The sequence below is a fragment of the Loxodonta africana genome, chromosome 2 (genome assembly GCF_030014295.1).
Source record: "Loxodonta africana isolate mLoxAfr1 chromosome 2, mLoxAfr1.hap2, whole genome shotgun sequence".
Lineage (NCBI taxonomy): Eukaryota > Metazoa > Chordata > Mammalia > Proboscidea > Elephantidae > Loxodonta > Loxodonta africana.
In genome coordinates, this window is record NC_087343.1 from 126,577,822 (window position 1) to 126,722,000 (window position 144,179).

Here is a 144,179-nt window from a genome sequence, read left to right on the forward strand (position 1 = left end):
ACTTTGGTTGTTAGCATCTTTGACACTCTCACATCCTGTCTCCAGGTGGTCAGAGCAGCTACTAGGTGTGTGAGCCCAGGAGTCTGTTCACTTTTCTTATGGGGGTGCCATTATTCAAGGCACAGATATCTAGGTCATTGATCACTGAGTGTGTGGTGCAGACTCTTACCTACAGTCCTAGGTGGGCAGGATTGCGTGGGGCTGTTTGGAGCAGGCACAGGTCTCTAGCTGCAGAAGGGGGGCTATGTATGTGCAAGGCAGAGGGCTGATGGCTGCCTCTGAGTGCATGTCCCTGTCCCCTAGAGCATGTGGTGGGGAAGGGGGTAATGCAGCTGGTCCTTGGGCACCCAGTGCTGTTGACTGGAGGGACTGGGAGGCCCCACTAATTCTCAGACCCCTGTTGTGGGTGGCTAGATGGAGTGGGTTATACCACTGCCACTCAGGTCCCAGGTGTGGGTGGGTGAGACCCCTGTTTAGGGGGCAGAGTAGTGTCAAATGCCATGAATCTGCAGCTCTCCCTTGGCTGCTGCAGGTGAGAATGGGCTTCAGGTATATGCCCTGCTGTTTTATGCTAATGAGGGCATGTGGGGTTGAATTGACCCATAAGGGGCTGGGTGGAGGTGAAGGGTGCTCCAAGTCTATGAACCCCTTACACTAGTGGCTGGACAAAATTCCAGGCTTAGGGGGTGTGGGATTGTTGGATGCCACAGGACCAGCGTTGGAGTGGAGGGCCCTGCGTTCCCAGCTTAGTGAGTATGGCATTGTTGAATGCCATGAAGTAAAGTGGGTTGGAGACGGGTGAGGGGAAGGAAGCACCTCTCCTCTGTGAAGCCCTGGGGGTTATTCTGTCCTCGTGTGTGGTAGGTTAGAAGCTTGCACTTAAGTTTTGCAGGTCTGATGTCGCTTTTGCTTGGTTCTGGAGGTGTGTGCAGATTCGCTGCTGCTTAGCTTCACCTCATGTGGTGGTTCTCAGCTTTGTATGCTGCTGCTTGCCTCAGTCCATGTGTGCTGCCCAGACTCAGCTAGCAGGGCACTGACGATCTTGCAATCTGAACTTCCCCGTTTCTGCTGTCTTTCCCTCTACCTGCCTCTCAGTTCTATTTTTCAGCTTTGTCTTTTACGGTTAGGCCTCCTAGATTGTCATATGTATTTGATTCACTTGTTTTTTTAGGTGTTTGTTGTTAAGGACAACAGGAAGCATCTGACTATTACACCATCTTGGCCCTGCCTTCTTCAGTTTTTTTTTTTTTCCCTGTGTCACAAGTACATTTAATTTAAGGTAAGGTTCCTAATGATTGCAAAATATTTTCTTAAATATCTACTGTTACTTAATGCTAACTTACTAAAAGTTAACTTAAACTTTTAGATAAAATAGCGAACTTGAATTTCTTCTATCACGAATAGAATCTTTAAGGTAGGTTGAGGAGGGCCATTAATATTCTGGGAAAAAATTTGCAGAAACTTTCATGGATATGGATGTGGAATAATTCTAATGTAAAATATTTATTTTTCAAAATTATGCAAAAATAAGGCTTTAGGTAAACTTGAGAAGTGAAATATGGTTGATTTTTGCTTTGAAATTTAAAATATGAGGTTTAAAGTGAGCAAGCTTTAACCCGTGCGTTAACCTTACCTGTTTATTTTTTTAATGATACACCATATTGAAATTTCAATAATCTCATCTAAATGAATAATAAGGTGAATTAAATTAATTAAAAAATATTTATCTTATATCAATACCTTGAAATTTTAGGCAGGGAATATTAAAAATTTTTTCCTATAGAAACAAAGCACGTCTGAAATTTTATGTATGATCTTTTAAACTCTCACCGATGAATAGCAAATCAACTTTCAGAAAAAGGAATTTTTCATGAATTTAAAAAGCAAAACTTCAGAACTTCTTTAAATTATTTTTTAAGTTTCGAAAGAACAGCATTCAATTCTTTGAAGTACAATTTTTCACAATATTCTGTTATAACCCTTTATATCTTAGTTCGTTCTGTTGTACTGTCACCCATCTCATTTCTTATTTTGGTTATTTGCATCTTCTCATTTTTTTCCTTTGTCAATTTGGCCAGTGTTTTGTCATTTTTTTGACCCTGCCAAAGAACCAACTTCTTATCTTGTTGCTTTCTATTATTTTTGTTTCTTTTCTTACATCATTTATTTTTTCTCTGATATTTATTATTTCCTTTCTTCTTGTAACTGTTCTTCTTTTGCTGCTTTTTTTCTAATTGTTTGAGTTGTAAGATTAAGCTATTGATTTTGGCTCTCTCTTCTTTTTTGATGTGTGTTTGTTAATATAAATTCTTCTCTGAGCACTGCTTTCACTGTGTCCCAAAGGTTTTTGCATGTTGTATTTTCCTTCTCACTTGTTTTTAAGAATTTTTAAATTTTGTTTTCAATTTCTTCTATTACCCAATAGTTCTGAAGTAAGATATTGTTTAGTTTCCATGTATTTAATTTTTTTCCTTGTTCTTTCTGTTGACTTCCAGTTTTATAGTGTTATGATCAGAGAAAATGCTTTGAATTTTTTTGATGTTTTTGAATTTATTGAGGCTTACTTTGTGACCTAAAATACTATCTATTCTAGAGATTCATCTATGTGCATTGGAGAAGAAAGTGTACTGTGCTGCTGTTGGGTGGTGTGTTCTGTACATGCCTTTGAGGTTGAGTTGATTGATTGTGTTATTTAGATCTTCTGTATCTTTGTCAAGTTTTTTCTAGTTGTTCTGTTCATCATCAAACGCGATGTGTTAAAGTCTCCTACTATTATTGTAGAACTGTCTATTTTTCTTTTCAATCATGTTAGAGTTTATCTTACGTGTTTTGGAGCTCTGTAATTAAGTGCGTAAATATTTATTATGGTTATGTTCTCTTGGTGGATTGACCCTTTTATCATTACATAATGCTTTTCTTTGTCACTTATAATGGCTTCTGACTTAAAGTCTATTTTATCAGAGATTATCATTGCCACTCCTGCTCTCTCTTGGTTACTGTTTGCTTGATATATTTTTTTCCATCTTTTGATTTTTAACTTATTTATGTGTTTGTGTCTAAGGTGTGTCTCTTGTAGGCAACATATTGATGGCTCATGTTTTTTTAATCCATTCTGCCACCCTCTATCTCTTGACTGGTGCATTTAAATGATTTACATTGAGGGTAATTATTGATAGATATGAATTTACTGCTCCCATTTTGTTATGCCACTTTTTTTTGTGTGTGGTGTTAATGGTTTCTTTATTTCACTTAATTTTCTGTGCTGAGTTCTTTTTGTTTATGGATTTTCTTTTTGTATGCTTTGCTGATTTTGTGTTTACTGGGTCTTTTTAATTTTCTTCATTATTTTTATGAGTAGATTTATTGATTTTCTTTGTGGTTACTCTGAAATTTACCTTTATTTTCCTAAGTTTAAAATGGTCTGTTATAGCTTATTATTCTTTTGACTTCCTCTTCTTATGAAAATGCTATAACTGTACCATTTATTCCTCCTTTTTGTTTTGAAGTTGTCATCATTAACAGATTGACATCTCTAGTTCCCTGTTTTCAGTTTTGCAGCTTTATTTTACTTTTGAGAATTCTTTGTCTGGGTTGGTATTTGTGTGATGCTGTCATGTGTCTTAATCTCAGGTTGTTGTCTGATGTAGTTGATTCTCTGTCCGAAGGACTACCTTTAATATTTTTTGTAAAGTTGGCCTGGTTTTTACAAATTCCCTTAATTTCTGTTTCTCTGGGACTGTCCTAGTTTCACCATCATATTTGAAGGGAAGTTTTGGTGGATGTATGATTCTTGTTTGATATTTTTTTTTTTTCAGGGTTTTATGTACTTCATTCCATTGCCTTCTTACCTACATTGTTTCTGCTGAGAAATCAGCATTTATTCTTACTGGTGCCCCCTTTGTAAGTGGTGGAGCCCTGGTGGTGCAGTGGTTAAAGAGCTCATCTGCCAACCAAAAGGTTGGCAGTACGAATCCACTAGCTGTTCCTTGGAAACCCTATGGGGAAGTTCTGCTCTGTCCTATAGGGTCACTATGAGTCAGAATCAACTCGATGGCAATAGGTTTGGTTGTAAGTGATATTTTGTTTTTTGTGAGCTGCTCTCAGAATTTTTTCTTGGTCTTTGGTTTTGGAAAGTTTTATTATTTATATATCTTGGTGATTTTATTTTGGCGTCTGTTCTGAATGGTGTTTGTTGAAATTCTTGGATGAAAACCTTCTCATCTTTCATGATATTAGGGAAGTTTTCTGCCAAGAAATCTTCAAAAATTCTCTGTATCTTTTTTTTCTCCTCCTCTTCTGGAATTCCTATGATGCATAAATTATTCATTTTGATAGTGTCCCACATAACTCTAGGCTTTTTCATTTTTCTCTATTCTTTTTTCAGGATTGTTACTCAAATTAGTATCAAGGAATTTGTCCTCTGTTTTACAGATTCTTTCTTCCACTGATTCAGTTCTACTATGTCTTTCTTTGAGTTATCTATTTCAGGTATGTTATTTTTAATCTTCTGGGTTTCTAGTTGTTTTTGTATGGTTTCTAACTGTCCATTTATTTTGTCACTTTGTTCTTGCATTGTTGTCATGAATTCTTTTAGGGTTTTGTCTGTGTTTTCCTTGATCTCTTTTAGGATCTTAAATATAAGTCTTTTAAATTCCTTATCAGGTAGCTGTATTATCATTTATTCCTCAGGAAGATTTTCTGCCCCTTTATTTTGCTCACTTGTTTGAGCACTCTTATCTGGTTTCTTCATATGATTTGTTATTGTCTGCTGTCTTCAAGGGATTAAGGCGTTAATTTATTCATATATTTCTTTATTGATTACATGTATGTTTTGTGCTGATTTTTTTGTTTTGATGCATCAGGAGCTTTGTTTCTTTTCTTTCTCTTTAGACTGTTTCTTCTTTTGTATTGTTTTAATTGTTATTTTGTCGTTCTGGTTTATGTGTCACTTAGGTGGTGTCTGTTGGCTGGGCATGATTTCCTCTCACTAATGGGTATGGTGGGTCACACCCACATGCGAGTCCTTTGTGGTTAAGCTCATATATCTCCCTTACTAGACTGAGTGGAGGTGGGAGAGCAGGTTCTTTCTCTGATGTTGGATGGCAAATGATGGGTGGTCAGAGTCCCTTCATGGCCTTTGTGGGATCATGGAGTCCTTCCAGGTTGGTGCTAGCAATTAGTGCATTCTCTGGAGGTCAGGACACGATGTCTCCATATCTGCTGTGGGGGAGTGCTATCCAAATGGATGGGGTAGGCCCACTGTGCGTGCACAAATTGGCATCTCAGTAAGTGGTGCTGTATCATGGGTTTTCAGTACAAGTGCAGATGGCCTGCAGGAGCTCTTTGGGCATGGGATGCATGACGTTGCAGCCAGACAGATGTTGGATAAGGGCAGTAGGATCTCCTGCTCATCATTTGGTAGATGTGCAGATGGCACCTGTCAGGATGTGACAGGCATTGCTGATGAGGTGATGTGTCTTTGTGGCCAGTCACTGGGTGTTTGTGCAGCAAGCATTCTCACCAGTTGCTAGGTTGGATGCTGTGTCTGCATACCGCAGATCTCTAGGTGGTCGGGGTGAGGGTGCACAGGCAAATGGCATGGGAGCTCACACTGCTGGTTACTGAGTGGATGAGTTAGGAGGGACCAGGGAGGGGTATCTCATACCTCTTGTTGCTGGTCTGGCAGTGAGAACACATGCCATGGATTGCTGGGTGGGTGCGGCAGTGTGGGGGTGGGTGGGGTGGGCACAAACCTCGGGAGACTGGCACAACAGCTTGAGAATGAGCGCTGGGGATTGCCAAGTGAGGGGAGAAGGAGGCCACACTGCTGGCCACTGGGAGGGTGGAGAGGGAAGAGGAGGGAAGCGTGTTCCCCCAGTCTCTGGCATGGGTGCCAGGGCACTCCCTGCAGAGTGCTGCCAGTGATCAGACTCAGCCCCAACCAAATGTGAGGAGGGGTAGCTGTCCAGAGTCCAGTTGGGTAGGGGATCTCTAGCTGCCACTCCAAGTATCTTCCACGTCATGAGCACCACCCGCTCAAATGATCAGAGGCCACTGCTGGTGAGTAGTTCCTTCCCTATTTTCTGTCTCTTTTCCTGTCGTACATTTGCCTGGATCCCTAGTACTCTCACCCACCTACCTGCAGTTCCCCCCTTAGACCCAGTTCATGTTTTGCTCACCTTGCTTCTCTCCAGGTTTGTCTACAGTGTCTCTGCCCCTTATTGGGGATTTCATGAAGTTGCCTTCCTGTGCTCTTCACCCAGGAATGCTGCTTGCTCTTTCTCAAGATGGCCACACTGAGCCAGGCTGGTGGGCAAGGGACTTACTGTCTTTAAGCCTCCTTGTTTGCTGTTTTCATTGTTTTTCTCTTTATCTTCAGTTCTTGATCTAATTCTTCATCCTTCTGTTTGCTGTTCTGGGTTCCCAGATTGTCATCTGTATTTGTTTCACTTGGTTTCTCAGTTCTTCACTATAGGGTGACGGTGTGGTGTGTGTGACTAAGCCACTATCTTGGGTTGCCTTTAGGTAACATTTTTAATGCCTGGAAGCAATCTTGGGAAAGAGTGCACATATATTTTTAAAGGGCGAATCAAGTCAAAACAGTTGTCATAGTTTTCTTAGCTTATTACCAGGTAACATGTGTGTTATTTTTAATTAACTGAGTGGAAAATAAACATCAGCTATTTAAAAGTTAGAAAACCACCTTGTAAACCTTTATATTAAAATCAACTCTCTTTTCTCTTGGGCTCAATAAGAGGTGAGCAGAAAACATGTTAAGAAGATCAACAGAGCCACGCAGGTACTATGAATTTGTTCCTTAAAAGTTAGTTTGAGTGCTTTCTCTGCATCAGGATTCTCATAAACATATAAACATACTTTTCTCTGTTTTTCCCATTGTATGATATAATTCTTTTTCTAATTACATCAGCAATATTGTAAATAGAAAATATGGTAAGTAAAGGAAATTATAAAGAATAAAATTAAATACCTTAGTTACATATAATAATTAAATATGTTAATGAAAGAGGTTCCCTCGGTGGTGCAAAGTGTTAAGCACTTGATTGCTAACCAAAAGGTTGGCAGTTTGAACCCACTCAGAGGCACCTAGGAAATCAGGCCTGGCTATCTGCTTCCAAAAGGTCAAATCTTTGAAAATTCTATGGAGCAGTTTTATTCCGCACACACAGGGACACTATGAATGAGAATCAACTCAATGACAATTACCAACAACAACTAATTAAAGGAAGATAATGAAATATAATTAATATAACATGGCCTGTTATCCTACAACATAGAGACAGTATGACATTTTTTGTTTATTAAAAGGTTGTTTAAAAGTCACTACTTTTTAGCTACAGCATTAGTGTTTCAAGATTATTCTCCCTATTTCTCTAATCTCAGGTGAGCAGGAGAAGTTGGCAGGGCAACAGAAAAGGCCAGGTCTCACTGAAATTATGTCACTCAGTGTGAAACTAGTCAGAGATGGGAGGCCCCAACATCAAAAGGAAAAGTCTATGTTTCCTTCCCAGTCTATAAATGCATCCCAGCTAAAGTGGAAAGATGTACTTTTTCCAAATGGTTTTAGAATTCTTCATTCTTGCCCTGGTGGGTAGGCTTGAATTGAATCCCATAAGCATTTGTTCCATCATCCCTTAGTCCATGTGTATTCTCTCTCATATTTTTGGAGAAACACTGGGTACTTTGATCGTATTACAGTAAAATACTTTTGATCTGAGATGATACCTCATGTAACTCTCCAAAATTGGGAAAGAAATTTCATATTAAGGAAAGTTATAGAAAAAGTGAAGAGGTAGCTAGAGGATTACTTTGAATGCACTCATACTTTAAGGAATAGATTTTCTGGCATTAAAGATTTCTTTGGATGATGATATTCAGTGTTACAAAAACAAAACTAGTAAATCAAGTGAAGCAGAGTTACCTGAATATGTGGTTATGGTAGATTCTTTTTGCTTTTGTCCAACTGAAAGTAAATTTGGAATAGCTTAAAAAAAAAAGTCAGAAACATTTGTTTTCTTGATACCAGCCTCCCTTTTTCCCTGTAGACTCTCCCTACTTCAGATTTCCAGTCTTGTTTTATTCTCCTCACTCAGACTCCCACAATGAATAGAAGTAGAATCTGATAAGCCCATTTAAGAATACTGGTTCTATTTCCGTGTGATTCTGTTTTCACTTTATATTTTAAATTAATCTAGAATTTTCATTTTCAGTCTTTTAACCCTACCTGTAGAATTGAAGTTTTTATTCATGTACTAATAATTTAAATTAGAAGATAGGGAGCTATTGCGGGGAATGAGGAAGGTAGGAATTCTAAAATCATGCTCACATGTGCTCTCCTAAATGTAAAACTAGTCTGGTTTTTCAGGGTGGCTCCACATTTTTTTTTTCTTCCAAAATTGAGAGGCTATGGCACTAGATTTTTTTTCTTTTTGTGGCACTAGAAGGCTGTTTTTGAAAGTTGCCAGTGACAGAAGCAGCATAAACTTCTATCATGTGTTTCTGTGAAGAATTGAATCTCCAACCAATGTGGTGACATCCCCCAAGAGGCCCTGTCCTTCAAGACCTCCAGGCTTGCTTACTATGGCATCCCCTGTATAAAGCTATATTTATTTCAACTCCCTGCCACCGCTCACCTCATTGTGATTGTTAAGGTTGTGTGTCAACTTGGCTGGGCCATGATTCTCAGTGGCTTGGCAGTTATGATGTAGTTTTGCAGTCCTATGGTAATGTAATCACCTCCATGATGGTATCTGCTGTGAGTAGCCAATCAGTTGAAATGGAATTTCGTTGAGGATGTGGCCTACATCCAGTATGGGTGGACTCTCTGGCAAGGCTTGTGGGATTTTGCTCACTCTGGATCTTAATGCTGGCTCCTGTTTGTCTGATCTCTGGTTCTTGGGACTTGAGATAGCAGCTTACCTGCCATCTTGCCGCTGATCTTGGGATTCATTGGTCTTTGCATCCTGTGAGCAGCAGCCCTGCTGTCTGACCTGATGCTCTTGGGTTTGCCAACTCCTGTGGCTACGTGAATCAGGAGAGGCCTCCAGCTTGATCCATGGACTTGGGATGTTCCAGCCTCTACAACCTTGAGAGCCATTTCCTTGATATAAATCTCTCTGTATAGATATTTATACTCTTTGCAGATTTGCTTCTCTGGAGAACCCAGCCTAAGACAACCATGTCTAAGCCTCTTTATGTAGCTCATTGAAAGTATCCCCATTGTTGGGTTTTAGTGCTGTTATAACAGAAATACCACAAGAGAATGGCTTTAACAAAGAGAAACTTATTCTCTCACAGTCTAGGTGTCTAGAAGTCCGAATTCAGGGTACGAACTCCAGGGGAAGGCTTTTTCTCTCTGTTGGCTCTGGGGGAAGTTCCTTGTCATCAAACTTCCCCTGGTCAAGGAGCTTCTCAGCATAGGGACCCTGGGTCCAAAGGATGCACTATGCTCCCAGTGCTTCTTTCTTGGTGGCATGAGGACCCCCGTCTCTCTACTCACTTCTCTATTTTATATCTCAAAAAAGAGATTGACTTAAGACACAATCTAATCTTGTAGATTGAGTTCCACCTCATCAACATAACTGCCTCTAATCCCATCTCACCTAAATCATAGAGAGAGGATTTACAACACATAGGAAAATCACATCAGATGACAAAATGGTGGAGAATCACACAATACTGGGAATCATGGCCTCACCAAATTGATACACATATTTTTGGGGGGACACAATTCAATCCATGACACCCATGAATCCAGTAGTATTCCTATAGACCTTTGTTTGTGATCTCTCTCTCTCTCTCTTTTGAGGTGTGGTTACAGGCTTTTGAGGGGTGTGGTTACAGGCTTTTGAGTCAGTTAGGCCAGGCAATATAGTAAACATCTAATAAAAGGTAGCTAATAATAAAAAAATTTTTTTTTAATAATAAATGGTATTTTAATAATAAATGGTATTGCAGTGTTCAATATTCAACTCTTGCTACACCTTGAATGTGTAAACAAAATGTACTTTATTTTTTTAATCAACATTCTGGCTCTTTCTCCTGAGCCACTACCCTCTCGTTAGTGAAGAAGAAGAAAACAAAAGAAAACAATCTATAAACTGTTTCAAGTCTAGTTGATTTAATAATTTAGAAAAATTGTATGAGCGTTCAGACTATTTCAGGTAAACTTCTTGAACTCTCAGAGAGCCCCTTTCACTGTCCCTGCAGGATGATTTCAAAGAGGTAGCAAAGAATCTGAGTCATTGCAATGATTTCCTCCACATTCTCTGTTTCTTTAGGTGAGAGTTCCCCTGATTTGTGCTTGCCCTCCTGGGCAATCCTTACCGAAGCCTTTATCTGAGCTCTCCCATTTCAGTCAGGGCCTAGAAGTCACTCCCTGTCAGCCTCACTCTCATTTCCCATTGCTGTCAGATTCTGAAGTCTGGCTGGGACTTCCAATGACCCTGTCCTGTAAAGCCATCTGTCCTGCAAACTCCATTGCTCCTCATTCCAATAAAACAACATTCTGGTTGTCACTCTGGTCACTTGGGCAAGTGACTTAAACTTTTTGTTCTTCAGCTTGCTCATCTGTAGAATAGGGGCAATAATAAGACCTTACTTAGAAGCTATTGTGAGGATTATATTTGTTAAGTTATGTAAAACACTTAGGACAGTTTCTGGCACATGGTAAGTAACACATAAATGTTTGCTATCATTATTGGCATTATTTACAAAATGGATTAAGGCACATAATTGTAGATCTGGAAACCGCTTTAGAGATATTAATACCACAAGTATTTAAGCGACTAACATGCAAAAACTTTGTGGAGTGCTTCATGATAAAAGCTGCATCAGACACAGAAATACCTCATAGAGGAAAGTGTAGTTCTAATACTGGAAAGTGTTAAGTAAGTAAAAATCTGTAATCTTTTTTTTGAAAGAGCTAACTTCCATCAAAAAGGTGTAGGAGAAAAACAAAGTTATTCAGTAGACACCCCATACCCTCATAGTAAGTCCCACCAAAAAAAACCAAACAAGTTACTGTTAACTTGATCCTGACCCCATCTGTGTCAGAGCAGAACTGTGCACCTTAGGGTTTTCAATGGTTGATTTTTCAGAACTAGGTTGCCAGGCCTTTCTTCTGAGGCACCTCTGAGCATACTCGTATCTCCAACCTTTTGGTTAGCAGTTGAACAAGCTAACTGCTTTTGCCACTCAGGGAGTCTTCCTTGTAGGCACCCGTTGGAAAAAAAAAACTGCCCTGAATTTTTCAGTGTTCCTGTAAAAAGCCGTAGTTCCCTGAGACTCTTCGCATACCATGAGAATTAGATCTGTAGCCATTTGTCTGGTAAATCGCTCTGATTCAAAAAGATAATAAAACTTCTCTTGTCTTGACAGGAGAGTCAATGGCTACAGTCCACATCAGGCCCCAAGTGCCAGGAAGATTCTTATGTGTTTACATTTCAGGAAGGAATGAGGCACAGGAAGTTAAAGTCTCTGGCTCCTGGAGAGATTCTATTTATATACCAAAGGGATAAAGTAAGGGGCAGGAGGGGACAGCTGCCTTCTGCCTCTTGATAAGCAGAGAAAAACATCTTTTCATCTCCCTTAACTATGGGGGTATCTGGCTACTTGTGTAGGACAATTGAACTGGATCTCATCATATTGAACTAGGATAAGGACTAGGGCAAAGGGAGGTTGTACATTTATTATTAAGGTATTTAACAAGAACTCTTATCTTTGATCCAGAATTCCCTATGTGTGCATTCAGGATAGAATCCATAAACATGAATAATAAAAGCCTAACAGTACCCAAATAACTTTTTCTTTTTAATTTTTTCAGAGGAATGAAGGAATTGGGTCCTAGTAAATTCAGATTTTATTTTCCCTATGAAAAGAAACATTTTTTTAAAATACTCTAAAATTCTCTTTTCCAATCAAGAAGAATTTTAAACATTAGACTCGTGTTGAGTTCCTTATTTTGTTTCAGTCACCTTATTGGTAATAACCCATTGCTATCAAGCCGATTCCACTCATAGTGACCCTACGGGACAGAGTAGAACTGCCTGGTAGGGTTTCCAAGGCTGTAAATCTTTACAGAAGCAAGCTGCCACATCTTTTTCCTGAGAAGTGGTTGGTGGGTTCAAGCCCCTGACCTTTCCATTAGCAGCCAAGCACTTAACCACTGTGCCATCAGGCCTCCCTTATCTGTAATAAGCAAAACCAGAAAACCAAGCCTATTGCCATCGAGTTGATTCCGACTCATAGCAACCATATAGGCCAGAGTAGAATTGCCCCATAGGATTTCCAAAAGCAGCTGGTGGATTCAAACTGCTGATCTTTTGGTTAGTAGCAGAGCTCTTAACTATTGTGCCACCAGACCCCCTTATATGTAATAGTACGTATCTAATAGTTATGGGAAGATTAAATCAGATGCTGCCAACCTTGTGAGTTAGCTTGGGAGCAGGTTCTCCGGCCTTCAGATGACTGCAGTACTGGCTGAGAGCTTTACTTCAACCTCATGACAGATCCTGAGCCAAAACCATATTGCTAAACTGCTTCCAACTTCCTGATTCTCACAAACTGTATGAGTTAATAAATGGTCATTGTTTCAAGCTGCAAAGCTTTGAGGTAACTTGTTACACATCAATAGATAAGTAATACAGATATTATATGTAAAAGGGTTATGCTTGACATATATCCAATAAAAGCTGGCCAATAGCAGCAACAGCAGTGCCTGGAGGGAAGAAATATGATTACATAGCGGGTGCTCATGAATACAAAGAGAGGAGCTATTTGTATTTCAAAACCTAAAGTCGTTCTGATAGCTATGGAAAAGCCAAAGACAACCCTCATAGCCTGGTAATAATTCAACCTCTCTAAGTACAGAGAGACATTTCAAATGTAGTCCATTGCTTCAGAGGCAAAGAGAGTGCATAAGCTCTCCTTAGACTCTTAGTACTCTCTTCTCTCAAGTACTTGGTACTACTGATCTGCCCCTGAAATGACAAAACAGAGAGAAAGTCCTTCCTCCAGGCAAAGGGACAAAGATTTCTTAGACCAAAGGGAAAAAAGTCAGTTTTTTTCATCTGTGACTGTGTTAAAAACAGTGTATTACATACACACACATATGTGGACATATACCAAAATTTTACAAAAGAGAAGCTGCCTTGCAGTGTAATGACTTAATAAGAAGCTCAAATTGTCCTTTTTGTGCTAATAAGTTTATATTTATATGTATATTGTAATAAGGGAGGTGGGGAAAATGGAGGACAGAGACCAAACTGCAATTTGAAAATAATATTGTACAGGCCCATGGTGTTTCTTTATAGAAGGATGATAGTATCAAAGAACTACCCATCAATCATTAAACTCAGGTTAAAAGTGGCTAGGACAAACGAGCAAAGCTTGTACACATGTCACTTTATCTCACAGTGGACCCTATCACTGTGGTAGAGCATCCGTGTTGATGAGGTTTGCAGTCCAATATTGAATGGAATGTTTCCACGCCAGCCACAGGATCATGTATAACAACCACTTCTTTTTTTTTTTTTTTTTTTCCTATGTACTTATTTTAGAAATCATTTAAGCCACTGGAATTACCTCTAATAGCTGAAAACAATATTCAACAAATCATAGGCTTATACTACCTAAAATATTATAATGCATGACATTTGTTCATTATAATTTTTTTTAAGAAAGGATATCTGTGGTATATACTTTTAGGTTGACTTTCAAGATCTTCTGAAAACCAATCTCAACCTGTATGTCCTGACTTTCTTACTACCACACCTATCTTAACAGAACAGCTTGCTCTGAATCATATTGTTCTGTTTGAGAGGGTGAAGTTAAGAGCCTTTACTTCTGGCTCTCCATGTTTAGATTACCACTATTTCAAGACTGCCACATTTCTCCTCTGAATTCTCCTAGCATTTTCTTTGAGTTCAGCAGACAACAGGATTGTTACACAGAAGATTCATTAGAATTGACCACCCCCACCAAAAAAAAAAAACCTACAGGAATTAATAAACAAACATTGCAAAGGTTGTATAATACAAGATCAGTATACAAAAGATCATTATATTTATATACTTTTAACAATCAGAAATTGAAATGAAAAAAATAATATTTACAATAGTATATAAAATATGAAGCAGTGTGGGACAAATCTGATAAAAGGTGTTCAAGACCTGTATGCCAAAAACTACAAAGCATTGTTGAGGAAAATTTAAAAAAAAGACCTTAGTACATGGAGAGGTATGCCGTATTCTTGGTTCAGGAGACTCAATATTATTAAATATCAGCTCTCTCTCCAAATTTATCCAGAGGTTCATTGCAATCCTAATAAAAATCCCAGAAAGACATTGTTTTAGAATCTAATAGGTTGAATCTACAATTCAAAAGACTTACAATAGCCAAAACAATTTTCAAAAAAACAAAGTTGGAGGACCATCTCTAAATGATTTTAAGACGTATTTGAAAGCCATAGTAATCTAGACAGTGTGATCTTTGCATCAAATAGAAAAATATATCAATGGAACAAAATAAAGACTCCAGAAATAGAACCACATATAGATAGACAACTGATGTTCTGCAAAGATGAAAAGGAAATCCAATAGAGAAAAGTTAGCTTTTTAACATATGGTGTTGAAAATATTGGCTATCTATATGCCAGATAATAAGCTTCAATACTTCACACCATATTAAAAAAAACCATTCCAGATGGTTCATGCATGTAATGTAAAACCTAGACAAAAATAGCAGAAAAACTTTGTGACCTGGTTTTGGCAAAGATTCCCTAGATAAGACGACAAAAACATGATCTATAAAAAATTTATAAATTGGACGTCTTCAAAATTAAAACTGTCTGCTCTTAGAACAAACTGTTAAGGGAATGAAAAGACAAACCAGAGACTGGGGAGGAAATATTTTCAAGTCATAGACCTGAGAAAGAATTCTATCTAGAATAAATAAAGAACTCTCAAACTCAATAATAAGAAAGCAAACAACTCAATTTAAAAATGGACAAAAGATTTGAACACACAGGTCACCAAAGAAGACATATGAATCACAAATAAGTGCATGCTGATATGCTCAAGGAAACCCTGGTAGCGTAGTGGTTAAGTGCTACAGCTGCTAACCAAAGGGTCAGCAGTTCAAGTCCGCCAGGTGCTCCTTGGAAACTCTATGGGGCAGTACTACTCTATCCTATAGGGTTGCTATGAGTCGGAAGCAACTCGACAGCATTGGGTTTTTTTGGAATATGCTCAATATCATTAGCCCTTCAGGAAATGTAAATTATCAGCAGAATGAGATACTATTTCACACTTATCAGAATGTCTAAAATTAAGAGACTGACCATTTCATGTTTTGGCAAAGATGTTGAGGAACTGACTCTCTTATACACTTCTGGGTGGAACGTAAAATGGCATGACTATTTTGGGTATAGGTTTGGTAGTTTCTTAAAAATTTGAGCCTACAACTACCACGGACCCAGCTATTTCACTCCTGCTTATTTTCCTAGAGAAATAAAACCATATGTTCATGCAAAGAAATGTGCATGGGTATTCATAACAGCTTTATTTGTAATAGACTGAAACTGAACACAACTCAAACTTCCCTCAACAGGCTAGTGGATAAACACCGTGTGGCACACCCATACAATAGGCTCAAAGAGACGATACATGCAACAACATGGATGAATCTCAAAATAGTTATGCCAAATTTAAAGATGCCAGACAAAAGAGCGTGCATTATGTATGATTTTTTCCTATCTAAAATTCCAGGAAATTCAAGTTAATTTAGAGTGACAGAAAAAAGACCAGTGGTTGCCTGGGGACCAAGCCAAAGGAAAAATGGATTACAAAGAGGCAACAGGGAACTCTTAGTGTGTTGGAAATGTTCATTATCTTGATTGTGTTGAGAGCTTTTCAAGTATATACAAATGTCAGAATTCATAGCATTATATGGAGCTTGAGAGGAAAATGTATTGTAATGATAAGTGCAAAGAGCTGGAGATAGAAAATCAAAAGGGAAGAACATGCTGGGCATTTCTCAAGCTGAAAGAACTGAAGAAAGATTTCAAGCCTCCAGTTCCAATAGTGAAGGATTCTTATGGAGAAATATTAAACGACACAAGAAGCATCAAAAGAAGATGGAAGAGGAGTGGGGCCAAGATGGCGGACTAGGTGGACGCTACCGCGGATCCCTCTTGCAACAAAGACTCGGAAAAACAAGGGAATCAATCACGTACATAACAATCTACGAACTCTGAACAACAAGCACAGACTTAGAGACGGAAAACGAACAAATACGGGGAGACAGCGACCTTTTTCAGAACCAGGAGCCAGCGTACCAGGCAGGTGACCTTCAGAGCCTGATCTGGGGCAGAGCCCAGGGGGGCAGACGGCACAGAAGGGGGGCCCACCCCTTCCCCCCCGAACCCATCCCGGGAGGAAGTCTAGCTGGTTGGCGCGGGCAGCGTAGAGGCGCAGCCGGAGGGAGAAGCACCCGGGAGGCAGTGACTGATCTGGGAGTGGGGAGAACAGCGTCCCAGCGGGCGAGCCGTCCCGCCAGGAGTTAGGCGAGAAGCGGACGGGGCGTGAGCAGGGGAGGAGTCAGCTATATTTCCCTAAAGTGACCCCGGGGCGGGGCCCACACGTTCATGTGGGAGGATGCACACCCAGTCCGCACGTGTGGCACAGCACACCGGAGGGAGAAATCCCCAGAAGTGACTGGTCTCAGAGTGGGGAAAGCAGCGTCCCAGATGGGGAGCCATTCCGCTGGGATTAGGGCTCGCGCGCAGGCGGGGTGTGAGTGCGGGGTCCATTTATATTCCCCTGAATTGACCCAGGGGGCAGGCCCACCTGGCCGTGCAGGTGATGCCTACCCAGTTCGCTCGAGAGGTGTGGCGCACCGGAAGGAGAAGTCCCCGGGAGGAAGTGACTGGTCCCGGAACGGGGAAAGCAGCGTCCCAGCTGGGAAGTCGTCCTGCCGGGATTTGGGTGTGCACACGGGTGGGGCGTGACCGCGGGGCCCAAGTATATTCGCCTCAATATACCCTGGGGGCGGGCCCAACCGTTCATGCGGGAAACGCCCACCCAGTGAGCGCGAGCAGTGCCGCCCACCGGAGGCACAAGTCCCCGGGAGGAAGTGACTGGTCTCCGAGCAAGGAAAGCAGCGTCCTAGCCGGGGACCTGTCCCTCCCGGATTTTGGCGGACGGGGACGGAGCATGAACGCGTGTTCAGCTCTATATTCTGTGGTGCTACACTCCTAGCTCTCTGATCCCTCCCCCACCTTCCCCAGGCGGCCCCATTAACATCCGAATACCCGGAGCCAGAGGGAGAATTCAGATAGGGATCTGACTGCATTTTTTTTAGCCGACTACCTGGAAAATCTAGTTTCCCAGTGATGGCTCGGAGACAGCAGTCCATATCAAACCACATAAGGAAACAGACCATGACAGCTTCTCCAACCCCCCAAACAAAAGAATCAAAATCTTTCCCAAGTGAAGATACAATCCTGGAATTATCAGATACAGAATATAAAAAGCTAATTTACAGAATGCTTAAAGATATCACAAATGAAATTAGGATAAATGCAGAAAAAGCCAAGGAACACACTGATAAAACTGTTGAAGAACTCAAAAAGATTACTCAAGAACATAGTGGAAAAATTAACAAGTTGCAAGAATCCATAGAGAGACAGCATGTAGAAATCCAAAAGATTAACAATAAAATTACAGAATTTGACAACACAATAGAAAGTCAGAGGAGCAGACTCAAGCAATTAGAATGTAGACTGAGACTTCTGGAGGACCAGGGAAACAACACCAACATAGCTGAAAAAAAACCAGATAAAAGAATTAAAAAAAATGAAGAAACCATAAGAATCATGTGGGACTCTATCAAGAAGGATAACTTGAGAGTGATTGGAGTCCCAGAACAGGGAGGGGGGACAGAAAACACAGAGAAAATAGTTGAAGAACTCCTGACACAAAACTTCCCTGACATCATGAAAGACGAAAGGATATCTATCCAAGATGCTCATCGAACCCCATTTAAGATTGATCCAAAAAGAAAAACACCAAGACATATTATCATCAAACTTGCCAAAACCAAAGACAAACAGAAAATTTTAAAAGCGGCCAGGGAGAAAAGAAAGGTTTCCTTCAAGGGAGAATCAATAAGAATAAGTTCAGACTACTCAGCAGAAACCATGCAGGCAAGAAGGGAATGGGACGACGTATACAGAGCACTGAAGGAGAAAAACTGTCAACCAAGGATCATATATCCAGCAAAACTCTCTCTGAAATATGAAGGAGAAATTAAGATATTTACAGATAAACACAAGTTTAGAGAATTTGCAAAAACTAAACCAAAACTGCAAGAAATGCTAAAGGAGATTGTTTGGCCGGATGACCAATAATATCAGGTACCAGCACAATACAAGGTCACAAAACAGAACGTCCTGATATCAAAGCAACTCAAATAGGGAAAGCACAAAAACAAACAAATTGAGACTAATTCTAAAAAATAAATAAATTAACAAAATAATACACATAACAGGAAATCACAGAAATCAATAGATAAACGATCACAATAATCAAAAAGAGGGACTAAATATAGGAGGCATTGAACTGCCAGATGGAGAGTGATACAAGGCGATATAGAACGATACAAGTTAGGTTTTTACTTAGAAAAATAGGGGTAAATAAAAAGGTAACCACAAAAAGGAATCTCAATTCCATAACTCAAGAAAAAAGCCAAGAAAAACGTAACGACTCAATAAACACAAAGTTAAACATTATGAAAATGAGGATCTCACAAGCTACTAAGAAAAACGTCTCAGCACAAAAAAGCATGTGGAAAAATGAAATGGACAACAACACACATGAAAAGGTATCAAAATGACAGCACTAAAAACTTATTTATCTATAATTACGCTGAATGTAAATGGACTAAATGCACCAATAAAGAGACAGAGAGTCACGGACTGAATAAAGAAACACGATCCATCTATATGCTGCCTACAAGAGACACACCTTAGACTTAGAGACACAAACAAACTAAAACTCAAAGGATGGAAAAAAATATATCAAGCAAACAATAAGCAAAAAAGAAGAGGAGTAGCAATATTAATTTCTGACAAAATAGACTTTAGACTCAAATCCGCCACAAAGGATAAAGAAGGACACTATATAATGATAAAAGGGACAATTGATCAGGAAGACATAACCATATTAAATATTTACTCACCTAATGACAGGGCTGCAAGATACATAAATCAAATTTTAAGAGAATTGAAAAGTGAGATAGACACCTCCACATTTATAGTAGGAGACTTCAACACACCACTTTCGGAGAAGGACAGGACATCCAGTAAGAAGCTCAACAGAGACACGGAAGACCTACATACAACAATCAACCAACTTGACCTCATTGACTTATACAGAACTCTCCACCCAACTGCTGCAAAATATACTTTTTTTTCTAGTGCACATGGAACATTCTCTAGAATAGACCACATATTAGGTCATAAAACAAATCTTTCCAGAATCCAAAACATCGAAATATTACAAAGCATCTTCTCAGACCACAAGGCAATGAAGCTAGAAATCAATAACAGAAAAACTAGGGAAAAGAAATCAAATACTTGGAAAATGAACAATACCCTCCTGAAAAAAGACTGGGTTATAGAAGACATCAAGGAGGGAATAAGGAAATTCTTAGAAAGCAACGAGAATGAAAATACTTCCTATCAAAACCTCTGGGACACAGCAAAAGCAGGGCTCAGAGGCCAATTTATATCGATAAATGCACACATACAAAAAGAAGAAAGAGCCAAAATCAGAGAACTGTCCCGACAACTTGAACAAATAGAAAGTGAGCAACAAAAGAACCCATCACCCACCAGAAGAAAACAAATAATAAAAATTAGAGCTGAACTAAATGAATTAGAGAACAGAAAAACACTTGAAAGAATTAACAAAGCCAAAAGCTGGTTCTTTGAAAAAATTAACAAAATTGATAAACCACTGGCTAGACTGACTAAAGAAATACAGGAAAGGAAACAAATAACCCGAATAAGAAACGAGAAGGACCACATCACAACAGAACCAAATGAAATCAAAAGAATCATATCAGATTACTACATAAAATTGTACTCTAACAAATTTGAAAACCTAGAAGAAATGGATAAATTCTTGGGACAATACTACCTACCTAAACTAACACATTCAGAAATAGAACAACTAAATAGACCCATAACAAAAAAAGAGATTGAAACGGTAATCAAAAAACTTACAACAAAAAAAAGTCCTGGCCCAGACGGCTTCACTGCAGAGTTCTACCAAACCTTCAGAGAAGACTTAACACCATTACTATTGAAGGTATTTCAAAGCATAGAAAAAGACGGAATACTACCCAACTCATTCTATGAAGCTACCATCTCCCTGATACCAAAACCAGGTAAAGACATTACAAAAAAAGAAAATTTTAGACCTATATCCCTCATGAACATTGATGCAAAAATCCTCAACAAAATTCTAGCCAATAGAATCCAACAACACATCAAAAAAATAATTCACCCTGATCAAGTGGGATTTATACCAGGTATGCAAGGCTGATTTAATATCAGAAAAACCATTAATGGAATCCATCAAATAAATAAAACAAAAGATAAAAACCACCTGATCTTATCAATAGATGCAGAAAAGGCATTTGACAAAGTTCAACACCCATTTATGATAAAAACTCTTACCAAAATAGGAATTGAAGGAAAATTCCTCAACATAATAAAGGGCATCTATGCAAAACCAACAGCCAATATCACTCTAAATGGAGAGAACCTGAAAGCATTTCCCTTGAGAACCGGAACCAGACAAGGATGCCCTTTATCACCGCTCTTATTCAACATCGTACTTGAAGTTCTAGCCAGGGCAATTAGGCTAGACAAAGAAATAAAGGGTATCCAGATTGGTAAGGAGGAAGTAAAGCTATCACTATTTGCAGATGACATGATCGTATACATGGAAAACCCTAAGGAATCCTCCAGAAAACTACTGAAACTAATAGAAGAGTTTGGAAGAGTCTCAGGTTATAAAATAAACATACAAAAATCACTTGGATTCCTCTACATCAACAAAAAGAACACCAAAGAGGAAATAACCAAATCAATACCATTCACAGTAGCCCCCAAGAAGATAAAATACTTAGGAATAAATCTTACCAAGGATGTAAAAGACCTATACAAAGAAAACTATAAAACTCTGCTACAAGAAATTCAAAAGGACATACTTAAGTGGAAAAACATACCCTGCTCATGGATAGGAAGACTTAACATAGTAAAAATGTCTATTCTACCAAAAGCCATTTATACATATAACGCACTTCCAATCCAAATACCAATGTCATATTTTAAGGGGATAGAGAAACAAATCACTAATTTCGTATGGAAAGGAAAGAACCCCCGGATAACCAAAACATTACTGAAAAAGAAGAAGAAAGTGGGAGGCCTCACCCTACCTGATTTCAGAACCTATTATATAGCTACAGTAGTCAAAACAGCCTGGTATTGGTACAACAACAGGCACATAGACCAATGGAACAGAATTGAGAACCCAGACATAAATCCATCCACATATGAGCAGCTGATATTTGACAAAGGACCAGTGTCAGTCAATTGGGGAAATAATAGTCTTTTTAATAAACGGTGCTGGTATACCTGGATATCCATTTGCAAAAGAATGAAACAGGACCCACACCTCACACCATGCACAAAAACTAACTCCAAGTGGATCAAAGACCTAAACATAAAGACTAAAACGATAAAGATCATGGAAGAAAAAATAGGGACAACCCTAGGAGCCCTAATACAGGGCATAAACAGAATACAAAACATTACCAAAAATGATGAAGAGAAACCAGATAACTGGGAGCTCCTAAAAATCAAACACCTATGCTCATCTAAAGACTTCACCAAAAGAGTAAAAAGACCACCTACAGACTGGGAAAGAATATTCAGCTATGACATCTCAGACCAGCGCCTGATCTCTAAAATCTACATGATTCTGTCAAAACTCAACCACAAAAAGACAAACAACCCAATCAAGAAGTGGGCAAAGGATATGAACACACATTTCACTAAGGAAGATATTCAGGCAGCCAACAGATACATGAGAAAATGCTCTTGATCATTAGCCATTAGAGAAATGCAAATTAAAACTACGATGAGATTCCATCTCACACCAACTAGACTGGCATTAATACAAAAAACACAAAATAATAAATGTTCGAGAGGCTGCGGAGAGATTGGAACTCTCATACACTGCTGGTGGGATTGTAAAATGGTACAACCACTTTGGAAATCCATCTGGCGTTATCTTAAACAGAAATAGAACTACCATATAACCCAGAAATCCCACTGCTTGGAATATACCCTAAAGATACAAGAGCCTTCACACAAACAGATATATGCACACCCATGTTTATTGCAGCTCTGTTTACAATAGCAAAAAGCTGGAAGCAACCAAGGTGTCCATCAACGGACGAATGGGTAAATAAATTGTGGTATATTCACACAATGGAATACTACGCATCGATAAAGAACAGTGATGAATCTCTGAAACATTTCATAACATGGAGGAATCTGGAAGGCATTATGCTGAGCAAAATGAGTCAGCTGCAAAAGGACAAATATTGTATAAGACCACTATTATAAGATCTTGAGAAATAGAAAAAACGGAGAAGAACACATACTTATGTGGTTACAAAGGGGGGAGGGAGGGAGGGAGGGAGAGGGCTTTTTATAGATCAATCTGTAGATAAGAACTGCTTTGGGTGAAGGGAAAGACAACACTCAATACATGGAAGGTCAGCCTAATTGGACTGGATTAAAAGCAAAGAGGTTTCCGGGATAAAATGAAAGCTTCAAAGGTCAGCGGAGCAGGGGCTGGGGTCTGGGGAACTTGGTTTGAGGGGACTTCTAAGTCAACGGGCAAAATAATTCTATTATGAAAACACTCTGCATCCCACTTTGAATTGTGGCGCCTGGGGTCCTAAATGCCAACAAGCGGCCATCTAAGATACATCAATTGGTCTCAACCCACCTGGAGCAAAGGCAAAGGAAGAACACCAAGGTCACACGACAACTAAGAACCCAAGAGACAGAAAGGGCCACATGAACCAGAGACCTACATTATCCTGAGACCAGAAGAACTATTTGGTGCCCGGCCACAATCGATGTCTGCCCTGTCAGGGAGCACAACAGACAACTCCTGAGGGAGCAGGAGACCAATGGGATACAGACCCCAAATTCTCATTAAAAGACCACACCTAATGGTATGATTGCGACTAGAGGAATCCCAGAGACAATGCTCCCCAGAACTTCTGTTGGCACAGGACAGGAACCATCCCCGAAGACAAATCATCAGGCATGAAAAGGACTGGTCAGTGGGGGGGAGAGAGATGCTGATGAAGAGTGAGCTAATTAAATCAGGTGGACACTGGAGAGTGTGCTGGCAACTCTTGACTGGAGGGGGGATGGGAAGATAGAGAGAGAGGGAAGATGGCAAAATCGGCACGAAACGAGAGACTGTGGGGGCTGACTCAATAGGGGGAGAGCAAGTGGGAGAAGGGAGTAAGATGTATGTAAACCTACATGTGACAGACTGATTGGAATGGTAAATGTTCACCTGAAGCTTAATAAAAATTAAAAAAAAAAAAAAGAAGATGGACGAGGCGGGGCCAAGATGGCTGACTAGGTAGAAGCTACCTCGGATCCCTCTTGCAACAAAGACTTGGAAAAACAAGTGAATCGATCACATGCATGACAATCTAGAAACCCTGACCATCAAACACATATCTAAAGAGTTGACCTGAGTACAGAGACTGAGAAAGAGCAACCACGGGGAAGCAACGACTGTTTTCGGAGCCTGGAGCCAGCGTCCCAGTCAGAAAACTTTGGCGCTGGGCTTTGGACTGTGCATAGGGGAGCTGAGCACAGCATCCTGAGACGGCGCAAACACGGGATGCAGCCCTAGCCCCCAGAATTGACCTCGGGGGAAGCCCAGCCAGTGCATGCAGGCAGCGCAGTGACGTGGCTGACAGGAGGAGAAGTCACTGGGAGGCAGTGACTGGTTTTGGAGCCTGGAGTGCGGTGTCCCAGCCAGGAAACCTTGGCGCTGGGCTTTGGACTGGGAGCGGAGGAAATGACCATGGCTTCTGAGACAGCACAAGCACAGGACGTGGGCCTAACCCTTGGGGGCAATCTCGACCCAGCCAATGCACACAGGCTACACACCCCTCGGGAATCTCAGATAAAACAGTCATTACCAAGCAAGATAAGTAACTTTGTCTATATTCCTGGGTGCTACTCTCTCCTATCTATCTGATCCCTCCCCTCCCCTTCCCAGGCAGCTTCATTAACATTGAATTTCCTGAGCCAGAGAGTGAAGTGCTCTGTGTTTTTTTTTTTTTTTTGGTCTTTTTCATAACCCATTCCCCTGGCCAGAGGGAAGCAGCTACAAAAAACCCAGGGACCAAAAATCCTTCCCTGAATTCCCTAAATTGGACTAAAAATACAGAACCAGCTCCAGCCAAGCATATGAGATCCACAGTCTTGGGCTTTCATCCCTACAGGGAACAAGGTGGCTATTATAATGCAAAGGTATTTCTGATAGGGATCTGACTCTAATTGTTTTAGCGGATTACTGGAAAGACAAGTTTCCCAGGTCTGATATCTCTGCATATTAAACAGAGCCCTCACTGACCCACAACAGGGAACTGAGGGCTGAAGCTCCCCCCAGACCACGTAGCCTCCTGCCTTAGGGGTCTGAGGGTGGTGACACCTACCAATCTGTAGAGGTGCATGCATTGGGTGCCTAAGGTACAGCTGCAGAGCCCACCCACCAAAGAGCTTTAGGAATAGAGACACACCTACCTCACTGGCACTTGGGGGAAGTCTGTCAGTATCCTGTCCCCCCTGGAGTGTGACCCCCTACTGCTACTAGAATCTGGTAAACACAACTATCACCACTACTCCTCTAGGTGGATAGGTGGCAGTCTGCACCACACACTTGGTGACCCAAAATCAGATTCTACTCAAGAATAGTGAATGGACTCTTAGGCTTATATATCTGGTAACAGCCCAAACCAGCTGGTAATACGACATAAGTGATTCAAGGGCTACAAAAATCAAGACAGCGCAATCTAGTAGCCCATCTACGTATATTGAAAGAAAATAAAACAAGATAAAACTCAGTGAGCAAATATAAAATAAACCATTACAATATCTTATAGATGGCTTGGAGACAGCAGTTGATATCAAACCATATAAAGAAGCAGACCATGATTGCTTTTACAACTACCCAAATTAAAGAATCAAAATCTTTCCCCAATGAAGATACAATCCTGGAATTGCCAGATGCAGAATATAAAAAACTAATTTACAGAATGCTTCAAGACATCAGGGATGACCTCAGAAATGAAATAAGGCAATCTACAGAAAAAGCCAAGGAACACACTGATAAAGCAGTTGAAGAACTGAAAAAGATTATTCAAGAACATAGTGGAAAAATTAATAAACTGCAAGAATCCACAGAGAGACAGCATTCAGAAATCCAAAAGATTAACAGTAAAATTACAGAATTAGACAACTCAATAGGAAGTCAGAGGAGCAGAATCGAGCAATTGGAATGCAGAGTGGGGGACCTGAAGGATAAGGGAATTGACACCAATATAAAAAATATAGCTGAAAAAAAAAATCAGATAAAAGAATTAAAAAAAAAAAATGAAGAAACCCTAAGAATCATGTGGGACTCTATCAAGAAGAATAACTTGCATGTGATTGGGTTCCAGAACAGGGAGGGAATAACAGAAAATACAGAGAGAATAGTTGAAGATCTGCTGTCAGAAAACTTCCCTGACATCATGAAATACAAAAGGATATCTATCCAAGATGCTCATTGAACCCCATATAAGATTGATCCAAAAAGAAAAACACCAAGACATATTATCATCAAACTTGCCAAAACCAAAGATAAAGAGAAAACTTTAAAAGCAGCCAGGGATAAAAGAATGGTCTCCTACAAAGGAGAATCAATAAGAATAAGTTCAGACTACTCAGCAGAAACCATGCAGTCAAGAAGGCAATGGGATGACATATATAGAGCACTGAAGGTGAAAAACTGCCAGCCAAGGATCATATATCCAGCAAAACTCTCTCTCTCAAATATGAAGGTGATATTAAAACATTTACAGACAAACATAAGCTTAGAGAATTTGCAAACACCAAACCAAAGCTACAAGAAATACTAAAGAAAATTGTTTGGTCAGAAAATCAATAATATCAGATACGAGCACAACACAAGGTCACAGAACAGAATATCCTGATATCAACTCAAATAGGGAAATCATAAAAACAAATTAAGACTAATTTTAAAGAGAAAAAAATGCTTAAAACAGGGAATCATTGAAGTCATTATGTAAAAGATCACAATAATCAAAAAGAGGGACTGAATACTGGAGGCATAGAACTGCCATACGGAGAGGAAAACAAGGCGATATAGGACAATACAAGTTAAGTTTTTACTTACAAAAATAGGGCTAAATATTAAGGTAACCACAAAGAGGTCTAACAAGTCCATAACTCAAAATAAAAACCAAGAAAAACATAAAGACTCAGCAAACATAAATTCAACTACTATGAAAATGAGGAACACACAATTTACAAAAAAAATATCTCAGCACAAAAAGGTAAGTGGAAAAATGAAATTGTCAGCAACACACATAAAAAGGCATCAGAATGACAGCACTAAACACATACTTATCTATAATTACGCTGAATGTAAATGGACTAAATGCACCAATAAAGAGACAGAGAGTCTCAGACTGGATAAAGAAACACGATCTGTCTATATGCTGCCTACAAGACACACACCTTAGACTTAGAGACACAAACAAACTAAAACTCAAAGGATGGAAAAAATATATCAAGCACACAACAAGCAAAAAAGAGCAGGAGTAAAAATATTAATTTCTGAGAACATAGACTTTAAAGTTAAATCCACCACAAAAGATAAAGAAGGACACTACATAATGATTAAAGGGATAATTGACCAGGAAGATATAACCATATTAAATATTTATACACCCAATGACAGGGCTGCAAGATACATAAAACAAACTTTAACAGAACTGAAAAGTGAGATAGACACTCCACAATTATAGTAGGAGACTTCAACACACCACTTTCGGAGAAGGACAGGACATCCAGTAAGAAGCTCAATAGAGACACGGAAGACCTAATTGCTATAATCAACCAACTTGACCTCATAGTCTTATACAGAATACTCCACCCAACAGTTTCAAAGTATACTTTTTTTTCCAGTACACATGGAACATTCTCTAGAATAGACCACATATTAAGTCATAAAACAAACCTTTGCAGAATCCAAAACATTGAAATATTACAAAGCATCTTCTCAGACCACAAGGCCATAAAAGTGGAAATCAATAACAGAAAAATCAGTGAAAAGAAATCAAATACTTGGAAACTGAACAATACCCTGCTGAAAAAAGACTGGGTGATAGAAGACATTAAGGAGGGAATAAAGAAATTCATAGAATGCAACGAGAATGAAAACACTTCCTATCAAAACCTCTGGGACACAGCAAAAGCAGTGCTCAGAGGTCAATTTATATTGATAAATGCACACATACATAAAGAAGAAAGAGCCAAAATCAGAGAACTGTCCCTACAACTTGAGCAAATAGAAAGTGAGCAACAAAAGAATCCATCAGGCACCAGAAGAAAACAAATAATAAAAATTAGAGCTGAACTAAATGAATTAGAGAACAGAAAAACAATTGAAGGAATCAACAAAGCCAAAAGCTGGTTCTTTGAAAAAATTAACAAAATTGATAAGCCATTGGCTAGACTGACTAAAGAAATACAGGAAAGGAAACAAATAACCCGAATAAGAAACGAGATGGGCCACATCACAACAGACCCAACTGAAATTAAAAGAATCATATCAGATTATTACGAAAAATTGTACTCTAACAAATTTGCAAACCTAGAAGAAATGGATGAATTCCTAGAAAAATGCCACCTACCTAAACTAACACAATCAGAAGTAGAACAACTAAATAGACCCATAACAAAAAAAGAGATTGAAAAGGTAATAAAAAAAACTCCCAACAAAAAAAAGCCCTGGCCCGGACGGCTTTACTGCAGAATTCTACCAAACTTTCGGAGAAGAGTTAATACCACTTCTACTAAAGGTATTTCAAAGCATAGAAAATGATAGAATACTACCTAACTCATTCTATGAAGCCACCATATCCCTGATACCAAAACCAGGTTAAGACACCACAAAAAAAGAAAATTACAGACCTATATCCCTCATGAACATAGATGCAAAAATCCTCAACAAAATTCTAGCCAATAGAATACAACAACGTATCAAAAAAAATAATCCACCACAACCAAGTGGGATTTATACCAGGTATGCAAGATTGGTTTAATATTAGAAAAACCATTAATGTAATCCACCATATATATAAAACAAAAGACAAAAAGCACATGATCTTATCAATTGATGCAGAAAAGGCATTTGACAAAGTCCAACACCCATTCATGATAAAAACTCTCAGCAAAATAGGAATTGAAGGAAAATTCCTCAGCATAATAAAGGGCATCTATACAAAGCCAACAGCCAACATCACTCTAAATGGAGAGAGCCTGAAAGCATTTCCCTTGAGAACGGGAACCAGACAAAGATGCCCTTTACCACCGCTCTTATTCAACATCGTGCTAGAGGTCCTAGCCAGAGCAATTAGGCTAGACAAAGAAATAAAGGGCATCCAGACTGGCAAGGAAGAAGTAAAATTATCTCTGTTTGCAGATGACATGATCTTATACACAGAAAACCCTAAGGAATCCTCCAGAAAACTACTGAAACTAATAGAAGAGTTTGGCAGAGTCTCAGGTTATAAGATAAACATACAAAAATTACTTGGATTCCTCTACATCAACAAAATGAATATCGAAGAGGAAATTACCAAATCAAGACCATTCACTGTAGCCCCCAAGAAGATAAAATACTTAGGAATAAAGCTTACCAAGGATGTAAAAGACCTATACAAAGAAAACTACAAAGTACTAGTGCAAGAAACTAAAAAGGACTTGCATAGGTGGAAAAACATACCTTGCTCATGGATAGGAAGACTTAACATAGTAAAAATGTCTATTCTGCCCAAAGCCATCTATCCATACAATGCACTTCCGATCCAAATTCCTAAGACATTTTTTAATGTGATGGAGAAACAAATCACCAAGTTCACATGGAAGGGAAAGAAGCCCCGGATAAGTAAAGCATTACTGAAAAAGAAGAAGAAAGTGGGAGGCCTCACTCTACCTGATTTTAGAACATATTACACAGCCACAGTAGTCAAAACAGCCTGGTCCTGGTATAACAACAGGCACATAGACCAATGGAACAGAATTGAGAACCCAGACATAGATCCATCCACATATGAGCAGATGATATTCGACAAAGGCCCAGTGTCAGTTAATTGGGGAAAAGATAGTCTTTTTAACAAATGGTGCTGGCATAACTGGATATCCATTTGCAAAAAAATGAAACAGGACCCATACCTCACACCATGCACAAAAACTAACTCCAAGTGGATCAAAGACCTAAACATAAAGACTAAAATGATAAAGATCATGGAAGAAAAAATAGGGACAACGTTAGGAGCCCTAATACAAGGCATAAACAGAATACAAAACATTACCAAAAATGATGAAGAGAAACCAGATAACTGGGAGCTCCTAAAAATCAAACACCTGTGGTCATCTAAAGACTTCACCAAAAGAGTAGAAAGACTACCTACAGATTGGGAAAAAATTTTCAGCTATGACATCTCCGACCAACGCCTGATCTCTAAAATCTATATGATTCTGTTAAAACTCAACCACAAAAAGGCAACCCAATCAAGAAGTGGGCAAAGGATATGAACACCCACTTCACTAAAGAAGATATTCAGGCAGCTAACAGATACATGAGAAAATGCTCTCGATCATTAGCCATTAGAGAAATGCAAATTAAAACTAGGATGAGATTCCATCTCACTCCAACAAGGCTGGCATTAATCCAAAAAACGCAAAATAATAAATGTTGGAGAGGCTGCGGAGAGATTGGAACTCTCATACACTGCTGGTGGGAATGTAAAATGGTACAGCCACTTTGGAAATCGATCTGGCGTTTTCTTAAAAATTTAGAAATAGAACTACCATACAACCCAGAAATCCCACTCCTCGGAATATACCCTAGAGAAATAAGAGCCTTTACGCGAACAGATATATGCACACCCATGTTTATTGCAGCACTATTTACAATAGCAACAAGCTGGAAGCAACCAAGGTGTCCATCAACGGATGAAGGGTTAAATAAATTATGGGATATTCACACAATGGAATACTACGCATCGATAAAGAACAGTGGCGAATCTGTGAAACATTTCATAACATGGAGGAACCTGGAAGGCATTATGCTGAGCGAAATTAGTCAGATGCAAAAGAACAAATATTGTATAAGACCACTATTATGAGATCTTGAGAAATAGTATAAACTGAGAAGAACACATACTTTTGTGGTTACGAGTGGGGGAGGGAGGGAGGGTGGAGAGGGTTATTTACGGATTAGTTAGTAGATAAGGACTACTTTAGGTGAAGGGAAGGACAATACTCAATACATGGAAGGTCAGCTCAACTGGACTGGACCAAAAGCAAAGAAGTTTCCAGGATAAACTAAATGCTTTGAAGGTCAGCGGAGCAAGGGCGGGGGTTTGGGGACTATGGCTTAAGGGGACTTCTAAGTCAATTGGCAAAATAATTCTATTGTGAAAACATTCTGTATCCCACTTTAAAGTGTGGCATCTGGGGTCTTAAATGCTAGCAAGCGGACATCTAAGATGCATCAATCGGTCTCAACCCACCTTGATCAAAGGAGAATGAAGAACACCAAGGTCACATGATAACTATGAGCCCAAGAGACAGAAAGTGCCACATGAACCAGAGACTTACATCATCCTGAGACCAGAAGAACTAGATGGTGCCCGGCCACAACCGATGACTGCCCTGACAGGGAGCACAACAGAGAACCCCTGAGGGAGCAGGAGAACAGTGGGATGTAGACCCCAAATTCTCATAAAAAGACCAGACTTAATGGTCTGACTGAGACTAGAAGAATCCTGGCGGTCACGGTCCCTAAACCTTCTGTTGGCCCCGGACAGTAACCATTCCCGAAGACAACTCATCAGACATGAAAGGGACTGGACAGTGGGTAGGAGAGAGATGCTGATGAAGAGTGAGCTACTTGTATCAGGTGTACACTTGAGCCGGTGTTGGTGTCTCCTGTCTGTAGGAGAGATGGGAGGGTAGAGAGGGTTAGAAACTGGCAAAACAGTCATGAAAGGAGAGACTGGAAGGAGGGAGCGGGCTGACTCATTAGGGGAAGAGTAAATGGGAGTATGTAGTAAGGTGTATATAAGCTTATATGTGACAGGCTGACTTGTAAACTTTCACTTAAAGCAGAATAAAAATTATTTAAAAAAAAAAAAAGAAGATGGAAGGAATACACAGGGTCATTATACCAAGAAGAATTAGTCAATATTCAACCATTCCAAGAGGTAGCATATGATCAGGAACTGATGGTACTGAAGGGAGAAGTCCAAGCTGCACTGAAGGCTCTAGCGAAAAACAAGGCTCCAGAAATTGACAGAATGTCAATTGAGATGTTTCAAGAAATGGATGCAGCACTGGAAGCGCTCACTTGTCTATGCCAAGAAATTTGGAAGACAGCTACCTGGCCACCCGACTGGAAGAAATCCATATTTATGGCTATTCCTAAGAAAGGTGGTCCAACCAAATGCAGAAATTATCAAACAATATCATTAATATCACATGCAAGCAAAATTTTGCTGAGGATCATTCAAAAGTGGCTGTAGCAGTACAACGACAGGGAACTTCCAGAAATTCAGGGCAGATTCAGAAGAGGATGTGGAACCAGGGTTATCATGGCTGATGTCAGATGGATCCTGGCTGAAAGCAGAGAATACCACAAAGATGTTTACCTGTGTTTTATTGACTACGCAAAGGCATTCGACTGTGTGGATCATAACACATTATGGATAACATTGCAAAGAATGGGAATTCCAGAACACTTAATTTTGCTCATGAGGAAGCTGTACATAGATCAAGAAGCAGTTGTTTGAACAGAACAAGGGGATACTGCACAGTTTAAAGTCAGGAAAGGCATGCATCAGGGTTGTATCATTCACCGTACCTATTCAATCTGTATGCTGAGCAAATAACCCAAGAAGCTGGACTATATGAAGAAGAATGGGGCATCAGATTGGAGGAAGACTTACTAACAACCTGTGATATGCAGATTCTTGCTTGCTGAAAGTGAAGAGGACCTGAAGCACTTACTGATGAAGATCAAAGACCACAGCTTTCAGTATGGATTACACCTCAACATAAAGAAAACAAAAATCCTCACAACTGGATCAATAAGCAACATCATGACAAATGGAGAAAAGATTGAAGTTGTCAAGGATTTCATTTGACTTGGATCCTTAATCAACACCAATGGAAACAAGCAGTCAAGAAATCAAAAGACACATTGCATTGGAGAAATCTGCTGCAAACGATCTCTTAGAAGTGTTGAAAAGCAAAGATGTCACCTTGAAGACTAAGGTGCGCCTGACCCAAGCTATGGTATTTTCAATTGCCTTGTGTGCTTTCAAAAGCTGAACAATGAACAAGGAATACTGAAGCAGAATTACGCCTTTGAATCGTGGTGTTGGCAAAGAATATTGAATATACAATGGACTGCCAAAAGAACAAACAAATCTGTTTTGGAAGGAGTACAACCAGAATGCTCCTTAGAAGGAAGGATGGCAAGACTACGTCTTACATATTTCGGACATGTTGTTAAGAGCGATCAGTCCCTGGATAAGGATATCATGCTTGGTAAAGTACAAGGTCAGTGGAAAAGAGGAAGACCCTCAACGAGATGGATTGACACAGTGGCTGCAACAGTGGGCTCAAGCATAACAACAATTGTGAGGATGGCACAGGACTGGGCAGTGTTTCATTTTGTGGTACATAGGGTTGCTATGAATTGGAACCAACTCGATGGCACCAGACAACAATAACAACAATGCTTTAAATATGTGCAATATATTATTTGTTAGTCATACCTCAATAAACTTGTGTAAATGCAAAAGAGACAAAGATTGTCAGCACGTATGTAAAAAGTCCAACCATATGCTTTTTGCAAAAGACACGTATGAAACAAAGGTGCAGAAAGTTTGAAAGTGAGAAAAGATAGAACATTTATCTTGCAAATACTAACTACAAGAAAGCTGTATACCATATTAATATCAGGCATTACATAATCTTCATGATTAAAATTTTGTGGATAATTTGCATATACCTAATTAATAAGACTAAAATTACAAAACTACAAAGAGAAATAAACGATTTCATAATCATGTAGGAGATTCTGACATTCTTAATCATTGATACAATAAGCAAAGATGAGTAAATATATACAGAGTTTAAATTAGACTAACTAAGACTGGTGCTCCACTTCAGTTCTTCGAAATCATGTCTTTCAGAGTTTTCTCCACTACATTTTGTTTATTAACCCTTTTTGGATCAATTAAACAATAAACAATTGTACCTCCTGGATTGAAAAACTGTTGATTTTTCTCTCACACTTCCCTTATCTTTTTCTTTTTGCTCTGTGTTCTAGTATATTTCCTTGAGTTTCATTCCCACACTTCTGTTGAAGTATTTTTAATTTTATTACCATGTTTTTTTTTATTTCCAATAATTCCTTCTTTTTTTTCTAAGTGTTCCTTTTGAAAGGAATCTTGGTCTTTTTATAGATGCAATATTTTCTTGAAATTCCCTGAGGATAATAATTAAAGTGTGTTTATAGTTACTTTCTGTTCTCCGAAACATCTCTGGTTCCTTTGGGGTCAGATTTTCTGTGTAATTTATCATGGTCTTTCTCTTTTAACCACAGGCTTTCCTCGAATATATGGTGATCATTAACTTTCCAGAGGAATTTAAGACTGAATCAAGTATTGACTGATTAGGTGCTTGGGAAGAGGAGGGCTTTGCTCCAGGATAACTAAAACCACATTCATGTGGTTGTCCATAGTTTATTCAATATCTTTAGAGAGGAACTTTTTGCTTTTTGATGTTATTATTTTTGTTGTTGCCATTTACTGCTTGGGCAGTAAAGACCTAGGTGGTAGACATTGTCCACATGTTGGGGTGGGGTGGGGGAGAGGGGCTGTCATGTCTATGGGGAGGAGCTTGAATCATTTTTATGTATATAAATTTTAAACCAATAATACCCTTATTTGGAGCCACACTTCTTATGTCCAACTATCTTCATACTTGCCTTTTCCTTCTTGGACTCGTTCCAGCCTCCTCGTAGACAGGTTCCCTCCTCCTTGTCTGAAGCCTCCTCCATGACTATATTGTAGATGGCAGCTTCTTCCAGTATGTTTTGCACCCATCACTGTCCACAAATTTGTTGATATCACTCATTTCGTTATGCTTCTATTTTCCTTTGTTGTTGTATGCTATGCTTATAATAAAAGTTATATTCTATGGTTTTTAAGAACTTCAGAAGAGAATGGATATAAATATGAGTCCTTTGTATGTCCATATTAAAAATTAATAATTGAAAGATCATTCAGTGTTGGTTATTATAACATTGGTCCATTGCTAATTTTAATATGAAAACTGAGTGCAGATGTGTTTCTATAACTTGCAATAAGAGTTCCTTTATCTTAAAGGCAGGAGAAATTCATCTATTTTAGAAGATAATTTTCATGATTTAAATTCCCTTCAAGTCTTACATGAGTTCCTCATGATCTATAATCAGTGTGATATCCGGGAGTATATGAGATTCCATGAAAACCACACATACAAATGGCAGCCTGAAATGAAAAGCTATTACAGAGAAGGCAGGCAAGGCCACAGAGGAATGTGCTTAAGCGTGCAAGTGCTAATTAGTAGGAAAAGATAAGCAATTTGTTTAAAGCGCATCAAAGAAAACATAGTGGAAATATTAAAAATCTGTTAAACCACAAAAATACTTTTGCAAGATGAGCGTGTCAGAAGAGAAGCCATAGAATCTGTAATCTCCAGAGTTATTCCAGGCTAAGGGCTTACAGCTGTCTATTGGGGGAAATATTAAGAAGTGATGGTATCAATGCAGCCATCCAGTGTGTGAGATGAGGTTCCTGAGAAACCTTCTGTGCCTCCAGTGCTTTTGTATTTATTCACAACTGTCAACCATTCTTCCACTTTGGAGAATCTCGGGTGTCTTGGCTGAGCCACGTCAGATCAAGTAATCTCTTGATTGACGGGGATGCCTGTAGTACTGCTTGCTATTCCATAGATGGGAGAGACGTGACTCAGCCGGAAGTGATAGTCCCTGAATATAGGAAGAGCTGAATGCGATGTTCTGCTATACCAAAGTGAAATTTACAGAGCAGGAGGTTTTTCTTCCTTTTGCTCCCCTCTTTGTGACTACTAACAGTGTAACTATGATTGGGGAAGGTTGGATGCCACATTTCTGGTGTCCATTTTAAAATGGAAGTCTCACCTGATTTTTTGACTCATCTTAACAGAAATGGGCTAGTAATTTTCAAATTCTTTTGAGCCCAGTGAAAATCTCGTGGTAGGGAAAACAAACATTACCGCCCTGTATTGAAAACTACGTTGTCTGTGAATTAAGAGTGACCCAAAGGTGCCTGTGCAATTTTTTTTAAAGTTTTAAATTAAATATTTAAATTGTTTTAAAGCAAACAAACAGTATCTTAGATCTAGATGGTGGTAATCTAGGGCCCAAACCCCAATTCCTTCATAATCTAGGTGTACCAGAGGATAGCCTTGGTTCTTGTCTTCGGTGTAGGAAAGAATTCAGACACTGAGACAAAGAGTGCCAAGCGAGCAGAGGTTTATTAGCAAGCAGAGTGTTAGTAGTGAAAGTACACTTAACTAGGAAGCGTCAAGCGGGCTATTCAGGTAGAGAAAGAATTTGAGCACCTGATAGTCGTTTTCTTAGGGTTTTATACCTTTCTTGTCTCTTATCTCTCCCTGTTAACATTTAACAGCCAAGATAGGAACCCCTATAGAGACTATTTCCTTGGCTTAAGGTTTAATTACCAAGTTAGGGACCTTATCAAGTTAGGGACTTTATCAAGTTAAGGACCCCTGTAAGGATCATTTCTTTGGCTTAAAGTTTGACTACTATGTAGGGACCATCTTATTGAGGAATGTCACCACCCTCTGTCTCTTCCTTTGTAGGGACTGTCTTACTGAGGAATGTCACCACCCTCTGCCTCTTCCTCTTCCCGAGTGCAAGCTCTCTCCCTCCCCCTTACATAGGGACCTAGGATTTTCGACACCAATCACATGACACGTCAGCACTTTGAAGTGAATATATGAAAGGGTAATTGCCATTCCAAAGGTTGGGACCAAGAGATGGAGTTCACAAAATGAGAAAGACAAACTGTTAAGAAGTACTTGGAAAGGAATGTTGAAAGCTTTACAAATTGTGATAGCCTAACTAAATTATAAGTAATTCAACTACATATAGCTAATTCTGTGATATTTAGTGATAATCTAGTAAATATTAAAGAAAAATAATTCTCTTTCTGGAGAAATAAGTGAGAAAATCTTGTGAACCAAGGAACATATCTTTTATATAATTATTGGTGGTGCTGAGATACACAAGGTAAAAAGTAAGAAAATCTTGTATGAGGGCTCACCACCAGTGAAGTCCCCATGTCACTGAAGAAAGCACTAGAGTACTCTGAAGTTGATGGTAAGGACACTAGGAAGTAGTGAAACAGGCTGCTCAGCCATACCTTGAACAGTACCTGAGCCAGTTTTTCTTTCCTTCTTTCTTCTTTCTCTTCTTTCCCTCCCCCAGCCCATCCCTGCCTCCAAGTAAGATCCTGATGTTAGCTCCCCAAATGGTTAAGTGTTAACCAATGTTTCCTCTAGGACTGTGGAAAACAAGTGATATTGATCTAAGCCTGTCAAATAAGATGAAGGATGGTGCCAGCTACCCCCTGAGCTGATGGAATAATGGCAGGAAAAGATCAACATGTTTGAGATAGGACCACCAAAACCAAACAGAAGAAAGAGAGTGCACATTCCACAAGTCTCTAAAACTTATGGCCCCTTTTCCCTTAAAAACTTGAGCTAATCTGTAGTCTGGTGAGACAGACGACTTTAGGAGGAGATCATTCCCCTCTGTCTCCATATACCGGTATATCTAATAAAGCTCTTGCTACCCACTCACCCGTCTCAAGAATTGGCTATTTGGGGCAGGCGGCTCTAACTTGTGAAATTGCGGTAACTGTAGTGCTATAAATTGGTAGAATGGCCGTCAAAAGTCTAATATTTTCTGTGGTATAGTGAGAAAAGAACCCAGGACATACTCAGAGTCAGAAGATTACTTTTTGTGTCTTACCACCAGCTTCATTATCTTGAGCAAAAACAATTCTTTGAAACTCAGATTCTTAAACACCCATAAAATCTGGGAAATGGTGTCTTGTCTGCACTGCTTACCTCACAGGAATGGTATCCAGATCAGATAATATAGGAGGAATATGACACAATTTTATCAGGAATGGAATTTTATTCAAATTCCACCTGTTATTATTATTAAAAAAAAATAATTTCTAATAAGAGTGAAAAATACAAGCAGAAATGACCTTCTCCAAAGTTCTACTGCAGATAAATTTTATTTCCTTCAGACCATAGTTGTTTTTGTTAGTGGCCGTCGAGTCTATTCTGACTCAAGGTGACCCATGTGTGCAGAGTAGAACTGTGCTCCATAGCATTTTTTAAGGTTGTGAAATTTTGGAAGCAGTTCGCCAGGCCTGTGTTTCGAGGAAACTCTGGGTGGGTTCGACTGCTACACTTTCAACTGGTAATCAAGTGCTCAACCATTTGTGCCACCCAGGGATTCCTCAGGACATAGTAAATGTTCCTAAATGTGCATTTATGAAATTGGCATTTTAAAATGTTGGATAGGGGCAGTTAGTGATCACTATCAGCTTCTAATACAAAGATGCCGGCGTGTGGCAGGTCTGTTTGCACTGGCGTGGGGATTCCATTTAAAGCCTTGCTAAGGGCCCTTAATTACTTCTGTTGGGTATGTCCTAACTTGCTCCTGATGTGCATTTTTGTGTTTGTCTGCATATGCCTCAGGGCCCTGTGATAAAATTGCTTAATACTGAATTGCAAGTTCACAAGCTCAGTAGTGCACATCAGTTCAGAAAATTTGAGCCTGGCTCATTCAACTACATAATCAATGAAGACGAATAAAGAGAAAACCTTTTATTGGAAGTAAGTGAAGAGTGAAATATTCGTTTTTACAGATTTTCTTCTCTCCCTGGCCTAAATGTCGTATAGTCTTTATTCGGAAAAGACGGGGGTTGGGTACCCTGTCCACCTAATGAACACCAAACGATTCTGTCTTATGAGCTATTAGAGTGACACCTTCCGTATGCACTCAATTCCTTTTGAGTCAGACCCACTCCTGAGGAGAATCAACTGGTGATCCTCCATAAACTAGAGAAGGCCACAGATGCCGCCACAGTGGTGGCTCAGTTTACTGCAGGGGAAGGTCAGTCCTTAGCAAAGACATGAACACATACACACACACACACAAACACACAGCTCTATGTTTTAAACTGACCTTGGGTGAAATGCACAGGGAGGTGAACTCCAAACCTGTCAGCTTCCTGGGAAAAGCCAGGAACCAGAAGACTGTTGTTTTCTTCTAGGTTGCTGAGTTAAATCAGTTCTAGAATGGGGAGAAAATATGAGCAACAATCAGCAGACTGCCCACTCGAGAAGAAAGTGATTTGGGTCCGTAGGGCAAATCTGATGTAGAGATATCGAATCCATTCTTCATTTTGTTTACGGCTTATTTTGACCTGATTAGTAGATCTAAAAATAACTCACAGAATTATGATGTTTTCTTTTATGCTTTGGGGTGCCTGTTGTACGAAATAATTTGATGCCTTTTACTTTTTTTTAAAGAGTCAAAAGTTCACTATGCAGCTTTTCCCCCTCCTAAATTAGTTTTTTTAGAATATACTTTTCACTACTCATCTGGAAAGAATTATCACTAACTTGACAAAATATTTCTGTCCTAACAATTTTGAAATTGCGACTGTGAGAAGCATCGGAGACATAGACAGTGCTGGATATAACACTGTGCAGGGAGTTTATCAAACCTATTTCCAAAAATAAGGAAGGAGCATGAAATATCGTTAAGGAAGAATCAGTATTCTGAACTCTCTTGCCTCAAATCATCTTTAGTCCCCTGCAGACAATTTTAATCACCAAAAGACGTTAGTAAGGTTGCAGGCTTAAACGTCCAAGCAGTAAAGCCTCAAATAAACGGCTGAAGGTCTGGCTCGCATTCTCATCATTGCCTGTGGTGGCATTTATCACACCTATGTGGAGACCCAATAGTTCATCTTCTCTTGAGGTATCTATAAATATAAAGATGTTAATAGACTCTTAGGGAGCATGTTTATGAGGCACTATAAACTGTTTACGAAAACATCCCACATACGTTATTTCAATTGCAGAATTTTTTTTTTTTTCCTCTAGAGTGATTTTACTGGACACAGAAAATAGTCATGTCTCCAGGCTCATTTATACCAGTGGGCACAAGTGGGGATTATGTGCGAATCAAAAGTCCAGTCCTCATAGTCAGTATATTCACAGCTTCAGTATCATTGGTGACCTACAGTTTTTACTGTTAGTGACAGGTTATTAATTTCATCTGTTATATGAAGGATACTCAGGGAAGGCAAGGCGAATAGAATTAGGCTAATAGCTGATACAAAAGTTGGCACTAGATTTCTGTCTTCAGGTTACCTGCACTGCTGTGTTCAGTGGAGGAGCTACATGGAATATTACCTTGCCTTTACAAGTCAATTGTTCATCTCTGAGGTACAGAAAACTTCCTAAACCTGGGTGCATTACTACTTATGTCAATATCCAGGAGAAAATTCCCTATCAAGAATTTATGTCGAAATCAGTGTAAAAGCTACTTGAAACATTTTTAGACATGTGAATTTTTACATCCTAAATAGTATATTTGGCACTAAATAGTATATTGCCTAAAAACCCTAGTTCCCTTCAAATTTTAAGTTAGCCTTTAATGAGGGTTTATCCAAGTGTATTTTGCAATTACTCACTATTTCTTTTGACCAAGAAATTATAGAAAACCAATAAAAATTTCTTGATGTAGAATTTTCTTCTGGTGTTGATTTTCACAAGCCTATTACATATTGACAAAGTCTTCGTGAACATATTGTCAAATGATATGCCAGCTAGTAAAAAAAAAAAAAAAAAATTTTTTTTTTTTTTTTAAATCCAGGAATAAGAAAATTCAGTGATCTTTGGAACTGAATCTTCAAAGACAAATGGTTCACAAAATTCTAGAACTGAAATGCCCTTAGAGATCACTGAACCCACCCCCCTTCTATATAGATGAGGACACAATAGCCTGGGCACTGTGATCCAGGTCCACAGCCAGTGGACAGAAGCCAGGTGGTCTGAGCTGCAATCTAACACATCCTTTCCATAGTCCTCTGATTTCTGAAAGGAGCGATGTGGTATTTGAATCTGAACACTGATGGGTGGTGGTGCCCCATCAGCAGCATCAGTAACACCTGGGCACTTGTCAGAAATGCAGATTCTCAGACCCCACCTCAGACCTAATGAATCAGAAACCCTGGAGGAGAGAACCAGGGATTTGTGTTTTAACAAGCCCTCCAGATAATTCTAATGCACACCAAAGTTTGAGAACTATTCAAGAGGAGATTCTTAGTTTAAGAAAGGATGTTGTAATTTTCCCTATTCGCATTTACAATGTATTACAAATAAAAAGAAATTAACTAAAATTGAAAATATTCTGAGCATATTACTTAAAGATTTATAATTATGTTGACCAGATTTTTTTTTTTTATTTCCCTTAAGAGCAGACTAGGAGTACTACTCAAACGCTGTGCAAATTTAATTCACAATTCTTTGCTAAAATAGTGAGTGCCCTGAAGGGAACATAAAATTAATATACACAGCTAAAATGAAATATCAGTTAAAAAAAAAAAAAGCCATTTCTAATGAAGGCTCACTCCCTAATGGAATGTTGAGGTTTATTTTGATGAACTTATATTATCTTGGTGTTTTTTGCTTTCCTAACAAGTCTGTATTGTGCCACATTCTATATTTACTGGCCAGGCAACGATATGTAATAAACCATAGTATGTCACTTTCTGTTTTTGACAACTAAAAGAACAAACGTATCAAAACTCCAGATGTCTAAAATATTGTTGTTTTTAGGTGCCATTGAGTCAATTCTTACCCATAGGGACCCTATGTACAAAAGAATGAAACAGTGCCCAGTCCTGTGCCATCCTTACAATCGTTGTTATGTTTGAACCCATTGTTGCAGCCACTGTGTCAATCCATCTCATTGAGGGGCTTCCTCTTTTTTGCTGATGCTCTACTTTATCAGGAAACCCTGGTAGTAGTTAAGAGCTACAGCTGCTAACCAAAAGGTCGGCAGTTCAAATCCACCAGGCGCTCCTTGGGAACTTTATGGGGCAGTTCTACTCTGTCTTATTGGGTCGCTATGAGTCGGAACTGACTCGGTGGCAGCGGGTTTTGGATTGCTACTTTATCAAGCATGATACCCTTCTCCAGAGACTCCTCCCTCCTGATAACATGTCCAAAGTATGTGAGACATAGTCTTGCCATCCTCACTTCCAAGGAGCACTCTGGCTGTGCTTCTTCCAAAACAGACTTGTTTGTTCTTCTGGTAGTACATGGTATATTCAATATTCTTCACCAACACCATAATTCAAAGGCATCAATTCTTCTTTGGTCTTTATTATTCGTTCTCCAGCTTTCGCATGCATATGAGGAGATTGAAAATATCATGGCTTGGGTCAGGTACACCTTAGTCCTCACAGTGACATCTGTCATTTAGAACACTTAAAGCAGTCTTTTGCAGCAGATTTGCCCAGTGCGATACATCCTTTGATTTCCTGACTGCAGCTTCCAAAGGTGTTGATTATGGATCCAATTAAATCCTTGACAACCTCAATCTTTTCTCCATTTATCATGGTATTGCTGATTGGTCCACTTGTGTGGATTTTTGTTTTCCTTATGTTGAAGTGTAATTCATACTGAAACCTGTAGTCTTTGATCTTCATCAGTAAGTGTTTCAAGCCCTCTTTGCTTTCAGCAAACAGGGTTGTGTCACCTGCATATCGCAGGTTGTTAGAGTCTTCCTCCAGTAATGATGCCACATTCTTCTTCATATAGTCCAGCTTCTCGGATTATTTGCTCAGCATACAGATTTAATAAGTATGGTGAAACAACCCTGACACATACTTTTCTTGGTTTTAAACCACACAGTGTCACCTTGCTTTGTTCGAATGACTGCCTCTTGGTCTATATACAAGTTCCGCATGAGCACAATTAAGCGTTCTGGAATTCCCATTCTTTGCAGCGGTATCCATAATTTGCTACGATCCACACAGTCATATGCCTTTGCATGGTCAATACAACACAGGTAAGCATCTTTCTGGTATTCTCTGCTTTCAGCCAAGACCCATCTCACATCAGCAATGATATCCCTTTTTCCATGTCTTCTTCTGAATCTGCCTTGAATTTCTGGCATTTCCCTGTCAATATACTGCTGCAGCCACTTCTGAATGATCTTCAGCAAATTTTGCTTGTGTGTGATATTAACAATATTGTTTGATTTGGAATGGGCACAAATATAGATCTTTTCCAGCCAGTTGGCCAGGTAGCTGTCTTCCAAATTTCTTGGCACAGACCAGTGAGTGACTCCAGCGCTTCGTCCATTTGGTGAAATATCTCAAATGGTATTTTGTCAATTCCCATAGCCTTGTGTGCCTTCAGCGTAACTTGGACATTTTCATTCAGTACCATCAGTTCTTGATAATATGCTATCTCTTGACATGGTTGAATGTCAACCAGTTCTTTTTGGTACAGTGACTATGTGTATCCCTTTCATCTGCTTTTGATGCTTCTTGTATAGTTCAGTATTTTGTCAATACCCATTGCCTTTGAGTCAATTCCAACTCATAGCGATCCTGTAGGACAGAGTAGAACTGTCCTATAGGGTTTCCAAGGAGCCGTGAGAGGATTTGAACTGCCAGCCTTTTGGTTAGCAGCTGAGATCTTTAACCACTGCACCACCAGGACCATAGAATCTTTCAAAATTACAACTGGAGGCTTGATTTTTTCCTTAAGTTCTTTTAGCTTGAGAAATGCCAAGTGCGTTCTTCCCTTTTTGCTTTTCTAACTCCAGGTCTTTGCACATTTCGTTATAATACTTTACTTTGCCTAATAGAAGATTTCAGCAAAGTATCGGGATACAAGATAAACATACAAAAATCAGCTGGATTCCTCTACAGCAACAGAGAGAACTTCAAAGAGGAAATCACCAAATCAATATAATTTACAGTAGCCCCCTGAAAAGATAAAATAAAATACTTAGGTATAAATCTAACCAGAGACATAAAAGACCTATGCAAAGAAAACTACAAGACACTACTGCGAGAAATCAAAAGAGACCTACATAAGTGGAAAAACATACCTTGCTCATGAATAGGAAGACTCAACATTGTGAAAATGTCAATTCTATCCAAAGCAATCTACAGATAGAATGCAATTCTGATCCAAATTCCAATAACATTTTTTAATGAGATGCAGAAACAAATCACCAACTTCATACGGAAATCACCAACTTCATCCTGGATAAGGATAAGTGAAGCATTACTGAAGAAGAACAAAGTGGAAGGCCTCACACTACCTGGTTTTAGAATCTATTATACCGCCACGGAGGTCAAAACAACCTGGTACTCATACAACAGCAGACACATAGACCATTGGAACAGAATTGAGAATCCAGGTGTAAATTCATCCACCTCTGAGTGCCTGATATTTGACAAAGGCCCAAAGTTTGTTAAATGGGAGAAACAGTCTCCTTAACGCATGGTGTGCTGGCATAACCGGATATCCACCTGCAAAAAAAAAAAAAATGAAATAAGACCCATATTTCACACCATGTACAAAAACTAACTCAAAATGAATCAAAGACCTATATAAAATCTAAAATAATAAAGGTCACTGAAGAAAAAATAGAGACAATACTGGAGCCCTAATACATGGTGTAAACAGACTACAAACCATAACTAAAAATACACAAACATCAGAAGAGAAACAAGATAACTGGGAGCTCCTAAAAATCAAACCGTTATGCTCATCAAAAGACTTCACCAAAAGAGTAAAAATGAGAACCTACACACTGGGAAAAAATTTTGGCTATGACATATGTAATAAGGGTCTAATCTCTAAAATCTACAAGATACCACAAAACCTCAACAACAAAAAGACAAATAACCCAATTAAAAAGTTCGCAAAGGTTATGAACAGACACTTCACCAAAGAAGACTCGACAGCACTGGGTTTTTTTGGAACAGATACATGAGGAAATGTTCATAATCATTAGCCATTAAAGCAAATCAAAACTACGATGAAATACCATCTTACCCCAACAAAGCTGGCACTAATCCAAAAAACACAAAATAATGAATGTTGAAGAGGTTGTGGAGAGACTGGAACACTTATGCACTGCTGGTGGAAATGTAAAATGGTACAACTACTTTGGAAATTGATTTGGCACTTCATTAGAAAGCTAGAAATAGAACCATACGATCCAGAAATCCCACTCCTTGGAATATATCCTAGAGAGATAAGAGCCATCACATGAATAGATACATGCATACTCATGTTCACTGCAGCACTGTTCACAAAAAAGGAAATAGCAAAAAGGTGGAAACAACCTAGGTGTTTCAACCACTGTGTCGGTCCATCTAGTTGAGGGTCCTCTGCTTTTTTGCTGACCCTCTACTTTACCAAGCATGATATCCTTCTCCAGAGACTGGTCCTTCTTGATAACATGTCCAAAGTACATGAGATGTAGCCTTGCCATCCTTGCTTCTAAGGGGCATGTGGGTGTACTTCTTACAAGACAGCTGTCAAGGACTGAATTGTGTCCCCCCGCAAAATATGTGTAGAAAACCCTGGTGGTGTAGTAGTTAAGTGCTGCAGCTGCTAACCAAAGGGTCGGCAGTTCGAATCCACCAGGTGCTCCTTGGAAACTCTATGGGGCAGTTCTACTCTGTCCTATAGGGTCACTATGAGTTGGAATTGACTCCATGGCAACAGGTTATAAAATATGTGTCAACTTGATTAGGCCATGATTCCCAGTGTTGTGTGGTTGTCCTCCATTTTGTGATTGTAATTTTATGTTAAAAGGGATTAGGGTGTGATTGTAACACCCTTACTGAGATCATATCCCTGATCCAATGTAAAGGGAGTTTCCCTGAAGTGCCGTCTGCACTACATTTTATCTTATGAGAGATAAAAGGAAAGGGAAGCAAGCAGAGAGTGGGGACCTCATACCACCAAGAAAGCAGTGCTGGGGGTAGAGCCCATCCTTTGGACCTAGAGTTCCTGTGTGGAGAAGCTCCTAGTCCTGGGGAAGATTGACACAAGGACCTTCCTCCAGAGCCGACAGAAAGTCTTCCCCTGGAGCTGACACCCTGAATCTGTACTTCTAGCCTACTAGACTGTGAGAAAATAAATTTCTCTTTGTTAAAGCCGTCTAGTTCTGGTATTTCTGTTATAGCAGCACTAGATGACTAGGACAACAGCTTTGTTCTTCTGGCAGTTCATGGTATGTTCAATATTCTTCACCAACATCAACAATAAAACTGAATCAATTCTTCTTTGGCCTTCTTTATTGGTTGCCCAGCTTTTGCATGTATATGAGGTGATTGAAAATACCATGGCTTGGGTCAGGTGCACCTTAGTCCTCAAAGTGACATCGTTGCTTTTTAACACTTTTTAAAGAGGTCTTTTGCAACAAATTTGCCCAATGCAATAAGTTGTTTAATTTCCTGGCTGCTGCTTCCATAGGCATAAGATCCACTTGGATCCTTGATTATGGATCCAAGTAAAACGAAATCCCTTACAACTGCAATATTTTCTCTGCTTATCATGATGTTGCCTATTGGTCCAGTTGTGAGGATTTTTGTTACATAGACTTGTCACTAATAAATCTAATAATAACAGAAGATAAGCATAACTTTGGATAAGTTGTTTTAATGTTCCTAACTTCAGTTTCTTCATGTGTAAAATGAAGGTCAGTAATGATTACTAATGAATAGTAGGGCAAGTTACTCCTCCTCCCCCGTCTACCTCTCCTCCTTGTTCCTCTTCCTCTTCCTTTTCTTTCTTCCCTGTCTCTTGATGTCTTCCAACTGCCTGATGTCCAGTGCCATAAAAACAATTGTGTCATTTTTTTTTTCCAGTGGAATGTTGAAGCCAATCTTTGTTACTCCACCTTGGATGGGGGCAAAACTTTAATTTTTAACTGCAACATTTAGGTGCTTTTAATTTAACTATTGATGTATTAGTTTACATTTACATCTTAGTTTGTGCTTTTAATTCATCCAATCTATTCTGTTTTTCTTTGTCTCTCTTTTCTTGCCTTCTTTTAGATTGATTGAGTGATGTTCTTTATCATCCTTTTTTGTTCTTCTACTGTTTGGAAATATGCTTTACTTATTACTACTCTACTACTTTGAGTGAATATCCTCAAAATTAAAAATACATACTTTCCTTGACAATTTTTGAATAATCAAAAGTTCAAAATGCATAAAGCAGTTATTGATAGGATCAGAACCTCAGGGAGTGAAAATTAAAAAAATGTATTTTAAACAAGTATCCTGGGTGATTTTTATACATGATAAACTGGAGAGCTAGATTAGGAAACAGTTACATCAGATAAATAGCCTAAATCAAGCTAAGGCAATTAAACTTAAATTTTAGCTAATTGTTTCTTGAGAGTCATGCAAAAATGGAAGCAGGCATTACTGAATTCTTACTATCTAGCAAAAGGATATACACAAAATGATAAGGAGAGACGTATTTTGCAATGAATTTGAAGAGTAATTTTCCCTGTCAGATTTTAAATATGCTTTCAAATAAGTATTTAAGGAAGGACATTGATGAATATAATGAACGATGTCATCAGGAGCTATTCTACAAAAAATAAAGAAATATTTTTCATATCACCTGTTGCTTAAAGTCAATACCATTGTATTTAAGTCATAGTTTTGCAAATAATTTTCTTTATTGTTGTTGCAGAGTTTAATTGTTCATGCATGTGCCTTTTTGGACTTGTGCTAGAGCAGAAGAAGACAGAAGACCTCATGTTTATCATGTTACTTATTTAAGAAAACAATTTCAGGACTTACTCTTTGCCAAACACTAGGTAGGAAATTGAGCATACAGAAATGGTTATCCGCTCTGTCCTCAAGATATTGTCCAGAGGTGGAGACAGACTGGCAGGGAAAGTAGTACACTGTGCTGTGTTAAATGTTTAATTAAACATTTTCATATGAACTTGAAGGGAGCAAGTGATCGACTTTACATGCTATTGGTAGGGAAGGCTTTATACAGAGGATAACACTCATTGGCTCTTGAAGCACGTGTGCATAGAATAGGCAAATGTTTTTGCATGTTCAGCCTCCATTTAACCTTTCTCTAGTAAGAAAAAAAAAAATCCTCTATTCCTTATGAGAACTGTTCTTCTTCCACCTGGTTAGACTGCCAAACACTGAGTGACTGCCTCTCCCACCACAGAAGTCATTATGAGACCACAGCTTCAATGATAGTACCCCATCCCCATGGGGTTTGGTCTAGAAGTGGGCATGACCCAGAGTTTTTGGTTCAGAAATCATTGTGGGTGCAGGGAGAGTTTAAGTAACTGTCGTTCTGAGCTTTCAAGAGTATTCAAAAGACATTATTTTCCTGAAGCTATCCAATGTTATCTTTGCTATTTGGAGAGAACATGCTTGCGTAGAATGGTGTGTATTTTCTGGACTCTAATTCCTAGGTTAAAATCTCAAAATGACAGGGAGAAAGACCTTGCCAGGAAAAAATAACAGTCTGTTTGCAACTATGTGTCAAAGGGACTTAAGAATTTTGCGTTAGCTGAGAAAATTTCCTTGAAAGGTCTTGCTCTGTCATACGTGGGAATGTAAGTTTTATCTTGTCTGTAATGGGAAACAGATTGAATGGATAAATGGTCATCCTAGGTTATCTATACTGAAGGCAAGTTGTCTCAAGGAGATTTTATAGAAACTAAATAAAGACCACTGAATGTTGAGATCTTTGCCAAGTGGTAAAGTGTAAATATTCTATATCATTATCAGCTTGTATACTTTAGGAAGGACATGTGTAGAGAACAAAGGGAACTTTCTTAAAAATAAGAAGGAAAAAGACTAATTATTCTTACTCAGGTGGAAGTTCGCTTTCTTACATGAATAGATTGCAGAAATGCCTGCAGATAAGGACAAGACTTTTTTTTCAAGTTTGTATATCCCAGTATGGGCTCAACTGAAGATCCAGAATTCTCTACCACAAATTATAAAAAATACCCAAGCTGGAGAAAATTCAAGAACAGATGCTACCATAAGATGTTGTTCCACTACAAAAGAGGTTTACTATGGCTCCTAAAAAATGATACTGCCAGAGATTGAATCCACATATAACTAATTTGGGAAAGTTATTGAAGGGAGTTTACCATTCTGCATCTGGAAGTCAAAACATGAGTGTTTCTGCTGAGAATTAGCCATGAGCCATGTTAGTGTATAGTACAAAGGTTACACTCTGTTCACAATGTCAGCATGAATGAAGAAAGTCTATCTAAAAGTTGTATCAAAATATTTACATTGAAGCTAAAATGAATTATATTAGTGATATACTTATGCTATTTAAGATGAGAATTTCTTTTGTCAAAAGTCTATTCCTAACTTGCTCCAAAAGTGATAATATTATACTAAAAGTCCTAAATGAGCATTGAGAGTCTGGGGTACATATTAAACTCGTATTCTTTCTTCTGTTCCTTTTATGGAAAAAAACTTGTGATACATCAGTGAATGCTACAGAAACCCAGGGTATTCCTAACTTTTTTTCATTAAATGATTTTAAAAGAGTCAATAACAAATACTGAAAGAGTGGTATTAAAATCTGTCTGCTTTTCTGACAAGATGGTATACTGAAGGACATGGATAAGTGATTTATTCAGAAGCCTGGATTCACATGGATAACCACTTGGCTCTATAAATTGGTACCTAGGTACCTAGACAAAATTGTGCTTTGAGGCTATGCCCTGGGGACCTTATGGAGAGAATCAATTATATAAAAATGGTTTCCTGATATTTAAGAATACCAGAGGTAAACAGGAAAAAACTATATCCTTCAGAAGGAAAAATTACGTTAACTACCAAAGATGTTAGTGATGGTACAGACCTAGATCTCTTGCTCCAGTCTGTACATGTTACTTTCTCTGAAAAAGAGAAAAAATGGGTTTTCAAACAATTGACAATAAAATAGCAATTTTGGATAAATTTGGGGATATGTGGAAAAAAGATAATCCAGAAAAATACAAGGACAACAATAAAGACAGCTTATAAAAATAATAGTCTAAAAAGCTAATACAAACAAAAATCTGGCATGATTCTGAGGAATTTTGGCGGGTGAGAAAAGAGACTCCATTGTTTTTATTTACTAATGTTTATTTTCAAATAATTTTATACTTACGGAAAAGCTGAAAAAAAAAAATAGTACAGAGATTTCCATATATTCTTTTCCAGCCTCACTTAGTGTTAATGTCTTATACAACCATTATACAATAACCAAAACCAAGACTTTAACATTGATACAATATTACTAGCTAAACTACAAACTTAATCAAATTTTACCAGTTTTTTTCCACTAATGCCTTTTTTCCCCTTTCAGCATCCAATCTAGCATTCCACATTGCACTGAGTTGTCAAATCTCCTCCAATCTATGAGAGTTATTGAATCTTTCTGTATTTTTCATGACCTTGATACGTTTGAAGAGTACTAGTCAGTTATTTTATAGAGTGTTTAATTTGTATTTTTGTATTAATTTGTATTTTTCTGATGAAATATTTATATCCAGAATGTATGTATAATATTCAGAATATATAAAAACTACTACAAATCAATAAGTTGAACAACCCAAAGAGGAAAAGTTTTGAACAGACATTTTACGAAAGTACGTACTCAAATTGCAATAAACACATGAAAAGTGGTCAACTTCATTAGTCCTTTGCCAAATGCAGATTTTAACCACAATGTGATACAAATACATACTCATCAGGATGTATCACCAGGGTGGCTGATGTGAAAAAGACATACAATACCAAATTTTGTGGGAAAAAAATGGTCTATGGACTGGAATTATCTCTGCCTTGTCTTGTTTGCCTTCCATTATATTTAGTACAGTCATTCTGAAGATTAGAGTCAATCTAATAATTAGGATTTAGAAGCTAAACTTCAGAAGAATGAGTTACTCCTTGCAAGATTGGAGGAGTGAATTAAAATGTATAATTTATGAGTATAAGGGGTTGATGTCACACCCTGTAGCTGTCTTTATTTAACTAAGCATATTATAGGCTAGGCCTACTAACTTTAAATTCTTGTAGTGGCTTCGAGGATTGTAAATGCATCTATCATGGGGTTACATTAGAGATGATACATCAGATTAAGTTTTAAACTGAAGGTACCCTGTGGAACCCATTTAATGGACTTGAGTATTGACTTTGAACTATGGTGTAAAATTATGGTCTTCTGCAGCACTTTTTGTAAATAGTAAATCTAATAAGTATCTTGGACATCAGAACCATGGAATCAGGTGGAAATGAATGACACATTTCCCCACAAGCAGGTTTCTTCTCTGTAGTTTTGCATTGTTATTTAAACCCAACTCTCACTTACTCCCTATACAACTTTGAACAAGTGAGTTAAAGGTGATGTAAAGAATCTCATTGATTAAGGGTAGGGTTGCACAGCCAAATATCGTAATTGCTCTCAATAAGTTGTACACATGTAAAAAGTTGAATTGGGAAAAGTTGTGTGATAGATATATTTACAACAGTGACAAAAAAAAAAAAAAAGTAGCTTCTGAGGCTGCTTATGTACAACCGATCACCTCATAGGCTTCAATTCCTTGGTTTGAAGGTTTAGGGTCATGGTTTTATGGGACATCCCAGTGAATTGGCCTAATAATATGTTTAGTGCTTCTGTTCTACCACCTAGTTCATTGTGTAGTGCCTAGGGTCTTAAAAGCTTGCAAGCAGTCACCCAAGGCATAACAATTGGTCTCTATTCACCTGGAGCAACAGAGCAAGAAAGGGAGTCAGGAATAGGAGGAGGAAATGGAATGAGTGGCTAATTGCCTCCATGAACAACTGCCTCTTTGCCATGAGACCAGAAGAACTGGATGGTGCCTGCCTACCATTACTGAACATTTTGATCAAAGATTCCATAGAAGAATCCTGATCAAAAGGGGGAAAGTGCAAAATAGAATTTAAAATTCTCATGGAATCCAGACTTTCTGGGGCCGTGGAGAGTGGATCAACCCCTGAAACTATGGCTCTGAGATAATCTTTAATCCTTACACCAAAAAATATTGCCTGAAATCTTCTTAAAACCAAAAATAGTTTAGCTTAACTAGTAAAAAATGTCTGCTTTGAAGAACTATCTATATGGGATCAAGTTGACAACAGCAACTTGAAAGATTAGATAGGAACCTTTTGGGGCAGTGAGTTTATGTTGTTAAGGAGAGAGGAACAACTCAGAAGAGGAGGGTGAGAATTGTTGCACAACTCGAAGAATGTAATCGATGTCACTGAATTGTACAGGGGAACTGTTGAATTGGTGCGTGTTTTGCTGTGTATATTCTCAACAACAACAACAAAGCAAATAAAATTTAGAAGTAAAAACAAAACCAAACCTGTAAAAAGAAAAAAAAATGAAGAAATAATTGTACTCACCTCATGAGATTGTCAACAGGGTTAAATGAGGATTGAAATTGTTAATACATAGAAAGAACTTAGAGTTGTGTCTGAAATATTGTAGATGCCCAGTAAATATTTATGTCTAGAAGTACCATATTTTTACTCAAATAGTGCTCACCTTCTGGGTTTGTTTTCTGGCTGTGCCCTTCCCCACCCCAGGTATTTTCGTAAGCATGTTATTCTAATTTTATTTTACAGCAACATGTGGAAGAGGACTGGCATGGCGGTGCTTATGAGGGTACCTCAAGAGGAGAGGGTGCAGCTTGCAAACAAACGCAGAAGGCACATGTTTTTTGCCTAAAAATGCAGTAATGGTTGAAATATGAGGGGAGAGAAGGAGGTGGTGAGAGAGGAGAGGGGAGGAGAGTAAAGGATAGGAGAGGAACAGATATGCTCCTTTTTTTCTGGGGGGATACACTCATTATTAGATTGCCAAAGAAGAGGGTCCAATGAAAGAAACTAATACGATTTGATGATAAAGAATCAAGATAATACAGGATCAAAGAAAACAAGTGGAGAAAAGTTTATCAAGGAACAAATGGTTGATTTTGAATCCATGCATACGTCCATAACAAGTAACCAATTGTGATAAAAAATAGTCCCAATAAATTGAGGAATTCTTTTCCTTTTAAAGTTACTCAGCTTTTAATGATGAACAGTTTTCCAGTATAATGAATGGTAGATATATAGCATATTTTCTATTTTATCACACTGGATTTGCCATAAAAGTAGCATAGTTTTTGCCTATTGTCCAACTCTCTACTTTTCAAGATTACAGAACTTTAGCATGAAATAGGCAGAGCCCTAATGCTCACAGAATGGGCAATTTGCTATCGCCTGAAGGTAGCTTCCATAGCATTGCTGGTCATTACACTGTCATCTCCAGCTGTGCTTACACAGTTCAGTACAGCTGGTTGAGTCATCCCACAGGCGTCTTAGGTTCAATAACAGGGTTTTTAGACTTGTCTCACAAAGTATCAGTGCCCGTTTCCTGCTCAGTACAAGTGATTCTCTGTCCTGGAAGAGGAACTTTCCATTATTTATAGTAATTATGTTTTCCAGTGCACATGTCATATATTTTGTCGCTAATTTGGGGGCATGAGAGTTCTCATCATTATACAGATGAATATTTGAATCAGACTTGATGAGCTTGAATCATACAAGTTCTCCCCAAATAGTAGCTGTAATTAGTTTAGTGATTTCACACAATTCAGAATAGATCTAATGTTAAACAATTAACAGTGATAATAACACTCTATGTTACACAGGCAGGGCTGATAATAAAGCTTTTGAAAACTAATTCTTGAGTACAGTAAAACATTCAAAGTACAGAAACCCATAAAGAAGCAAAGGAAAGGTTACACCGCAGTCTTATTATAGTCAGCATTTAGGTGTTATTGCTCTACAACATTTTGCTTACAATTATTTTGTATAGTTAAACTCATTCTGTTTTTAATTTTTCTAATGTTATATTTCCCTGTTGTTAATAAAGCTCTCCTTAACCATTTTAATATCATTTTAAATGAATATGTAATATTTCATTGGTTGGATATGCATTCTTCAATTATTTATTACATGCATGTTATAGATGTTTTCCATTATCCTTGCTCAATTGTCAAGTTTATATTATAGCATAACTTATTTTTTCTTAATTGCTCATATTCTTTATCCTTGTATTTTTGCCACACATATTTTTATTACTATAATCTTTCTCCATTACGTTGCTGTTAGATCCCCCTTTCCAGATGATGTCAACTTATCTTTTTTCTTAAATTACGATTAACAGAACTTTATTTTACTTGCAATTTTCTAGAAAGCTGGGCTTTGATTAATTTAATGCTTTTACCGTTTACATGTGAAAGGTTTTTTTTTCTTCTGTTTTAATCTATTTCCCTTCTCTGGTGTTCTTTTTAGACTCTTTTTAAAAAAAATTAGCTCATGAATTTAAGGAGTAGGTCTTTATTTTTGACAATAGTAATGTTATTATACAGATTTCAAAAACAATAAAGTTACAGAAAATATTATAATTATGTTCCAAGTACTCACTAACCAAATTTACAAAACTAGATATATTGTCATCTTTGCTGCGGATACTTTATTTTTAAAGAAAGAAATAGCTAAACGCTATCCATATTCTTTTACTCTCCCACTGCATTAGTTTCCCGGGGCTGCCATAACAAATTACAACAAACTGGGTGGTATGAAAAAGCAGAAATATATTCAGGAGTCCAAAAGTCCAAACTCAGAGTGTCAGCAGGATTGGTTCCTTTTGGAGGCTCTGAGGGAGAAACTGTCCCGTGCCTCTTTCCTAGCTTCTGGTCGTTGCTGGACTCCTTGGCATTCCTTAGCTTGTTGCTGCATCACTCCAACCTCTGCCTCAATCTTCACATGGCTTTTTGCTTTCTGTCTCTGTGTGTCCTCTCCCCTTCTTATAGACCGCAGTCGTTGGATGTAGGACCCATCCTATTCCAGTATGACCTCATCTTAACTTAATTACATCTGCAAAGACCCAATTTCCAAATAAGTCTCATTTTGAGGTTTTAGGTGAGCATGAATTTTGGGTGAACACTATTCAACCCACTACACCCACTTCCCTAAAGTAAACCACTCCTAATGTTTATATGTATCATTTCCATGCATGTTTTAAAAAATTTACAGCAAATATATGCAGTTGCAAATGGTATACAGTATTGATTTGCTTGATTTTTGAAACTATATATATAACACTTACCTGTATTTTTGCCATGTCTTTCATTTTTTAAAATATTTTGCCATATCTTTCATATTTAATATTATGTTTTTGTAATATAGCCATGTTGATACATGTAAATATAATGTATTTATATTAAACCGAAGTATTTCAGCCTCAGTAATACTGACATTTGGGGCCCGATAGTTCTTTTTTGTGAAGGGGTGTCCTGTGCATTATATGATGTTTAGCAGCATTGCTAGACTGTTTTTTTAGCACTGAGAAAATGCTCATCTTAGCTGGTAACCATAGCAATACCCATTGCCTCGGAGTTGATTCCAACTCAGAGCAAACCCATAGGACGGAGTGGAACTGCCCCATAGGCTTTCCAAGGAGCAGCTGGTGGATTCGAACTGCTAACCTTTTGGTTAGCAGCCGAGCTCTTAACCACCAGGGCTCCAACCATAGCAATGGTGCACCCTTTATCCGCAGTCAAGACAACCGAAAATGTCTCCAGACATTGGCAAATGTCCGCTGGAGGGCAAAATTGGCCCTGGTTGAGAAGCAGTGATATGAACTAGTATCCAGTAATATATTAAAAGAAAAATTTACTCATTCCCATTTGATAGGTACTCAGGCTGTTCACAATTTTCAGTATTGCAAATCGTGCGAAGAACAGCTACAGTGCATGTCTCCTGTGCACTTCTGCTAGAATTTTCCCAGGGTACATACCTCGTAGTAGATTTGCTGGGTTCCAAATTTAAAAGATACAAGAATAACTTGAAAATAGTTAAACTAATTTACATTGTTGTCCTAAAATGTATAAGTTTCATATCTTTGACAACTTTTTATTTTGTCAGAATTTAAAAATTCGTGTCATGATAATTTCCATTGCTATGGTTAAAAGTGAGGGTGAGCATCTTTTCAGCACTTTTTAAACCACTTTTGATTCCCGTTCTGCGAATTGCCTACTTATGTCCTGTGCCCATTTTTGAGATTATGCTTTTTTAAAAAAATTTATTGTAGAAGTTCCTTATTTTAGAAAAAAGTTTCTGTTCTCTCAGCCTGTGACTGGGAGTTTTACAGTAAACTGCCAGTATTGTGACTCCTGTTTTACAGTAAAAAATAATATATTCAAAATTTCTAGCTTTCACTTTTATGATCATATTTTCTATATTGATATTTGAAAAACCTGCAACCACAAAGATATTTTTGTATTATTTAAATGTTCAAACTTTGGTATTTTACATTTAGATCTTTAATTCAATTTTTAAAAAACAGATTATTGAGGTATAATTGACAATATACAAAGAACTGCTCATGTTTAAGATGCACAATTTGTAATTAGACATACACACACGCCTGTGAAACATCACTGCACTCAAAATAATGAACATATTTTTCATCCCTAAGCGATTCCCCATGCCCTTTTGTAATCTCTCCCTCCCTTCCCTCTTTGGTACCCAACTAGTTTAATTTGCATTTTCTGGAATTTCCTGTAAATGGAAGTCTAACATTTTGCATTGTTCTTTGACTCCTTTCACATGGCATAATTATTTTGAGATTCATCTGTGCTGTTACAGGTATCAACGGTTCATGCCTTTTTATTTTTAAGTACTTCCCTATTGTATGGCTATACCATAAGTTGTTTATCCAGTCACCTGCCAATGAATATTTACATTAGTCATCGATTTTGTCTATTACAAATAAAGTTGCTATGAACATTCACGCACAAGTCTTTCTGTGGACATATGCTCGAGGAGTTGAATGAGTAAGTTGTGTTGGTGTATATAGAAATTTGTAAGAAACTGCCAAATGCTTTTTTAAGTGATTTTATTATTTTATGTCCCCACCAACAGTGTATGAGAATTCCAGTTACTCTACATTTTTGCCAACACTTGGTTTAGTCAGTCTTTTACATTTAAGTCACGTTATAAAGAGGCATTTTGTAAGGAAGGGTTCACATATTTGTTTTTTTTTTCTTCTAATTTTCTGACAGCTGTAATGAAAATTTTATTTTTATGTTTGGACATATGTGATACAAGCTCAGGATTAGAATATATGTATATGCTATGTTGTTATGTATCCATTTAGTCTTTTTTAAATGGTACTCTAGATGAAGGTTTATGGAACAAACTAGCTTCTCATTAAACCATTAGTACACATATTGTTTTGTGACATTGGTTACCAATCCCACGACATGTCAACACTCTCCCTTCTCGACCTTGGGTTCCCTATTACCAGCTTTCCTGTCTCCCCCTGCCTTCTAGTCCTTGCTCCTGGGCTGGTGTGCCCTTTTAGTCTTGTTTTGTTTTATGGGCCTGCTTAATCTTTGGCTGAAGGGTGAACCTCAGGAGAAACTTCATTACTGAGCTAGAAGGGTGTCTCGGGGATATACTCTCGGAGTTTCTCCAGTCTCTGTCAGACCAGTAATTCTGGTATTTTTTGTGAGTTAGAATTTCTTTCTACATTTTTTCCGCTTTGTCCGAGATCCTTTATTGTGATCCCTGTTGGAGTAGTTCATGGTGGTAGCCAAGCACCATTTGTTATGCTGGACTCAGTCTGGTGGAGGCTGTGGTAGTTATTTTTCATTAGCCCTTTCAACTAATCTTTCCCTTGTGTCTTTGGTTTTCTTCATTCTCCCTTGCTCCTGTTGGGGTGAGATCAGTGGAGTATCTTAGATGTCCGCTCACAAGCTTTTAAGACCCCAGACATTACTCACCAAAGTAAAATGTAGAAATTTTCTTTATAAACTGTATATACCAATTGAGCTAAATGTTCCCTGAGACCATGGTCCCCACAGCCCTCAGCCCAGTAATTTGGTCCCTCAGGGAGTTTGGATGTGTCTGTGGAGCTTCCATGAGCTTGCCTTGGACAAGTTGTGCTGGCTTCCCCAGTATTGTGTACTTATCTATTGTTTATTTAGTGTTTTTCCATCCCCACTCCTCCCCCTTTTCATGAGTTTTTATAGTAGACGTCTCATACAATAGTTGTCCTTCTGTGATTGACTTATTTCACTCAGCATAACACCCTCTAGATTCATCTAAGTTGTGAGATGCCCCACAGATTCATCATTATTCTTTACCATTGCATAGTACTCCATTGTGTGTATGTACCATCGTTTGTTTATCCATTTGTCTGTTGTTGGGCATTTAGGTTGTTTCCATCTTTTTGCTATTGTGAACAATACTGCAGTGAACATGGATGTGCATATATTTATTCGTGTGGTGGCTCTTATTTCTCTAGGATATATTCCCTAAGACTGGGATTGCTGGATCATCTGGTGTTTCCATTTCTAGCTTTCTAAAGAAGTGCCATATTGTTTTCCAAAACGGATGTACCATTTTGCATTCCCACCAGCTGTGCATAAAGTTTCCAATCTCCCTGCAGCCTCTCCAATATTTGTTATTTTCTGTTTTTTGATTTGTGCCAGTAACGCTGGGGTGAGATGGTGTCTCATTGTGGTTTTGATTTATGTAACCCTGGTGGCGTAGTGGTTAAACGCTGTGGCTGCTAACCAAAGGGTCAGCAGTTCGAATCCACCAGATGCTCCTTGGAAACTCTATGGGGCAGTTCTACTTTGTTCTGTAGGGTCACTGTGAGTCAGAATCGACTCAACAGCACTGGGCTTTGTTTTGTGGTTTAATGGCTAGTGATGGAGAGTGTTTCCTCATGTGTCTGTTAGTTGCATGAATGTCTTCTTTATTGAAGTGTCTGTTCATTTCCTTTGCCCATTTTTTAATTGGGTTATTTGTCTTTTTCTTGTAGAGGTGTTGGATTTTTCTGTAGATTTTAGAGATTAGACCTTTGTTGGATTTTCATAGCCAAAAATTTTTTCCCAGTCTGTAGGTTCTATTTTTACTCTTTTGATGAAGACTTTAGATGAGCTTAAGTGTTTAATTTTTAGAAGACCCAGTGATCTAGCTTATCTTTTGGAGTTTGTGTGTTAGTTACGGTTTATATCCTATTAATGCCATGTATTAGGGCCTCTAGCCTTGATCCTGTTTTTTCTTCTATGATCTTTATAGTTTTTGGTTTCATATTTCGGTCTTTGATCCATTTTGGCTTAGTTTTGTGTATGGTGTGAGGTATGGGCCCTGCTTCATTGTTTTGCAGAAGGCATCCAGTTTTGCCAGCACTATTTGTTGAGAAGACTGTTTTTTCCCTATTTGATGGACTTAGAGCCCTTGTTGAAGATCAGGTGACCACAGGTGGATGGATTTACATCTGGGTTCTCAATTCTGTTCCACCGGTCAATATATCTGTTGTTGTACCAGTACCAGGCTGTTTTGACTGCCATAGCTGTATAGTAGGTTCTGAGGTCAGGTGGGGGGGGGGGCCCTACTTTATTCTTCTTCTTTATTAGTGCTTTACTTATATGGGGCCACTTCCCTTTCCATATAAAGTTAATGATTAGTTTTTCCATATCTTTAAAGAATGTTGGTATTTGGATCGAGATTGCATTGTATTTGTAGATTGCTTTGGGTGGAACTGACATTTTCACAATATTGATCCCACCTATCCATGAGCATGGTGTATTCCATTTATGTAGATTTCTTTTGGTTTGTTATAGTAGTGTTTTGTAGATTTCTTTGTATAGGTCTTTTACATCCCTGGTTAGATTCATTCCTAAGGATTTTATTTTTTTATGGACTATTATAAATGGTATTATTTTCCTGATTTCCTTTTTGTCACTGCCTTTATTGGTGTCTAGGAATCCAACTTATATTTGTATGTTTATCTTGTATCCTGTGACTCTGGTGAATCTATTAGTTCCAGTAGTTTTCTTGTGGAGTCTTTTGGGTTTTCTATGTATAAAAGTATAGTATCATATTATCTACAAATAGAGATACTTTACTTCTTCTTTACCAATTTGGATGCCCTGTATTTCTTTTTCTTGCTGTATTGCTCTAGCTAGGACTTCTAGCACAATGTTAAATGGGAGTGGTGATAAAGGGCATCCTCGTCTTGTTCTTGTTCACAAGGGTAATGTTTTTAGTCTCTCTCCATTAATAATGATGTTGGCTGTTTTTTTTTTTTTTTTTATAGATGTCCTTTATTCACCTATTTTATTGAGAGTTTTTATCAGGAATCCGTATTAGGCTTTGTTGAATGCCTTTTCTTCATCGATTGAGATGATCATGTGATTCTTTTATGTGGTGGATTATGTTGATTGATTTTCTAATGTTGAACCATCCTTGCATACCTGGTATGAATCCCACTTGGTTGTGGTGTATTATTTTTTTTTGTATGATACTGAATTATATTGGCTAGAATTTTGTTGAGAATATTTGCATCTATATCCATGAGAGATATTGGTCTGTAGTTTTCTTTTTTTGTGGTGTCTTTGCCTTGTTTTGGTATCAGGGTTATGCTGGCTTCATACAATGAATTTGGAAGTAACCCTTCCTTTTCTATGTTCTGAAATAGTTTGAGTAGAACTGGTATAAGTTCTTTTTTGAATATTTGGTAGAATCTCCAGTGAAGCCATCTGGGCCAGGGCTTTTGGGGCGGGGGGGGGGGGTGCAGAATTTTTTAAATTACCTTTCAACCTCTTCTTTTCTTACGGGTCTGTTCAGATTTTCAACATCATTAGTGTGTTTCTAGAAATTTCTTCATTTCCTCTAGGTTTTCGAATTTGTTGGAGTATATATTTTCATAGTACTGTGTTATGATCCTTTTTATATTGGTTGGATCTGTTGTAAAGTCTCCCATTTCATTTCTTAATTGGGTTATTTGCATCCTTTCCTGTTTTTCTTCTGTCAGTTTGACCAGTGGTTTGTTGATTTTGTCGATCCTTTCAAAGAACCAACTTTTGGTTTTGTTGATTCTTTCTATTGTTTTTCTATTCTCTATTTCATTTTTTTCTGCTCTGATTTTTATCATTTCCTTTCTTCTGGTGGCTGTGGGCTTCTCTTGCTGTTCTCTTTCTATTTGTTCAAGTTGCGTAGCTAATGTTTTTTGTCCCTTTCTTCTTTTCTGATGTGTGCATCTATTGCTGTAAATTGACCTCTAAGCACTGTCTTTCCTGTGTCCCAAAGGTTTTGTTATGATGTGGTGCTTTGTTTTGATTCTAGAATCATTTGATTCTAGAATTTTTTTTTTTAACTCCATCTTTGATTTCTTCTATTACCCATGGGTTTAAAAAAAAAAAAAATGGATTTTTAAGCAGGGTGTTATTCAGTTTCCATGTAATTGATTTTTTTTTTCCTTGCTCTTTCTATTGTTAATTTCTACATTGATAGTGATGTGATCAGCGTACATACTTTGGATTATCTCACTGTTTTAGGTTTTGTTGAGGGTTGCTTTGTGGCTTAAGATGCGGTCTATTCTGGAGAACATTCCATGTGCTTTGGAAAAGAATGTGTACTTTGTAGCTGTTGGGTGGAATGTTCTATATATGTCTATGAGGCTGAGTGTTCTATATATGTCAAGCTGGCTGATTGTAGACATTTGATCTTCTGTATCTTTGTTGAGTTTCGTTCTAGATATTCTATTCTTTACCAAGAGTGGTGTATTGAAGTCTGTTTCTCCTTGCCTTCTGTTCTCTGTCAGTTTCTTATTCCATTTGGTGCTTGGTTGAGTTCTTTATCTCTTCATTTGACACTTAGGGTTCCAGGATTGATGTTTGTCTGTTCTAGTTTTTTGGGTCTTTGCTTGGATGGACGGCATGGTGTTTTTTTCTATAGCACCATGTTGGCTCCGCTTCCTGTATCTATTTAGTGTTTACAATACTTAGAAATTTTTGCAATTTCATGTTAAGTCGAAATGATAATGTCCAAGTAATATATTTGTTTCAACATTCAGAGGGTGTCAGGTATATAGATGATCTCATTAATTTAAGGAAATTTAGGGATGAAAACTTAAATAAGGAAGAAAGCATTCTGGAAAAAACATTCTGTCAGTGTTAGGAAATATGAATAGTATTTTCAAGTTTTACATTTACCTGTGACATTAGACAGTTGTCTGGCCTCTCTGAGCCTTACCTAAAATTTAAATAACTATTCTTTTATAATGTATTGGTATAAAAAAATGGACATTATACCTTTACATACTCTTGAAATCAAGTTTTATTTTTAAAGCAGGTTCTTGTTACACAGGTTTAGTAAATGTAAATTACAGCATCTATCTTATCCCAATGAGTTTCAATTACCAATTAGGGCATGCAAATTAAAGAGGAATAACTGTTCTCATAAGAATTATAAGAAATTTATGTAGTTCACAATTCTACTGTGGATGAGTACAAAAATATTCTACCTTCTTGGAAAAAATAAGATGACAAATTTCAAAGGCAAACACATGATATTTTCATTAAGATTGATTGAGGCACAAGTGTAAATACTAAAGGTTCCATTTTCTTTACACTTTTTTTTTTTTACATTACCTGAAACTAAGATGTATCATGAGATATAACCTTCAAATATATTAACACTAAATAGTTTAAAAACTAAGTAGGAGTCAAAGTGTTGACGACATTGTTAACTAGATAGCGAAAATGTTTCTTGCACTATTGTTTGGAAGTAGCTCATGTGTTACATTTGTAAAACAAGTGTTGTCTTGAACAGAGACAAATCAAAAATAATTTTAAAAAACCCCTGAAAACCTCTATATCTATAATCTATGTGGAAAACTTGGATGAAACTTATTGTGCTTTTATATTATAACTGGATTATTAGACTTTAGCTTTCCTATTAAATTTCAGAATCAATAATAGCCATCTTTTTAGAATAATTCACAATGACCAAGTTGGATTCATACCAGTTATGTAGGGATGGTTCAACATTAGAAAAACAATTAGTGTAACCCATCATATAAATAAAAAAAAGACAAAACTACATGATTTTATCAATTGATGCAGAAAAGGCATTTGACAAAGCTCAACATGCATTCATGATAAAAACTCTCAGCAAAACAGGAATAGAAGGAAAATTCCTCAGCATAATAAAGGGCATTTATACAAAGCCAACAGCCAACATCATCCTAAATGGAGAGAGCCTGAAAGTCTTCCCCTTGAGAGCAGGAACCAGACAAGGATGCCCATTATCACCACTCTTATTCAGCACTGTGCTGGAGGTCCTAGCCAGAGCAATTAGGCTAGATAAATAAAGGGCATCCAGATTGGCAAGGAAGAAGTAAAACTATCTCTATTTGCAGATAACATGATCTTATACACAGAAAGCCCTATAGAATCCTCAAGAAAACTACTGAAAGTAATAGAACAGTTCAGCAGAGTATCAGCATACAAGATAAACATACAAAAATCAGATAAATTCCTCTACACCAACAAAGAGAACATTGAAGAGGAAATCACCAAATCAGTACCATTTACAGTAGTCCCCAAGAAGATAAAATACTTAGGAATAAATCTTACCAGAGACGTAAAAGACCTATACAAAGAAAACTACAAGACACTACTGCAAGAAACCAAAAGAGACCTACATAAGTGGGAAAACACACCTTGCTCATGGATACGAAGACTTAACATTGTAAAACTGTCTATTGTACCAAAAGTGATCTATAGATACAATGCAATTCCAATCCAAACTCTAGTGACATTTTAGTGAGATGGAGAAACAAATCACCAACTTCATATAGAAGGAAAAGAGGCCCCGGAGAAGTAAAATATTACTGAAAAAGAAGAAGAAAGTGGGAGGCCTTACACTACCTAATTTTAGAACCTATTATACTGCCACAGTAGTCAGGACAGCATAGTACTGGTACAACAACAGATACTTAGATCAACGGAACAGAATTGAGAATCCAGACATAAATCCATCCACATATGAGCAGCTGATATTTGACAAAGGCCCAAAGTCAGTTAAATGGGGAAAAGATAGTCTGTTTAATAAATGGTGCTGGCATAACTGGAAATCCATCTGCAAAAATATGAAACAAGACCCATACCTCGCTCCATGCACAAAAACGAACTCAAAATGGATCAAAGACCTAAATATAAAATCTGAAACAATAAAGATCATGGAAGAAAAAATAGGGACAATTCTAGGAGCCCTAATACATGGCATAAGCTGTATACAAAACATTACTAACAGTGCACAAACACCAGAAGAGAAACTAGATAGCTGGGAGCCCCTAAAAATCAAACACCTAAGCTCATCCAAAGACTTCATCAAAAGAGTAAAGAGATTCCCTACAGACTGGGAAAAAGTTTTTAGCTATGACATTTCCCAACAGCATCTGAGCTCTAAAATCTACATGGTACTGCAAAAACTCAACAACAAAAAGACAAACAACCCAATTAAAAAATGGGCAAAGGACATGAACAGGAACTTCAGTAAAGAGGACATTTAGGTAGTTATCTGGCACATGAGGAAATGCTCGCGATCATTAGCCATTAGAGAAATGCATATCAAAACTACAATGAGATTCCATCTCACCCCAACAAGGCTGGCATTAATCCAAAAAACACAAAATAATAAATGTTGGAGAGGTTGTGGAGAGACTGGAACACTTATACACTGCTGGTGGGAATGTAAAATGGTTCAACCACTTTGGAAATTGATTTTTTGCCTCCTTAAAAAGCTAGAAATAGAACTACCATAGGATCCAGCAATCCCACTCCTTGGAATATATTCTAGAGAAATAAGAGCCTTTACACAAACAGATATATGCACATTCATGTTCATTGCAGCACTGTTTACAATAGCAAAAAGATGGAAGCAACCAAGGTGCCCATCAATGGATGAATGGATAAATAAATTATGGTATATTCAGACAGTGGAATACTATGCATCAATAAAGAACAGTGATGAATCCATGAAACATTTTCATAACATGGAGGAACCTGGAAGGCATTATGCTGAATGAAATTAGTCAGTTGCAAAAGGACAAATATTGTATGAGCCCACTATTATAAGAACTCAAGAAATAGTTTAAACAGAGAAGAAAATATTCTTTGATAGTTACGAGTGAGGACAGAGGGAGGGAGAGGGTTACTCACTAATTAGATAGTAGACAAGAACTATTTTAGGTAAAGGGAAAGACAACACACAATACAGGTGAGGTCAGCACAAACTGGACTAAACCAAAAGCAAAGAAGTTTCCTGAATAAACTGAATGCTTTGAAGGCCAGTGTAGCAGGGATGGGGGTTTGGGGACCATGGTTTCAGGGGACATCTAGGTCAATTGGTGTAATAAAGTCTATTAAGAAAACATTCTGCATCCCACTTTGGAGAGTGGCATCTGGGGTCTTAAAGGCTAGCAAGCAAGCAGCCATCTAAGATGCATCAATTGGTCTCAGCTTACCTGGAGCAAAGAAGAATGAAGAACGCCAAAGACACAAGGTAATTATGAGCCCAAGAGATAGAAAGGGCCACATAAACTGAGACTACATCAGCCTGAGACCAGAAGAACTAGATGGTGCCCAACTATAACTGATGACTGCCCTGACTGGGAGCACAACAAAGAATCCCTGAGGGAGCAGGAGAGCAGTAGGATGCAGACCTCATATTCTCATAAAAAGACCAGGCTCAATGATCTTACTGAGACTGGAAGGACCCCGGAGTTCATGGTTCCCAGACCTTCTGTTCGCCCAAGACAGAAACCATTCCCAAATCTACCTCTTCAGACAGTGATTGGACTGGACTATAGGATAGAAAATGATGCTGGTGAGGAGTGAACTTCTTAGATCAAGTAGACACATGAGATATGTGGGCACCTCCTGTCTGGAGGGGAGATGAGAAGGCAGAGAGTGTCAGCGGCTGGCTGAACGGACATGAAAATGGAGAGTGGAGAGGAGTGTGCTGTCTCATTAGGAAAAGAGCAACTAGGAGTATATATCAAAAAGTGTATATAAGTTTTTATATGAGAGACTGACTTGGTTTGTAAGCTTTCACTTAAAGCACAATAAAAGACAAAAACAAAGAACCTTATGGAGCAGTTGTACTCCGCATATATTGGGTTGCCAGAGACGGAATCAACTGGAAGGCAACTAACAACAACTATTGTAAAGAAAGCTGGGAAAGGTAGGTTTTAAATACTGGCAAAATTCAGTATCCCATAAACTCTTATGGCCTAGTGGTTGAGAGCTATGGCTGCTAACCAAAAGGTGGCACTTCGAATCTACCAGGCGATCCTTGGAAACCCTATGCGGCAGTTTTACTGTGTCTGGCTATGAGTAGGAATCAACTCCGTGGCAATGGGTTTGGTTTTTGTTTTACCCTCTCCCCACATGAGCATTCTAATACTAAGGAAGAAGCAGCTGAAATATTCAATTAGGAACTGGTGGTCTCTGGCACAATAAAATAGACCATCAGTGGGGATAATTAATGGAATCTGTGCCGTATGAAATGTTAATGTATGACTGTCCCAAAATTGGAAGTTGATGCAAATGTTGAGGCAATTTTTTTTTCTTTGCTTAGCAATTGAATGGCCTGTGAAAAGAGAGAACTATTTCCTTACTCTGTTTAACTTAACCAAGCCACGACACGAATAGAAAAATACTGTTAGTAAAAGAATTTAGGTTAAATCCCCCAAACTTCTTTTCTGAAAGTTAAAAACTTGATTATTTTGAGAGACGGATAGTTAGCCAGTGCTGTCGCCTTCTGTTAACATCCCTTTGATATTCCTGTTTGATGTCCAAGACTCATCTGTGCTTTACCTGTCCCACTTTCTTGTTTCATTTTCCGCCCTCATGTCAGTAAGGCATCAGTGAGTGACAACCAGGAGAAAGAAAATGCTCAGTCGCATATTTGAGAGAGGAATTATATGGTCTGCCAAAAGTGTGCTATATAATGTATGATTTTATGAATGGATCTGAATTAATCATGCCTAACTTGGTAATTTAAAAATTCCTCTATTGATTACGGCAGAGACTGTGGTTGTCTTTATTGATTTAATAAAAAAAATTACCTCATTCTCCAAATTACTAAATGTGGAACTAAAAAAAACAGGGTAGACTTAGAAGGCTGCATTAATGACAGAAATGTTAAAATTACACTTTACGTATTTCGTGGTTGATCAAAAAGGGTTAGAAAATGATGAACATAGAGTAGTTAATATTAAAAATAAGCAAATTTTAAATTAATTGAGTTAAATATTTTTATTACTTAAAGAACAAGTTTTGTTTTGTTTTTAATTTTTTTAATTATACTTTAGATGAAGGTTTACAGAACAAACAAGCTTCTCTTTAAGCATAATGCACATATTGTTTTGTGATATTGGTTGCCAATCCCATGACATGTCAACACTCCCCTTCTCCATCTTAGGTTCCCTATTACCAGCTTTCCTGTCCCCCTCCTGCCTTCTAGTCCTTGCCCCTGGGCTGGCGTGCTCATTTAGTCTCGTTTTGTTTTATGGGCCTGTCTAATCTTTGGCTGAAGGATCAACCTCAGGTGTGACTTCATTACTGAGTTAAAAGGGTGTCCAGGGGCCATATTCTTGGGGTTTCTCCAGTCTCTGTTGGACCAGTAAGTCTGGTCTTTTGTTGTGAGTTAGAATTTTGTTCTACATTTATCTCCGGCTCTGTCTGGGACCCTCTATTGTGATCCTTGTCAGAGCAGTCAGTGGTGGTAGCCGGACACCATCTCGTTGTGCTGATCTCAGTCTGGTAGAGGCTGTGGTAGTTGTGTTCCACTAGTCCTTTGGACTAATCTTTTCCTTGCATCTTTGGTTTAAGTTTTTTGTTTTTTAATAAAAGAAAATAGCTATGCTTGATGGTATTCTGAAGGACCTTGCATCAAAACAATATCCTATGCAGAACAACAAAAAAAGGCAGATAAAATACGTAAAAAAATTTTAAATGCATTAGAAAGCTGCTTCAGTAACAAGGGCTAGAAGGACCAAAAATCAGAAGTGAGAACTGCAAAAAGGTGAGTCTTCTGTATTCTCTACTGAAATTAAACATAGTCATAGCCTATGATTTAGCAATTTACTCCTACTTATATAGCCAATAAGGAAAACCTGGTGGCGTAGTGGTTAAGTGCTACGGCAGCTAACTAAAGTGTTGGCAGTTCGAATCTACCAGGCGGTCTTTGGAAACTCTATGGGGCAATTCTACTCTGTCCTATAGGGTCGCTATGAGTCAGAATTGACGTGAGGGCACTGGGTTTGGTTTTTGGATATAGCCAATAAGATTGAATACACATGTGCACATGAATATTCACGGCAGCATTATTTATAACAGGCAAAAGTTGGAAATGCTCATCAGCAGTAGAATGGATAGTGTATACATCTCAGGAAGTAGAGGTAGTGATGATTGGGTGGAGGTATGACAGGGCTACTAAAATATCTTCCCAACTGTCTCCTTATTGTCCCTTTTGCTCCTCTACAGTCTACTCTCCAACAGCAACCGGGAGCCATGATTATAAATGTGCATTAGTTCTTGCCACCCTTTTCCTTGGATCCTTTCTTCTGCTCCCACCAATGACTTTGCACTGCTCTTGGAACAAAGTCCAAGCTCTTTAAAATAACCCACAAGTTCCAAAAGAATTAGGCCCCTGATTATTTCTCCAACCTCATCTCTTATTCTCTCATCCTCACTTATTATGCTTTAGCTATCCATCTTTTTTCCTAAAACATATGAAAATTACTTTAACCTTGTGGGTGGTTTGTCCTTTTCTCTATCTGAATTTGATGCATGTCTGGATCCTTGCATTTCAGGTCTCAGTCTTCCTAACCAGTCGAGCTAGTGGCCCTCGACCTCTCTCTATCACAGATTGAAATTTATTTACTTCAGATCACTTACAGATCACTCTGTACTATGAATCTTTTTACTTTTTTACTGTTTACCACTCAACTCCTAAATGCATGAGAATGTAAGTACAATGAAAACAAAGATTAGCCGTCTTTATTTACTAGTGAATCCCCAGTGTCTAAAATTTGTATTCAATAAACAGTAAATTAATTAATACATAATAATTATCTTTGAAACTATTGTTCCAAATATAAGCTTTTCATGTTTTAGATGCCTCTCTGGAACCTAGTGTGAGCAAAGACCAAGTTAAGAATAAAAATCAAAGAACACAATGATAAACTAAAACCTAACCACATGAAATTAAAGTAGGTCACAGTGAACACATGGAAGCTAGAAATAAAAATAGTGACATTTTAGTTTGGAAAGATTTGGAATAGAAATGCAATTTCACCTCTAATGGTTTTTTGTCCGACAGCTTTTGTATGTTTGGTCTAATTAGTTGTATTAACAGGAGACAACATTTTGGATGGTGACTCTAGAAATTTGTACTTAAGGGGGATAAATTAAGTTTGGGCAATGATTCAAGCTACTGAAAAATAAGCAATTTGTAAGCACATTATTTAGGCTCTCAAATTTAGAAGAGAATGAATCTTAGTCCATTGTCAGGATCCAAGGGAGAACATTAAGAAAGGCTATTTTTGAAAAGAAAAAAAAAAAAACTTTATTTCTATTTAGCTGCAGGTTTTAGGAATGAAAAATACGTTGTTACTTTGTAATGTTTATTGGCCATTTTAAGATTTAACAAAGGAAGGCTACTCATTCAGGAAGGCTAAAGAATCTTATAATTATAGATTATTCTATAAGCTTAAAAGGAATCAGAGGTGTATTCATTAATACATAATGGTTGAGAAGTCATTGTCTACTTGAAAATTCTGCGTATCTTTGTTATGAAAATTATTTAGGTACTTATATTAGCTTGAGATTTATAAGCAGGTCTTGAGACGTTATGAATACTTGGAAAAGGTCTATTTTTCCTGACTTGGTAAGTATCACAATAGAAATATGTGAGGCAACATTGTATTATCTATTTCCTCAGAGAAAAGAGAGCTGTTTCTATTTAGCTTTAATTTTTTTGCTGTCTCATTAGCAGCACCTGGGAGAATGTTCCCAATGATCTGAGGAAGGTCATATCACCACTTTTTTCTCTGATTTCTCTTCTAAAATGCGAGTTGATGTCAGGAAAAAACTGTTGTTGTTTTTAGGTGCCGTTGGGTTGGTTCTTAATCATAGCTACCCTATGTACAGCAGAACAAAATACTGCCTGGTCCTGCACCATCCTCACAGTACTTGCTATGCTTGAGCCCTTTGTTGCAGCCACTGTGTCAACCCACCTCATTGAGGGTCTTCCTCTTTTTCCCTGACCCTCTACTTTACCAAGCATGATGCCCTTCTCCAGGGACTGATTCCTCCTGATAACATGTCCAAAGTATGCGAGACATAGTCTCACCATCCTTGCTTCCAAGGATCACTCTGGTTGCACTTCTTCTAAGACAGATTTGTTTGTTCTTTTGACAGTCCATGGTATATTCAATATTCTTCGCCAACACCACAATTCAAAGGCATCAATTCTTCTTCAGCCTTTCTTATTCATTGTCCAGCTTTTGCATGCATTCGAGGCAACTGAAAACAACATGGCTTGGATGAGGCACACCTTAGTTCTCAAGGTGACGTCTTTGCTTTTTAATGCTTTAAAGAGATCTCTTGCAGCCAATTTGCCCAGTGCAATGCCTCTTTTGATTTCTTGACTGCTGCTTCCATGGCTGTTGATTGTGGATCCAAGTAAAATGAAATCCTTGACAATCTCAGTCTTTTCTCCATTTATCATGATGTTACTTATTGGTCCAGTTGTTAGGATTTTTATTTTCTTTATGTCGAGGTGTAATTCATACTGAAGGCTGTGGTCTTTGATCTTCATCAGTAAGTGCTTCAAATTCTCTTCACTTTCAGCAAACAAGGTTGTGTCATCTGCATAATGCATGTTAATTAGTCTTCCTCCAATCCAGATGCCCCATTCTTCTTCATATTGTCCAGTTAGGAAAAAACTAATAAATGAAATATGAAGTACTTGATGGATTTGAAGAGAATCATAAAAATTAAATAACCATTTAACATGAAAATTGAAGTGATCATATAAGACATACCAATAGCTGAAAAAGAGTAATAAAAACATAGTGTATATGAAGGATTAGACTAAACGCCATGTTGATTTTGTCTCTGCTTTGTCATTCTCACATCTGAAAACAAACAAACACTACTCTTCCTAACTTTTCTTGTACAAGTACTTGGCATAATTACCATGATTGCATGATTAGTTTTCACAATTTTATTTTGAAATCTTTTTAAAATTTTTAACTTAGTTTTCTTTTTTGAGGTTTTCTTTATGTGTTGATTATCCGTTCCAACAATTGAATGGTCATTACCGATTTTATATTTTAGGCACAGCATATTCTGCTGGAGTATATCACTTATCAGCACTCTGCTAGGGTGACCAATCTTCCCGGTTTGCTTGGGACTGAGGAGTTCCCTAGGATGTGGGATTTTCATTGCTAAATCCTGGACAGCCTGGGACTAGCATTGAGACAGTGAAGGAACATCAAAAGTCCTTTGAAAACATAAAATCAAGCAGCAGGTGAACTTAAGGTACCTTTAACAGCTAGTGCCTGCTTACTTGTAAGTTCATCTGTCAGCTATTTCTGATGTATGAGAGTCACCACATGTGTAGAACAGTCCTGTGAAAGTGTGTAGGTTTGAAATTTTGTCAACCTGAGAACAATAAGAAAAAACAGGGTGGATAGATGTTCTGCTAGACATGGAGATTGCCCAAACTGAAGTTCTGTTAAATGCAAATTGGCTTGAAACCTTAAATTCACGATTTTCAAATTGTTTCAGAGGTTTACCAAATTCAGTTGGTGCTGCCTTGGTGGTCGGCATTCTTCTACTTGTTCCTCCCCCTGTGGATTTTTATTGCATTGATAATTTATTTAAAAGAAAACAAAAAAACCCCACTACCTTGGGTCGATTCCTACTCATAGTGACCACATAGGGTTTCTGAGGCTGTAAATCTCTACAGAAGCCGACTGCCACATCTTTCTCACACAGAGCTGCTGATGGCTTCTGACCACTGAACTTTTTGTTGCAGGGCAAGTCTTTGCAGCTTTGGACCAAGTCCTGCCTAGGTTCTTGCCTTCTACTGACCAAGAATGACCAGGAGAGGCTCAGAGGTTCCACAGGAACAAGGTTTATTGGTGACAGAAAGAAAGCAGAGGCTTGTGAGGGAGGGACAAAGAGGAGATTCTGCCTAGGCTAGTTCCATTCTCTCCTTGAGCGGAGGTTTTCCTGGAGTTTATAAGGGGTTTTTCATTGCTTTTTGGGGAAAAAGTTGGGGCTTTCTGGGAAATAGAGGGGTTAAGAAATCAGGTGCGTGCGCATCTGGAATCCAAGGTGGAGTCAGTTTGGACAATGTCACGTCACCACTGTGTAGTTTCCGTGGCCACTTGATAGGACTGTGAGGTCGCACCCATTCTCATTGAGCATGGCCCAGAGATCGGCTGATTTTGTTCATCTTTGGAAAACAGCTTGTAGGGAAGATATGTAGAACTTCATGCATCAGAGTGCAGGATGTGGGTTATCTTGTAACACCACCCTCTGTGATAGAGTCCTGAAAAACAACTTACAAGAGAGATATGCAAGATGCCACCCCTATAGTGGGGTCCTGAAAAACAACTTGAGAGAAGACACCACACCTGTAGTGGGGCCCTGAAAAACAACTTGAGAGAGAGATACGTAAGACTTTGTGTGTCGCAGGCTGCACATGTGAATTGTCTTGTAACATCACCCCTGGGATAGAGCCCCAGATCAATGGGCCGGTTATTCTGGGCTTGAGGCCGTTTACCCTTTTGTCCCTGTCTCATTTTGTGAGCAGTTGATTTTTTTAACCACTGTGCCACCAGGGCTCCTTATAATTTATTAAACAGTTAATTTAATATATAACCAATTCTAGGGGAATGGTTCATGTAGCCTGAGATAGAGGGACTTACTAATATATTTTTGAATGCGACATCTCTAACCTTCCTTTTAATCTTTCGAAACCATCTCTTCATTGGATTCTCTCATACCACACTTGCCCATCTTCCTCTGAACCCTCTGATGTTCCTCTCTAAGCCCCCTTCTCACCCCTAGCATGTCCCTGGATTTCTTAACACTCTATCCTCCCATCCCTTCCCTTCTCTTCTGTTCCATTTGGTTCCCTTCCCTTCCCTTTCCTATCTTCTCCTTTCCCTACTCTACCTTTTCTTACCCATTCTTATTCTTCTGTGCTCTTATTTTTCTCCTCTCCATACTTAGGAGATGATTTTATTTATTCCAATAACTTTAAATCATCACCTAAATACTTACAATTCTCAAATTTATGCCACCAACCCAGATCTCTCTTTTGAACTTCAGACTTAAGTATTCAATTGTTAGTTACCCCATGCAACCAAACCTCACGTGTTCCTCAACATCAACTTGTCAAAAGCTAAACCCATCGTCTTCCCACCACTCCTACCTTAAATGGCTCTTCTTCCTGATTTGCCAACTCAGAGCATGGTATCACTTTCCCCCAAATTCTAGAAATCTGAGCTTATCCTTTTTCTCTCATCCATCTAGTTATCAGGTCTAATCAATTTTAAACTTTCTAAGGTATGTATGTCTCTCCACCTCCCTTGTTGCAGATCATCATCTTTGCTCATCTGGATTACTGAAACAAGATTTAATTTGTCTTCCTTTTGATGAATGACCTTGTCCTTTCTTCAATAAATTCTACACACGGCAGCCAGTTGGTTTTGTAAACTATGAATCTTATGACGTCATTTTCAACCTAGAAATCCTTCAAGGCTAAATTGCAAATTCCTTAGTATGAATTACCCGAACTTTCATGACCCATCACCTATTTACCTGTCAATCCCATCCCTGAATACTCATCGCCACACACCCTCCCAGCTTCACCCCCAGCCCTCATCTGTCTGATCCACTCAGAGTAAGCTGCTTAAAATTGCTTGATAAGGTCTTTAGAAGTGCATTCTCTGTCCCAGGAATACCTTCCCTTCCTAGTTAACACTTTTTATCCTTTAAGGTTCGGTCCAGGTATCAAATTCTCAAGGAAGTGTGTAAATTGCCTCTACTGTGTAATACAGTAACTGTATGCCTCCTATGTAAGCATTCATCACAGTTTATTATGATTTTCTGTTTATTCATTTGTCTTCCTTGATCAGTTGTAAGCTCCTTTTGGACAGGTATCGTTTATTTTTCATCTCTATGCTTTCAGCTTCCAGCATAGGAGGTGCCACATAGCAGGTGCTTGACACTTACTATATAAGATCTATAAAATAAAATATTCAATATGACTTTCTAAAGTTGAGACATGTCTATGCAATCTTAAGGAACAAAGAGAAAATTCATTACCCTGCTTCTCTTCTCACTCTGGTAAGAATCAAGACAATATTCTACAAGGTCATTATGGTTGAATTTTTTTTTTCTCTCTCTCCTTGAATTTCTTCAAAATGACTGTCTTGTTCCTGACTTGTTAAGTATCATGCATCTGTTAGTGTATGTTTTACCTGTAGACTGCTCAGAACAGATTGATGGTAGAATACAAATAAAAAATTGACCTCTGAAGTCAAATAGATCAGAGTAGAACTGTGTTCCATAGATTTTCAATGGAAGTAGATCACCAGGTCTGGATGGACTTGACTGCCAACCTTCCTGTTAGCAGCCTAGCTCATTAACCATTTGCACTGCCCAGGGTCTCCCACACATATTTTAATTTAACTTCTGGGAATTTAAGTTAAATTTAAATTAACTGCTGGGAATGACAACTGGAAAAGGAATGGCACTGCATTCAGCATCAAAAAAAAAACATGTCAAAATAAATCCTGAAGAACAAAGCTGTCAGTGATAGGATAATATGCACATACCTACAAGGAAGACCGGTTAATACTATTCAAATTTACGCACCAACTACTAAGGCCAAAGATGAAGAAACTGAAGATTTTTTTTACCAACTTCTGCAGTCTGAAATTGATCGAACATGCAATCAGGAAGCAGTGATAAATAATGGGAATTGGAACGTGAAAGTTGGAAAGAAAGAAGAAGGGTTGGTAGTTGGGAAATATGGCCTTGTGATAGAAATGATCCTAGAGATCACATGATACAATTTTGCAAGACCAATGACTTCTTCACTGCAAAAACCTTTTTTCAACAACATAAATGACAACTACAGATACGGACCTCACTAGATGGAATACACAGAAATCAGATCTACTAAATCTGTGGAAAGAAATGATGGAAAAGCTCAATATCATTAGTTACAACAAGGCCAGGGGCAGACCGTAGAACAGAACATCAATTGCTTGTATGCAAGTTCAAGTTGAAACTGAAGAAAACTAGAACAAGTCCACAAGAACCACAACTTTGAGTATATCTCACCTGAATTTAGAGACATTCTCAAGAATAGATTTGACGTGTTGAACACTAATGACTGAAGAGCAGACGAATTGTGGAATGACATCAAGGACATCATACATGAAGAAAGCAAGAGGTCATTAAAAAAACAGTAGAGAAAGAAAAGACTAAAATGGATGTCAGAAGAGACTCTGAAACTTGCTCTTAAACATAGAGTAGCTAAAGCAAATAAAAGAAACGATGAAATAAAAGAGCTGAACAGAAGATTTCAAAAGGTGGCTCAAGAAGACAAAGTGAAGTATTATGATGGCATGTGCAAAGACTTGGAATTAGAAAACCAAAGGGAAGACTCTACTTGGCATTTCTCAAGCTGTAAGAACTGATGAAAAATTCAAGCCTCATGTTGCAATATTGAAGGATTCTACGGGGAAAATATTAAACAGTGCGGGAAGCATCAAAATGCAATGGAAGGAATACACTGAGTCACTATACTGAAAAGAATTGGTTGATGTTGAACCATTTCAAGGGTTAGCACATGATCAGAAACCGATGGTACTGAAGGAAGAGGTCCGAGCTGCACTGAAGGCATTGATAAAAAACAAGACTCCAGGAATTGACGGAATACCAATTAAGATATTTCAACAAATCGATGCAGTGCTGAAAATAGCCACTCCCCTATGCCAAGAAATTTGGAAGACAGCTACCTGGCCAGCCAACTGGAAGAGATCCATATTTATGCCTATTCTGAAGAAAAGTGATCCAGCTGAATGTGGAAATTATCGAACAATATCATTAATATCACACAAAAATAAAATTTTGCTGAAGATCATTCAAAAGTTGTTGCAACAGTATATTGACAGGGAACTGCCAGAAATTCAAGCTGGATTCAGAATAGGACCTGGGACCAGGGATATCACTGCTAATGTCAGATGGATCCTGGCTGAAAGCAGAGAATAACAGGAAGATGTTTACCTGTGTTTTACTGACTGTGCAAAGGCATTTGTGTGAATTATAACACATTATGTATAACATTTCAAAGAATGGAAATTCCAGAACAGTTAAATGTGTTCATGAAGAACCTGTACATAGATCAATAGGCAGTTGCTCGAACAGAACAAGGGGATACTACATGGTTTAAAGTCAGGAAAGGTGTGTGTCAGGGTTGTATCCTTTTACCATACCTATTCAATCTGTATGCTGAGCAAATAAATAATCTGAGAAGCTGGACTATATGAAGAAGAAGAATGGGGCATCAGGATTCGAGAAAGACTAATTAACAATCTGTAATATGCAGGTGATACAACCTTGCTTGCTAAAACCAAAGAAGACTTGAAGCATGTACTGATGAAGATCAAAGTTCACAGCCTTTGGTATGGATTACACCTCAGTATAAAGAAAACAGCTTCCTAACTGAACCAATAAGCAATATCATGATAAACGGGGAAAAGACTAAAGTTGTCAAGGATTTCATTTTACTTGGATCCACAATCAACACCCATGGAAACCGCAGTCAAGAATCAAAGGACGCATTGCATTGGGCAAATCTGCTGCAAAAGACCTATTTGAAGTGTTGAAAAGCAAAGATGTCACCTTTAAGACTAAGGTGAACCTGACTCAACCATGGTGTTTTCAATTGCCTCATATACATGCAAAAGCTGGATGATGAATAAGGAAGACTGAAGAAGAATTGATGTCTTTGAATTGTGTTGGTGAAGAATACTGAATATACCATGGACTGCCAAAAGAACAAACAAATCTGTTTTGAAAGAAGTACAGCCAGAATGGTCCTTAGAAGCAAGGATGGCGAGACTACGTCTCACATACTTTGGAGATCAGTCCCTGAAGAAGGACATCATGCTTAGTAAAGTAGAGGATTAGAGAAAAAGAAGAAGACCCTCAACAAGATGGGTTGACACAGTGGCTGCAGTAATGGGCTCAAGCATAATAACGATTGTGAGGATGGCAAAGGACTGGGTAGTGTTTCATTCTGTTGTCCATAGGGCCGCTATGAGTTGGAGCCAATTTGATTGCACCTAACAAGAATAACATTCTATAAATATTAAATGAACATGATACAACTTTTCTTGTAGGATATTTATAAAAATTAGAAATAATGAGTCTCAAACAACACATGGTAGATGTTCAATAAATTATAACTAGCAGTAATAGCAGTTTAGTGCCTCAGCAGCAGTAGCAGATGTAACTCTACTGCAGAACTGAATACCTCTGGTTTTTAAATAGAATCTGTGAGGGAGAACAAGAAATATGAAACTCCTAGAGTGCAGGTAGAATTATATTTTTTAATTTGTATTTTAATAAGCGCACCAGGCTCTTAGCCTATCGTAACAAAGGTATGAGTTCTTAGCTTGATTTTTTTCTATTCATATATATTCGTAGATTCAGTGCAGTACCTTTATTGATCTCTGTGTCAGGCATTTTGCTAAGCATTATGGGAAGATACAAAATGATTAAAGGAGTTTAAAAATCACTCAGTAAGCTAAAGCATTTGGAAGTAAAAACATTTGAATGTAAAAAGTGATATTTAGTGAGTATATTACTAAAAGCAATTAGAAAATTTTAGTAACTTTGAATAAATCTCCGAGTTTATATAAAACAATAACCTAAGTTTTTGATAACTAAACATTACGAATTTAAACACAGAACTGTGTATTACATTTACTCCCTTTATGGCCTCATTTAATCTCATGCCATTAAGTACCATTTTTGTTGATTACTTCCAAATTTATATTTCTAGTCTGGACTTCTCCTCTGAACTCCAGACTCACATATCCAACTCCCTACTTAAGATCTTCACCTGTATATCTAATACATGATTTAACCAGAAAATGACTACCATTGAACATTGATTACCCCCCTCGACATGTTTTTCCCAATGTCCATAAATGAAAACTCTATTCTACTACTTCTCAGGCCCAAATTTGTGTGTCATCCCTGACTCCCTCTCTTTCTATGACTCAGGCCAAACACTGAATCCATCAGCAAATCCCGTTCACTCTGCCCTTAGAATATATGCAGAATCCAACCATTTCTCGCCACGTTGACTATTGCCAGCCTGGCCTAGGACATTATAACTCTGATATGGGCTACTGCAGTGACCTCTTCCCCAGATTCTGTGCTCCTCTATAATCTATTTTTCACACTGTAGTAGTCAAAAAGAGCCTTTCTAAGCATAAGTGAGATCATGTCCACCTTTTGTCAGAGCCTTCTCTTGGCTTCCCGTCTTGCTCAGAGCAAAAGCCAAAGTTTCTGACATGGCCTACAAGGCTCTATGTGATCTGGCCCCATTACGTTTCTAACTTCATGTGACCACTGCTCTCTCATTCATTGTCTTTGAGCCACACTTGATTCCCTTGCCGTTTCTTGAACTCATCAAAGACTCAGGTCCTTTGCACTTGCTGTTCCTTCTGCTTGGAACATTCTTTCCCTAATATCTTCATAGCACACTTCCTCATCTACTTCAGACCTCTGTTCAAATTTTGTCTAATTAGAGAGGCCCACCTTGTCTTTTGTATATAAAAGACTCCCACCCGTGGTACTCTCTCTCCCCTTTATAGCAGTTACCCCACCTACCATATTATATGTCCCTAGGTGGTGTAAATGGCTCATGTGCTTGGCTACTAACTGAAAAATTGGAGCTTTGAGTTCACCTGAGTGCCTCAGAACAGAGGCCTGGCAATCTACTTCCAAAAAATCAGTCATTGAAAACCCTATGGAATTTACTTTTATCCTGACACACATGGGTCACCATGAGTTAGAGTCAACTCACCAACAACTGGTATGTTGGTACCATATTACATTTTTATTTCAAACTTTTTTTTTTTTTTTTTTTTTTAATATCTCCTCTTGCTAGAAAACAAGCCATGGAAGGCAGTGATTTTTTCTCTCATATTCATTGCGTTACCCACAGTGCCTGGTACATATTAAGCACTTAATAAATAGATTGTATGAATCACTGAAGAAAATCTACGGTGCCTGTTGTCAGTGAGAAACCAGAGCCAACAGCAAGTGCCACTATCTCAATGCATTTTAATAGGACGCTAACTCTGATACCAGTGAAACCACTTACTTATAGTCCGTTAACTACTGTTTGATGATTGCTACACTCCAAATTTCTAATTTTTGAGCTTATCCTAGGCTATGGATTGTACTTTTAACATTTATTGTCTCTTCAACTAAAATGACATCCTGCAAAAATAAAGCTTTCAATTTTAACTTTGCAAATATGCAAATTCTATTTATTATATTCTTTTGAGTTTCTAAATAATAGCCTCTCAGATTCAAAATTAGTCTTTAAGTAGTATTTACCTTCTTGTCACCTATAAAGCATTAATCCAGCACCATGCTTTTTAAATGCAAAGCAATATTTTTCTTTTCTGAAGGCAGGAAATGTTAAAGCAGTTCAATAAATTTCCATATACGTTTCTGAAAAGCTTCCTACACACTGGGATAAGCTACAGGATTTTCCTGAAAGGTCACATTTTAAAGAAGGAAGAGCTTTAAATCATGTCCTTATTTGAATATACGAGTGTGTTTTGGGTGTGGGGGGTGGGATAATGGGAGATGCGAAGTAGGAATGTAGGATGGATTGTTACAGATCTTATTAAATTAATTTAATGTCTTAGATCTGCTGTGGTGAGATGTAGCTAACAACCTCATGCTTACCTTCCAGCGGAGTGCATATCTTTCATTCCCAAGGTTTAATATTTACCGTCTTCAGAATTGTTCCATTGTAATAACAGTCATGAACGTTTATTTGGTTTGATAGCATTCTAGAACAGTTCAAAAGGGAGGGCCTTGGAGTTGGTCAGACCTGGGTTTTTTATTGCCTACTCCACCTCTTTCAAACTCTGTGATAATGGATAAGTTATTTAACCTTTTTGAGCTAGTTTCAACACTTATAAAAATGAGAGTAACAACAGATATTTCACGGTAACTCCGTAGACCAAATAAAATATGTTTGCTAAGCACTCACTTATCAAGGATCCTGATGGACACTTACTGGGTGCAAAATGAATGTTAACCTTCACTGGCTACCAATATGGCACCATGAGGCAGCACCCACATCTAATAGAGAGGCCCTGGCCTTTAGGCCTCAGGTCATGTTACCACCTGGTGCTCCAGGTGTTCTGCAATGCCTGATGGTCTTGACCATATGAGCAATTCTGGAAATTGTGCTGGGATAGTAGGACTTCAGGAAGCTTCTTTGAGGATTTCTGACTAATGCTGCTGCTTTTTTGTCTCAGAAATTAATGGCGGTATAAAGAAGCTCCTGGAATTTGTCTGTGAACATCTCCCTGAAGGCCAAGGCAGGATTCAATGAACAGACTCTATCAGGTATGTTACCAGGCTCCTCTGTTGACACTGAGCCATAACAATGCTTTGACTTGGCTCACATTCCATGATTATCAGAGTCTTACAACCACTGCTAAACTATCTGTAAAAAGTGTCCACTTTTCATATGGCTTAGCAGTTGTCTAGGGTTTGTGAAGTAATTTCTAAGTCTGGATAACATCCAAGTGAACATTTCCCAGTAATTTGAGAATATTTTAATGATAGAACGCTCTTCGATGGGAGTTGAACATTTCAATGGGTGTGAATAACTGCCTTTATGTCTAGACTCTATTTGCCTTTATTCATGTATCTATTCAACAAATATATATTGGTCTACTATGTACATTAAGGTAGGCATTACTCAGGCCCTCTCCCCTGGTCCACCCTAAACCACTATCAGAATTATTTTCCCCAAATCCAGATCTGATTTTTTCACTCCCAACTTAAAAAATCTCCACCAGTTAACTATTGCCCTTAGAAAAAATTTTCAAATGCATTATTTTGATATAAAAGTTCTATCCCCCATTCTTTACAACTTAAACCCCAGCAGTATACTAAAATTTTCATCAGTACCAGCAAATAACATGTTCTTTCTTTCATCTTTGCCAGTGACTATGTTGTTACTTTTGCCTAGGAATTTTTTATCTTCTCTCTACTGGTTCAGTAAGATAATGCTCACAGCTCATCTCAAGTTCCCTGTCCAGAAATGATGTTCTCATTCATGGTGCTCTGATGACACAACACTCAAGCTTCGATTAAAGCTCTTTGTGTGCTGTGATGCATTTTATCTCAAAGTGAAGATAGTGAGAGAGGAATGGAGGAAGGAAAAGAAGACAGTGATGGAGAAATTGTAATAGGGAAGTGTGAGAGGGGAAAAAAGGACAGGAAGATGATAAAGAGAAAAGGCCCTCAGATTAATCTTTTTATTCAAAAGAATCCTGTGTTGTCCATCTCAAATTTTAGGATGTACATGCTGCACATTGACATCTACAAAGAGAATGGGAATCCACAGGATTGATGTTACTACAGTGAAACCTGTGAGAGCTGGAATTCGACAGGATTGCCTTGTTCTTTCCACCTTTGACAGGGTGTAGCCTTACCACTTTCCTGTCGCTCTCTATTAGTGGGAAATATTTGAGTTTTCCACCTCTGACAGGTTTTCCCCTCACACAGACTCCGGCTTTTTCAGGTTTTATTCTAATTCCTGGAATGTCAATTTTCTTGAAGATTAGATTTAAAAAAATTTTATAGGTAAATATACTATTATAAATCATCCAGGAGAATGTCAAATGTGAATGAATAATTATAATATTCAAATTAGTTTTATGCTTGCCCAGGTTATTTCAAGCTAAGCTCACCATTTCTCTTTCCAAACATTGGCTTATGTGTTTACTTCCTTCTTCTAACAGGAATAACCCATTGCTGTCAGGTCAGTTCTGACTCATAGCAACCCTACATGACAGAGTAGAACTGCCCCATAGGGTTTCCAAGCTGCGGCTGGTTGATTTGAACTGCCGTCCTTTTGGTTAGCAGCTGTAGCTCTTAACCACTGTGTCACCAGCACTCCAGTCTAACTGGAGTAGTTATCTTTAACAATGGTTTATTTTACCTTAGTAGTCAACATAAGATATATTCATAAGTTTTATAAGGCATAAAATACCCTGATAAGAGAGATGAAAATATATGAGACATCAGAGGGTGAAAAAGTTATTCTCAGATGGTTATTGGGGAATTGCTGATAAAGGAAATAGCATTTGAATTTGATCTTGAAGGGTGAGTAGGCGTAGATCCACAGAGACGGAGAGTGTCAGTTTGAGTCCTCAGAGAATCAGGCGCCAACATGGGACTCTACATGCAAGAGATTTATTGGGGGGAAATGCCTATGAAGAATAAAGGGTGAAGGGGTAGAAATAGGCAGAGAAAGCCTTGGAACCACAATGTAAGCCTGTCACTTTGAAAGGAGAGAGAAAGAATGATTGGGTAGGAGGAGCTTTTGATTACAGCATAGTTCTGAGAAAGTCTCAGCCAGGAGGATGGGGTTCCCTGAACCAAAGTTGCCTATTGGAGAAACGTCACATAGGACAGGAATGAACCAGTACTTGTACCCTTGCTGGGCTCAGTCGCTGGCTGGGAGAATGCTGGGGAAAGTGGGGCCTCAATGTCTATTAGGTGGCTGCCATGGACCATCAGTTAACTCTGCTCACCATAGCAGGTTCTCTTAAAGAGATCTAAAGGGCACACCCTCATGGCTTCCCCGGGACGTTAAGGCAATGCAGGCCTAGAGAGAGAGAAATCGCAAGATGACTATGACAAATGACAAAGTCAGAGTGTGTGGAATATGGCGTACATTAAAGGTAGTGGTGGAAATACTTTCAGAAAGATAGCCTGAGACCAAACCATAATAAAATGGGGAGTTTAGATTTAATAATCTTTCATAATAATAATTCATTACAAGTTTAATTTTGTAAACAGAAGGGTGATGCTGTCAGATTGTCTTCCAGAAGAATATTGCATAAATTCACAAGATGAATTATAGGTAGAAGACTGCCTTTCTACGTTTATGTCTTGAGCTCAGGGCCTGGAATGGAGATTCGAATTACCCACTACAAAGTGAGAATTGAAGTTGTGAAGCTGAATGACATTGCTTGGTGAGAGCTTAGAGAGAAAAAAAGGACCGAGGAAATATCCTTGGAGAATATATGTATAATTATCAGAAATCATAATTAATATGTGTTAAAAAAAAAAAAAAAACCCACTGCCATCGAGTCGATTCCGACTCATAGCGACCCTACAGGTCAGAGTAAAGCTGCCACATACAGTGTCCAAGGAGCAAAGGAATCCTATTTTAGAAAACTGTGTATCAAGTGTTTAAAAAAATCAACAAAAATTTCCCCCGATATGTAAGATCAAATTTTCATTTAGATTTTTTCTTGAAGTGAGACACATAAAGCAAAAGGTATTTTAGCGCAGTTTAAAATATTAAATGACAACTTTACAAATACGTTTAGTTCTATTTCATTAATTCTTGTGAAGATAATGGCTCAAAGGGACCCAAATGCACAGGTCGTGCAGTGTAGCTTTCTAATTGATTTGAAAGACTGTAGAGCCCTGATGGCGCAGTGGTTAAGAGGTAGACTGCTAAACAAAAGGATCGGTAGGTCGAATCCACCAGCCATGCCTTGGAAACCCTATGAGGCAGTTCTACTCTGTCTGTAGGATCACTGTGAGTTGGAATCGACTCGACGGCAACGAGTTTTTTGGTTTTGATGGTGGTGAACCTCTATGTGGTACTATTAATACAAAATTATCATAATTAATGCACACCAGTTAGAAAGAACATCAATATAAATGTTGGTGAGGCAATGACTTACTTCTGTTGCTAATTACACTTAAATATAACACTCAGCACTTGGATGCTTTTCCCCCACTTAATCCCAGTTCTTTTGTGCTTGTCACAATTCCTGAACCTCTTTTTACTTTTTTTCATGCTTTTCCAGCTATTCCTATAAAATCATATTTTTCTTCATTAAGAAATCCCTCATTTACCCCTTTTTGGATAAATTCATTCAGTTTGGAAGCTTTATAACCTAATAAATTTGAAATTTCTTTGCAGATCTTGGCTTGAATTTTGAAATATGGCACGCAAAACAAACACCTAAGAGACTTGAGGCTCGCAATGAGGTCAGTAAGCTTGAGAAGCTGATGACGAGGTCCCAACTGGCCAAACTCCAGTTCAAACAGTTGGAGTCTAAGGTAAATAATTCCCACTGGGTTTTGGAATGCAGTTCTCCCCAGCTGAAAAGAGTATTTAGGCACCATGTGAAGCTACAGCAATCTTGTCTGTTGCTATAGGGTTGAGCCACTTAGAAAAATCTATCTTATTTCCTAGAAAATCAAACCTAGCAATCTCACCTGCAGAGAGGAAGGGTTTCAGGAACAGTTGAAATGAATTCCTTGTTTAAATAATGGGAAACTGACACTTAATTCTCTGGTTGACTTAAGATGAGCACTTAAAACCCATTCAATACACAGAGACTGTTGGCCACTGCTGCAAAATGTGATTGCATTAATATTGGAAGCACTGCTATGTTTTAAATGATGGCTGAAATTGTTTTGAAAGACCTCGTACTTAGACCAAAATGCTTTTTAGACCTTCTTCTCTTAGTCCAGCTGAGCTGCCTGATTAAAAATACCAAGCCTCAATTCTCACCTGTAGAATATGTAGGGCATTGTAGGTCTGAGAACAGCCACAGGTTCCTGGTGCTGCACACTTTCATTTGGCTGTCACGTTGGTTGTTGTTACTGCTGTTAGTGTTGAGTCAGCTCAGACTCATAGTGACCTCTTGTGTGCAGAATAGAACTGCTCCATAGAGTGTTTCAGACCTTTTGGAAGCAGATTGCTAACCCTGTCTTCTGAGGCATCTTCTAGTGATTCAGACTACCAATCTTTTGGCTAGCTGTTCAGCGCTTAACCATTTGCACCGGCCGGGGACTCCGGCTGTCACCTATACCATATTACGTAACCTTTTTATTACAAGTGGATCACAGGTTTAGTGCTGAGACAGGGACTGAAGACAATCACAGCCTTATTTTTCCCTTCCTATAGGAAACCCACTATTCCGAATGATTAGAAATAATGCATTTACCCCACTTTAGCAGTTTCTTCGAAGATCAAGATCTATAAGCCCAGATGACTCAAAACATTGTAATTTTTAACTAACCAAGCACAATATCCTTTTGAAAATTTGATTTAGGCAAGGCAACCAGCTAAAGAAAAAACAAGAAGTGAAATGCATTAAAGATTGCTAAGATTGTTCATTCTAGCAAATGCTTTAAAAATTACTTTAGCCAGAAGAAAAGAAGAGAAACCAGATGGACTAGTGAAAAATTAATGTTAGTAGATTCAATTGCCCAGAGGTTGCTTCTCATGTAAACAGAATATATTAAAATTATTGAATGAAAGAGAAGGAAATCTCATTGAAAATCTATTTAGAAATAGAAGCTTCATGGGAAATAGAAACGGTGTGATGCTACAGTTACTTATATTTTCAATTCTGTAATAATCATAACCTGAATTCAGGCCATTCTTACTGTTTATTCAGGTCATTTTTGCTGTTTCTTCCACACAGACTTAAAGAAAAATAGCAGATGGATCATCCTTAATCTCTCGCTTACCTTCCCAATCTACATTCAATTCATCAGCAACTCCTGTTTTCTCTGCTCTAAAATATATTCTGATTCTCCACTTCTTTCCATCTCCATTGTTTATACTCTTGTGCAAACATCTCCAGCCTGGATGCCTGCAATGGCTCCTGACTGCTCTCCCCACTCCCAATGTCCCCTTCAGCTTTATCTCTGTGTGGCAACCATTTTAAGAACTGATCAAGTTATAGTCCTGATGGAAACTTCATGGATACACTTATGGTGAAACCTAAGTTGTACTGTGGTCTCACAGGCTCCACTCATCTGTCCCTGCCCATCTCTCTGTCCTCACCTCCTACCATTGCTCCCCTCACTCACTTTTCTACAGCAAAGCTGCTCTCCAAGTGGCTCTAGAACACAATAGAGAGTGCTCACGCAGAACATTCATTTACATTTATTCTACCTACCAGGAATGGCTTCCCCCAGATTCTGACATCCCTTACTCCTCATAATTTGGGCTTCCATTTAAATCCCACCTCTTTAGAGCCTTCCCCTAGCATTCGCTATCCCTTTATCCTGGTGTATTTATTTATTGGGCGGGGGGAGGGCATGCATCAGTACCTTACACTATTGCCTATCTACTTGTTGGCTATCCTTATCTCCAGCTAGAATGTAAACTCCGTGACAACAGTGACCCTGTTCTTAGCAGTATTGATGACACTTAGCTGAAACAGAGTGAATATTCAATATGTATTTATTCAGTGAAAGAATACATGAATGAGGGCAATTAGTTTTCATAGAGAAATGGCCTTTTCAACCAGTGAAATAGCCTTTCTTTGACTGTATGAATTTTCAATATCATCATTTCAAAATTATCATGAGAAAAATGTTAATGTGTCAAGTGGTATAATTTGCAATGCAAAGCACAAGAATAGAATATGAAAATGATATATGAATAAGATATCTATATATGAGGATGAAGGGTAATAGAATAATTCAGGCTCTCTGTACCAACGGAGACAATTCCTTAACCCGTATCTTTCTGCCTGCTGTGGCCTGAAACACTAGACTACTTCAGACTGTCCAGCGGTTCAGGCAGGGATATCTTTTTCTTTCTCTTCTCCTATGAAATCTCTAAATATTTCTGAGGGGAAAGGGGTTGGGTTTTGTTGTTGTTGTTGTTGCTACTACAGAGTTTGCTTTAACCCAGAGGAAGGTTTCAGAAACTTCTAAAATAAATGCTGGGAATCTTTCAGCTGTTTGACTCGTTTTTATTGTCTAAATAAGCAAATAATACAGGGATGAGGCACACACTCTGCAGACAGGCCACGTGGGTTTGATTTTTCATTCAACTTACTTGCTATATAGTCTTTTTATGTTTCAAATTCTTCATTTGCAAAATGATAATAATAATATTTACATACACATACATGCCTTATGGGGTTCTTGTGAGGGTAAAGTTAATAAATATAAAGCACTTAGAACAATTCCTGGCACAATATGAGCATTTAAAAATGTTAGGAGTTTCTTGTTTTATAAACTTTCCAGATAGAAATCAGAAGGCAGGTGTAGCATTAAGGCTACATCAGAGGATTTAGGGGCAGTGGTGGCTCAGTAAGATCCCTGGGTAGTGTCAGTGGTTTGCTCTCATGCACTAACCTAAAGGTTGATGATTTGAATCCACCCACAAGCACTGCAGGGAGGAAAAAGCCCTGGTAACCCGCTTCTATTAAGGTTACAGCCAAGAAAACCCTAAGGAGCAGTTCTACTCTAACCGTGGGGTTGCCGTGAGTTGGAATTGCCTTGACAGCAACGGGTTTGGTTTTGGATTTGCTTCAGTGGTTCGGCGGTAGATTTCTCACCTTCCATGCGGAAGACTCAGGCTGGGTTTTGGCAAATGCACCTAATGCGCAGCCACCACCCATCTGCCAGTGGAGGCTTGCACGTTGCTTTGATATTGAACAAATGGAGCCTCCAGACTAAGATGGACTAGGAAGCAAGGCCTGATGATCTACTTCCCAAAATCAGCCAGTGAAAACCCTGTGGATCATATCAGTCTGATCTGTAATCATTATGGGAATGTCGCAGGACCAGAAAGCATTAGTTCTGTTGCACACAGGGTACCCATGAGTTGGGGGCCAACTTGTCTACAGCTAAAACAACTTGGTTTCTGCTATCTATGAGAAATCATACATCTATTGCCCCACTTTCCACAAATCTCATGGAGGCTGCAGAAGTGACGTGGCTCCAAAACACAGTCACCCTACCATGGAATGTATAGCTCTGGGTGAACAGTGACCATGCTTTCATTTTCTGTAGAGTGGGGTAGGAGTTGACACTTTGTAGAAAGCCTCAAAACTTTGACTGCATAATCAATTTGACCAAATTGATCTGCTGTTTCAGTCAAGAAACTTTTCACTTGGTAAAAATTGCAGCAAACTAGTTATGTTCGCAGCCCAGATCATTGACACTTCTTCCTTTGTTTCTTTTGGCCTGTGCATACAAATCTTGTGATAATCAATGTCAACAGGCAGGGGATATTTTGGAATGTATCTGAGGAAACAAATGAGAGTGGCATGAGAACGAGGAGATGAAAACAAAATAGAACAGAAAATGATAGGATACATATCATTTTTATTTTTAAGGTTTAAAATAATTGTCAAATGTGACACTGGCAGTTACATTAGGGATTATGAGACACTAGTGTGTTGACTTGGGACTCTTAGGATCTAGCAAATAGAAATTTTTTAACAAAATAATGTGGCTTTAGTGGCAAAGTGGGTGTATATGCCTGCATATTTCTGTGCGTTGAGGATATTTAAATAAACAATGGAAAAATACTGGTTTAAGAGACAGAATTAAGATTAGGAGCTCTGTGAGTTTGAGGAGGTATCTAATATACAAAAAAACACACTCCTATCAAGTCGGTTCCTCCTCATAACGACCCCACAGGACAGAATAGAACTGCCCCATAGGGTTTCCAAGGGAGCCAACTGCCACATCTTTCTTCTGTGGAGCAGCTGGTGGGTTTGAACCATCCATCTTTCAATTAGCAGCTGAGAACTTAACCACTATGTCACCAGGACTTCTTTGAATTAGCTGTATGGCCCTTACTTTAAGAGTTTGCAAGAAATGTCATACTGATTTTTCTTTGTTTTTTCTTTAAATTTGAGTTAATCTGACCTCATATCCATCAAGCTGATAGACAATTTTATCTTAGCCATTATTAGGATTCTTGCCCATGTCCTTGTCTAAGGGTGTGGAAAGATTCCAGGAATCCTTGTAGAGAAGGACATTTGAGAAGTTATTTCTGTCTCTGGTTTAAGCTCACATGTTCCTTAAAGTTAGGTGCCTCCTGAAATTCTGTTTCCTGCTTAAATAGGGAATAGGTCAATTATCAGAGAAGATGCTGGAGAGGTCATTAAAATCTGCCATTGGAAAAGGCATGAAGACTATGTGGTTTCCCTGGTTTAATAGTTAATCTACAAGCAACAGATAATTCCAGTGGTATTTAAACTATTTTAGGCCATAGAAAATGATCAAAATTCTCCAATTATTTTTACAAGGTCAGCATAAATTAACACTGAGATGCCTCAAAGTTAGTAAAAAACAAACAAACAAACAAAACTATAGGCCAAAAATCATGAAAATAGATTAAATAGATATGAAAATAGATTAAAAATGTAACTAAATATATTGTTGTATTCAAAACCAAAATATTCATATGATATATAATTTTGGGACCACTTCTGCATTCTAAGTAAGGAACCAAGGTGTTTTATATAGCCCTCTGCTTTATAGATATATATAGATTAGGCGCATTGAACACTAGTGACGGAAGACCAGAGAAGTTGTGGAATGACATCAAGGGCATCATATATGAAGAAAGCAAGAGGTCATTGAAAAGAAAGGAAAGAAAAAAAAGACCAAGAAGGATGTCAGAGGAGACTCTGAAACTTTCTCTCGAACATCAAGCAGCTAAAGCAAAAGGAAGAATTGATGAAGCAAAAGAACTGAACAGAGATTTCAAAAGGCGGCTCGAGAAGACAAAGTAAAGTACTATTATGATATGTGCAAAGAGCTGGAGATAGAAAACCAAAAGGGAAGAACATGCTTGGTGTTTCTCAAACTGAAAGAACTGAAGAAAAAATTCAAATCTCAAGTTGCAATAGTGAAGGATTCCATGGGGAAAATATTAAATGACACAGGAAGCATCAAAAGAAGATGGAAGGAATACACAGAGTCCTTGTACCAAAAAGAATTAGTCGATGTTCAACCATTTCAAGAGGTGGCATATGATCAGGAACCAATGGTACTGAAGGAAGAAGTCCAAGCAGCTCTGAAGGCATTGGCAAAAACAAGGCTCCAGGAATTGATGGAATATCGATTGACATGTTTCAACAAACAGATGCAGTGCTGGAGGTGCTCACTCGTCTATGCCAAGAAATATGGAAGACAGCTTCCTGGCCAACTGATTGGAAGCGATTCATATTTATGCCTATTCCCAAGAAAGGTGATCCAACCGAATGTGGAAATTATAGAACAATATCGTTAATATTACATGCAAGCAAAATTTTGCTGAAGATCATTCAGAAATGGCTGCAGCAGTATATCGACAGAGAACTGCCATAAATTCAGGGCAGTTTCAGAAGAGGACGTGGAACCAGGGATATCATTGCTGAATGTCAGATGGATCCTGGCTGAAAACAGAGAATACCAGAAGGATGTTTAGCTGTGTTTTACTGACTATGCAAAGGCATTCGACTGTGTGGATCATAACACATTATGGATAACATTGCGAAGAATGGGAATTCCAGAACACTTAATTGTGCTCTTGAGGAATCTGTACATAGATCAAGAGGCAGTTGTTCGGACAGAACAAGGGTATACTGATTGGTTTAGAGTCAGGAAAGGTGTGCATTAGGGTTGTATTCTTTCACCGTACCTATTCAATCTGTATGCTGAGCAAATAATCCAAGAAGCTGGACTATATGAAGAACGGGGCATCAGGATTGGGGAAAGACTCATTAACAACCTGCATTATGCAGATAACACAACCTTGCTTTCTGAAAGTGAAAAGGACTTGAAGCACTTACTAATGAAGATCGAAGACCACAGCCTTCAGTATGGATTGCACCTCAACATAAAGAAAACAAAAATCCTCACAACTGGACCAATGAGCAACATCACGATAAACAGAAAAGATTGAAGTTGTCAAGGATTTCATTTTACTTGGATCCGCAATCAACAGCCATGGAAGCAGCAGGCAAGAAATCAAAAGACGCACTGGATTGGGTAAATCTGCTGCAAAGGACCTCTTTAAAGTGTTGAAGAGCAAAGATGTCACCTGAAAGGCTAGGGTGCACCTGAGCCAAGCCATGGTATTTTCAATCGCATCATATGCATGTGAAAGCTGGACAATGACTAAGGAAGACCGAAGAAGAATTGACACCTTTGAATTGTGGTGTTGGCGAAGAATATTGAATATACCATGGACTGCCAAAAGAATGAACAAATCTGTCTTGGAAGAAGTACAACCAGAATGCTCCTTAGAGGCAAGGATGGTGAGACTGCATCTTACATACTTTGGACATGTTGTCAGGAGGGATCAGTCCCTGGAGAAGGACATCATGCTTGGCAAAGTACAGGGTCAGTGGAAAAGAGGAAAACCCTCAATGAGGTGGATTGACACAGTGGCTGCAACAGTGAGCTGAAGCATAACAACAATTGTAAGGATGGCGCAGGACCAGGCAGTGTTTCGTTCTGTTGTGCACAGGGTTGCTATGAGTTGGAACCAACTCGACAGCACCTAACAACAACAACAGCTTTATAGATAAAATCACAGTTACTAATGTTGTGTAAATAAATCCAGGTTTCTCATCTGTGTCTTCACGCTGGGCTTTTATACTATGCTGCCTGCGTGCCAGTGTGTTACACATCTATACACCTCCTTCATTCTACAGATTTGTATATGCTTCCATCCATTTCCTTCCTTTCTGTTAGACTAAATAAAAGAAGGTATATAGATACAGAGATATATGTTAAAATATCCCTACTGACATCTCAAATTCATCGTATCCAAAATGGAAAATTTTCTTCCCTTACACACATTATTTTTATGGTTGTTAATAACTGTCCTCAAGTCAGCCCATGACTCATAGCAATTCCATGTGTTACAGAGTGAAACTGCACTCCATGAGGTTTTCAATGGCTGTAATTTTTATGGAAGCAGTTTGCCAGACCTTTCTTCCTTGGAGCCACTGGGTAGATTTGAACCTCCAACCTTTAGGTTAACAACCAATTGAAAACTGCTTGTGCCACCCACTTTTATGGCATTTCCACTTAAAAATAAAAACAAAAACCACAATCACTTACCAGATTGCTCATGCTAGAAACAAACCCCTGTTTTTGTTAGCTGCCCTTGAGTCGATTCTCACTCATAGAGACCAGGTGTGTTACAGGGTAAAACTGTTCCATAAAGTTTTCTTGGCTGTATTCTTAATGGAAGGAGATCACCAGGCCTTTTCTTTCACAGTACTACTGGGTGGGTTCGAACCTTCAACTTTTAGGTTAGTAGTCGAACGCAGTTTGTGCCACCCAGGGATCCTGAACTGTCCATATTTTTACCTAAAGCCACTGGAATAAAACTAGGCCTGAGTTTGAATTGTTTGAACTGTTTGTCTGCCACTTTTTACTTATGTGACCTCAGCGAAGCCCTTAATCCCTAGACATCAATTTCTTCACCTGTGAAATGGAGAAAATAGTTACCACCCTCAGTGGTTAATTGTGAGAATTAAATAAATTGGTGTTTGGATTCAAGTCATTTCTTCTTAGAACATGGTTCTTCTTTGTATCTAGGGTATTCATTTTGGGGAAGTGGAGATCAGATGTTTTTCAATGCAAATATTTGTTTTATCCAATTTTCTACCTGGGGTGATTGAAAAATGCAGGAGGTCAAGTGATAGTCTTAATGTTTTTTGTGCTTTGACAGCAGGAATCTTGTGTTAATCACAATGAAATACAGTGTCCGATGCAGACTTTATGAGGATTAACTAAATCCTTTCATAATTAATTGGGTCAGTTAATTATGTATGCTCCATGAAATGATGGGAACACTCACACTTCCAGGGGTTTCACTTCAGCTGATTCTGCCTGAATGAACACACATTTATTATTTTTGTTAATCAGAATTTCAAAAATAGATTTATTGCTTTGCCTGAATTTTTTACTTCTGCATAAACCTTTTGATAAATATCCACATCTTTTGAGAAAAATATTTAGAGTCTTTCTCTGAGTCAGGATTATTTGAAGAAAGAAAATTCAACATCGAAGATGACTAGGAAAAATGCTTCCTCATAATAGTGCATATGTTCAATATTGGTAGCCTTATTCTATGTGTAAGGGTATAGAGAAGCACAAGAATTGAACTACGCACTAATGAGACTTCAGATCAACACAAAGTCTTTCCGGAAAATGATGGAGCATCTGTTTTTAGAGATACAATTAACATAGACAGGGTATAAGCCTAGTGGCACAGTGGTTAAGAGCTTGGCTGCTAACCAAAAAGGTTGGCAGTTCGAATCCACCAGCTGCTCCTTGAAAACCCTATTGGGCAGTTCTACCCTGTCCTGTAGGGTCACTATGATTTGGAATCGACTTGATGGCAACATGTTTGGTTTGGCTTTTTAAAAAGGTTGCAAACCAGTGACTTTCAAACAGTATTAAAGGGTAACACTCAAGTGTTCAAAAATAAAGCTATAAGAAATTTTTGGTTACATTCCTAAAGTGGGACCATTGCTTAGAAATATAATTGGCAATTGCATGTGGTAATTTGTGACAATTACCGCTAGTTTTCAATTCTAAGAATTCTCAGCTGCAGTCTGTTTTAACTTCTCTGCCAGAAACTGAGTAACTAGACCTCAGAACCTATAAATGCAGTTTTTTCCGTGCAGACGTGGCCGCCTCCCTTCGAAATTATGGTGTCGTTCCTTTAACAGAGGAACCAAGAAATTAACAGTGATTAGTCTCCAGAGGAGGGAGGATTTGTTAAAATATTGAAAACAGCATGATTGCTTTTCACCTTCAGAGCCCAAGACCTAGAGCAATAGTTATAGAAATTAATTGCTTTTATTGCCATAGTACCAGGTAAGGCTCTCATGGTCCTCAGGCACATAAGACCTTAAGAACTGCTATATGATTCGCATTTGTTTTATCTGGGAAAGTAACATCTTTTGATACCACTCATCTGTTAATCTGTCATACTGTGGTGGCTGGCATGCTGTTATGATACTGAAAGATATGCCACTGGTATTTCGGATAACAGCAGTCATCCACGGTGGACAGGTTTCAGAGGAGCTTCCAGATTAAGGCAAACTAGGAAGAAAGAAAGGCCTGGTGATGTATTCTAAGAAATTAGCCAATGAAACCCCTATGAATCACATAGAACAATGTCCCATATAATGCTGGAAGATGAGCCCTCAAGGCTGGAAGACACTCAAAATACACAGTGGCTGCAACAATGGACTAGAGCATATCAATGACTGTGAAGATGCATAGGACCAGGTAACATTTTGTTTTGTTGTACGTGGTTCACCATGAGTTGGAGCTGACTCAACAGTAACTAATAATGACAGACACCTTTTTGACTACTTCTATTTATACCTTCCCCACTCAGCAATGTTCCCTCTATCCTTTAGGTTCCCACTTCCTTCCAGCTTTCTAAAAGAAGAGAACTCTCAAGTATTGACACCTAAGAATTGGCCACGCATTGTACTGGGTTCATTTACTATAGTTATTTTCTAGCTTTCCCCTTCTTTTGATCACCTGAATCTCTAAATTTCTTTTGTCCTTTGGCTAAAGAATTCCTTCCAATAGGTTATTTCCAACAAAATCCCATACCTATTGCCGTTGATTCCAATTCATAGTGACCCTATAGGACAGAGTAGAATTGCTCCATAGGGTTTCTAAGGAACAGTCGGTGCATTCAAACTGCTGACCTTTTGGTTAGCAGCCAAGCTCTTAACCATCATGCCACCAGCACTCCAGTAGGTTATTTCCAGCAGGCCCCGCCGTAATTTTAAACTGTCTAATCGGTTGGAATCAACTTGACGGCAATGGGTTTAGTTACGGTTTTAATCGTAAAATTAAAAGCATTTTCTCTTGCTTGTTTAATCGCACACCAACAAGGAGCTTTCTCTGGAATGAGGGCAGAGAATCAGGGTTTGGGACTTCTCATGGATTTACTGTTCAGAGGTTGCCTCTGAACGGTATCATTGTTTAGATATCTAGAGATACAAATTTGTTAAAAGTCAGAGTGACGGAATGCATGAATCCTATTCATCACTTTTTGGATTAACACAGTAAATATTACATATATATTTTATTTTCAATATTTATTACCTACATACCATGGCTGATTGATAACAAACAAAAAACGACAACCCTTTGTCCTTCTCTATAATATTGCCCTTTTAGAACTAAGTTTAATCATATATGAAGGTGATATTTGATAACTTCACCAGATCTATAGTTTTAAATTATAACCCAATTGGTTTAAAGAATGAATGTTGTTTCTGATAACACCAACTTAGTTCCAAGAGGTTACATAATTTAAATTGCCGTCTTTCAGGAGAACATTAATGTTATCTCTCTTTTGTGATTTTTTTCCCTTTTCCTGCAGTAAACTGCTGAGGTAGGTTAATTGAAAGTATAATAATATGCTACCATACTACAGACAATATAATATTCAATAAATGGTCATGGAAATTGATTTTTGATGAAAACAAAGTGTTAGCAAATCTTATTTCTAGTAAGAAAATTGGTACTTTTTTTTCGTGAAGAAAGAGTTTAAACACACAGAAAAATTAGTAACTGATGCATTAATTCGACAAGCATTTATTGAACACCTATTTTGTGTGAGGCATTGTTTGATGTGGCTGTGAGCCAGATCCACAGTCTCTGATCTCATGGAATTTGCATTCTTATTGGGAGGCACATAAAACCCAGACATATGTGAGCAAATGCATTTATAAAACGTCAGGTCAGAAATGATATGAGAAAAACAGAAAGCAGGATATTGTTGATGTTATGGTTGTTAGCTGGCCTTGAGTCAGCTCCTGACTCATGGCCATTCCATGCACAGAAGAATACACAGTGCTAGGTCCTGCACCATCTCCACCATCAGTTGCAGATCAGGCTGTCGTGACCCACAGGGTTTTTACTGACTGATTTTCAAAAGTAGATCGCTAGGCCTTTTTTCCTAGTCTGTCTTAGTCTGAAACCTCCCCTGAACTTGTTCAGCATCTTAGTGACACCAAGCCTGTGCTGACAAATGGGTGGTGGCTGCATGAGGTAGGTTCATTGCCCAGGAATTAAACCGAGGTCTCCTGCATAGAAGGTGAGAATTCTACAACCGCCGCCATTACAGCAGGATACATCTATGGAATATCGAGAATCATACATGGTGATTAGGGAATTTGTCTCTGAGGAGGTGACATTCAAGCAGAAGCTGGATAAAAGAAGTCCTTAAGCTGTAAAAATATCTTGGTAGGAATCTCCTAGGTAGAAGAAACAATGAGAACAAAGATCCTGAGTTAAGGGCTCTGGTAACTGACTTGTCAGAGGAACAGCGAGGGGCACCGTTAGAGAAGTCACTAGCGGCCAGGTCAGATAAGCCATAGTGAGAAATTTGGATTTTTTAAAAGACTTACGATAAATCCATAGGATTTTCTGCAGGGGAGAGATGTATTCTTATTTATGTTATTCTGCCTGTTTCCTGGAGAATAGGTGTAGGGAGAAGCAGTTAGTTTTAGATACGTTAAATTTGCAATGTAAAATAGGGCATTGTGTTACAAATCAGGAGTTCTGAGGGGAGGTCAGGACCAGAGAATATAACCAGGAGTCACCAGTCAGTATAATCGAAAGAAACCAAACCCATTGCCATCTAGTCAATTTTGACTCTCAGTGACCCTATGGGACACAGTAGAACTGACTCACAGGGTTTCCAAGGCTGTAATCTTTATAGAAGCAGACTGCCACATCTTTTCCTGTGGAGCTGCCGACTTTTCAGTTAGAAGCTGATCACTTAACCACTGCGCCGCCGGGGCTCCTTCAGTCAATATAAAAGAAAAACCACTGCTGTCGAGTCAATTCCGACTCATAGTGACCCTATAGGACAGAGTAGAACTGCCCCATAAAGTTTTCAAGGAGCACCTGGTGGATTCAAACTGCTGACCTCTTGGTTAGCAACTGTAGCACTTAACCATTATGCCACCAGGGTTTCTTCAGTCAATATAGATGGTATTTAAAGCTGTATAAGTGGATGAGATCACTGTGCTCTAGGGTTTCCCAACATAGTGGTTAGAAAGAGTAACTCCAAAGTCTACTGAGAATACAGTACACTGAAAGTAAAGTGTTTCAAGACAGCAAACGGTCAACTTCATCAAATGCTGCTGAGCAGTGATCAAGATGAGTGCAAATTAATGAGTGCAGTGTAGAATTTATCGATTTTTACAAGTTTACTCCATGTTCTTAATGGAACAAATAGAGAGGAAAGCCTCCTAGAATTGGGTCTGTCCCCATATTTTTAAAACTAAAGTTAACATTGTACCTTATTTGCTTCAAATCTGTTTTTAAAATAAGTAAAATTTTATACACTGCAGTTTGAAACCCTCGTATTTTCTTTCCCTGCCTTTTTCACTGAAGAGTAACCACTGTCTTATTAAAGTTGTTTTACATTCCCCGTGTCTATGATTTTATATTCGTATTGATAAAAATATTTTGTGCTTTTAAAAAATTACAGTTTGACTGTCAAATTTCTGCCTATCCTTTTATGATGTAAACTGATATACACACATATGCACATTCAGTAAATTTATTTCTATTATTGTAATTTACCCATTATGTCTCCTAGCAACCCTATAGGGTTGCCATGAGTTGCAGTTGACTTGGGGGCACACAACAACAACCTATTATGTACCCTAATTTATTTATGTATTCTTTAGCTTATGTTAGAATTGACTCGAAGGCAACCAATTGAGTTGTTGAGTAGCTTAGGTTAAAGTTTCAAGTTTTTTTTTTTTTTTTTTTGCTGTTATAAACTGATACAGTAATCATCCTTGATTCTTTCCTCGTGTACATATGGGAGAGCTGTTAGTACATAAACCTAGAAGAATAATTGCTGGTGTTTACATTTTCAATTTTATCTCACATGGCCAATTTATTTTCTAAAAAACAGTATGAATGTTCTACTATGGGAACTTGCTCATTTTATCTCTTAATTATATTTTGTTATCTCTCTGTAAGGTGATTTCCTTCTATCTGTCATTCACTTCTCTATTATCTCTTTAGCTGTGTCTAATTTGTTGCTTATTGAGTCTATTAAGTTTTTAATTTTAATATCTACATTTTTAATTTCAACAAGTTAGTTTGGTTACTTTTAGAAACCATTTGTTCTATTGTATAGTGTTGTTTTTTAATTATGTTTCAACTCATTTATTTCTTTAGTATTTGAAACATTTTTCTTTCACAGCCTCTTAAGATTTTCCTATTATTTTCACTTTTTAAGGTGCCATTTTTTGTTTCTTTGTATGTTAATGCTTCATTAGTGTGTTTCATTTTTTTTGCGTAATGTATAATATTTTATTGTGAGTTAATCTACTGCAAGATATATCTATTCTGTGTATATCCCATGTGATCTCTGTTTGGAAAATGTCACTCTTGAGGAGTTTGAGCTTACTTCTGCTTTCAATGGTCCTAGTCTAGATTTTATGGACATTTATCCCTTTATTTACTGCACTTGCATGCTCATATACTTGTGAGTGCTATAGGTCTGAGGTTTCAATTTCTACTTTTAAAGTACATTTTATTTATATTTCCATGTGCTTAGAGCAGAATGGATGGTGCCTGTTCCAGTTCGGTCAGTTTTGTTGCAAGAAGCAGCATAGTTCATTGCCTCTGACTTTTAAATTTAATGAAGTTTGACTTATCAATGATTATACTCTCAAGCCATTTTCTATTTCCATGCCACACTCTATTACTAAGTTAACCATGCTCTTCCAGCACTTCTACCTTATTTGGGAAAGACCGCTGTGCCTATAACTGGGACAAGTTGGAAAACCAGCCTTTTGGAATTATATTCCTTAGTATGCCCCAAAATCATGTGGATTGGAGCGTTTCTGAATTGATAGCATTTTTAGACCTGCACCTAAACACTTGGCAAGATAATATGTTGAGACTGTAGCTGAGATTTTGCAAGTGGAGTGAAATTTAGTACTTATACCTCTGAGTAACTAACTTAAGTCTCCTAAAAATTAAAACACATTATATGTTGATTTCTAAAACGTACTGTTGGGTTTATTACACTTCCTAGGCCTTTTTTTTTTTAGGCCTGCCATGAAGATTAGCAATGAGTTATGTGACTACACTGATTTTACCCCAAGCCATTATGCCATCTGGATTGTAGAGGTGCTGTTTATAGTTTCTGCATATTACCAGGAATTGACTGTCCATAGAAATGACGGAGTATTTGTCCCCACCAGTCATTTTATGTCCATTCCATTGTGAAAAGATACCTTACTTATGGCATAGCTACTGGGTTAGATTTGAAACTTTTACTAGGGGCCCCAACACCAACATTATTTTCATGGCTTGGCTAATAACAAAAGAAATCCCCAAGGAATGTGTGTCCAACGTCAGGCTATTTGGGAGCTACTCATTTTCCACCAATGACTGCTGAACACCATCAACCAACTCATAAATCTGGATCTCTACTCACCTGAATATTTTCTCTGAAGGTTTCAATTTTCCAACTCAGCATAAATGAGAAAAAAATTCTTTACACTTCGTCCCTAATAAATAACTTCCTGGTACCCATCCTATGGCACCCCAGCTTTAATGTTGCACTTCAATGCCAAATACTTCTCAATTTTATGCTCCATGTTAATCAACTTCAGGCAAATATTTGAAAAATATGCTGGAGTTTACATGGTTCCCTAAGGACTGTTTCAAGACCAATGGGAACAGAAAATTGTTATGACACCTTTGTACAATATCCAAAAGTTACCCAGAGCCAGGACTTAATGGCTTCATATATCATCAATCAGCATGAGTGATGCTGTTGGTGAAAAAAAATGTTACTGAAATAATTAATTTGGTACACAGAGCAATTCCTCTTTAATATGGTATCACTATCATTCCTCAAGGAAAAATATAGTGAAAGTCACATGTGCATATAGTTTGCTAAACCAAAATAAAGAGGCATGATTTCTTTCCAGAAAAATCTTTTTTTTTTTTTAGGAAGTAAAGTAGGTTAGATATCAAGCAGTCTAATAAGTTGACTTCTCTTTCTCTCTTTTTTGCCATTTCGGCTGTCAATTCTGCAGTGGTATATTTAGGTTTTATATTAGATTTCAGGGTTTCAGTTGAATTCTGAGCTCAGCTGAAAAATGAAAATAAACAATAAACTGACAGAGTAAGCCAAGACTACTATTGGCTTCAGGATAGTGAGAAAAAAGCTTTATAAATGGTTTCTCTTTATCTTACCACACCTACGACTCACTGGTTAGAAACCACAAGTGAGCAGTGCTCTTTGGTGACATGTGAAGTAAATCCTATCTGTAATAAACCTCTAACTTGTCAGAAATATTGATTCATGAATTTCTACAATAATTAGATCAAACAAAATTATACCTTATTTGGCCACTGCATCAACCTTGTATAGCCTTTCTCAGCCTGGGAATTCCGTAGTTAAGATATGAATGAAAACAACCAGAACACTCTGGAAAGGTAGAAGAAGAAATATAGCATATTCTGAATTCAGTCCCTTTCAAAACACAAAAACGGTTTGGCTAATTAGTGGATAATGTATAGCATGAAGCTCTTACTGATTACAGTACATAGAAAACCTAAAGTATATAAAGACATATCAATAATTTACAATTGAGGTATACAGTAATTTGCTTCTGTGTTTTTTTCAACATATTGCCTTATAATATCTCACGAAAAGTCTGTATTTAATTTTTTTTCAGGTTATAGGTATAATATTATTAAATTATTCCATCTGAATAGTGATTTATGGTGTATGAAGTACTTTCCCATCCATCGTCTCTTACAATCTATATATAATTACGTATTTCACACAACCAAGGGTTCAAAATAAATCTGGGAAAAAATAAAATTGAGACTATTATTATTTACTATTTTTATCCATATCCTGGCTTTATGACCAGAATGTGTTAGTAACACAATACTAGAAGGAATTAACTGCACCTGAGAGAATAGGATTATAACTCACAAGCTTCTTGATGACTAGAAGATACATTAGCCATCAGTAGAAGAGGCCCTGTAGGAAAAAGTGTCCAGATATGGTCCAGTGTGGAATTATGAGGGGGTGAAGATTTTTTCCTACAATCTGCACCCTCCTTTATCCTTTAAGAGTATGAGCTCTCGGATCAATCCCTATCCTATCTATAATATTTGTTCTAAAATTTCTGGTAAATACTGCGGTAGGCAACATAATGCCTCCCCCACCCTTGCAAAAATGCCCAAACCCTGGAACCTGAGAATATGTTTCTTTACATGACAAAAGGCACTTTGCAGATTGGATAAGGGTTATGGACCTTGAGTTCAGATGGGGAGAGTATCCTGGATTATCCAGGTGGTCCCACTCTAATCACTTGAGTACTTAAAAGCTGAGACTCTCTCTCAACTGGAGTGAGAGAGAGTTAAAATGGAAGAAGGGTCAGAGAGATGTGACATTGCTGGCTTTGATAATGGAGAAGGGGGCCACAATCCATGAAATGTGGGCAGCCTCTAAACCAAAAATCAGACGTATTGTTTTCGAATCGATTCCAACTCATAGTGGCCCTATGGAACAGAGTAGAACTGACCCGTAGTGTTCCCAAGGAGCGGCTGGTGGATTTGAATTGCTGACCTTTTGGCTTGCAACCACTGTGCCACCAGGGCTCTAGAAGCTAAAAAAGGCAAGAAGGTAGATTCTTCCCTGCATCCTATAGCAAGGACCACAGCTCTGATTTTATCACAGTGAGACTCATGTTGGACTTCTGACCTATAAACCTAATTCGTAGAGATCCTATAGGACAGAGTAGAACTGCCCCACAGGGTTTCCAAGGAGCAGCTTGCGGGCTTGAACTGCTGACCTTTTGGTTAGCAGCCATAGCAACTGTAAAATAATAAATCTGTGTTGCTTTAAACCAGTAAGTCTGGTAATTTTGTTATGTCAGCAATAGAAAATTCATACAAATACTAAGGGGAAAATAACAAAAACTCATACCATTATACAATTTAATTGACTGTATTTCATAACATTGTTTAAAACTTTTTGGTTGCTTATAAATTGTTTTAAACTGTTCAGAGGGGAAAACATTGGTGACAAAAAAATAACTTCTTTTATGACAGTTATCAGCACTTCAGAGTTTTAGTAAATGACTGAATAAAATATTAAAGAAACACTAATAAAGAGTTTAATAAGAGGCTAAGTGGGTTACATAAATTAATTCCTAAGAAACTATTTTTATCTTCCTTAAATGGGGAAAATTAAAGTCCTTTTTAAAAATAGAATCCTATCAAAATTTTCTCTCTTTACCATTTCTGAGCTTTGAAATAAAGGTCACAGAGGAGCTATAAGAAAGTCGTGAGATTTTAGATTTATTATTTATTGCTTACATTGAATTGGACAAATCTGCTGCAAAAGGTGCACCTCACCCAAGCCATGGAATTTTCAGTCACCTCATAAGCATGCAAAAGCTGGACAATGAATAAGGAAGACTGAAGAAGAATTGATGTCTTCTAATTATGGTGCTAACGAAGAATACTGATTACGCTGTGAACTGCCAGGAGAACGAACAAATCTCTTTCAGAAGAAGTACAGCTAGAATGCTCCTTACAAGCAAGGGTGGCAAGAATTTGTCTCACGTACTTTGGACATGTTATCAGGAGGGACCAGTCCCTGAAGAAGAATATCACGTGTGGTAAAGTAGGGGGTCAGTGAAAAAGAGGAAGACCCTCAACGGGATGGACTGACACAGTCACTGCAACAATGGGCTCAAATGTAGCAACAATTGTGAGGATGGCACAGTACTAGGCAGTGTTTTGTTCTGTTGTACATAGGATCTTTATGAGTCGGAACTGACTGGACAGCACCTAACAACAATATTATTTGTTCAATCATTCAATTAACTTTTGTTGACCGCATCTCTTTGTCAAGCACTGTGAAAAAAGTGGAAGCTTAAATGAAATATGATATAATACCTTCTCTCACAGAATCCTTAGTTTTATTGAGAGCTTTCCTGAGATGAGGAATAATAGGCTGAAATGCCCATTAGGGTCTTTGCTAAAGTTTAAGTTTGGAGCAAATCAGTTAATACCTACTGAAGAATAATGAGGCTGGTTGCCATAATTGCTAAAGTTCCTTTTAGCTCTGTAATTGAAAATGTGTGTTCTGAAGTGAGCCCAACATACTGAGATTACAAAGAGATTTTTGGCTACCCAAATTTGAGTTACAGAAAGTCAAATTTTTCTCTTAGAGTGAAACCAGAATTTACATAAGCAATACAGTGAGCGGTTGAATTTAAACGGAGAGGAAGGCTTTGAATTAGGGTGTTGGCCAAGAACATTGAATATATTCTTCTTCCAGAAGAACAAATAAATCAGTCTTTGAGGAAGCACAGCCAGAAATCAGAATGCATATTAGAAGTGAGATGGTGAGACCTTGTCTCGCTTACTAAGGCCGTGTGATTAGGAGTGACCAGTCATTGGTGAAGTTCATCATAGTTGGTAAAGTAGAGGGTCTATCAGTGAGATGGATTGGCACAGTGGCTGAAACAATGGGCTTAAACATGGCAATGATTGTGAGGATGGTACACCACCAAGCAAAGTTTTATCCTATTGTACATAAGGTCACTGTGAGTCAGAGCCGATTTTGATGGCACATAACCACAACAAGGCTAGATGACTAATCTTAAAATGTATATATTTCTTTAAATCTTGTTTTAAATTGCATTTATTTGTTTATTTTTACAAATGACCATTTTGTTATTGTAATAAAAACTCCATTCTTTTCTTTTAATTTTTATTGTGCTTTAAGTGAAAGTTTATTAATCAAGTCTGTCTCTCACACAAAAACTTATATACACCTTGCTACATACTCCCCATTGCTCTCCCCCAATGAGACAGCCCGCTCCCTCCCTCCACTCTCTCTTCTCGTGTCCATTTCGCCAGCTTCTAACCCCCTCTACCCTCTCATCTCCCCTCCAGGTAGGAGATGCCAACATAGTCTCAAGTGTCCACCTGATCCAAGAAGCTCACTCCTCACCAGCATCCCTCTCCAACCCATTGTCCAGTCCAATCCCTGTCTGAAGAGTTGGCTTTGGGTATGGATCCTATCCTGAGCCAACAGAAGGTGTGGGGGCCATGACCACCGGGGTACCTCTTGTCTTAGTCAGATCATTAAGTCTGGTCTTTTTATGAGAATTTGGGGTCTGCATCCCACTGCTCTCCGGCTCCCTCAGGAGTTCTCCGTTGTGTTCTCTGTCAGGGCAGTCACCGGTTGTAGCCAGGCACCATCTAGCTCTTCTGGTCTCAGGCTGATGTAGTCTCTGGTCTCAGGCTGATGTAGTCTCTGGTTTATGTGCGCCTTTCTGTCTCTTGGGTTCATAATCACCTTGTGTCCTTGGTGTTCTTCATTCTCCTTTGATACAGGTGGGTTGAGACAAATTGATGCAACTTAGATGGCCGCTTGCTAGCGTTTAAGACCCCAGACGCCTCTCTCCAAGATGGGATGCAGAATGTTTTCTTAATAGATTTTATTATGCCAATTGACTTAGTTGTTCCCTGAAACCATGGTCCCCAAACCTCTGCCCCTGCTACCCTGGCCTTCAAAGCATTCAGTTTATTCCAGAAACTGCTTTTGGTTTAGTCCATTTGTGCTGACCTCGCCTGTATTGTGTGTTGTCTTTCTTGTTACCTAAAGTAGTTCTTATCTACTACCTAATTAGTGCATACCCCTCTCCCACCATCCCTCCCTCCCCCCTCTCATAACCATCAAAGAATATTTTCTTCTCTGTTTAAACTATTTCTTGAGTTCTTATAATGGTGGTCTTATACAATATTTGTCCTTTTGCAACTGACTAATTTCACTCAGCATAATGCCTTACAGGTTCCACCATCTTATGAAATGTTTCACAGATTCATCACTGTTCTTTATTGATGCATAGTAGTCCATTGTGTGTGAATATACCATAATTTATTTATCCATTCATCCGTTGATGGGCACCTTTGGTTGCTTCCATCTTTTTGCTATTGTAAACAGTGCTGCAGTGAACATAGGTGTGCATATATCTGTTCGTGTAAAGGCTCTTATTTCTCTAGGATGTATTCCAAGGAGTGGGATTGCTGGATAGTATGGTAATTCTATTTCTAGCTTTTTAAGGAAGTGCCAAATCTATTTCCAAAGTGGTTGTACCATTTTTATTCCCACCAGCAGTGCACAAGAGTTCCATTCTCCCCGAAGCCTCTCCAACATTTGTTACTTTGTTTTTTTGATTCATGCCGGTAAAGTCGGGGTGAGATGGTGTCTCATTGTGGTTTTGATTTGCATTTCTCTTAATGGCTAGTGTTTGCAAACATTTCCTCATGTGTCTGTTAGCCACTTGAATGTCTTCTTTGGTGACATGTCTGTTCATATCCTTTGACGATTTTTAAATTGGATTATTTGTCTTTTTCTTGTAGACGTATTGGATTTTCTGTAGATTTTAGAGATTAGACCTTTGTCAGATTTGTAATAGCCAAAAGTTTTTTCCAGTCTGTAGATTCTCTTTTTACTCGTTTGGTGAAGCCTTTTGATGAACATAAGTGTTTTATTTTTAGAAGATCCCAGTTATCAGCTTATATTCTGGAGTTTGTGTGTTGTTAGCTGTGGTTCGAATCCTGATTATGCTGGTATAAGGGCCTCTAGTTTTGACCTATTTTTTCTTCTATGAACTTTATAGTTTTTGGTTTTATATTTAGGTCTTTGATCCATTTTGAATTAGTTTTTCTGTGTGGTGTGAGATATGGGTCGTGTTTCATTTTTTTGCAGATGGACTTCCATTTTTGCCTGCACCATTTGTTAAAAAGACGTCTTTTCCCATTTGATGGACTCTGGGCCCTTGCTGAAGATCAGGTGACCAAAGATGGATGGATTTTCATTTGGGTTCTCAATTCTGTTCCACTGGTCACTGTACCTGTCATTGTACCAGTACCAGGCTGTTTTGACTACCATAGCTGTATACTAGGTTCTGAGATCAGGAAGTGCGAGTCCTCCTATTTTATTCTTCAGTGGTGCTTTACTTATCCCTGGTCTCTTCTCTTTCCATATAGTTAATGATTAGTTTTTCCATCTCTTTAAAGAATGCTGTTTGTATTTGGAACAGGATTGCATTGTATTTGTAGATTGCTTTGGGTAGATAGAATTGTCATTTTCACAATGTTGATTCTACCTATCTATGACCATGGTATGTTTTTCCATTTATGTAGTTCTCTTTTGGTTTCTTGCAATAGTGTTCTGTAGTTTTCTTGTATAGATCTTTTACATCCCTCATTAGATTTATTCCTAAGTATTTTATTTTTTTAGGGGCTGTTACAAATGGTATTGTTTTCCAGATTCCCTTTTCATCATTCTCTTTGTGTATAGAAATCCAACTGATTTTTGTATGTTTACCTTATAGCCTGCAACTCTGCTGAATCTATTAGTTTCAGTAGCTTTCTCATGGAGTCTTTTGGGTTTTCTATTTATAGTATCATATCATCCGCAAATAGGGACAATTTAACTTCTTCATTGCCAATTTGGATGCCCTTTTTTCCTTTTTCTTGCTGTATTGCTCTAGCTAGGACTTCCAGCACAATGTTAAATAAGAGTCCTGATAAAGGGCATCCTTGTCTTGTTCCTGTTCTCAAGGGGAATATTGTAAGCCTCTATCCATTAAGAGTGATGTTGGGTGTTGGCTTTGTATAAACAAAAAAAAAAACCTGTTGCCCATCAAGTCAATTCCGAATCATAGTGACCCTATACTGACCCTATAGGACAGACTAGAACTGCCCCCATAGGGTTTCCAAGGAGCACCTGCTGGATTTGAACTGCTGACCTTTTGATTGGCAGCTGTGGCTCTTCACCACTATGCCACCAGTGTTTCCTGGTTTTATATAGAAAAATAGATGCCCTTTATTATGTCGAGAAATTTCTCTTCTATGCCTATTTTATTGAGAGTTTTATCAGGAACAGGTAATGGACTTTTTCAAATGCCTTTCCTGCATCGATTGAGATGATTTTGTGATTCTTTTCTTTCCTTTTACTTATGTGGCGGATTATGTTAATTCATTTTCTAATGTTGAACCATCCTTGCGTACCTGGTATGAATCCCATTTGGTTGTGGTATATATTTTTTTGATATGATGCTGAATTCTATTGGCTAGAATTTTGTCGAGAATGTTTACATCTATATTCATGAGGGATATGGTCTGTTATTTTCTTTTTTTGTGTTGTCTTTGCCTGGTTTTGGTATGAGGGTTATGCTGGCTTCATAGAATGCAGTATGAAATATGCCTTCCTTTTCTATGTTCTGAAATAGCTTAAGTAGTACTGATGTAAGCTCTTCTCTGAATGTTTGATAGAATTCTCCAGTGAAGCCATCTAGGCCAGGGCTTTTCTTGAGGGGATTTTTTTTTTTTTTTAATTACCCTTTCAATCTCTTTTTATCGGTGTGTTCAGGTTTTCAACTTCAGTTTGTGTTTCTACAAATTTGTCCATTTCCTCCAGGTTTTCGAATTTGTTGGAGTGTAGTTTTTCATAGCACTCTGTTATGATCCTTTTTATTTCACTTGGGTCTGTTGTAGTGTCCCCCATTTCATTTCTTATTTGGGTTATTTGCATCCGCTCCTGTTTTCTTTTGTCACTTGGGCCAGTGGTTTGTCAATTTTGTTGATCCTTTCAAAGAACCTTGTTGATTCTTTCTATTGTCTATTTCATTTATTTCTGCTCTGATGTTTATTATTTCATTTCTTCTGGTGGCAGTGAGCATCTTTTGCTGTTCTCTTTCTATTTGTTTGAGTTGCATAGCTAATGTCTTGATTTTGCCCCTTTCTTCTAAAAAGAAGATGTGTACATCTAGTGCTATAAATTGACCTCTAAGCACTGCCTTTGCTGTGTCTCAAGGTTTTGGTATGATGTGTTTTCATTCTTATTTAATTCTAGGAATTTTTTTATTCCATCTCTGATTTCTTGTATTACCCAGTGGTTTTTAAGTAAGGTGTTATTTAGTTTTCATGTAATTGATTTTTTTCCTTGCTTTTCCTGTCATTAATTTCTACTTTGATGGCATTGTGATCAGAGAAGAAACTTTTTATTATCTCATTGTTTTGGATTCTGTTGAGGTTTGCTTTGTGGCCTAAGATGTGGTCTATTTTGGAGAAGGTTCCATGTGTGTTGAAAAAGAATGTGTACTTTGCAGCTGTTGGGTGGAGTGTTCTATATATTTCTGTGAGGTCAAGTCAGCTGATTGTGGCCTTTAGATCTTTGCTGAGTTTCTGTCTAGATGTTCTGTCCATTACCAACAGTGGTGTGTCGTATTACTGTGGAACTGTCAATTTTTCTTTTCAGTGCTGTTAAAGAGTTTGTTTTATGTGTTTTGGAGCCTTGTCAATGGGTGCATAGATATTTATTATAATTATGTCTTTATGATGGATTATTCCCTTAATCATTATACAATGCCCTTCTTTATCTTTTATGGTGGATTTTGTTTTAAAGTCCATTTTATCTGAGATTAGTATTGACACTCCTGCTCTTTTTTGGTAACTGCTTGATATATTTTTTGCACTTTTGCATTTTTAATAAATTTATGCTTTTTTTCTAAGGTGCGTCTCTTTTAGACAGCTTATTGATGGATCCTGTTTTTTTAGCCATTGTGTCACTCTCTGTCTCTTTATGGGCGCATTTAGGACATTTACATGCAGTGTAGTTATTGATAAAAAAATAGTTATTGATAGGTGTGAGTTTATTGCTGTCATTTTGTAGTTTTGTGTGTATGTGTGTGTGTGGTGTTGGCGTTTTCTTTATTCCTCTTACTCTCCTGTGCTGAACGCCTTTTGTTTGTGGATTTTGTTTTAATTTCATTTTTGTAGATTTTGTGCTTACCGAGACTTTCCGTTTTTCTTCTTTATTTTGGTAAGTAAGTTTGTTAACTTTCTTTGTGGTTACCTTGAAATTTACTCTCATCTTCCTAAGTTTGAACCAGTTTTTTATTACTTGTTATCACCTTGACTTCATCTCCATTTGAAAGTTCTATACCTACACTGTGTATTCCCTCTTTTATTGTTTTGTTGTTGTTGTCATTTACAGATTAACCTCTCTGGTTTCCTGTTGTAAATCTTTTAGTTTTGTTTTATCCTTGAGAGTTCATTACCTAGGTTGGTATCTCGCTGATGTGGTCTCGCGTCCTAGATTCAGGCTGTTGTCTGATGTTGTTGGTTCTCTAACCCAACAACTCCCTTTAATAAATCTTGTAAGTTTGGTTTGGTTTTTACATATTCCATTAATTTCTGCTTATCTAGAAATGTCCTAATTTCACCATCATATTTGAGTGAGAGTTTTGCACGATTACTCTTGGTTAGCAATTTTTTTGTTTCAAAGTTTTATGTATGTCATCTCATTGCCTTCTTTCCTGCATGGTTTCTGCCAAGTAATGTGAGCTTAGTCTTATTTTTTCCTCTCTGTATGCAACTTTTCATTTCTCTTTAGTTCCTCTCAGGATTCTTTCTTTGTCTTTGGTTTTAGTGAGTGTTATTACGATATGCTTCAGTACTTTTCTTTTGGGTTCTATCCTATATTGAGTATGTTGAGCGTCTTAGATGGTCAGCTTTTCATCTTTCATGGTATTAGGGAAGCTTCCTGTCAGCAATTTTTTAATGATCCTCTCCCATTTTCTCCCCCTATTCTGGAACTCTGATCACTCACAAATTTTTGTTTGTGATTGTATCCCACATCATTTTCAGGGTTTCTTCATTTTTTTCTCTGATTTTTCCTCAAACAAAGTGATATCCAAGCATTCGTCTTAAATTTCACTGACCCTGTCCTCCATTGTTTCAAACACGCTCATCAAACTTTCTATGACACTCTCTGTCTTAGTCATCTAGTGCTGCCATAACAGAATTACCATGAGTGGATGTCTTTAACAAAGAGAAATTTATTTCCTCACAGTAAAGTAGGCTAAAAGTCCAAATTCAAGGCGTCAAGTCCAGGAGAAGGCTTCCTCTCTCTGTCGGCTCTGGAAGAATGTCCTTGACCTCAATCTTCACAAGGTTGAGAAGCTTCTCAGGTGCAGGGACCCCAGGCCCAAAGGATGCACTCTTCTCCTGGTGCTGCTTTCTTGGTGGTTTTAGGTCCCCCATCTCTCTGCTTGCTTCTATCTTTTATATCTCAAGAGATTGCCTCAAGACACCATCCAATCCTGTAGGTTGAGTCCTGCCTCACTAACACAACTGCTGCCCATCCTCCCTCATTAACATCATAGAAGCAGGATTTACAACATACAGGAAAATCACACAATACCGGGCATCATGGCCCAGCCCAACTGATACACACAATTTTGGGGGGAACATAATTCAGTCCATAACACTCTCCATTTCTGAAGTCTTGTTGTTTATCCTTTGGATTTCTAATTGCTGTTTTTGTATGATTTCCAGTCATTATTTTATTTTGACATTTTGTTTTTGTATTATTTTCCTGAATTCTTCTATTGTTTTGTCTGTCTCTTCCATGATTTTGTGTGTCTTTTCCATGATTTTGTCTATTTTTTTCCTCATTTTTGTCTGCTTTTCCCTTCATCCTTGGATAGCCCTGAATATTAGAGATTTGAATTCCCTATCAGGAATTTCCAGTGGTGGTGTAGTGGTTAAGAGCTACAGTTGCTAACCAAAAGGTCAGCAGTTCAAGTCCACCAGGCACTCCTTGGAAACTCTATGGGGGCAGTTCTGCTCTGTCCTATAGTGTCGCTATGAGTTGGAATTGACTCAATGGCAGTGGGTTTGGTTTTTTTGTTTTTTTTTTTTTCTTCTAGTGGAAGGTCATCTGGTGTTTTATTTTGGATGCCTCCTGGAACCATCCTGTCCTTTTTTTTTTTTTTTTGATATTGTCTGCTGTTTTGGGGACATTCAGTAGTTATTTTCTTCATTTATTAATTGTAGATTTGTTTGTTTCATCCTTCTTGTTTTATTGACTGTGTCTGAGCAGATGGGCTGGGATTTCTTTGTTTGCTTGTCTATGGGCACAATACTTCTCACAGCCTTGTTCAATGGGCAAGGCCAGTTGCTCAGCTATGGTGCAGTGGGACAGGTCCAGCAGAGGCAGGGGGGCTGGGATGGGTCATTTGTGCACATACTGAGGCCGATGTGGCAGGGCTGGGGGGTAGTGCAGGGCAGGTTCCAGTAGACCCTGACTGTGTTGCTTGGGGTTGCGATGCTCAGCACACACTGCATATAGGCATGGGGGAGGGGGAAGGATGTGATGTATGGAGCTAAGTGGGGGTGGGAAACAAGAGATAGAGGAAAAGAGAAATAGAAGCCAAAAGAAAAAAAAAGTGCTGAGGGAGCCTGCTCTTGGAGTGGCATAGACCCCAGGAAGCCATGTACTGGTGATTTTCTATCCAGGCAGTGTGGCACAGCCTGTCAAGAGGGGAGAGATATAGCACACAGCTGGGGAGGGGGGGAGAGAAAGGAAAGGAAGGAAGGGAGAGAGAGATAAGAAAGTAGATTTAAAAAAAGAGAGAGAGAGAAAGGCACACAAGATCAGGTGATCGAAAGGAAAAAATGGGGAAAGGTAGAGAGAGGCAAGAAACGGAGGGGAAAAAAAAAGATGCCAGGTGGCTGGGAGGAAGGAAAGTATAAAGAGACAAGAAATTGAGAATAAAAGGAAAAAAATGCCCCAAGGAAGCCCACTGGGAGTGGGTCCCCAGCCAAATGGTGCTGCACAGCCCATCAATAAGCAGCAGAGATGGCAAACAGCACCAGGTGTTGAGGGGAAGGGTAAGGAAGGAAGGTAGAGAGACAAGAAACCAAGAAAAGAAAAGGAGAGGGGAAAAAGTGCCCTGAGAAAGCCCACTGGCATGGTGGTGCAGACTGGGAAAGTGGCTCCCTAGCCAAGCAGCACTGCACAGCCTGTCAAGGAGTGGAGATGGCACATCGTGCCAGGTCTGGGAGAAATAAAAGGAAAGGAGGTGGAGAGAGACAAGAAACAAACAAACAAACAAAAATCCCCAAGGGAGGCCTATAGTTTGGCAACCTGGACCAGGGAAGGGGCTCTCTAGCTGAGTGGCACTGCACAACTCGTCTAGAAGGAGGAGAGAGGACTCGTGGTGTCAGGTGTTCAGAAGAAAAGGAGGAAAGGGTTGTAGGTAGAGACAAAAAAACGAGAAAAGAGAAGAAGAAAAAAAAGAAAAGCCCAAGGGAGCCCAATGGCTTGGGGGTGTGTACAGAGAAAGTGCCTCCCTAGCTTAGTGGTGCTGCACAGCCCTTCAAGAAGGAGTGGAGATGACACACAATGCCAGGTACTCAGGAGAAAGGAAAAGAAAGAAGGTAGAGAGTCACAAGAAACTGAGAAATGAATAGAAACAAAAAAGAAAAAAAAGCCCCCAGGAAGCTCACAGCCATGGCGGCAAGGCAGTGCAGACAGGGGAAGTGGCTTCCCAGCCAAGAGACGCTGCACAGCCTGTCAAGAAAGAGTGGAGATGGCACATGGAGCCAGGTGTTTGAGAGAAAGGAAAGGAAGGAGCTGGGAGAGAGAGAAGGAACCAAAAGAAGCCAAAAAAAGCCAAAACAGCAACAAAAAAATGGCACTGGAGCTGGCCAAGTGACCACACCTGCCAGAAATCAGCAAAGGCTGAGCAGGGGGAGGAAGGATGGGGGTTGGGAATGCGTGCATAGCTGGTTACCATCTGCTCTGTCTCCTGCTAGGAGCTCTGTGAAGCTGCCTTCCCCTACTCCCTGTTTGCCATCTTGGTGGCCGAGGGGTCCAAGATGGCGAATCCCTGCCACATTAGCTGATAGGGGACCTCCACTCCATAGCTCTCCTTTGCTCTCTGTTTTCTGTCAGTTTCTTATTCTATTTGGTGCTTGGTTGAGTTCGTTATCCCTTCATCTGATGCTTAAGTTTCCGGGATTGATGTTTGTCTTTTTTGGGTCTTTGCTGTGGAGGGATGGCATAGTTCTTCAGTCTATAGCACTGTGTTGGCTCCGCCTCTTTTTTAGTCTCTTTCATTGATTCTTTCCTCTTTACTTTTTGTACCGTAATACCTCTGTTCTCCAGAACTCCATTTTTCATGCTGCTCCTTACACAATTATACCTGGTTTACTTTGTCGTACTCTTTGACTTCAACTATATCTTAAACGTCAAAAACACTTAAATATGTGTCTTTAGCCCTGGCATCTTACATGGAACTGCCTTCTAGTTTTTTCCACTTTAGTTACCCATTGTATTAAGAACTCAGCTGTACAAAACTAACCCCTACGATTATTCCTGATTCGCTTTGTCTTACTCTTTGGCTTCAACTATCCCCTAAGAGTCAAGTACTCTTAAATATGTGCCTTTAACCCTGAATTTTTTTATGGAACTGTCTTCCATTTCATTTTTCCACTTTGCTTCACTGACCCATTGTACTAAGACCTCAGCATGTCAAAAACTAGCCCTTACTCAGCCTTCAAAACTCAGCTGTAGCCTATGCTATCTTCTTCTTTTTGAGAAATCTTTTTTCTATGTACTTGTTTTTCTTTTAAAATCATATTCAATTTACAAAAATGTTGCAAAAAATAAGAAAGTTCCTGTATACTCCTCACCCAGCTTTCCCAAATGTTAGCATTTTATGTAACCATATGTAACTTCCCAGTGCTAAGATATTAAATTGACATAAACAAATAACTAATCCACAGTTTTTAAAATTTCACCAAATTATCACATTATTGTCCAGTTCTGGTTCAGGATGCAATTCAGAATCCTATGCTATATTAAGTTGTTATGTATCTCTGTTTTTCATGCCCTTGCCACTTTTGAAGAGTACTGATCAATTATTTTGAAAAACGCCCCTCAATATGTGTTTGCCTGTTGTTTTCTCAGTATTAAATTGAAGATACTCATTTTTTCAGCAATCATACCTCAGACGTGTTGTTGTGCCCTTTTCAGTGCATCGTATCAGGACATACATGAAGTCAATATGTCTCATTATTAGTGATGTTACCTTTGATCACTTGATTAAAGTTGGGCTAAATTTCTGCACTGCAAATTATTATTTTTCTGTTTGTAATGAATATGTACCTTATGGGGGAAATTTGTAGAGGCTCTACAAATATCCTATTTTGCATCACCAATTTTAGCATCCACCAGTGATTTCTATAATAACAATAATATAGTAACAATTATTACTGTGGTGTTTCTTAGGTGGTGAGCTTCCTATTTCCCTCATTATTTTTGCATTTATTCATTGGAATTACATTAAAAAGAAAGAGCTGTTTCTTCTTCTCCATTTATTTTTATATCAAATTATTTCTATCAGTATAGACTCATAGGTATTTTTTATCTGAAGGGGTCTAATTTATCACTTTTATTCATTTTGTCTTAAATTATCTCAGATTTGGCTGTTGGGCACACCTTCAAATTGGCTCCTGAATTCTTTTGACATACTTCTATCATTTTTTTTTAAATACTTCTTTGTTTTCTGTTCTTATGAGATATTCCAGCCTCATTTAGTACCTTCCCTGTCCCAGATCTGGATTCAGTCACTGCTTCAACAATCTCAGGTTCCTTTTATTGGATAATGGTATTTACAATAGGTATACACAATACCTGTGTGCTAGGTATGCCTATTGCTATTAAGATGTCATTGGTTCTAGGCCCTGGCAGCAGAAAAGCCAGGAAATAGATGCATGATCTCACACACACACACACACCTTTATCTATATATCTCTATTTCTACATATATATATAAAATCATATATTTATAGCAATAGTTCCAGTTGCAGTACAGCACAACAGGATTTATTGTAACCTCTCCCTTTTCCTTATCTGTAACTTCTTTGACAGTGAAAAACCAGGCTCTCACTATCCACAATATATTTACTTGCTTTCTCAATCCTAGAATATACTTAGAGTTGTTTCAGACTTTAATTGCTAATCCATAACCCCACGAGAAACAAATTTACTAAATACAATACAATATTTGTGCACACATTTTTATTTTTGGTCTAAAGGTAAAGTTTCATCAAAGTTACTTATCTCATTTTCCCCCTACCTTTTTCAGTGTGGCTCTGTTATTCATTTGTAATAGAGTTCAATTCATTTATTACTCTATTTCATTTGCCACCCATCCCCCCCAAACATACACATCTGGTTGGTTTTACTTGTTTATGTATTTATTGGTATGTGAATCATTACGGTTATAAGAGTTAGAACAATACAAAAAAGTATGCTGAGAAATGTGTTGCCTGCCCTCTTATTACATCTACCCCAGTCACATCTCTTTCCGTACTGTTCCCATCCACATCCTTAATGGGTATGAATATTTTTAAACTTCTCAAGTTGCTGACCATAAAGGTTTAAAAAATTTGCTCTTCTACCAGGACCATGACCTTTTGGAAGCAGATGGCCAAGCCTGTCTTTTAAGGCGTCTGTAGGGAGGTTCAAACTACCAACATTTGGGCTGGTAGTCAAGTGCTTAACTGCTTGTGCCAGCCAGGGATTCCCTTTCATATAGAAACACTTACCATTTAATTATCACTTACTATGTATTCTCTCTCTCATGTATTAGGTATATCCTAAGCATTACTTTACAAAACCAATATAAAATAAATATAATTAAAAAAAAATTTTACCAAAAAAAAAAAAAAATGGGGCAATACAAGTAACTAGCCAAAGTTCTCACAGCTAGTAAATGACTCTGAGCCCCCTTTCCTTCAAAAAGGCTATTTACTGGACTTTTCTGTCTTTTTTTTTTAAAATAAGCTAACTGCCCATGTTCTTTGTCCAATTATTTTTGATAGAGTCTCTGATTTTTAAAAATCTCTTTAAATGTTAAAGATATATATAATCCATTCTGAGTTGTAACACTACTTTTTATTTACTTTTTAAATAAAGTATATGATATTTTCGGATGTGTAAACAACTCTTATTTTTGATGTATTTAAATGTATCAACACTTGCCTTTATGACTTGACAACACAGAGGGTATTCAAGAGCCTAGAGAGAACTATGAACAGTACCAACAAAGTAAAAACAAACAAACATTATTTTACTCTTTCTACCTCTACAAGCTAGATGTAGCGGCAACCGAGAGGAGCAGGACAGTGTGAACGAGGCCTATGCCTGTCTTCTCTATGCTACTCCTCACAAAAGTCAAGCACAAGCCAGGAAGCAGACAAAGTGTTTAACTGAAGACAAGATTAGTAATTTGATTTAGGCTTGACTTTTTGTTATCTCAAAGTGAACAAAAAGTCATAGGTTCTATCCAGGATGCCCCAAATGTAGGAAATAGATATCCATCAGAGTAGATATGAAAACAAAGATGGGGAAGGGGTGTTCTTTCCTATTTATACTTCATAAAGTTCCAGTTCATTTAAAAAATGCATACACTAACACTTAATAAATACAATATAATGTGCCAAGCATTTTTTTATACATTCTCAAGTTTAATTTTCACAATTACCGTTAATAGAATGGTCCCTAGGTGGTGCAAATGGTTTGCACTCAAATACGAATCTAAAGGTTACAATTTGGACCCATCCAGCAGTATCACAGAAGATAGTTCAGACAATCTTCTATTAAGATTAGAACCAAGAAAATCTTATGAAGCATCTCTACCCTGTAACACATAAGGATGCCATGAGTTGGAGGCTGACTGGCCAGTAGCTAACATCAACAACAACCCTTAATAGTAGGTACTATTTTACAGATAGGAAAACCAAGCCTAAAGGAGACAACTTGTTTACGATGACACCAATAGTTAACAATAGTTTCAAGATTCCATCCTCTGATACCAAAGTCAATTTGTTTTCAAGAATCAATAATCTTACATCAAATCTGTCAATTCAGAAAGTAGCTTTTAACACAGAAAGAGAATAATCCCACATGATTTTCTCTTAAATTGCCTTCATTCATTTACATTTTAATTATAATTGAATTTAGTTGTAATAGTTAAACAGTCATTACTGAAGATTTAAAGTCTGTCTTGAGTTCTAAAAATCTAGTAGATTCAGGTTCAGCCTGAGGAACCACCATCTTTTGTATTTACCGCTGTTTTCCATGGATAGAATTACTTGGAACTTGAGAAATTGCATAGATTCAGCATACAAAACAAATGTGAAAGAGGCAGTTCACATGTTCCTTACAATGTATTAAGAAGGTAATAGTACTAATTAAAAAAAAGTTACCCTTTGACATTGACTGCATCCCTGAATTACTTTTATAAATATATTTTACCTTGGTTGCTGGCCAGACAATTATTGGCTTATAGTCCCAGTCAATATTAGTCCAGATGTAAAGTAAATGACATATTCTATTTTAGAAATAGTAAAATGATGCAATGGCATCATAGGAAATACGTAAAAATTTTTATTTAAATAAGCTAAATCATCCATAGAATGTTAAACAGAAAAAAGGTGAGCTATCTATGATTCTAGGATGTTTTCAACTTAAATGGACATGATATACTGTAGGAATTAACCTCCTTTATCTTCCTTTTAGGAAAACTTGATATAAATCAGAATTAACACACACAAACACACTTCTGCATGGCTTGCTCCTTCATCTCTTATATCACCATCTTAGTGATGCCTCCTCTAACCATTCTATTTAATGTTGAGCGCTGTTCTTCCTCCACCGCCCCCAGCACTCCCTCTCCAGCTTCCCTGCTTAAGTTTTCTGCTCTTATTTGTTGTCTGTCCCCTCAATAGAATGTAAAGTTTCATGAGAGCAGGAAGCCTATTTTATTCACCTGTCCTAGAGAATTATCTGACATATAATATTGTTGTTATGTTTTTAGTTGCAGTTGAGTTGGCTCTGACTCATGGCGACCTTATGTGTAACAGAACAAAACACTGAAACATTGCCGTCCTCACAATTTTTGTTGTTTGTGCCCATTGTTGCAGCCACTGCGTCAATCCATATCATGAAGCGTGTGCGCTCTATCAAACGTAACGTCATTTTCTAGTGATTGGTGTTACCCTTTGAGGTAGACATTTTCAAATCTTCTATATACTTACAGATTTTTTTTTTTGATCAGCTTTATCTATCAATTAACAAGAGCAATGTGTTTAAAATTTCTTACTAAATAACAAATGGTTAGTTTGTCCATTTCCCCTTGTAGTTGTGTTAACATGTTGTTTTGTGTCTTGATGAATTTAGCATTATTATACCTTCCTGTTGAACTGAACTTTTTAAAATTTTATGATGATCCTTAATTTCTGTTCTTTTTTTTTGCCTTAAAATAAGCTTTCTTTATGTTAATTTAGCTACATCAGTTTTATTTTGGCTTTTACCTATCTGGAGTTTTTGTCATATTTTAATTTTCAACCTTTCTTTTCTTTATATTTTAGCTGTATGTCATGTAAATAATGTATGACTGGATTAAAAAAATCCAGCCTTAAAGGAATGTTAAGTCTAGCAAGTTACTCTGATTATTAATACATAGAGCTAGTTCTGTCTTCTTATTTTGTGTTTTTGGATTTCCATCTTTTCTGTACATCTTCTTTCTTCTCTCTTGCCTTCTTTTGAATTATTTGGTGTTTTTAAGACTCAGTTTTGTTCTTTCAACTAAATTGGAAGATATACATTCTGATTCTCTTCTTTTACTCCTTACATTTAGCATGTACACTTAACAATTTTAAATTTCATTTATATCTTTACTCTCTAAAATAATATAAAACTCAGAAAAGTATTAATCTACTCATATCCCCCCCAGATATATATTATTGCTCAGTATGATAGCTCTAATTTTTTTCCTGAAATTTAAAATTTGTGTGAGATCTTAATTTATACAGTCAGTATTGGTTACCAGCATGTTTATTATTTTTTTCTTAGATCACCATTTCTTCTTAAATCTCAAATGTGCCTTTGGAATAATTTTTCTTCTTAAATATTTCCTTTTGAATTCCTTTTAGTGAGTACATGTTGGTATAACACTTCTCAAGTTTGTCTAAAAACATCTTTATTTCATGCTATTCTTAAAAAAGAATTTTACTTACACTTGTAATTCCAGTGCACATTTATTTTTCATTTCTAAATTTGAAAATATTATTTCAAAGCCTTCTTGCTTCTATTGTGGTTCTTATGAAATCAGGCAACAGACCAATTTAAATTCATTTCTAGAAGATTTACTTTGGGATTTACTTTGTTCTTTCTAACCTAAAATTTGTGTCTTGAATCAATCTTAAAAAATTTTCTGCAATTATTTTTTAATATTGCTTCTTCTTTATTGGTATTTTATTTAAATTGTTATAACTTCTGACTTTATTCTCCATGTCTCTTGACTTCTATTTTATATTTTCTATGAAGTATAGAAATCTTTCTAGTTTCTTTGAGCTATCTTCCAGTTCATGAATTTTCTCTGCATCCATGTCTAATAGGCTGATTAAATTTGCTATTGTTGTTAAATTATTATTTTTTAATTTTTAGAAGTTTGATTTATTTCTTATTCCTTATTCATGTTTTCAAGTACTTTGTATTTCTTTAAAAATAGAGATTATATTTTTTTCTATTTCCCCTGATAGTTCCAATATTTAGACTCTTTGTGTACCTGTCCTTATTTATTTAGCTAACTTTAGCTATTGGTGATCTGTTTGTTTGTTTGTGGTTTTGTTAGCATGAGCTCATACTTGCTGGAATTCTATTTGTCCTAATTCTTTGAAGCCTGGTTTGGGAAAGCATTTCTTTAGGGAGAATTTTTGTTGCTTTGATCAGAAAGTTTCCCCATTTTCACTTTAAATTACCTTCTTGTATTTATTGCTCCATTTAAATAACATAGAATTTAGAGATGCATATTAGCCACCACTTGTCTTTCAGTTTATTGTGCTGTGGTGGCTTGTGTGTTGCTATGATGCTAGAAGCTATGCCACAAGTATTTTAAGTATCAGCAAGGTCACCCATGGTGGACAGGTTCCAGTGGTGCTTCCAGACTAAGAAAGACTAGGAAGAAGGACCTGGCAATCTACTTTAAAAAAATTAGCCAGTGAAAATCTTATAGATAGTACCAGAACATTGTCTGATATAGTGTTCAAAGATGAGCCCCTCAGGTTGGAAGACACTCAAAATAAAACTATGAAAGAGCTGCCACCTCAATGTACAGTTAACTTTGATGACATGGATGGAATCAAGCTTTCAGAACATTCGTTTGCTGATGTAACCTGACTCAAAATGAGAAGAAAGAGCTGCAAATATCCATTTGTGATACGTAAGTGGAATGTACAAAGTATGTATTAAGGAAAATTGGAAGTCATCAAATATGAAGTGGAACACATAAAGATTGATATCCTAGGCATTAGTGAGCTGGAATGCACTGGTATTATCCATTTTGAATCAGATAATAATATGCTGGGAATGGCAAATCAAAGAGGAGTGGTGTTGCATTCATCGTCAAAAAGAACATTTCAAGATCTATCCTGAAGTACAACACTGTCAGTGATAGGATTATATCCATAGGCCTACAAGAAAGATCAGTTAATATGACTATTATTCAAATTTACACACCAAAGACTAAGGCCAAAGATGAAAAAATCTAAGAATTTTACCAACTTCTGTAGTTTGAAATTGATCAAACATGTAATCAAGATGCATTGGTATTACTGGTAATTGGAATTTGATATTTGGAAACAAAGAAGAAGGATTGGTAATTAGAAAATATGGCCTTAGTGGTAGAAATGACACCAGAGGTTGCATGATAGAATTTTGCAAGACCAAGGACTTGTTCACTGGAAATATATTTTTTTCAACAACATAAATAGCGACTATACACATGGACCTCATCAAATTGAATACACAGGAATAAAATCGACTACATCTGTGGAAAGAGATGATGGAGAGTCTCAATGTCATCAGTCAGAGCAAGGCTAGGGGCTGACTGCAGATCAGGTAATCAATTACTTATAGGCAAATTCAAGTTGAAGCTAACGAAAATTTTAAAAAGTCCATGAGAGCCAAAGTAAGACCTTGAATATTTCCCACCAGAATTTAGAGACCATCTCAAGTATAAATGTAACCCACCGAACACTAATAACCAAAGGCCAGACAAGTTGTGGGATGACATCGAGGACATGTTACATGAAGAAAGCAAAAGGTCATTAAAAAGACAGAAAAGAAAGACCAAAATGAATGTTAGAAGAGACTCTGAAACTTGGTCTTGCACATAGAGTAGTTAAATCAAATGCAAGAAATGATGACGTAAAAGAGCTGAACAGAAGATTTCAACAGGCAGCTTGAGAAGACTAAGTATTATAATGAAATATGCAAAGAGCTAGAAAACCGAAAGGGAAAACCGTGCACAGCATATCATAAACTAAAAGCACTGAAGAAAAAATTCAAGGCTTGAGTTGCAATACTGAAAGATTCTATGGGCAAAATATTGAATGACACAGGAAGCATCAAAAGAAGATGGAAGGAATATACACAGTCATTGTACCAACAAGAATTGGTTGACATTCAACCATTTCAGGAGGTAGCATATGATCAAGAACTGATGGTACTAAAGGAAGATGTATAAGCTGCACTGAAGGCATTGGCAAAAAACACGGCTTCAGGAGTTGACAGAATAACAATTAAGATGTTTCAACAAACAGGTACGATGCTGAAGTGCTCACTTGAGAAATTTGGAAGATCTCTACCTGACTTACCAACTGATGAGATTCATATTTGTACCCATTGCAAAGAAAGGTTATCTAAGAGAGTGCAGAAATCATCAAACAATATCATTAACATCACATGCAAGCAAAATTTTGTTGAAGATAATTAAAAAATGGCCACAGCCATATATCGACAAGAACTGTCAGGAATTCAAGCTGGATTCAGAAGGACATGGAACGAGAGACATCACTGCTGATGTCAGATGGATCTTGGCTGAAAGCAGAAAATATCAGAAAAATATTTATCTGTGTTTTATTGACTGCACAAGGACATCCGACAGTGTGAATCATACTAAATTATGAATAATATTTCAAAGAATGAGAATTCCAGAACATTTAATTGTTCTTAAGTTAAACCTGTACATAGACCAAGAGGCAGGCATTCAAAAAGAATGAGAGGATACTATGTGGTTTAAAATTGGAAAAGGTGTGGGCCATGGGTTGTATCCTTTCACCATACTGATTGAATCATTATGCTGAGCAAATAATCTGAGAAACTGGACTATATGAAGAAGAACACAGCATCAGGATTGTAGGAAGACTCATTAACAACCTGTGAAATGCAGATGTAAAACCTTGGTTGCTGAAAGCAAAGAGGACTTGGAGAACTTACTGATGGAGATCAAAAGCTACAGCCTTCACTATGGATTACACCTAAACATAAAAAAATAAAAAAAAAATAAGGAAAGCAAAAATCCTCACAACTGGACCAATAAGCTAAATCATGATAAACAGAAAATACTGAAGTTGTCAAAGATTTCATTTTACTTGAATCAACAGTCAATGCCCATGACTCACAAAAAAAAAAAAAAAAAAAAGACCAGAATTACTGGTCTGACAGAGACTGGAGAACCCCAAAAGAATGGCCTTGGACACCATTTTAGCTCAGTAATGAAGTCACTCCTGAGGTTCACCTTTCAGCCAAAGATTAGACAGGCCTACAAAACAAAACGAGACTAAATGGGCCCACCAGCCCAAGGGCAAGGACGAGAAGGGAAGGGGATGGGAAAGTTGGCAACAGGGAACTCAAGGTTGAGAAGGGGTGAGTGTGTTGACATGTTTTGGGGTTGGCAACCAATGCCACAAAACAATATGTGTGCTAATTGTTTAATGAGAAACTTGTTTGTTCTGTAAACCTTCAACTAAAGTAGAATAAAAATAAGTAAATATATAACATAACCTTATCCCAGGAAAAAAGAAAAAATCAATGCCCATGGAAGCAGTGGTCAATAAATCAAATGATGTTTTGCATTGGGCAAACCTGCTGCTCTTTAAAGTGTTAAAAAGCAAAGATGTTACCATGAGGACTAAGGTGTGCCTGACTCAAGCCATGGTATTTTCAATTGTCTCATATGCATGTGAAAGCTGGACAGTGAGTAATGAAGACCGAATAATTGATGCTTTTGAATTATGGTGTTGGTGAAGAACATTGAATATACCATGGACTGTCAGAAGAATGAACAAATCTGTTTTGGAAGAAGTGCAGCCAGAATGCTCCTTAGAAGCAAGGATGGTGAGATTTCATCTCACATACTTTGGACATGTTATCAGGAGGGACTAGTCCCTAGAGAAGGACATCCTGCTTGGTAAAGTAGAAAATGAATGGAAAAAGAGGAAGACCTCAAATGAGATGGATTGACACAGTGGCTGCAACAATGGGCTCTAACTTATACAGTTATGTGGGGATGGCACAGGACCAGGCAGCATTTCATTCTGTTATACATGGGGTCATATGAGTTGGCACCAGGTTGGCAGTGCCTAAGAACAACAACAGCAAATTTTGTGAGAATTTTTGTTTTAACCCTATTCAGAACTATGAATACTCCAATCAACTTGCCTTCCTCTTTGCATCTTCAGGGTCCTTTTGTTAATGTTGTTCTGTCTCATTCTTTTCCTGAAGTTGTAGCCCTCCTGAGCCTCAGATTTATTCAGAATAGTCTTTCATCTAATACCTCACACTTTACAAGTCCAAATATTTGTCCTTAATCCAATTCCTCCATCCTCCACCTACCCACTGACACCCACACACCTCCCCCCCACAGACTTCACTGAAGCTTTAGATCACCCATATCCACATATTCTTCTGTAAATTTAGAATTTACAGCACTCACCTGCTTCCTTGGACTCATGCTTCCATTTTATTTCTAGTCTCAGAGAATTTCCCTTATTTTTCTGTAGGCTCATCTATTTATTTTTCTATCCCTTATTTTTATAATTAGTTTTTAAATACATTATAAATTCATTTTTCTATGAGACATGTGGTAAGAATCTAACTTTAATCTATTCACACTTTCTAATATTCTCAATATATTTATACAGTTTATTAGTTTCCTCAGTGAATAGATATAAATATTTTGCTGTAACTTAATTCCTCATTACTAATGGGTCTTTGGGCTCTCCAATATGTTATATTTATTCATATGTCTGTTACAGTACAGATACCACATACTTCCTTAAAAAGCTTTTCTTATTATTAAAACCAAGCTACATTCAGAAATGCACATAATACATAATTATATTGCTTTTTAATCTACGAAAGCTTAATAGTACATCTTGATATCTACTTGAATATGTTCTCCATCATTGTTATTTTTAGTTTTCATGGTTAATTTTGTGCATTTCCAGATAAATCTGAGAGTTAAAATTCCTGTTAGAATTTTGGGGGGGATTTTATTGATTGTACAAATTTATTTGGGTGATATTTCTGTTAATTTCTTCTTTTTGATAATCTTGATTTTTAACAAATCTTGCTATTTATGCAAATACAACTGCTTTCTAGATTCTCCTCTGAAGAACAGTGCTTCCTACAAATCTTCAGACAGATTAGACAGCTAACATGGATGTAATAATACAAAAAGCTTTTGGAAATTTAGCAGTGCTGAATAATATTCTGTAAATTCACTATATTGAATCAGCACAAAAACTTTCAAAAGTTAAGCAATTTCTACCTAATCCACACTGATAATTCTGTTTACTATTTATTCATTTGTTTGCTTTGTTGTTGCATTGAGGCCATTTTATTATCTGATCTGAGTCTTTGCATTGCTCATTTTTAAATCATATTTTTATTAATGTGCTCATAATAATAAGAAGGTATGTTCATTGAGCACTTAATACAGCTCGTAAACTGTTATATTTGTATATCTCATTTATTTCTTAAATCACCACTGTGAGCTAGGTATTATCACTCTTATTTTATAGATGAGGAGAAAGGATGAGAGAGGTTAAGAATGTTCTCAACTGATAAGCTTGGAACCAGAGCTAACCCCAAATCTATTTTAAACCAAAGCCTATAGCTTTAACTAATTTGCTATATTTCCTCCAGTGAGAACCAGTTATTAGGACAAAATAGTAACCTTAGATCTGTAAAGATGAATGTCCTTTACTGGCCAGAAAGAAATGGTGACTCCAGAGTCCCTAGATGATATAATTAAAGCATCGAGGGAAATAGTGGCCTAATATGATAAAATAATACATCTTTTTAATTTTTTATGATGCTTTATGGTTTTTCAGTATGCATCTTCTATGATAGAGTGAATTTCAGGCTTTATGGTAAGCGTGAAAGAATAAGTGTTTGCTGAAATAACTGTATCTGATTCTTACGACAACTTTGTGAGGTAGTGTAAGTGTTATCTATACTTTGCAAGTTGGGAAATGTAGGCTTTGATAGTCTTTAATGACTTCTCAAGCTTACCCAGGTGGCAGAAGAAGAACTGGAAGCACTATCTTCTGACTCCCAGCCTAGCCTTCTTTCGCTCCTTGGCAGTGACTCTTTCTAGCACTAACATTTTTCAGATAAGCAAAGTATGGGATATAGAAGGAATTGCCTTCAGATAACATAAAAAAAAAAAAAAAAGAAAGAAAGCAAAAAACCCATTGCGATAGAGTTAACCTCGGCTCATGATGACCCTGTGTGCTACAGAGTAGAACTGAGCTCCATAGTGTTTTCTTACTGGAAATCTTGACAGAAGCGGATCACCAGGACTTTCTTGCATGGGATGGGTGGGTGGGTTCAAACCAACAAACTTTTATTTAGTAGTTAAGTAAAGGGTGTTAAAGGCTAGATGTCTACTATTCATTGCAGACTCGTTGATGGAGCCAGAAGGACTAAAGCCATCACTCAACTTCTTTTTACAGGAGCATCATGGAAATAGTTAAACCAAGATAATCATGTTAATAAAGGCAAGAAGGAGAAAATAGCAACCTAGAAAAATATATTAGCCTTGATAAGCCTCTGAATGTTTTTCTTGTCCATAATTCATTTTTCCTTAGTCTCCCAATAATACGTGCACATACATTACTTAAGTAACCAAAATGAAACATAGAACCACTGAGAATCACAGTTTTAATATGAAAATCACGCCTTTAGTCTGTGCTCTTTCTTCTTAATCTATGAACTACAGGTGTTTAAACATTGTCTCTTCTCAGTGAACAAAAACGTTTCTTGTAAGTAAGCTTATCTTACGCAGCAAAGTGTAGAAATAGCCTTGCTGAGCTGGATATTTAAAGGAATCAATTGCATGTCTAGTTAAGGAAATATGCCATAATCATTAAGCACAAGAATGGTAACAAGCCATTTCCTTAATGAATCCCTATTAAGGTATACTAAAGCTTTACAAATAGCTTCAAAAAATCATTTGGACTAACAGAACTTATCTAGCTTGCCAAATTAGCACAATTCTAAACCATGTTCCATCTTCTTCTCTGTATTTTGAGAAACTTACCCTCCATCTTTAGCATCCTCTTTCCAACCACTGCAGCTCATCAACTTCTCTTTGAATTCCTCACATTTTCTCTCAAGCTCTGTTCATCATCGATCACTCTGTGATCACTGTAGGGCTTGTATGATGACGAGAGTCCTCTTTTTAATACCAAGTTGTGGATATTGTCTGAGGTTATAACATCTGCCTCTCTGCAACTCTACCTGCAAGCTCTGTAGAATACTTAGGACTAATACAATACTCTCACATCTCCATTCATTGATGCAGGATTCCCTATAAACATAATCTTAACATTGACACTCTTGATTTTCCTTCTTAAATTTTCTTAGACAGCATTTATTTTTGTTGTTGTTAGGTACCTCTGAATTGGTTCCCACTCATAGCAAACCTATATACAACAGAATGAAACACCGTCTGGTCTTGTGCCATCCCCACAATCATTGCTTTGCTTGAATCCATTGTTGCAGCCACTGTGTCAATCCATCTCATTGAAGATCTTCCTCTTTTTCACTGACCTTCTACTTTACCAAGCATGATGTCCTTTTTCAGGGACTGGTCTCTCCTGATAATATGTAATAGGTAGGTGAGATGAAGTCTTACCATCCTCACTTCTAAGAAGCATTCTAGCTGTGCTTTTTCCAAGACAGATTTGTTCATTCTTCTGGCAGTCCATGGTGTATTCAATATTCTTTGCCAACATCATAATTCAAAGGCATCAGTTCTTCTTCAGTCTTTCTTATTCATTGTCCAATTTTTGCATGCATATAAGGAAATTGAAAATATCATGGCTTGGATCAGGTGTACCTCAGTCTTCAAGGTCACATCTTTTGCTTTTTAGCGCTTTAAAGAGGTCATTTGCAGCAATTTTGCCCAATGTGATATGCCATTTGATTTCCCGACTGCTGCTTTCATGGACATTGATCGTGGATCCAAGTAAAGTGAAATCCTTGACAACTTGAATCTTTTCTCCTTTTGTCATGACGTTGCTTATTGGGCCAGTTGTGAGAATTTTTGTTTTCTTTATGTTCAGGTGTAATCCACACCAACTGCTGTGGTCTTTGATCTTCATCAACAAGTGCTTCAAGTCCTCTTTGCTTTCAGCAAGCAAAGTCATGTCATTTGCATTGTCACAGGTTGTTAATGAGTCTTCCTCCAATACTGATGCTGCGTTCTTCTTCATACAGTCCAGCTTCTCAGATTATCTGCTCAGCATACAGATCAATAGGTATGGTGAAAGTATACTACTACCCTGACACACACCTTTCCTGACTTTAAACCACGCAGTATCCCCTTGTTCTGTTCGAACGACTGCTTCTTGGCCCATATACAGGTTCCTCATGAGCACAATTAAGTGCTCTAGAATTTCCATTCTTCCAGTGTTTTCTATAATTTGTCATGATCCACACAGCCAAATACCTTTGCATAGTCAATGAAACACAGGTAAAAATCTTTCTTGTGTTTTCTGCTTTCAGCCACGATCCGTCTGACATCAGCAATATATCATTGCTGGTTCTATGTCCTCTTCTGAATCTGGCTTGAATTTCTGGCAGTTCCTTGTCAATGTATGGCTGCAACCACTTTTGAATGCTCTTCAGCAAAATTTTACTTGCGTGTGATATTAATGATATTGTTTGATAATTTCTGCATTCTGTAGGATCACCTTTCTTTGGGATGGGAACAAATATGGATCTCTTCCTGTCAGTTGGCCAGACAGCTGTCTTCAAATTTCTTGGCAAAGACAGCTGAGCACTTCCAATGTTTCATCCATTTGTTGAAACATCCCAGTTGGTATTTTGTCCATTCCTGGAGTCTTGTTTTTTGCCAGTGCCCTCAGTGAAGCTTGGACTTCTTCGTTCAATACCATTGGTTCTTGATCATACGCTACCTCTCAAAATAGTTGAATGTTGACCATTTCTTTTCGGCACAGTGACTGTGTATTACTTCTATCTTCTTTGGATGCTCCTGGCATTGTTCAATATTTTACCCATAGATTTCTTCAATATTGTAACTCAAGGCTTGAATTTTTTCTTCCATTCTTTCAGCTTGAGAAACGCTAAGTGTTTTCTTCCCCATTGGTTTCCTAACTCCAAGAATGGCATTGTATTTTTTTATCAAAAAGAACATTTCAAGACCTGTTCTGAAATATAATACTATCACTGACAGGATAATACCCATATGCTTAGAAGGATGACCAGTTAATAGGACTACTATTCAAATTTATGCAGCAATCACTATTGCCAAAGATGAAGAAACTAAAGATTTTTGTCAACTGCTGCAGTCTGAAATTGATTAAACCTACAGTCAAGATGCATTGATAACTACTGATGATTGGAATGCAAAAGTTGAACACAAACAAGAGGGATCTGTAGTTGGAAAATATGGCCTTGGTGATAAAAATGATGCTGGAGATTGCATGATAGATTTTTGCAAGACCAATGACTTACTCATTTCAAATACCTTTGTTCAGCAACACAAATGGTGACTATACATGTGGACCTTACTGGGTAAAATGCACAGAAATCAAATTGACTACATCTGTGGAAAGAGAAGATGGAGAAGCTCAAAATCATCAGTCAGTACAAGGCCAGGGGCCAACTGTGGAACAGAATATCAGTTGCTCATATGCAAGTTCAAGTTGAAACTAAAGAAAATTAAAACAATTCCATGAGAGCCAAAGTACGACCTTGAGTATATCCCACTTGAATTAGATATCATCTCAAGAATAGATTTGACACATTGAACACTAATAACCAAAGACCAGATGAGTTGTGGAATGACATCAAGGATGTCATACATGAAGAAACCAAGAGGTCATTAAAAAGACAGGAAAGAAAGAAAGAAAAGTATTATAATGACATGTACAGAGATCCGGAGTTATAGTCAGGGTTTAAGCAACATCCAAAGTGATGAGGGGCTTTGAACTGTGTTAAGGCTGTCAAGGTAGAGGAAACCTATACAAAATCATTAGATATTTATTGAGACTCTTCTCTGGGTCTAACACAACGCTTAGGGCTGAAATGTTGAATGCAGATAATTAGAAATGATGTTTTATTAAATGAAATAGTGATGTTAAGAATGAAACTAGGCTGAACAAAATAAGCATGATTATGTCTCATTTGAATAGCATCAAGACACTCAAGCGGAAACCTGGATAACTGAAAAATATCAGTGGAATTCTAAAGAGTCCTAGACTTTAATTCAACTGTACAACAGTGATAGTAAAGGCCCTGGAAGTATATGGGATCTTTAAAGGAAAATTTACAGAGAATACCACCAGACCTGAACCATGTGAAACATCACCCTGTGGAACAAGAAAAGAAGTTATAATGCAAAAGATTAAGAGTAGACCTATAATAGTTTTTTTTCCAGACATATTACACCAGGGCCCAGACCGTCCTAGAGCTTCAGGAAAGAGAATGAATTTCTGAAGACCATATCTCTCTCTACCCTCACTGAAAGCAAAGCAAATCAGTGAAGTTCTTTAATCCTCAGGGATGAAAGAACTTTGACTAAAAGATAGATAATTTATAGTGGAACTAGAATTATACTCTACATGGCCTGTTTTCTGAACATTGCAACTTTTTATTCAGAATGACAGGGCGGGGGGAGGACAGAAGTGCACTGCTGCTTATTCCATTAGGAAGAGTAGAAAGGTGACTTGGTTTACCAAAAAGGAAGATGTTGTGAGAGATCAGAGCATCTTGGATGACCAGACAATTCCGTTAAGTCTTGCCTCTTCTCTATGATGAGTCATCAGAAGGGGTTAAATTTTCATTGAAAATATTGTATTTGTTTTTCAGATCTAACTGGTCTATGAATAGCATGTTAGGAATTGGGCAGAATGATGTTGAACATCTTTTTTGTGTTTATTTTCTATCTATATATATTCTTTGGTAAATTAACTGTTTAAATATTTTGCCCATTTTTCAAATTTGGTTATTTGTTTTCTTATAGATTTTTGAGAGTGTTTATAGGCTGTAGATAGAAGCCCTTTATCAGATATAGACATTGTAAATATTTTCTTCCAGTTTGGGCTTATCTTTTCATTTTCTTAATAGTGTCTTTTAAAAAAAACTTGTCAATTTTTTTTATGAATTGTGCTTTTGGTGGTCATCAATAAGTACATTGCATACCCAGTGTTCAGTATACACATCTATGTGTATTCTTGTCTTAGTTTTCTAGGGCTGCTATAACAGAAACACCACAAGTGGATGGCTTTAAAAAAGAGAGAGAAATTACTCTCTTACAGTGTAGGAGGCTAGAAGTCCAAATTCAGGGTGCCAGTTCCAGGGGAAGGCTTTCTTTCTCTGTCAGTTCTAGGGGAAGGTCCTTACCATCAATCTTCCCCTGGTCTAGGAGCTTCTTCACACAGGAGCCCCAGGTCCAAAGGATGCGCCCTGCTCCTGGTGCTGCTTTCTTGGTAACATGAGGTCCCTCAGTCACTCTGCTCACTTCTCTCTTTTATATCTCAAAAGAGATTGGCTTAAACTGTACATTAATCTTGTACATTGAGTCTACATAACTGCTGTTTATCCCATCTTATTAACATCATAACCTGTTGCTGTCAAGTCGATTCTGACTCATAGTGACCCTATAGAACAGAGTAGAACTGCCCTGTAGTGTTGCCAGGGAGCATCTGGTGGATTCGAACTGCTGACCTTTTGGTTAGCAGCCATAGCACTTAACCACTACGCCACCAGGATTTCCATTAACATAATAGAGGTAGAATTTACAACACATAGGAAAATCACATCAGATGACAAAATGGGGGACAATCACACAATACTGGGAATCATGACTTAGCCAAGTTCACAGATATTTTGGGGGGACACAGTTGAACCCATGACAATACTTTCACTCCGACCTTAGTGACTTAGAACAGCAACATTTATTTTGCTTGCAAATCTGCAATTTGGCCAGCACTCAGTGGGGAAGCTTATTTCTGCCCAATGTACTATGAGGTAGTCTCAGGTGCGGTGGCTGTACTAGGGGCTGGAGGATTCACTTTCAAGATAATCACCTACATGATGGCAAGTAGATACAGGCTGTTAGCTGAGGCTATGGGTATGCAACCTGTTTCCCCACACATAAGTCTTTCCATAGGCTGCTGGCATGGTGGCTAGGTTCCAAAGGTGAGTGTCCAAAGAGAACAAGGCAGAAGCAAATAGTATTTTTGTGACCTACCCTTGGAAGTCACATAATGTTACTTTCATCATATGCTATTGTTCAAGGCAGTAACTAAATTTCACTGAAGTTCAAGAGGAGGGAACAGAGATCCTACTTCTTGATAGGAGAGTATTAAGATTCTGGAAGAAGACCAAGAAGGGAGATTTGGCCATCTTTGCAAAATACAATCTGCTAAATTCTTGAAACCCCAAATCCAGTTCTGCAATTGCTACCACTTCTGAAACCACCAAGTTTAAATATATTGTCCAGGTAGTCACAAAGCCACCCCTAGTTCCAGGGAAGGGAACATAGACCCTACTCCATGCAACAAAAGTTTGTGCCATTATCTATAGTTGGATTTAAAAAAAAAAGAAAGAAAGAAAACCTCCAAACTTAATGGCTTGATTTAATGGCAATCAGTTATTTTCCTTCAATCAGGAAACTGAGCAGTGCTCAGTAGGACTGACTCATGTCTGTTCCATGCAGCTTCAACTGGGATGGCTCTACTGGGGCTCAAGATAGCTCATTCACATGCGGGCACATTGGTACTGGCTCTTTCTTCCTCTTCACGTGCACCTCCCCACAAGGAGACAGGTGCTTCCTCACAGCATGGTCCTTAGCTTCCAAGAGGAGACATTCCAAAAGAACCAAGCGGAAGCTGTATAACCTTTTTTTGACCTAGACTCAGGGGTCACAAAAGATTACTTCTATCATCATCACAAGTGTGCCCAACTTCAAGGGGAGGCTACATAAATTCCTTATCTTGATGAAAGCTGTGTCAAAGTCACATTATTAGAGCAGCATGCAGGATGAGAGAACTCGTTGCGGCCATTTTCAAAAAATACAAGTTTCTTGGCCACTGTTTCTCTGCCAGTGACATAGTAGTCCAGAAGAGCCAGGGAATTACTACCAGGAAGCAGCTCTTAAGCAATGACTATGCTGCACATGCTGGGTAGGATAGTTCTGAGATGGGTATAGAGCACTGGATCCCGGTCCCCCTCAGGATTAAGCTCCACTTGCTCTTTGTCATGCAGCTTCTCTTTCCTTGTATCTCCTCCTCGCTTCCCTTCCACTACCCTCTAAACCTCCCAGATAAACAGCTTGCACCTCAGTGTTTATCTCAGCGTCTGCTTCTGGGTGAACTGAGATCAAGACATCCAGTTTTAGTAGTTAAGTCACACACAAATGGGCAATAGTATAATTAAATTGTGTGTGTGTTTCATCTAATGAAAGCATTGGCTTGAGAAAGCATTTAGAAGCTAGTTACTGAGATATCGTCCTTAAAAGCGTTAGAAGCCTGGGAGCCACTTCTGTATCTGTGGTTTTTATAGGGCGATGAGGGTAATATAGAAAAAAAACAGACCCTACTCTCACTGTCAGATTCTTAGGTGAGTTTTCTGACCTCCTATTGTCACCAGAAATCCTAGGTGTACCTGATTCAATAGACAAGTTCAGCTCAAAGATGTAAACTCTCCTCCTTTTGTAACTTATTTTCAATCACATTTTTACCTGTTTAAAAAAAAATCAAAAAATGAACCTACATTCTATAGTAGGGATAAAGAACGCTATCAGGGGAACAGGAGACGGTGAATTCAAACATTGTCTCGGATCACCGCCCCCAGTACTTGGGAGACCTCATCTGGTGATTTTGTTTCATTATGAGCTCTCATTATCTTGTAATAAAATGTAGCCTCTAGAGTAGGACAGTTATGGATTTCAATCCCAGCTCCACTATTAATCCTATCTGACCTTGGGAAATGAGAGTTATTTTAGAATCTAACTGTTGTTACTGCAGAAGTCCCACAATGGGTTCCGATATCTAGCAAATAAAACACTGCGTATAATGCCCAAGAATCCTACTCAATCTCTGCGAATATACCCCAGTAACAGACAATGAAATAATCTAAAACTGATTCCAGGGTGTGAATGGACAAGAAATGACCCACTGCAAAGGAGAACAGGAGCCACACAGATTCAGTCTACTTTGAGATGTTTATTTATGGTTCAGCATTGCTTCTCAAGGTGACTGCCCAGTGTAGAATATCATTGTTCCATTTGGATTTCCCCCTTTTAAGCTTTACTACAACCAAAACAACAATCAGTAAGATAAATTACATTTAGGTAAAAAGCTTTATAAAGATTCTGCACTAAAGAAATGTTATAAACCACAGAATACATTAAATTGAAATTTCTTTCTCTCAGCCTACTTTATTTTGAATAAATATTAAAATACAACACAGTTGGTACAGAGTAATGGATTTTTTGAGCAACATTGATTGGTAATATTTTCAATTTTGGAAAATTTCCCAACCTTTTTTGAATGTCTAAAGAATATAGTAGAAGAAATTATAACCTTTTAAATGAGAAATAATTGACATAACTCCATTGTTATTTCCTATCCCTTCCCAGAATGCCTGTAAAATATTCTCACATCGTCTCTCCTCAGGAATCACTGGGAGTGGTCTGTTAACTGGGAAGAGACGGTATATCAAAGTGGGTAACGGTGTGACCTTTAGAGGAAGACAGCCATAAATTCATCCTCAGCTCTGCCATCCATCCTGATGACCTTGAGAAATTATATGACCTCTCTACACCACAGTTTCTTCAATAGCAGAATGCAAAGACCTGTTTGATTGGCTCTGGGGATGAATAAATGACATAATGCGTACAAAGTAGTGAGTACACATGTTCATCAAGAAAAAATTACACACAAAAGGACTTAGGTTTCCTAGATTGTGACACTCCCTCTACTGTGAACTAGAGTAGATGTGTTGGATGAAAAAAATTTAAATTTTAGGGAGGAATTCTCTATCTTTCTCTTTTTCTCTGTCTCCACACTTCCACTGTCTTCCTCTTTCCCTCTCCGTCTCTCTGTCTGTATTGGTAAGTGCCCTACACAGTGAACACTAAAATTTATCTATCAACTTTTAATAAATAAATGGATAGACAGATTCAGGGTAGTTTTTTAAATTAGAAACTATCTTTTTATTATTGGATAACTGTGAATGCCTTTAATTTTAAAATGTGTGGAAGACTTATTTATATTGATTTTTTTTTAGCCATGCACACAAAATGATTCAACACAGTATTTGCTCACCCTCTTTTCTCGTCATCAGTCCTTCTACCTGTTCACGTAAGTTAGATAATTTCCACTTACTTTCAATAGCAGTATGAATAAAATCATGTACTATTTACAAAAACAATAAATCCAATATTAAAACAAGATAGGCTATAAGGGAATATGTAGTACAAATCCATTGTTGTACAGATGAGGAAATGATTGTCTAAATGGATAGCTTTTTATATCTTTTTTTTTTTTTTTTTAATTCTTTTGCTGTGCTTTTAAAATAATTCCAGGGAGAATGAGAGAGAGAGAGATGTATGCTCCGTGTACCATCTTGAAATAAATGCCATCATCTTATCTTCTATTCATATATTTAATTGAAAGGACCATGTATCAACTATAAAAATTTGCAAATCATTAGACCACATGCCTATTCCTGGCTCCAGAATGTTATGTCATGGGTTGTTTCTTATGGGTCTGACCTACCTCTGTTTTTGGCAACTGTGATTCCTCCTAGTTTCTAAAAAGCCCTGAGAACAGACAATTATTAAAGCTGTTCATTAGTAAATGCATGTTTAGGAAAATAGATACATAGCCAGCAGCTTCCTTCTGCTTTTTATTCCCAGCTATTCGAATTAAAAATGATGGCAGACACAGCTGATTTAGTGTTTTCACTTTTATAGTCAACTTTCTGGTGATTGTGTAGGATCCTGGGGGTGCTGGTAATATTCTATTCCTTATAGGAATGGTGTTTTTCATCATTATGGTCACATCATAAGAATTGACTTCAGTGAACACTTATGGTTTCTGTTCTCTTTTACATGAATGTTTTACAATTAAAAGTTTATTTAAAACTAAAATCAAAATTATATAAAATTTAGACTTTTACATATGCCTTTCAAGAAGTTGTCTGGTTTGCAGGGGGAGGGGGGAAGGTGAATTGGCAAATATAGTGTTATATATAATTTAATAATTAAAAAAAAAAGCAGCCAAAAAGAGGAAAAAAAAAAAAAAAAGGGCAGCAGCTGTTGATAATATTAGGTACAACTAAACACCTCATGGGATTAGGTTTTTTTTTTTTTTTTTGGTTCGAACGGTTAGGGTCATGGTTTCATGGATCTGTTCCACCAATTGGCCTAATGTTTTGTTTAGAGCCTCTGTTCTACCTCCTAGATGAATGAGTAGTGCCTGGGGTCTTAAAAGCTTGCCAGCAGCCACCCAAGATTCATCCAACAATTGGTCTCTATTTGCCTGAAGCAACAGCGGAAGGAGGGCCAGGAATTGGAGAAGGAAAAGGACTGCAGGTCTAATTGCATCCGTGAACTACTGTCTCCTTCATTATGAGACCAGAAAAGTGGGTGGTGCCTGGCTACCATCGTTGAACACTTTGATTAAGGACCCGATAGATGAATCCTGATCAAAAAGAGGAAAAATATGGAACAGAACTTCAAATTTTCATGGAAACCAAAGTTATTGGATCTACTGATACTGGGTGAACTGCCAAATCTATTGCCTGAAAGCAATTTTTAAACCTTGAACTAAAACTATTCCATGAAGTCATTTTTAAAGTAAACAATTTAGCTCAGTAATAAAGAATGTTTGCCTAAAGCATTGTGTTCTTTTAAAGAATTATCTACATGAGATCAAATTGACAATAAACCCTAAAGTACAGATGAGAACTTTAAGGGACAGAGAGCCTAAGTTAACAGTGGTGAAATAATATGGGTAGAGACAGTGAGAATGGGGACACAATGTGAAGTATGTAACCTTTGTCATTGAACTTCACATGTTAAAACTGTTGAACAGGTGCACGTTTTGTTGTATATATTTTCACTAATAAATAAATAGATAAATAAGTTGTCTGATTTGAAAAATCACATGAGATAACTTAAGAAAAAATATATGAAAATGGGAAATATTTTGCTGAATAATTTTGAGAACATTAACTCTAATATGGCCAGTAAAAGTAAGCAAGTGAAATCCATTGTGGATTTTAAATTAAGACAAAATTAACTGATCCCTACTCCTTTATATAAATATTAAATGAACATTAAAATAATTGTACAGATCTATATGGAGAGATATGGAAAGAAACCCAATAATTATTAAGTGAAAAAAGTAAGTTTCAAAGATGTGTATATTGTATGATCTTATTTTTGCAGGTAGTTTTACTTTTTGCAATTAGGTTAGTTTTTTTCCTATTTTTGAACTTTATATAAATGGAATTATAAAGCAGGAATTCTTTTTTGTGAGTAAATAAATAGAAATGTTAATAAATGCACAGAAAACAAGGCCAAGTGAAATATTCTCAAAACTGTCAGCTGAATTTATATACATTACTGGGATTACAGGAGAGTTCCAATCTCTGTATAATGATATTTAATGATACTTTACTTATAAGGACTGCATTGATTTGGTAATCATAAAAAGAAGACCACATCTTTCTAGCCAGGCGTCTCCTCCTTTATTCTAGTATGTGGGAATTTCTTTTTCGTCTTTGAACTGAGTTATGAACACATATCCTTTCCTTTTTTTTTTTTTTTTAATATTTTAACCATCATTTTTATGTATTCTTAGTAGTAGAGGATTCTGCATCAGCTAGTTAGCCATGTTGCTAGCACTGAAAATATTCTATTAATTTTCCATCTTTTCTAGAATTCTTAAATTATCCCCGATTGCTTTCTTTCTTTGTTTTATGGTAATGTTGCAAGGTCATGTGATGGGGGAGAGGTAGAAATATTTTACGTTGTATCATCTTATGTTCACTGACAATGTTCCAGGTCTTCATTAGGTTCTAGGAAAGCATGATGAGCCAGGTTGCATGATTGTGAAGATACAGAAAAAGAACCACAGAACCACATTCATTGACCACATCTTCATGTTCTGGTCACAATGCAAAGTGTTATAAATTATTATATTTTATCCTTACAAAAATCCCATGAGATAGAGTTTACTCTTTTAGATTTGAATGGCTAAATTGTAACAAATTATCACAAAATTGTGTGGCTTAAAGTAATATAAATTCATTACTTTATAATTCTGGAAGCTAGAAGTCCAAAATCTGTATCACTGGGCTGATATGAAAGTGTTAGGGCTGCGTTCTCTGCAGGGGCTCTTGGGGAGAATTCATTGCTTATTCCAGTTTCTCATGGCTTTCAACATTCTTTGGTTTGTGGCCATATGACTCCAACCTTCAAAGCCAGCATCTTCACATCTCTTTCTGCTCTGTTTTCACATCACCTTCTCTTCTTTGTGTTTCAGATTTCCCTCTGACTCCTTCCTATAAGGACACTAACGGTTGCCTCTAGAACCTACCCAAATAACTCAGGATCATCTCCACATCCTACAATCCTTAATCACATTTGCAAAGCCTTTGCCCTATAAGGTAACATTTACAGGTTCCAGGAATTAGGACCTGATATTTTGGGAGGCCATTTTTCAGATGATTACACTCTTATTTTACAAATGAAGAAATAGGGTTAGAGAGGTTTAGAAAGTAAAAACGAAACACCTGGATCAGCATTTGACTCAGGATTCAACTGAAATATAGATGACTTCAAAATCATGTATTAAATTAACAACAGCATTGTTTGCAGTGGCATTCCTCACCCCCGTCATTACTGGGGATTATAGCAGACTGTGGTGATCTGTTTCCAAAATGTCACAGCCTTGAAAACCCTATGGAGCAGTTCTACTCTGCACAAATGGGGTAGTCATGAATTGGAATTGACTTGACAACAATAATAGCAAACTATATATTGATGGAGAAAGGCAATGGGGTAAGAACTGACAATATTTTATTTTTCTCATGTATTATTTGGGGTATATAAGGTCATTTTGAAATTAATAGTAGTTGCCAACAAGGTGATAACCAAAAGAAAGATCAAACAGCAAACGTTGATAACAGCCTGTGAATCTGACAACTATGAATAACAGTTACATGCAGAGCATTGAGTGCAAAGGAAAAGGTAAGGCTCCTCAAAGGAAATGTCAGTGCTAGAATCTTGTGAGCATGTTGATTTGTAACCCTATATGTACAGTTTTTTAAATGTACATTTCTAACTATCTGTATGGCTCACATGAGACATTGGATAGCTTATTCTTTCAAGTTGTTATCCTTTTCGAAAACATTTTTAAAAAATAAACTGCCCACACATCTATGCTCTACCACTTAAGAACAACAACAACAAAAGCTCTTCTAATTAAAAGGAAATGAACCAAAAGTGTTCTAAGAAAATGACAGAAAATTTGGCAGCAAGCATCAGTAGCCCAAAGGATAGCTACATTTTGTGAATTGTGTTTTCATTTATTGTTGAAAACTGCTCAAGCTTGCGATTTGATTTCTTTCAGGCCTGACCTCATGTTTTCTTGTTTTGAGCCTGTAGGACTGTGATAATTTATGGGATGTGAAGAACTTATTGGAAATTCATTTGAATTTATTACAAACAGCAACCTCAGGGCCCTTTGAATTCTTTCTCTTTAGAACTAATATCAATAATGAGTGATATCCGGCAGTTGTGATATCTCCACAGACTATTTATGAGCACATTAGCTGAAATTTTTAGTTCATTTAGAGGAGAATTTTTTTCTTGGCTTTAATTTGATAATCTTCTACATACTTTGGTTTTCTGTTTTCCTCCCTCCATAAATTCCACTTTCCTTTCTGTCCTCTTCTGTCTTAGTGGAGATGATCCATTGTTGGATCCTTTACTATCTCCTTTCTTCCCTAGAACAACAGCTCCTCAACTTCATGTCTCATATCAAACCATAAGTTATAATGTCAGCATACCTTAGAACATAAAACACAAGTTAAAATGTCAAGCATAATTAATAATATAAAAATAAAATTATAAATAAGCTCCATGTTTTGCCTTCATTGAGCTGATCATCAGTCTTGAGTTGAGCTGATTATTAGTCTAAACTCAGCTCTGTTAACTAGCTCTGTGTCCTTGGACAAGACACTGAAATGTTCTGTAATTCATTGTCAATATTTATAAAATCATTAAGTATGACTGTATACTTACATAGTTTTCAGTTCTGTGACTCTTATCTAATCATCTAGTATTTATTTGAAAGTGTATATTTTCCTTGTGTGTAACATAGTTGAACTGTGAAAGTTACTAATATTTTGAATTTATACTTAATCCAGAAGAGTTAATACAAAAAAGAGTTGAGAGACAATATAATAAAGCAAAAGATGTTTCAAGATATTAATTGATGAAGAAAACAGATAATATATATTATTCACAGTAGTAGAGATGGAAACATACTGGCGAGGTCAGGAAGGTCAGAAAAAATAATTTGAATTGAATAATTCATCTATACATTCATCCATTCATTCTATCAATTAAACAGGTATTTACTGGGTTCAGATATTAACTGCCACAGGTGCTGGGGCTATAAAAATCAATCAGACTTAGTCCTTGTCCTCAAGAATCTTAGTAGAATTTCACTAAGGGTAGATAAACATGGAAAAAAAAGAAAATATAGTTCTTTTATAGGTATTATAATGCATTTTTAAAAAGACAGTGGTCACATAGAGTATAGACCATTATATATGTAACACGGAGTAGGTACGGTTATTTGGTTTTAAATAACAGGAATCATCCTGAGCTAGTTATGCTAAACAACAAGGATTGATGATAAGGATCTAGGGATGTCTCCCAGTGCCCATGAATAAATATATACAGCTTGGATTCTGGAAGGAATGACAATCAGAAATTAAAACATGGTGTAAAGACTTTCCCTAGCTCTTGTATCTGTCTATGCATATGCAAATGTCCAGCAATAAAGAGAAGCAATAGTGAAGACAAGCCAATTAGAGTAACAGTACTGAAATGAGAAGACAAGAAGTGTCCAGGTTCAATTTCCAGCTTCTGACTTGTAGAGTTATTTAAATTATGTTTGTACTCATCAACATTAGAATTGTATGATGAAGGCAAGGCTAAAGATAAATAACCCAGTGCTGTAGTGAGTTAATTTTTGTATTTATTGAGTTTAAAGTTACTGACGAATTTGTAGGTCGAATGACCAATATACATGTGGATATGTGGAAATGGAACTCAGCAAAATAATGCAGATTCATTGGACAGTATCTAGCTGATGGTTAGGCATATTCTGGAAATCAAAGTGAGAGGCATTGTGTAAATGTGTAGAGGTGAGAATTATTAGAATATGCCTCCCATAGCTGTCTGTAAAGCATTCTGAATGTAATAAAGGTAAAGACCAATGTGGGATGATTTAATTAAAGAAAAGCTAATGATGTCTTGTTATACACGTAAAGTTCATATATGTAAATTTTACCTTCTCAGCCAAACTGTAAGGCAGCAAATGTATTTTCCTTAGATAGCATATTGTTAGGACTGGTGTAAATGCTCAACAAATATTTGTTGAATATATGAATGGGATAACACTTCAAGATCAGGAGCTAACAATATATTAAGGAAAATGTTGCATTTGAAACAAGGTTGTTTTGTCTGAGTGGCTTTGTCTGTGGTTACCATTTCAATGGATGACAAAAATGATAAGACATACTGCTAATAATATTGTTTATGGCAGGAGAAAAGACCTGACCATCTGCTCCCATAAAGATTACAGCTTAGGAAACCCTATGGGGCAGTTCTACTCTGTCCTATAGGGTCGTTATGAGTTGGAATTGACTCAACAGCACAGGACAACAACAACAAATGATGGTAGAAAAAAGGAGCCCATAGTTCTTAAGTAAAAGCTTTGTATAATCAGACAACAGACTACCTAATAGTGATGTTTGGCTTTTAGAGCTAAACATTTAGAGCTATAAAAAATCTTTAATATTTGAAATTAATATAAAGTATTGTGTTATTGCAAGTCTAAAAGTGTTTAGACTTTAATCCATTGAAATGACAAATTTTTAAACTGAATATTTGCCTTTAGAAGGTTTGCTTCCCTCATGTGTCTGTCAGTTTGTCATACTGTGGGGGCTGGCATGTTGCTGTGGTACAGGAAGCTATGCCACCAGTAGTCAGATACCAGCAGGGTCACCCATGGAGGACAGGTTTCAGCTGAGCTTACAGACTAAGACAGACTAGGAAGAAGGACCCAGCAGCCTACTTCTGAAAAGCATTAGCCAGTGAAAACCTTATGAATAGCAGCAGAACACTGTCTGATATAGTGCTGGAAGATGAGCCCCCCAGGTTGGAAGGCACTCAAAAGATGTCTGGAGAAGAGTTGCCTCCTCAAAGTAGAGTCGACCTTAAGGATGTGGATGTAGTAAAGCTTTCGGACCTTCATTTGCTGATGTGGCACGACTCAAAATGAGAAGAAACAGCTGCAAACATCCATTAATCATCGGAACCTGGAATGTACAAAGTATGAATCCAGGAAAATTGGAAATCATCAAAAATGAAATGGAACACATAAACTTCGATATTCTAGGCATTAGTGAGCTGAAATGAACTGGTATTGGCATTTTGAATCAGACAATCATATAGTCTGCTATGCTGGGAATGAGAAATCAAAGAGGAATGGTGTTGCATTCATAGTCAAAAAGAACATTTCAAGATCTATCCTGAAGTTCCAACACTGTCAGTGATAGAATAATATCCATATGCCTACAAGGAAGACCAGTTAATACGACTATTTTTCAAATTTAGGCACCAACCACTAGGGCCAAAGATGAAGAGATAGAAGACTTTTATCAGCTGCTGCAGTCTGAAATTGATCGAACATGCAATCAAGATGCATTGATAATTATGTGAAAGTTGGAAACAAAAAAGAAGGATCAGTAGTTGGAAAACATGGCCTTCGTGATAGAAACAAGGCTGGAGATCAAATGATAGAATTTTCAAGACCAATTATTTCTTTACTGCAAATACCTTCTTTCACCAACATAAACGGTGACTATACACATGGACCTCACCAGATGGAAAACACAGAAATCAAATTGATTACATCTGTGGAAAAAGACGATGGAAAAGCTCAATATCATCAGTCAGAACAAGGCCAGGGCCTGACTGTGGAACAGACCATCAATTGCTGATATGGAAGTTCAAGCTGAAACTGAAGAAAATCAGAGCAAGTCCACGAGAGCCAAAATGTGACCTTGAGTACATCCCACCTGAATTTAGAGACCATCTGAAGAGTAGCTTTGATGCATTGAACACTAGTGACTGAGGACTGGGCGAGTCGTGGAATGACATTAAGGACAGCTTACATGAAGGCAGAGGTCATTGAAAAGAAAGAAAAGACCAAGATGGTTGTCAGAGGAGACTCTGAAACTTGCTCTTGAACATCGAGCAGCTAAAGCAAATGGAAGAATTGATAAAGTAAAAGAACTGAACAGAAGATTTCAAAGGGTGTCTCGAGAAGACAAAGTAAAGTATTATAATGACATGTGCAAAGAGCTGGAGACGGAAAACCAAAAAAGAAGAACACGCTTGGCGTTTCTCACGCTGAAAGAACTGAAGAAAAAATTCAGGCTTCGAGTTGCAATAGTGAAGGATTCTATGGGGAAAATATTAAACGACGCAGGAAGCATCAAAAGAAGATGGAAGGAATACACAGTCATTATACCAAAAAGAATTAGTCAATGTTCAACCATTTCAAGAGGTGGTGTATGATCAGGAACCGATGGTACTGAAGGAAGAAGTCCAAGCAGCTCTGAAGGCATTGGCGAAAAACAAGGCTCCAGGAATTGATGGAATATCAATTCAGATGTTTCAACAAACAGATGCAGCACTGGAGGTGCTCACTTGTCTATGCCAAGAAACATGGAAGACAGCTTCCTGGCCAACTGACTGGAAGAGATCCATATGTATACCTATTCCCAAGAAAGGTGATCCAATCGAATGTGGAAATTATAGAACAATATCATTAATAGCACACACAAGCAAAATTTTGCTGAAGATCATTCAAAAACGGCTGCAGCAGTACATCGACAGGGAGCTGCCAGAAATTCAGATTGGTTTTGGAAGAAGACATGGAACCAGGGATATCATTGCTGATGTCAGATGGATCCTGGCCAAAAGCAGAGAATACCAGAAGGATGTTTACCTGTGTTTTATTGACTATGCAAAGGCATTCGACTGTGTGGATCGTAACAAATTATGGATAACATTGCGAAGAATGGGAATTCCAGAACACTTAATTGTGCTCATGAGGAACCTTTACATGGATCAAGAGGCAGTCGTTCAGACAGAACAAGGGGATACTGCATGGTTTAAAGTCAGGAAAAAAGTGTGTCAGGGTTGTATTCTTTCACCATACCTAATCAATCTGTATGCTGAGCAAATAATCTGAGAAGTTGAACTATATGAAGAAGAACGGGGCATCAGGATTGCTAGAAGACTCATTAACAACCTGCGTTATGGAGATGACACTACCTTGCTTGCTGAAAGTGAAGAGGACTCGAAGCACTTACTAATGAAGAACAAAGACCACAGCCCTCAGTATGGATTGCACCTCAACATAAAGAAAACAAAAATCCTCCCAACTGGACCAATGAGCAACATCATGATAAATGGAGAAAAGATTGAAGTTGTCAAGGATTTCATTTTACTCAGACCCACAATCAACAGCCATGGAAGCAGAAGTGAAGAAATCAAAAGAAGCATTGCATTGGGTACATCTGCTGCAAAGGACCTCTTTAAAGTGTTGAAGAGCAAAGATGTCACCTTGAAGACTAAGGTGTGCCTGACCCAAATCATGGTATTTTCAATCGCATCATATGCATGTGAAAGCTGGACAATGAATAAGGAAGACTGAAGAAGAATTCGTGCCTTTGAATTGTGGTGTTGGTAAAGAATATTGAATATACCACGGACTGCCAAAAGAACGAATAAATCTGTATTAGAATTACAACCA